This window comes from Ixodes scapularis, unplaced genomic scaffold (assembly GCF_016920785.2).
Source record: "Ixodes scapularis isolate PalLabHiFi unplaced genomic scaffold, ASM1692078v2 PGA_scaffold2__306_contigs__length_199485367, whole genome shotgun sequence".
Taxonomy (NCBI): domain Eukaryota; kingdom Metazoa; phylum Arthropoda; class Arachnida; order Ixodida; family Ixodidae; genus Ixodes; species Ixodes scapularis.
The window spans coordinates 181,034,886-181,179,064 of NW_024609857.1; the positions used below are offsets into that span (position 1 = coordinate 181,034,886).

Below are 144,179 nucleotides of genomic sequence, written 5' to 3' on the forward strand. Positions count from 1 at the left end.
TGAATGATGCTGTGCTGCTTACAAATTGTTCCGGCGTAGAAGTGCACTTTCACGGAGCACAGGTGTGCGGCGCACCGAAGAGCTGCCTTCAAGCTGGTAGTTCCTGTGCCATGCTTTAGGTGATGCTGTGCTGCTTCCGAAATTGTTGCGGCGTAGACGTGCACTTTCACGGAGCACAGGTGTGGCAGTTGGCATTGATCCCGCTGGTCTGTCGCACGTTCCGTCAACACAAACGTTTCATCCACACTCGTTAGGCGAATTGCAAGCTGTCCGGACATTTCACTGAGCGTGTTACGTATTCAGCTCACGCCGCTTTGTGGCAACAGTCTGCAGTGGCTCATTACCAGAAAAGTGGTCCCACATCCATTTCAGTTCAGTTCGTCCACGGCAGTCGCCAAACACCGAAGGAGAGGATTTGTTCGGACAGAATGCCACTAAAGCAATGCAGCTTCTTCAGTGGTCAGGATAGATTCTCTTCTGCTAGTTTTGTTATACTGTCACAGATCCTTGTTCCAGTCCTATCTTCTATCAATGTTCACTATTCTGGGACACTGCAGGTCATGCTCAGCTGTAATCGTATGTTCAGGTGGAGGTGCTGGACACTTTACCCGTAGCCCTGCACTCTGTGTGAACCCGGCGGCTCTTCAGCCGAGTTACCCGATAACGGGACACGGCTGGCGGACTATGCTGCGTCTTATACCCCTGTCGAGCCGTAGGTAAAGTCCTGACCCGAGCCTGGCAGAACAACCGCAAGACGACCCAGTACCAGAAGGAGTAACCTCGGAAATACACCACGAAGCACCTGAAATCCGAGCCAGTTGCTGCTACCAGGAAAAACCACCGGAATTCGGTCTCCTGTCAGAAAATCCGAAGCTGACTAAGCCAACAATGACAAACCTGTAGCAGCAAACCGTGTCCCCTCCCACTATTGTTTCCATGCCCGTCGCAAATCACACTCCGACGCTTTTTCACGCAAGCTGTATGAAGACGTCACGGACTGGATTGAACAATATGACAGTGTCGCCCGCCACATTGGGTGGACAGACAACCAGCTCCTGCAGAACCTATACTTCTCGTGGAAGCAACTGCCGGCGCTGGTCTGAGAACCATGGATCCTCCTTAACGTCATGGGAAGTTTGCAAGATCAAGCTGAAGCGCGCATCCGTCAGCCAACGTCAACGAAAGAGAGCCGCATTCTTGATTCTGTCCAGGACACTGCCCCAATGAGAGCGCCACCACACTCGTGGAGGATGTTTTGCGCTTGATCGAGCGCCCACGCCCACGCCCATGCCCACGCCGACCTTGATGGTACAGAAGACAAGAACCTAAGAATACCATGCGCCTCGCGTGAGGGACAACACCTTCGGCAGCCTTGTCCGCAACCCCGCAACAACAGTCGAAGTGTTCATATCACTGAGGCTTCCAACATGGAATGTGCACTGCATGCCCGAGCCTGCCACAATGAACAACTTCCCGGCGTCTCGACACTCGAGTTGTCCAGCTACTACTTCGACGCCAGCCTCCCAGGCATCCACGACGTTGTCTGGGAGGTGATCAGGAAGCTACTTCCTGCCATCAGTTGCCCGGCTTTTATTTTGATTGCCGAGATTGTTTCGGAACAAGTTTGACAGGTATTTCAACCGAGACTTCTGCGAGCGAAGCGGCATCTGACAAACCAAGGGCAACTTACACCACAATGGCACGACGACCGCCACCCGCTGCCCCTTAGTATTCAATGCCAATTCAATGAGACACTCTAACGCCGAAGCATTCCCGACATCGTGTGTAGCACTGTGTTTAACAAAGTACACCGAGGAAAACGTAGGTGATGCGAATGTGCGACCGAAAACCACTTTGCTACCCCTGCATGAAGCCGACCATGTCTACCAAAGCAGCCCGTACCATTGAATTGGTCGGCGAGGGTTCGTGCCAAACGACCCTCGATTACGTCTCGAGGAGCGACCACGGGAGATTGAGGATTACCTTCGGCGACCTTTGTCCCTGATGCCGAAGGTGCTGAATCGAAGATTCTGAATCCCTGATTACCCCAAAGCTCCTCATGTCCATCAGCTCAACAAGAGGTAAGCACGACAAAGCAGGTGAGCGGCGATGCAGTGACAGTGGATTTGGTGTCGGTTGTCGGCCAAGGACAATACCTAAAAATTTGCTGACACCAATTTTCTGTGTCCACTCCACGAAGCACACAATTTCCAACTTTGAGGGAGAATGCCCCTGAGTGACTTGAAGGAATAGAATGGTTGGTTGCTCTCAAAAGTGAACTGCAAGCATCACCAGACTTGGATAGCAAACAAAAATTGTTGCCAGTTTTCAAGTCAACGGTACAGCAAAAGGCACAGCCACGTAAGCAATACATGCCCGAGCTTGCTACATTGATGCCGAAAACTACCAGGAAAATTTTCGGATTAGAAGCCAGCCCTGCAGCTTCAGTGCACATGACGTTTGATTACAAGACAGCATCAGTCGGTCAAAGTTCCCACTCGACCAAACTGAACACCGACGTGCCAGGAGCGTCATCCGACAACAAGGTCCACAGGTACTACGACTGAACGCCTGACACGAGACTGTCGCAGAAAGAACTCGTTATGGAACCATTTACTAAGAATCAATAATTATGTAATCAAGTGGAAATAAACATATTTGATACACTAACCAGATAAACATATTTCCGCTTGCCTTCATGCCTTGAGAGTCTACACACCAAGAATTGTGTCCATTGCACGCTCTGGACCTTACGAGGACACTCGCTTCTCTGACCCTTCAATATTAATTAAGGGGCCATACCAGACTGGCAGACTTCTTGCAAGGGGCTGCACTCGTTCAACCTTTCCTGAACATCTGGTGCATCCGAAAACCAACTCTAGTGATGTGAAAATGTTATTTATTAATTTATTCCTTCCAGGGGCCTTCGTAGGCATTGCAGAGAGGATACTTAAAACTACACACATGATAATAGCATTAAAGCACACTGCTGTAATTTGTTAATTGGAAAAACAAACACACCTCTGAGCATATAGTTTAATAGTATGTGTTGATGCTTTGTTATATAGCATGACACTTTCTATATGTATGACACAATAGACCCTTTGCAGAACCTTATCAAGCAACACAACCGTCACCATTTTTTTTCGGCGCAAAGCACACGAATGGGTCCCAGTTCACGTCGAACGCCAATGCAGCATTCGAGTCCAATAGGTGCTGAGCCGAATTCACAGGGATGGCGGACATAACATTCTTGTCGAACAAATACCCAAAGTATGAAAGCCTGGGGTAATTACAGTAGTAGCTACTGTAATTTGTTTCATCAGAATTTGGCAGACGGCAAAGGCTACGGTCTCGGTGAGTCAATACACACATTGGAGAGAGGCACATGACAGCATATCACCAGAGTGCTCGTCTGCACAGATTTGTCACACACCTTCGCTCCGTCTCTCTGATTGGCTCGAGGGGGCTGTGGCGGTTGGCCTTTTCCAAGTTACGGTGATGCGAAGTATAGACAGCCCACACTTTTAAAAAGAGTCTATTGAAGAGATTGAAAGGAATGGTAGTCAACATTTTTCAACAAGACTGCTCTCCAGGCAAGGGATGAACACAAATATGAATCATCTTATCCAGGTAATTAGAACAATTAAATAATTGACCGACTAATACAATGCACTCTTGATGGAAAAGAGTATAGCTGCAATAAATCCTACAAAACAGAAAAAATGCGCAGTTAATCTATGCATGCACCAAAACAGTTGTTCATATAGCAAATCGAATAGCTTTGAAGCAGGTGCCTGCAACGATTTATTCTTCCCCATACTCAATAAAACGCCCACCTCGTAGCTGAAAATAAGGGTGCACTTCGCACTCACACAAAAAAAAAGGAAGAAAAGCGATCGAATGTAGATTCGTGGATTAGCACAAAAGGTTAAAATCGCAGGAGCTTCCTCGCTAAAAGTTGCTATGGTTGTTCGGTGACGGAGGGCTGAAACAACTTCCCTCAGGGCCTAACGCGACGTATACATTTCGCGTAGATTCTCAGATATTTCAACGTTCAAACAAAGCTACGAGAATGCGAAAATTTCATGTTAAAAGCACTCAAAGTTCTATCGATCCTCGGACACATCCCGGAATCCAAGCACCGGTACGGCGATGCAGAGCTGATGCTGTCTCACAGGCGTTAATATCCAGATGATCCAGAGCGATCTTGCGCAAAAACGGTATAAAGTCTCATTCCTTCATATTTTACATTATACCTGCGTCAGCGAGCACGAAGAAGCCCGAAGTCGTCGGAAAGCAGCTGTACATCACGGCTACCGCGCACCGAACAAACTCGCATCCGCCAGCTCTGGGCGCTGCCATCTTACCTGTGACGTCACGGCTCTTGGGAGGTCACGTGACGAGTGGTCACATTTGCGTAAAATATGGCGGCAACCGGGGGGGTGCCACTTCCGAACTTCCGGTTTATCACTCTAAGCCCCTCTACCTCGTTGCCGACGAGGCGCGTGACGTCCAAATACCTAGTTTCCTCCCCTCTTCGCCTCACTACCTCAAGGCCGCGAGGCGGAGAAGACGCGAGGCCGTTCCCTCTCCTTCTCAAAGAAACATGACGTCAACATTCCTGCCAAATGCGCGTCTTTTTTTGAAAAGTACGGTCATCCGTTCGAGATATCGCTGCATGAGCGATTTTTTGGTGTTTGTAGCATCCCGTTGCACGCTTTTGCCGCGTGTTTTGGGGAATGCAGATTTCGGATCAGCATCCCTTTAAAGGGGTACGGAAACAAAAATTGAAATATTCAAATCGCGTTCGGAAGTGAGTCAAGCATGACGGATAATAACCGCAACTGATAATCGCACGTTTGTATTTTGAACGACTGGCTATATTTTTCGTTCCAAACGGTGCACTCGAGCAAGCGCTCCAAGAGAAGCGAACGGGGAGCGCGATGCGTCGTGGGATATCCGGCGCAAACAAAAACAGAAAGAAAAGATTCCCCGCGTTCATGGAGTAGCAAGGCAAGCGCGGTTATGAGCTTTGCCCCTGGTGGCGTTGTCAGTGTTGTGGTGGTGTCAATAGCGTCAGCGCGTTACAACCGAGCCATTTGTAGTACCCGTGGCGTGACGAGCGTGTGGCTGGCCCGCCTAGGCTGGCCGAAGGAACACGTAGCTTCCACAACACTGTCACCTTAGGGCTGAACGGGATGGGGAAAGCAACTTTTGTTCGAGTTTTGAGGGACGGGCTAATCTTCTAGGGGGAGAATGGCTGTTTCCGGTTGCACGAACGAGGATCCGAGAATGAGGGGAGTCCTTCCTTTCCGCCTTCTTGGACCGTTTGGTACAATGCGCGATTTGTGAGTTGAGCCAGGAGGAAAGCTAAGAAGGAAAATGTTGAAATTCCAAAGGGCGGCGCTGCTCCGAAGGAATCTACAACGTCACGACTACGTAGCAAGTTCCTCAGTGTTGCTAGATTACCTCCCAAATAGGCTCCGCATGCATCCACCAGGTGCACATTGAGAGATTGTTTAGTTAGCTTTAAAATTAGTTTTTTTGTGCCTTTCAACGGAAGACTGATCTTTTTGAGGTTAGGGTGCAACATGCAACACATGCAAGCTAGAAAATGAGCGCTGAAGTTTCGTTTCCCTACCCCTTTAAGGCCACACAATTATTCCATTAGATCACGTGTTTTGACACAGCTGAATACAGACCCTCATTTTTCTGCAACATTTATACTAAGCTCAATCGGTCCTTAATGCAGGGTTTTGTCGCATGAAGTGTTCTATGAGTCGAGCGAGAATTTCTAGCGGTCCTTGGGACATGTCGTGCTGTAGACTCATGTATTACTGGCTTTTCTTTGTTACTTTGTGGGATATGGCAAGCGGTATTGAATTTATTGCAGGTCCCAGCTGCACCAAGCGAGTAAACTCACGGTCAAAGACCGCAAGCCGCGCAGAGTGTTCTATGAGGTGAGCAATCATGTTTGGCAGTCATTGGTACATGCAGTGCTGGGGGTTTATGTAAAACTGGCCTTGTCCGTTTGATCCAGTTTTACTTAAAAAAAAAAGTGGACCTCTATAGTGGGATGGTGCACGGATGCATGCACATGCACCCGATATTTATTATATTTATATATATATATAAATACAAAGCTTTCTATTTTGATTCAAACAAAGTTAAAAAAAAAAAAAACGGCGTGAGTGTTACTTGGATGTTGACTCCAATTTGCTTTTGCGGAGCTCAGAGGACATTACATAAGGGGAAAACCCTTAGCAGTATGTTATTCAAAACTAATTAACCAAAATTTTTAATAATGGTTTTATGGGGTATATTTCAATTCTAGTTTGAAAGGCAGTGAATATTAAAGACTAATACAATTGACACAATTTGCGAATGGCAACAAGGTTCGAAATATTCAGTGCTAAAAATCTGCCTTTTAGTCGCCCAATTTCAAAATCTTGCGCTCAGAAGGCCTCAGGATGTCGTGCAGACGTGGTTGCTTCGGACGCACCTTCACTATCCTGGAAGTATGACGCCGATGCTTCCGCCAAGGACACACTGTCGAGATAGTGACGACGTACCCGGTATGGCTAGGTCACTCTTCTGCCCATTATTAACGGCACGAAATCTTGAGCTCAGGCTGAGCACGGTTTTGCATCCGACATTAAAACGCAAAAGTTGGACAATGAATACCTCCAAGCTGCTTGGCTTTTTGTGAATGGTTTAAATAAGGATAGCCTTTAGTATTGACTGGCTTTTAACACTGCAGTTGCAACATGGTCCATAAAGCCATGAATTACAAAGCTAACACAAATCGGTCAATTAGTCAACGTACTGTAACAGTTATTCCCTTTACTAATGTCCGCCGAGTCACACGAACACGCAGTGAAGAAGACATCAACAGGACTCTCACGGCCTTTTTCTTAAAAGTTTGTTAGCTTTCAAATAGAATGCTGTGCAGTGTGTATACACGTAAAACGACTTGTAGAATGTAATCATGCACATAATTGTTAGAAAACTTTGCATTTCACCCAATTAAGTATTGCATTTATCATTGCAACCTTCCAAACATAAACAAAGCATCCAGTTTGTTACTCAAAGTGTATTCGATTCGGCAACAAATCAACGGACTACTACTTGGTTCGCCTCTGGCTTATTTTGTGAAAATAATAGGCATGTGCGAATCATGGATTTTGGTTTAAAATGGACAATAACTTGAGCATATTAACTTTTCAGTTGAATGTCACATAGTTTCTTCACCTCTCTCCAACCCCGTTAATTCTGGGTCCGTTTACATGAAGTCATCCAGCAGCCGCAGGTTACCTTTTGGGCCACCGAGATTGCTCTTCTCTTGACGGAGACAGCTCATTGTATATTTTGTCAGAACACCTTTGTCTGTCACGGATTCGAGGGGTGCTTTGAGGTGCAAACGCAACAATGTATCATAGATAGCTGTAGAAATATATTATCACGAGCACCTTTTAATATGTAATCTCCCCCTCCACCGTTGAAAACCGCAGCCGTCAACCTCGACACGCTGCATGCTGGATTTTTGCTGCACCGGTTGGTGTTCGGACGGGGGAGTTCATATGGCCGGCGACTGTACTTAAAATGTAGCCCTTGAAAATTAATTTCTACAGCTACATGCGAAACATTTTTATGTTGGCTGTTTTCTGTAACCTTCATCTTTGGGTTTTTCAGTGTAGAGGAGGAGGCAAAAAATTAACATTGGCCAAGGGACAAATATTTGCATGTACCATTATGGTCAGTCGCCAGCCCTATACGGTTCATAAATGCAGGGTGGCGAAGTGAGAAGGGTGCGTCAATGCCAAACATGGATTGTAGCACCTAAGCTTCCCGCCTCTTGTCGGTGTTTGTCCCTTTTTTTTGCAACTTGACTTCCCTTGGCTATGTTCGCTGACGCCGAAAAGAACCCATTATCGCACCCAATGAACGCTGGCGACCGATGACATCGCCTGACAAAGCGTGTCTGCCCAAACGTCCCTGCTTTTTGCCTTCTTCTCTTAGACATATTGTTTCTCATCTGTGCATTTGTTGGTGGCCTCTTACCCATACAATAACCTCAAATGTACACAGGAAGGCTGCTGTCAGCAGAAGGAAACCGGCCGCTGTAGAAGTTAAAAAGGAGAGCAAAGCAAAAAATCACTCATTGCGAAAATAAACTAGTGATGCGGCGGATTTTTCCGTGGATTTTTTTTTTCTCCAAGCCTGTCAGCTTATTTCTAACAATAAATGTAACAAGATACATAAGTCTAGCAGCGTATCATAATACGTCGCAAAAATATTTCACTACTAAAACACAAGTAGATTTCGGAAATGCATTTCGGTACAGAAATAGAGATACTCACAAGTGCCCCTAAGATTATATCGCAATACTTGAATTTTGTGATGTTGCCCCGATTGTAATTCCTCATTCGTTTTACATTGCTGCAGACGCCGGTTACTTGTTCCAACATAAGCACTGTATGCCTGTATGGAGGCTGATGTTCATGGCCTTAACTGCAGTGAATAATAGCAGTTGACAAGAGCAAACATGCTTTGGCCTTCTACATTGAAAAAAATGTTATGCTTTATCCTTTTACCAAACGCAGGACGAGAACACCCCACCGGCACCATGTGTCCTCTACAACAAGCAAGAGCTGGACGATGCAGATTTTCTTAACCTTGTTGAGGATCGTGAGCGCTTGTTCTCCGTTTTTAATGCAGAAGATGGGCTGTGCATGTTGTTGGCAGCATAATGGCTTTTCAGCACCCAGTATGAATGCAAGGCCTCCAACACACTGTTTGCTCTGGAGAGGATTTTCCTTGGCTTGAGCGACACCAAGGACAGTCGTAATTAAATTTTTGAGCAAAGTTTGTTAAAAGGTTTGTGGTTGAAGAGATGTTTTGTGAGCCGTTTTAAAAGTGTATAATCCACTTTTCTAGCCAGTATTATCTGGTTAATTTTTATTTTGCTTCCAGAACGAATGATAGAAGGTTTTATGGAGGCATGTTTTCTTTTTCTTTCTTTAAATGTTGGGCACTTTCTGTGATAACTAATGCTGACCTCCTGTAGACGAGGTGCTTAGAATTTAGCTGTACGAGTTTCTTATCCATAGTCGTCTTCCAGAACTTTATCATTTTCTTTGTATTTGAGCAAGAGGATAGTGTCTTCTACTGAAACGTTTGCTTTTTTGCCGTAGAATGCAAGTTCATTCTGTAATATTTTTAATTACACGTTTGCAGATAGCATTCCCAGAATTCCCCAACCTCTTTTTGTACATTATTGAATACCTACAGACACTAAAGATTATTTTGTTTTTATGCACAAAAGCTAACCGCGGATAAAAATGATGATCGCCTCTGCCGCTTGTTTTATTAGACCTTCCTCAAATTCACAAAAGGACTTTATGGACAAAGGGACCCTTCGGAATAGATGGGAGGGCAAGATCTGTCATGACAGCTGTAAAGTTTAAACATGATTGGGACTAACAGGAGAACACTGTCGCATGGTTGGAGCATTGCTCACAGAAAGACGGGAAAGAATCGCTATATGGAGCACAGTACTTGGGAGCTAAGCTAGCCGTGAATTAAGCATTAAAAGTAAGAAACCATAAATGTCAACAATGCCAAGTTCTTTTACGCTCCTGCAATGAAAGGCACCGAAGAACAAAGATTTAAACCTTATCTGATGTCTAAGACAAAGCCCATTTGCCCTTGTGCTAACATGACGAAGGAAGCCCCAAAAGCGGCTTGGTGCAGGTGATGGGTTGCAGTCTGAGGATGTTTTCTCAACCAGTGGAAGTGTTCTCTTTTACAAGGCATGAAACGTTGGTTTACCATGCTTTTTTAACAACTGCTGCTTCTTGACATCAGGTACTATCGCGGTAGGTATGAGCTGAAACGGCACGTGTGGTGCTATCAGTACCGCCTGGCACATTGCTGCATAAACACTGGCACCAACTGACCCAGAGACAAATCTCCTCCTGTGCTCGTGCCACAGTGCGCTTCCGGCTGTATGGTAGCGAGACAGCGGCTGCGGTATTGAGTGCGAAGGTGACAAGGTCAGACTTGCAAGGGTGGAAGCAACCTTCAGTGTTTTGGAGCAGGTCTAAGAGCAGCAAAGATGCCCCTTTTGAGCAGCTTTGCAGGAGTAAAAGTTCAGCTTTGGAGCAGCTCAGGAGCAACAAAAATCGAGTTTCGTAGCAGTATAAGCAAATCTTGGAGCTGGTAACGCGAGTCAAACTCGGTGCTGTAAGCACGCATGTGTTTTTCAAAATACAAGAATAAATATAGATAAAAAAGCATCTTCATGTGACGTTCTAGAACCTTTCATACGTTCCAGTGGCAAAAAAGTATTTGAATGGCTACCATTGGGCACTGTCCTGGTGGTATCATGCTGGTCTCTCTAATGTATTTAAAATAGTAGGCATAGACAACTAAAGAAAAACAATTTAAGCCTCATGGAAACAAAACATTTTCACTATTTAACAACCTAAATCGCACGTTCCATAAGCTAAAAGCAAAACGATTTCAAGCTGCAATAGTATGGTATGAAATAAAGTCCAATACTGACTACCGTTCATTATTAGGAAATGCAAATATTTCTAGTCCCTGTTTAGCAACCAAAAGTATTCCAATACTCAACAGAGTACAAATTAAATGTACTCCAATACTTAACAGACTACAAATCTACTCTATCTGATAAATGTACAAAGGCAAAATATTGTAAACTTTATAATACCAACTATACCTTTCCTGCTCATACATACATACTTAATTAACCATTACTAAAACAGGCATCACTGGCTAAAAAGGAACAAGAAAGCTTCTTTAGGAGTTTAAATTAGAAAAAATGGCTGACAGAACTAGCAAGTAAAACCATAAAACGAAAGGTTTTCCTGAAGTCAGTGCGGAGCGCAAGTTTGTCTGCTCCTTGCAAAGGGGTTGCGTGACGTCAAAACGCTGAGCCCTTATTGGCTGATTAAAATAAGTGGCTATACCTCAAGGCAACTAGCATTGAGGTCTACCCACTATCCTTTAAATCAAAACCAATCAGAGCTCGGCTTCGTTCTGAAGTCACCATATCTCCTGTGCAAGAAGCAGACGACTTGCTCTTTGCATTGCTTGGATGCGTTCTAACACTACGGTTTAGAATTCGTTTCGCTCAGCAGGACATTCCCGCTGTTCTCCTCGTCCTCCTGCCGACTTGCTATTTTGGTGCCAGCACGTGTATTCGCCACGCATGTCACTTACAAGAAACTCTAGAGATGATCGAGGTAACCAATTATCGATTCTATATGTTACGTTTCCGACACGAATGAGGAATACGGAAGCAGTCTCAGCAAAAAGCACCCACCCCAAACACGCAAATATAACTATATATTATGCCAAATGTATCATTTTATAAAGTAGTTATTGCTTTTCCAGAAATTAGATGATAGGTAAACAAATGCCAGCAAGCTCTTTATGCACACTTATTAAGCATACCTTGGCAGCACACAGTATTGGGCCAACATTGGATTTGATGTGGCAAAGAATGGCCCAACAATGGCCCAACTGAGCCATATGTTTCCCAATATTGGAAACACATTGGACAATAATGGACTATCAAAGCCAATGGTTTTTCAATATTGGTGATACGTTGGCATATGCTGGTCAACATTGGACTGTCAAAGCCAATAGCTTTCCAATATTGGATATATGCCGGCATAAGTTGTCCAATATTCGACTGTCGGAGCCACTAGCTTTCTGATATTGGCTATACGCCGGCATTAAGCTGTCCAATATTGGACTGTCTAAGCCAATAGCTTTCCTATACTGGATATACGCCGGCATAACCTGTACAATATTGGACTGTCAGAGCCAATGATTTTCCGATATTGAATATATGCTGGCATAAGCTGGTTAATATTAATCTGTCAAAGACAAGAGTTTTCCTATATTGGTGATGTCTTGGTATAGGCTGGTCAATATTGTACTGCCATAGCCAATGGCTTATCGATATTTGTGTCACCTAGGCTATAGACCCGCGACCCTCTTTTTTGCATTGCAGAGGTAGGAAATTGGAAAAGAGTCATTCATGAGCTTGCTCGGGTGAGAATATTATTTAGCCAACCTCATAGGGCGTACGTCGCAGGCGCTTTATAACCGCAATCACAAATACGTCCTTAGCTGCCTATAGGACTATTGCACTTTTTTGCCTGCTGCTCTCCCTTCACATTGCCTTACCTCGGCGTTCACAACTTAATTCCGTTTTTTAGATTTAAGTATTTTTGTCTTTTCCAATGTATTTTGCATGTATACGTAGCGTTAACGTCTTCTCTTTTTCCGTGCCCCTGCCATGTTTGTATTTCTTTCTGCGTGCTCTATTTTTTAAATTTAATGTTTTTGTGCCTATTTAGTCATTGTCGACGCAGGTGTCAACAAACATAAAGCCGCCACATACGCCGCAACCGAAGTGACTTCTAGTTTTAGTTTCACGAGAGTCTATTGCGCTATAAAATTATATATTAAACTCGAGTGAAGTCTCGAGAGGGTTGCTTCGACTGCCAGTGCACATGTCATCAGTGTAGGCAGAGCAACGACGTAGCAATCGCGACGCGAGAGCATACTGGGCCTCGATCTGGCCTGCCGCGCTCGCTCTGCGGAAATGTGAGCGTGGGACTCTTGAGCCCCGTTAGCTTACTGAAGCTGCAAGGCGCTACTTTGTTGTCGCGAATCATTTGCCCTTCGAACGGTCGCGAAGCCGTTGCGCTCGGATTACCCTACCCAGCATCTTTCAGAAACCGTTCGCCCATCATCGCAACCTTCTGACTGCGAGCGTCGGCGATTCATTGTGTGTTGAAAGTCGGACGATGTGCTGTTAGGGGTGTCTTTTATGTGTAACTCTTTCGTAAAAAAATATGAAGTTTAAAAAAGTGAACCTAACAGTGTACAAACAGTTTTAAATTTATTGATAAAAATATATTTATATCTTTATAGATATATTTCTGTACATCGTGCGAAAAAAATAGTCGCGCTTAGTTCTTCATTCTAAATTATAATGTGGGTTATTAGCCGGGAGAAGTTTGCGTTGCGCCCTCAAACGGCCGACGGCATTGACGTCATGCGGAGGACACTTTCCCATCCGCTCGCCGAGTTCGCCTTTCGAACGCCGTGACGCCGTAGTACTAGGCAGACTTTCGCTTCAAATTTCCTTTTTTTCACCACGTTTTTCGTTCCGAGTATTTATTTTCATTCGTGTTTACGAAAGGACAGTGACGGGGAACCGCGTCTTGGATCCTTTTTCTCCATGAACGACGCATGCAGCAGCGATCGAGTTCCAGGTAAGCAAACCCGCTCTTCGTTTTCCGCTTCGTGCGGTACCGATGCTGTGCCGGTGCCTTGATGGAAGATATTTGGCGTGGAAATGTGGTAGTGCCTGTGGTTGCTCGTCACTCTCTAACCAGCAAGTTCGTCTTATCTCTTTGCAGTTGCGCTGCCGCTGACAAGTATCGATCGCTATGTAAACAAGGCGTGCGATACGAGTCGGTGCCTCAATGAGGCCGATGATGTTTACTACGCGGGCCATGTTGTTGAGTCCGCCGTCAAAACGGTCCACGACTGCGTTTTCACCTTCCTGGCGTTTGTCCTACAAACTACCGCGCTTGGTAGTGCCCCCCACGAAGTGAGGATCACCGTGAAGATGTCGGAGGTGGATCAAGCAAGCTGCTCCTGCAAAGCAGGGTAAGCTCTGTTTACTGCCGACTTGTCGGTCAAACACCTAGGCGCGTCCTTGGTTTATATGGCAACCTGAAGTGGGGGGGGGGGGGGGGGTGTCTGGATATCCGAAAAATATTTGACTATCCGATCCTATTCGGCTGTTTCAGTGCGGTACGAAAAGCAACTCGTGCATTGTCTTTGGGGAAATCGGGAGTTGTAAAGCTCGTCCCCGGCCCCCTTCCCTCGTATTGTTTACTGGAATGGCCCGATTAGATTGGGGGGAGACCTCCTCTACCGTGATATTGCCGCGCGCGCTGGCCAAGTAGGCAGCGCGCGCGTGGCCTAATGGTTATCGCGCCTGCCTCCCACGCGAAAAGCTAGTGTTCGAATCCTGGGAGCGACGTGTCTTTTGTTTATTCCTGTAACTTAGTGTTCTGGAGAATTCGAGAATCATGTTGCTTGTTCCAGGCCCGAATGTTCTACGCGCCGAAGTTTCTACGCCGATTATTCCAGAAGACCACGCATGTACATAAGGGGCTCCGCGTGGCGAGCCGCAGTCAGTTTCGCCCCAGCGTTCGTCTCCGCTGCTACGCCGACTTCGACGCCCGCGACGCTCTTTTATTATCTTTTGTACCTTTTTATTTTCGGCACAAGTTCGCCACATTAAACGTTTATTCCTTCCTGTTTATTTCTTGTTTATTGGTCACTACCCGTGACATTTTGGTGGAGGTGCGCATGCCCGTGAAGCGTTCCCCTCCCAGGGTCCGCAGTGCAAGCCCGATTCCAAGCCCGGTGAGAAGACCACTCTACGCGGAACCTGAAACTCGGACCAGTCGCCGTACCCAAGGTCTACACCCGGAATACGGACTTCTGCCACCCCGGACTCCGACGCCATTCCACGGGGAGGTCCACGAGGACGTCGAAGATTGGCTGCAACATTACGAACGAGTTGCTCGCCATAACACATGGACTCCGGAGCAGTGCCTTCAGAACGTCTACTTCGCTCTGGAAGGCACGGCACGCACCTGGTTCGAGAACCACGAAGCGTCGATTTCGTCGTGGGAAGAATTCCAGGCCGAGCTGCGACGCACCTTTGCCAACCAGCACCGACGACAGCGTGCCGAAGAACTCCTGCGAGCGAGAACCCAAGGGCCGACCGAAAGCGTCACGAGCTTCGTCGAAGACGTTCTCCACATGATGAATCGGGCCGACCCAAACGCTTCCGAAGAGAAAAAGCTCCGGGTCTTGATGCGCGCCGTCAAGGAAAACATTTTCGGAGGCCTTGTTCGGAGCCCGCCTACCACCGTCGAAGGCTTCATCACGGAGGCAACAAACATCGAACGTGCCCTTCAAGCACGGACCTCCCATTACCAGCGACTTCCCGGCGTCGCAGCCCTCTCGACTTCCAACTGCAACAGCCCGGACCTCCGCGAGATTATCCGGGACGTCGTGCGGGAGGAAATCAGGAAGCTGCAACCTCCTGCCACAAGCCCGGCTACGCCCTCAGTCGCCGAGATTGTCCGGGAAGAACTTCAGCAGGCGCTGCAGCCAGAAGTTCTTGCCAGGGCCGCTCCTGAACCACCGAAGCTGAGCTACGCCGCAGCTACCCGACGACCGCCGCCCCCTGCTCACCCGTATACGGCGCCATCCCGACGTGAACCTGTAGCGCCGCAGTATTCACGACGCCATGAAGATCGGGCGTACGTCCGCCCAGAACAAGCTGCTCCACGAAAGACCGACGTGTGGAGAACGGCCGATCGACGCCCGTTGTGTTACCACTGCGGTGAAGCGGGCCACATTTACCGTCGATGCCCCTACCGACAACTGGGGCTCCGCGGGTTCCACCGAACGACCCGCGCCCAAGGTACGACGAACGCCCTCGTGACATCGAGGAGTACATCCGACGTTCGCCATCTTCAACGCCGCTCCGCCGTAAGTCCCGCTCACCGTCGCCCAGACGTTCAGCGTCTCCAGCGCCACGACCCCGTCGAGAGAGCCTGTCGCCCTTGCGTCGCCGGGAAAACTAAGTGCGGCAACGCCTGGAGGTGGCGTTGCCGAAGACGACCGAAGAGCCTCCAAGAACGCCAGAGTGCTCCCACTCTCTCGACGCTACGCATCACAACGACGTCCCTGCATCGGTGTCCAACAACCTAAACATCATTATCGACGGCCACGACGCATCGGCACTCGTGGACACCGGAGCAGACTACTCAGTATTGAGTGGGAGGCTCTCTCGCCGCTTGCGAAAAGTGACAACGCCGTGGGAAGTCCCTCAAATACGAACCGCCGGTGGGCACCTCATCACACCAGTCGGGCGATGTACTGCTCGCGTCGTGATCCACGGTGAGACGTGCCCTGTGAAGTTCGTCGTTCTGCAGGACTGTTCGAGGGACGTTATCTTCGGAGTGGACTTCCTCGGCGAGTATGGCGCCGTCATCGACCTCAGAGCAAACCGGCTAACTCTGCGAAAACCTGTTTCACCACCGAAGGAACCGAAAGCGACGTCATCCGCGGTCCGAGTCCTTGCAAGTCACGTAAACTTACCGCCGCGGTCGAGTGTTTTCGTACCTGTCGGGATCACCGAAGCTTTCTGCGGCGAAGTTCTGCTCGAGGGGAGCCTCCAGATGCTTCTAGGAAGAGGAATAGGCGTCGCAAGAGGGGTAGCTGAACTTCAGGATGGCCGCACTGTGATCCTCATGACGAACTTTCGAAACGAAGCGCAACACCTCACGAGAGGGGCAGCCGTTGGCCACGTTGAGGAACTCCGAAACTCCGCGGAGATCGCCGCCATTGCTGACGAATCCTCGCCACCTCAGCAAGACAGTACGTCGCCAGCGCAGCTCGACATTGACCCTAAGCTTCCGGACCCGAAACGACGTCAGCTGTTTAACCTTCTCGCCGAATACCGCGACTGCTTTGCGACGTCGTCCATGGTGCACCAAACCGCCGTTGCGAAGCACCGCATCGTTACCGAGGACGACGCGTGCCCTGTGCACCGATCTCCATACAGAGTCTCCGTCAAAGAAAGGCAGGTGATCCAGAAGCAAGTTCGAGAGATGCTGAACGACGACATAATTCAACCCTCAAGCAGTCCTTGGGCCTTGCCAGTCGTACTGGTTAAGAAGAAAGACGGGACGCTTAGGTTCTGCCTGGACTACCGGCAGCTGAACGCAGTGACGAAGAAAGACGTCTATCCACTCCCCCGCATCGACGACACGTTAGACCGGCTGCGCCATTCTCGATACTTTTCATCGATGGACCTGAAGAGCGGCTACTGGCAGATCGAAGTCGACGAACGGGACCGAGAGAAGACAGCCTTCGTCGCACCGGATGGGCTGTAGGAGTTTAAGGTGATGCCCTTCGGACTATGCACGGCGCCAGCAACTTTCCAGCGTGTTATGGACACCGTACTGGCAGGACTGAAGTGGCAGAGCTGTCTCATCTACCTCGACGACGTCGTAGTGTTTTCCGGCGACTTCGACGAGCACTTGCGACGACTCCGAGCTGTTCTCCAAGCCATACGGACCGCCGGACTCACCCTCAAGCCGTCAAAGTGTCGGTTCGCCTATGACGAACTGAAGTTCCTAGGTCACGTGGTTAGTAACGAAGGCATTCGTTCAGACCCAGAGAAGACTCGCGCCGTCGCAGCATTTCCAGTGCCAAGAGACAAGAAGGCCGTGCGAAGGTTCCTTGGGCTATGTGCCTACTATCGGCGCTTCGTTCGAGATTTCGCAAGGATTTCCGCACCGCTCACAAGCCTCACGAAGGACGCCGAGAAGTTCGAATGGGCCGAGGAGCAGCAGCAGGCATTCGACGAGCTGAAGCGACGACTGCAGGCGCCTCCTGTTCTTGGACGTTTCGACCAGGATGCGGAAACCGAGATTCACACGGACGCAAGTAACGCAGGACTTGGCGCGGTACTGGTTCAAGTACAAGAAAACACGGAGCGAGTCATCGCCTACGCAAGTCGGACATTGTCCAAGGCGGAGCGAAATTACTCCACGACTGAAAAATAATGCCTTGCGGTCGTCTGGGCAATCACGAAGTTTCGTCCGTACTTATACGGAAGCCCGTTCCGCGTAGTCACGGACCACCATTCGCTCTGCTGGCTTGCGAACATCAAGGACCCGTCAGGACGCCTTGCGCGATGGAGTCTCCGACTACAAGAGTTTAACATGACCGTAGTCTACAAGTCAGGCCGCAAACACAGCGACGCCTTGCGCGATGGAGTCTCCGACTACAAGAGTTTAACATGACCGTAGTCTACAAGTCAGGCCGCAAACACAGCGACGCCGACTGCCTGTCTAGAGCTCCCGTCGAAATACCTTCCGACAGCAGCGACGACGATGACGACGAGTGTTTTCTAGGCGCAGTGAACAGCGACGACATGGCCCGACGACAACGAGACAATCCTGAGCTGCGCGCACTAATGGAGCACCTAGAAGGGCGTGGGAGTGCCATACCACGTGTTTTCTCACGAGCCCTGCCGACCTTCGCCATTAGACAAGGAGTTCTCTACAAAGAGAACTTCGGCAACAACAACTCGACGTGGCTGCTGGTAATCCCGACCGACCTTCGAGAGGAGATCTTCCAAGCCTGCCACGACGACCCGACGTCCGGACACCTTGGTTACAGCCGGACACTGGCCCGTATTCGTGAAAAGTATTACTGGCCCAAGCTCCCCAAGACCGTCCACTTATACACACGATCATGCCATGAATGCCAGCGACGAAAGAAACCTCCAACGAAGCCGGCCGGACTCTTGCAGTCAATTCCTCCGCCAACGGCACCCTTCCAGCAGATCGGAATGGATCTACTTGGCCCTTTTCCGCCGTCGACGTCGGGAAATCGCTGGATCATCGTCGCCACAGATTATCTCACGCGGTACGCCGAAACGAAAGCCCTTCCTTCCGGAACTGCTGTGGAAGTTGCCAAGTTTTTTATTGAATCCATCGTCCTCCGGCACGGCGCTCCCGAAGTCCTGATCTCAGATCGTGGATCCTCGTTCATGGCCCAGCTTACACAAGAAGTCCTTCGTCTCAGCCACACCAGCCATCGTCGCACCACGGCGTACCACCCTCAGACCAACGGGCTGACGGAAAGACTCAACAAGACCATCGCCGACATGATTTCCATGTACGTCGACGTGGAGCACAAAACATGGGACGAGGTGTTGCCGTATGTCACCTTTGCCTACAATACGGCCGTGCAAGAAACCACCGGGGTTACACCCTTTCAACTGGTTCATGGTCGGAATGTGACGACAATGCTGGACGCAACCCAAGCAGCACGTTGTGAATGGGCCATCACTGGCAAGTGTACAATGGCCAACCAGATTTTCGATGGCCCAAGCTTGGCCAAAGTGCTCGGCAATAGAAGTGTTTTCGTCCTCGTCTGGTGACTTGCCATTCACTTTATGCCAGTCGCTGGCCATTCACTTTAGGCCAGTGACTGGCCATTCACTTTAGGCCAGTGACTGGCCATTCACCTTTGTTAGTGACTGGCCATTCACTTTAGGTCGGAGACTGGCCATTCACCTTTGGCCAGTGACTGGCCATTCACATTTGGCCAGTGACTAGCCATTCACTTTAGGCCAGTGACTTGCCATTCACCTTTGACAGTCACTTTCGGCCAGCCACTGGCCATTGACTTCCGGCGAGTCACTGGCCGAAAGTGGCTGTAGTTATACACTTAATACATAATTTATCACACACTGCCTCAGTGTTCCTCAGAAGACTCAAGAGTTTCGGGAGGTCATGTTTTATAACTCAACCCCAGAAACTCTTACATAGTAATGACACGCGAAGCTACTGCAAGGCTGCTCAATATTTATTGGACTTTTTGAGTACTAAGTCTTACGACGCTGGTTGCGACCACCATTCCAGTCGTCGTAGGTTCACGGATGGTATGTTGTCGCACCATTAAGATCCCCCGGTAGTGCAGCAGTAAAAAAAAATAAAAAGAAATAACTTTACGTGAAGGGTCAGTGCAACAATAGAGAGTTTTAGTAGATCGTTCCGATACCTCCGACAGTCCCGATAACGATACGATGCATGCGCAAGGGAGGCGGTGGCGGAGTATCGGGTATCGTTATCGGAGTCATGGCAGCGATCTACTAAAACTCTCTACTGTTCAGTTACAATATTTTTTTCACTTTACACAAGCTTACTGGCACTAATGGGAAAGAGAAGCCTTGAGTACACAGTAAAGGTTTTTACACACTTCAGGGGGTAAATCAGTTTGTCCGTGGCCTAACCCCCTTATGGCATTCAGGCAAGCACCCTTCACCAAGGGTGCTTACTAACACCCTTGGTGAAGGGTGCTTGGCATGAAATTGGCACCTGCTGGGGTGGCCCAGTGGATGCTGTGCCACCCCAGCCAATCTGGCGCCGGGAGAGTATCATGCGACGTCTTTTTTATGTGGAGTTCAAGGTAACATGACTCTCTCTCGACGCTGGATTGGCTGGTAGCGTCCGCCGCGCTCGGACGAAGGGTGAAATGAAGTATAGACTCCTATGAACATTTCATTGGAATGTGTCCAATACACATATCAGAAATTGTAAATTGTACGAAAATCATATATGGTATTGCATATTCTTATATTATTATTATATGATTAACAGCTTATCATGTTTACTGAACACATTTACACTTTTTCACTTAGAGGGATTGCCACATCACCACATACGAGGCACGTCATAAAGAAATAATGAGTCACACTGAACAAAACTCACTTCATGAAGAAGTAATACAAAAGAGCTCCTTGCAAGCCACATCATAACCCCGTGGGCACTTGGGAAGTGTCGCGACACCCCCCTTTCTCAAACTCTAAGTGAGCAAGCAGTGGCCCCAAGCATCGCACTGCACGGCTGAACCATTGTGAACATCATGGTCTGCCACAAACGAAGCATGTAAAGCTTTCCTGTTTGGAGATCAAGTGACATGTTTTGTTTGTCTCAGAGGATTGCAGGCAACACGCTTCGCTTATCACTTGTCTCCTACCCGCATCTGTTTACTAATTGGAAGCAGGGTAGAGGGGGGGGGGGGGGGTTTAGCCCTTGAGTGAACCACAGAAGTATTTCATTAGGTGAAGCTCGTTATGACATCAATTAGAATGTGTTACATTGAACATTTATTGAACCTTGAGAAATGAAAAATTCAATGTATGCCATTCCATGAAATAAAGAATGCTATCTGCAAACGTGTAATGAAAAATATTACAGAATGAACTTGCACTGTACGGCAAAAAAGCAAACGTTTCAGTAGAAGACGCTATCCTCTTGCTCAGGTACAAAGAAAATTGTAAAGTTCTGGAAGACGACTATGGATAAGGAACTCGTACAGATAAATTCTAAGCACCTCGTCTACAGGAGGTCAGCATTAGTTATTGCAGAAAGAGCCCAACATTTAAAGAAAGAAAAAGAAAACATGCCTCCATAAAACCTTCCATTATTCCTTCTGGAAGCAAAATAAAAATTAACCTGATAATACTGGCGAGAAAAGTGGATTATAGACTTTTAAAACGGCTCACAAAACATCTCTTCAACCACATACCTTTCTGCAATCTTTGTTCAAAAATTTAATTACGACTGTCCTTGTATTGGTGTCGCTCAAGTAAAGGAAAATCCTCTCCAGAGCAACCAGTATGTTGGAGGCCTTGCATTCGTACTGGATGCTGAAAAGCCAATATGCTGCCAACAATATGCACAGCCCCTCTTCTACATTAAAAACGGAAAACAAGCGCTCACGATCCTCAACAAGGTGAAGAAAGTCTGCATCGTCCAGCTCTTGCTCGTTGTAGAGGACACATGGTGCCGGTGGGGTGTTCTCGTCCTGCGTTAGGTAAAGGGATCAAGCAAAACATATTTTAATGTAGAAGGCCAAAACATGTTTGCTCTTGTCAACTGCTATAATTCGCTGCAGTTAAGGCCATGAGCATCAGCCTCCACACAGGCATACAGTGCTTATGTTGGAACAAGTAACCGGCGTCTGCAGCAATGTAAAACGAATGAAGAATTACAATCGGGGCAACATCACAACATGCAACCATTGCAATGTAATCTTAGGGGCACTTGTGAGTATCTCTATTTCTGTACCGAAATGCATTTCCGAAATCAATTTGTGTTTCAGTAGTGAAATACTTTTGCGATGTCTTATGATACGCTGCTAGAGTTATGCATCTTGTTACATTTATTCTTAGAGATGAGCTGACAGGTTTGGAGATAAAAAAAGCCACTGAAAATCCGACGCATCACTGGTTTATTTTGGCAATGAGTGATTTTGTGCTTTGCTCTCACTTTTAACTTCTACAGCGGCCGGTTTTTTTTCTGCTGAGAGCAGTCTTCCTCTGTACATTTGAGGTTATTGTATGGCTAAGGGGCCACCAACAAATGCACAGATGAGAAACAATATGTCTAAAAGAAGAAGAAGGCAAAAAGCAGGACGTTTGGGCAGACACGCTTTGTCAGGCGGCGTCATCGGTCGCCAGCGTTCTTTGGGTGCGATAATGGGTTCTTTTCGGTATCAGCGAACATAGCCAAGGGAAGTCAAGTTGCAAAAAAAAGGGACAAACACCGACTGAAGGCGGGGAGCTTAGGTGCTACAATCTATGTTTGCCACAGACGCACCCTTCTCACCTCGCCACCATGCATTTATGAACCGTATAGGGCTGCCGACTGACCACAATGGTACATGCTAATATTTGTCCCTTGGCCAATGTTAATTTTTTTTGCTTCCTCCTCTACACTGAAAAACCAAAAGATGAAGGTTACAGAAAAGAGACAACATAAAACTGTTTCGCATGCAGCTGTAGAAATTAATTTTCAAGAGCTACATCTTAAGTACAGTCGCCGGCCATATGAACTCCCCCGTCCAAACACCAACCGGTGCAGCAAAAATCCAGCATGCAGCGTGTCGAGGTTGACGGCTGCAGTTCTCAACGGTGGAGGGGGTGATTACACATTAAAAGGTGCTCGTGATAATATATGTCTACAGCTATCTATGATACATTGTTGCGTTTGCACCTCAATGCACCCCTCGAATACGTGACAGACAAAGGTGTTCTGACAAATTATACAATGAGCTGTCTGCGTCAAGAGAAGAGCAATCTCGGTGGACCAAAAGGTAACCTGCGGCTGCTGGATGACTTCATGTAAACGGACCCAGAATTCACGGGCTTGGAGAGAGGTGCAGAAACTATGTGACATTCAACTGAAAAGTTAATAAGCTCGAATTATTATCCATTTTAAGCCAAAATTAATGATTCGCACATGCCTATTATTTTCACAATGAAGCCAAAGGCGAACCAGGTAGTAGTTCGCTGATTTATTGCTGAATAGAGCACACTTTGAGTACCAAACTGGATGCTTTGCTTATGTTTGGAAGGTTGCAATGACAAATGCAATACTTAATTGGGTGAAAAGCAAAGTTTTATAACAATTATGTGCATGATTACATTCTACAAGTCGTTTTACCTGTATACACTCTGCACAGCACTCTATTTGAAAGCTAACAAAATTTTAAAAAAAGACCGTGAGAGTTCTGTCGATGTCTTCACTGCGTGTTCGTAAGACTCGGCGGACATTAGTAAAGGGGATAACTGTCACAGTACGTTGATTAATTGACTAAAATCTGTTAGCTTTGTAATTCATGGCTTTATGGACCATGTTGCAACTGCAGTGTTAAAAGCCAGTCAATATTAAAGGCTGTCCCTATTTAAACCATTCACAAAAAGCCAAGCGGCTTGGAGGTATTCATGGTCCAACTTTTGCGTTTTTAATGTCGGATGCACAAACCGTGCTCAGCTTGAGCTCAATATTTCGTGCCGTTAATAATGGGCAGAAGTGTCCCCTAGTCATACCGGGTACGTCGTCACTATCTCGACAGGGTGTCCTTGGCGGAAGCATCGGCGTCATACTTCATATAGTGAAGGTGCGTCCGAAGCAACCAGGTCCGCACGACATCCTGAGGCCTTCTAAACGCAAGATTTTGGAATTGGACGACGAAAGGCAGATTTTGATCACTGAATATTTCGAAACTTGTTGCCATTCACAAATTGTGTCAATTGCGTTAGTCTTTAATATTCACTGCCTTTGAAATTAGAATTGAAACATACCCTATAAAACCAGTATTAAAAATTTTGGTTAATTAGTTTTGAATAACATACTGCTAAGGGTTTTCCCCTTATGTAATGTCCTCTAAGCCCCACAAACACGCATTAAAGTCAACATCCAAGAAACACTCACGCCGTTTTTTTTTTTTTTTACTTTGTTTGAATCAAATCAGAAAGCTTTGTATTTATGTATATATAAATATAATAAATACCGGGTGCATGTGCATGCAGCCGTGCACCATCCCACTATAGAGGTCTACTTTTTTCTGAAGTAAAACTGGTTCAAACGGACAAGCCAATTTTACATAAACCCCCAGTATTGCATGTACCAAAGACTGCCAAACATGATTGCTCACCTCATAGAACACTCTGCGCGGCTTGAAGATAGCTGCTTGTGGTCTTTGACGGTGAGTCTACTCGCTTGGTGCAGCTGGGACCTGCAATAAATTCAATACCGCTTGCCATATCCCACAGTAACAAAGAAAAGCCAGTAATACATAAGGCTATAGCACGACATGTCACAAGGGCCGCTAGAAATTCTCGCTCGGCTCATAGAACGCTTCACGCGTCAAAACCCTGTATTAAGGACCGATTGAACTTAGTATAAATGTTGCATAAAAATAAGGATCTCTATTCAGCTGTGTCAAAACACGTGATCCAATGTAATATTGTGTGGCCTTAAAGGGCTAGGGAAACGAAATTTCAGCGCTCATTTTCTAACTTGAATGTGTTGCATGTTGCACCCTAACCTCAAAAAGACCAGTCTTCCGTTCAAAGGCACAAGAAAACTAATTTTAAAGCTAAATAAACGATCTCTCAATGTGCACCTGGTGGATGCATGCGGAGCTTATTTGGGAGGTAATCTAGCAACACTGAGGAGTTTGCTACGTAGTCGTGACGTAGCAGATTCCTTCGGAACAGCGCCGCCCTTTGGAGTTTCAACATTTACTTTCTTAGCTTTCCTCCTGGCTCAACTCACAAATCGCGCATTGTACCAAACGGTCCAAGAAGACGGAAAGGAAGGACTCCCCTCATTCTCGGACCCTCGTTCGTGCAACCGGAAACAGCCATTCTCACCCTAGAAGATTAGCCCGTCGCTCAAAACTCGAACAAAAGTTGCTTTCCCCATCCCGTTCAGCCCTAAGCTGACAGTGTTGTGGAAGCTACGTGCTCCTTGGGCCAGCTCACGTGTGCCAGCAACACGCTCGTCACGCCACGGGCACTTCGAACGGCTCGGTTGTAACGCCCTGACGCTATTGACACCACCACAACGCTGACAACGCCACCAAGGGCAAAGCTCATAACTACGCCTGCCTTGCTACTCCACGAACGCGGGGAATCTTTTCTTTCTGTTTTTGTTTGCGCCGGATATTCCATGACGCATCGCGCTCTCCGTTCGCTTCTCTTCGAGCGCTTGCTCGAGTGCACCGTTTGGAACGAAAAATATAGCCAGTCGTTCAAAATACAAACGTGCGATTATCATTGACGGTTATTATCCGTCATGCTTGACTCACTTCCGAACGAAATTTGAATATCTCAATTTTTGTTTCCGTACCCCTTTAAAGAACACAACTGTGATGATGAATTAATGAATGATGATGATGAAATAATTTTGACTAAAGAGAGTGACCACGTGTGTATACTGAAAGAATCACTAACAATGATGAAACTTAGAAATCTATTAGTGCCTTCCCTGTGTTTTGCCATCGAGTGGAAGAAGTTTCTTGGCCTATATTTTTGTTGGAAACAGGTGTGATGCGTCCGTCTGTTTTTTTAAATCTTGATGTTGTGCATATTTTTTTATTTCCTAGGTTGAAAGCTCAAGGCATTCCCTGTTGTTTGTTCAATCACATTTACCCAAATGTTACTAGGTTGCTTTTTTATGTTTACTGTCCTTGGGTATGTCAGATGTCGTGAACAGTAAAACGCTGTAAGGCCCAGGAAGGAATTCCCTTTGTAAAGTGGTGGCAAGCAGAAGAGAAATTGTAAAGACTGACTTCATGTCTTCCCCTACGTTTTCTTTTTTGGGTCGCCTATTAATTTTTTGCCCATTAATACTCAGCTGTGTTTGATACTTCTCTGCGTTTGTGTCATCCTTCAGAGAATCCGCCTTTAATAAATTATGTGTTTAGCCTGTTTAGCTAGCTTGCACTCTTGTTTTTGTTTAATAATAAATGACTGTAGGATTCCACTGCGAGCACGGTGTTAATGCATACTAATAAATAGCAGCATAGCTTTATTGACTAGTGCTGATGATTGGACTAGTTAGTAGTCAATAATTGAAAAGAAATCATGAAGAATATGGAAACGGAGGATATGAAAACAACACAGCGCTGTGTTGATCTCCTTGTCCGTGCCATTCACATTCCATGTTTTTAATAACACATTTATTAATAATTTTCTGCTTGGTGTCATCTGTATAGGGGTTCACTGGAACGACCCACCTGCTATTGTATTCACTTTAGGGCAGCTCCCCCTTCCTCATGGTGCCATCGTTCAGGAAGTGCAAGGCGGATGTCACTCTCACTCTTGTGGTTCAGTTCCCCAGGTTCCCATAGGTTTCAAGCTGCTAGCCAAACTGAGTCAGGCCTTCCAGCCCTGCAGGAAATGTCAATTCCACTCTTTTAGAGATAGACGCCCACATTTTTCATGTACGTGAAATAAGCTCTAACAGAGAGGAAACAAAATGATTGGCCTTTTTTTAATGCATCCTTTTCTTTTGCTGAGAACATACATAAACGTTACACGCTATTGTACATACAGTGGTGCGGCTTAATTTAGGAAGTGTAATTTTTTCATATAACTTTTATATGAAGAAAAAACTCAATATAATGGGTCCGGCATAAATGGTTGCTATGAACTGCCCTATACATTTACACATTACCTGATATCATCGAAAGAGTAGAGTAGCGTAGGGCTGCACTGCACCAATTACGACTTTGTAACCAATTAATAGTTGGCACTTATTTGTATATTACTACTGGCTATTATTCTTTGACAGAAAGAATAACCGGGCGAGTTGGTACGGTGGTAGTCTTTGAACTCCATCAAATATTCAGGTTCGACATTAGTTAATGTTTTCCGCCTTTTTTTCATGTTTTTGCTTTTTCTAGTTGCTCTGATTTTTGTAAGGGCTTTCGCCACTACTAAAAAACATGACATCTAAACTCCTTTTATTTTTTGCATCACACAATCGTAAACGTAAAAAGTGTGCCGGTTCGGTAAACGCGAAGAGACCTAATTTCCGAGGGTAAAAGCTCTAGAAACAACGGACAAGTAAAAGAAACAAACAACACAGGGCGTTGTTTGTCCGTTGTTTTTAGTGCTTTTACCCTCGGAAATATGACGAAAAGACCGCGCGTCTCTACGTCACAGGCATTAGCTTATGCAAAAAATCATGCTGCATGTTCGCTCTTGTAACGTTTTTCTCGCTCCCGCTTTATGAAACAAATCGGTGGCGAGCGGCTGTTAGGACAAGACGTCAGAACTAGCATGACCTGTGATTAACACTTTGGGACGGCGACTGAATGCTTGAACAGCCGTCAGACGGTACTTGAACGCTCCGCACAAGCGTCGTCGGACGAGCGCCGCACGACGGCGCCCAGAACATGCCCACGGCAGAGCTGGCAGAGCCGTATGGCCCACGGTTCCGCCGCACGAGAATCTTTCTCACACTGCGGAGCGAGCCACAGGTTTTGAAGAAGTTACTCTGTTTTCAAATAACGAAATAAGACAGGGCAGGTGCATAGTTAGAATCAAGCATATCTTAGCAAGCACACGGTACACGACAAAGTTTGAAACAGCAGCCCACTTCGCAGAAACAAAAGAAAGTTGCTTACCGGCGTTTGCACGAGTCGTGCATGGGCGGTTCTGAACTTACGGGCGTTGGCAAGACGCAGCGTCTCCCAGCTCTTAGTCGTCGATTGCTATTCTTGAACACGGTATTTATAAGGAAGATATCTAAAATATCCACTAAAACGGCTAAAACGTAAAAAAAGGAGATTTCCGAAAGCTCTTGAACTTCAACGACCATTCAACTGAGCCCAACGGAAGCTGATTGCAATTGCGATTGCCTCGCGCAGTCTTCAAGAGTCTCTTTTCCTTTTTATTTATTGTTATTTGTTTTAGAACGACACTAAGCAAATTATTATTATATTGGTAACAATAAGAATGTCCTTAGAATAATAATGTAAAACATTACAAAAAGTGAGTAAATCGTAGGTTTTATTTAAATTTAAGGTTGTTTCTTTTTTCTGTAAACCGAAACCGAAACTAACTTAAGCAACGTTTCCTTCGTCGTAATTGTTTGCCTGCGTGTGCGTGTATGCGCGTGCGTGTTTGTGCGCGCGCGTGTGGATGCGTTCGCGTGTGTGCGTCTCTGGTTGTACGTGCGTGTGCGTCTTCGCGCGGGCGTGGGTTTGCGCGTGTGCATGCGTGTGTACGTGCGTGCGCGCGTGTATGGGTGCGACTGCGAGCGCGCAAGCGTCTGTTTGTGCGTTCTATTGCACTGCGCCCGCAAGAAGAACAATTGGATGTCCCTGGACACTGTTAAAACACTAACTTATTGATTATTATTATTATTATTATTATTATTATTATTATTATTATTATTATTATTATTATTGTTGTTGTTGTTGTTGAAACATAGCCCTGAGTCTTTAGACACAGGGCCCTAAACTTTTCTATAGCTGTCTGTAGCTGCATCTATAAATTTCTAAGGTCGACCATGCAAAGCTACATGGGGTGATAGCCTGCCATTGAATTTTCCATAAACGACCATAGGCCATTTTTGTATGGGATGTCTCGGACTGGCTTATCATGGGATTTGCCTCTTTATGTGTGTGAGTTTTTGTGCATGTCCCCTTATTCTCAAATGAATATTTTACTCAGGTTGACATGGTCATGTGACAGGTTCTAGCAGCATGTCATGAATATTTGTCAAACATTTTCACTATATTTTGATTTCATGTTGCCAGATATAAACTCGAGACTAACTGATTTTTTTACTGTACACTTCCATCAATAAATATTTATAAAAAATGCTAGTATAGAGCATTTCACCCTACTTTGCAATTTCTGAGCATGGGGTGATTTGTAAGAAAATGAAATATGAACTCATATAAAAAATTTTGATTGCAAAGCGGCACTTTATTACGAGCTATTTGCATAAATTACAACTGACATTATAAAAAACTAGACTGCTAACAACTGTTGCTTTTCAAGCAGAAATCCTACCTGGACATTATGAACAAAGCCATATATAAGCTTTCCAAAACCATTTCACCTTATTTATTTAGCACCCTCTTCTACACCCTTCTCACATTCTTCACTAAATGTAGGGTGTAACACGAAACAGCACACTTTTCATTAAAATTATGAGGTTGTATTCCTAGTTTTTAGGGTGTTAAAAAGGCTGTAGCCGAGGGTGTAAGGTGATATAACACCCCTTTTACATCCTTAAAGGTGTAAAAACTTTTACTGTGTAGTACGGCCGAGCATCATTGGCGTCAATCACCACGATAGCGTCAATAGCGTCACGGCGTTGCCCACCACCCGCCAACAACCACGTTGTTAACAACAAAACCAGCGTTCTGCACATCTAGGTCGAGATGTTCATTTTCTTTTTCTTTTACGTGTGGTTCGATTTTGAACGTTTCCGTTGCGGTTTTAACCGAAGCGGTTAGCTTTCGTTGACTCAGGAAATCAGTAGCCTTCCACCTATATAAAACATTACTGAGACTATAGCTTAAGTTTAATCAATATATGAGAGACGTCTTGTTTAGGCTCTTCCAAAACACAAAGCCTGAAATATCCAATCTTATCCGATTCAAGCACAAGGTTATCGGGAAGCGCGGCTAGCGTGGCGGTTTACTAAGCTGAGTGCATTGATACACCTATAGGTTTTTAAGGTAGAAGGGGGCTTATGGTCGGTGTACAAGTACACTGGCTGGGTAACGGAGGGCGCGTCTTCCAGGAAAGGGGAGCATGTGCGCCCGATGCACCCGACTACAACTTTTTATTTCTTCGAGTGCAGTTGGAAAGTAAATATGTGGAGCACTAACTGAAAAATCGCGCATGTGGTATTCGCGCTAAGAGTGCCGCGTAGCGACAGAGCGGTATTGTTAGCGCGAAAATGACGTGGGCGCTGTTTTCGTATTTTATGTTCATTGAACAACGACGGGCACAATATTTTCCCACTTCTCGTAATGTTCCAAATAAGCATATCACACGAAAGTGCTAGTTAAGACAGTACCTTCCAAGTCTAACGAAAAAAACAGAATAAAACGGTAATCGTTTGCTTGCGTTAACAGTGTTCGCGCGATGCACGCACTAATATCCTGCCAACCACTCGCTCATAATGCTTCTCTCGCTGCCCGTCGTTATGCCAAAGTTTCGTCAACCCGATGAAAGTTTAGATTATGGGTGTCCCTGCGGCGAAACTGAAAATCAGCACTTTTGGCCGCACACTTGCCGGCCATGTTTATGTCCACGGCGGCCAAGCTGAAAATCAGCACTTCTGGCCAAACACTCGCCGGCCGTGTTTATGTTTCCGGCGGCCAAGCTGAAAATCAGCACTGCTGGCCAAACACTTGCTGGCCGTGTTCATGTCTCCGGCGGCCAAGCTAAAAGTCAGCACTGCTGGCCAAACACTCGCCGGCCATGTTTATGTTTCCGGCGGCCAAGCTGAAAATCAGCACTACTGGCCAAACACTTGCCGGCCGTGTTTATGTCTCCGGCGGCCAAACTGAAAATCAGCACTTCTGGCCAAAGACTTGCCGGCCGTGTTTATGTCCCCGACGGCCGCGCTGAAAATCAGCACTGCTGGCCAAACACTTGCCGGCCGTGTTTATGTCTCCGGCGGCCAAGCTGAAAATAAGCACTTTTGGCCAGGCGCTTGCCAGCAGTGTTTATGTCTCCGGCGGAAAAGGTAAAAACAACTAGTTTGTTGCCGGACTCTTGCCGGCCTTGTTTATGTCTCCGGTGGCCAAGCATTTAAAGTGGCCAAGCTGTCCAGACACTGGCCAACCGTCGGCCGATCGAAATTCACTTTCTGGTGCTGCTTGGGAATGTTACCTCACGAAACGGCTGTCGGCGGAAGCGACGACACCCAGGTGGTTGCCCAACGGGCAGAAGAAGTCCGTCAGCTCGCCAGACTCCGGATTTAAGCCCAACAACGTATCCACACTGACCGCTACAACCTTCGTCGCCGGGACGTCCACTTCCAGCCCGGAAACAGGGTGTGGGTGTGGACACCGATCCGCCGCCGTGGTCTCAGCGAGAAACTCCTGAAGCGCTACTTTGGACCCTACATAGTGCTTCGTCGACTCGGTGATCTGAACTACGAGGTGATGCCCGATGGAACACGGACTTCATCACGCCGCCCTCCACGACCAGAAGTCGTCCACGTCGTGCGCATGAAGCCGCACTACGCTCGATAGGACAGTGGACCTTACGTATTCCAAATGACTCTTTAGTTTACCGCTCTTTTTAGAGCGCAGCTCTTAGGGGCCAGTTCCCGGCTTGAGCGGCGTCGGCGTCGGCGTCGGGTAACCATGGTCACGTGACCCCCAAGGTCACGTGACCCCACCAGGTCACGTGACCCCTCCCAAGGTCATCTCAAGGTCACGTGACCCCCTGAAGGTCACGTGACCTCCAAGGTCACGTGACCTTCGGGGTCACATGGGGTCATCTTGGGATCACGTGACCCCCAAGGTCACGTGACCACTCGAGGTCACGTGACCCCTCCCAAGGTCATCTCAAGGTCACGTGACCCCAAGATGACCCCACGTGACCCTGAAGGTCACGTGAACCCCAAGGTCACGTGACCCCTGTGAGGTCACGTGGTCTCCTCCCCAAGGTCACGTGACCCCCGAGGTCACGTGACCCCCAAGGACACGTGACCCCTCCCAAGGTCATCTCAAGGTCACGTGACCCCAAGGTGACCCCCACGTAACCCCTCTGAGGTCACGTGACCCCTCCAGGTCACGTGACCCCTAAGGTCACGTGACCCCTAAGGTCACGTGACCCCCTGTGGTCACGTGGGGGTCACCTTGGGGGTCACGTGACCTTGAGGTGACCCCCATGTGACACCCAAGGTCACGTGACCCCCAGGTCACGCCTCCCCGAGGTCACGTGACACCCCTCCCCGAAGTCACGTGACACCCCCCCCCCCTCCGAGGTCACGTGACCCCCCCTCCCCCGGAGCATATAAAAGAATGAGGGGAGGAGGAGGAGACGGAGGAGGGGTCTACCCTCCCCTCAGTACCCTTCACTCCTCCTCCTCAAGAGCTGCGCTCCAATTCGGCGTTACAGGAAGTTGTAAACGGCTTTCACTTTTTGTTTGCTTTGTTTTGTTTTGTGCTGCATCGGGGCGATGCACTTTTTAAAGGGGGGAGTAATGCCGCGCGCGCTGGCCAAGTAGGCAGCGCGCGCGTGGCCTAATGGTTATCGCGCCTGCTTCCCACGCGAAAAGCTAGGTTTCGAATCCTGGGAGCGACGTGTCTTTTGTTTATTCCTGTAACTTAGTGTTCTGGAGAATTCGAGAATCATGTTGCTTGTTCCAGGCCCGAATGTTCTACGCGTCGAAGTTTCTACGCCGATTATTCCAGAAGACCACGCATGTACATAAGGGGCTCCGCGTGGCGAGCCGCAGTCAGTTTCACCCCAGCGTTCGTCTCCGCCGCTACGCCGACTTCGACGCCCGCGACGCTCTTTTATTATCTTTTGTACCTTTTTATTTTTGGCACAAGTTCGCCACATTACACGTTTATTCCTTCGTGTTTATTTCTTGTTTATTGGTCACTACCCGTGACAATATGTGTAATGAACCTTCTTGTCGGATTGAGGTTAATTAATTCTGTGTTCAGCGGTAATACACTGAACCAGATTTGAGGGCGAGCCAATCTAAAAATACAATGTCAACTTGTCCTGCCTTGTGAAGAATTGAAGTGAACTAAAGCTGGCCACGCTGAAACTGTGAAAATGCTAAGGTCTTCCAGAAATTTATTAATATAAATTGCTGCGATATGCTCCATTAGCTTACGATGGATGTGAGCAATTGGGCCAATAATTTGTTGCACATAATCTATCAGCCTTCTTGCTGTATGGGATAACAAAAGCTGGTTTATTCTTTACAGGAATTACAAATGCAAGCATATTGTAGCTGTCCTTCTGCACATTAATCCAGAAAGAACGTTTGAGCAGCTGTCATCAACTGACCAGGACGAGCCGAGGATAATGATCGACCTTTTCTGTGCAAAGAAGGTATGTGTTAGAGTCACAACCATGCACGTAGCCAGGGGGGGGGGTGGCCCCCCCCTTCGAAATCTTCCATTTTGCTGGTACCTCCTCTCCCCCACATACAGCATTTTGCCATGAGCCCCCCCCCCCCCCCCTCCCTCCCTCTAAAACAAAATCCTGGCTATGTGCCTGGCCACAACCTTTTCTAATGGTGAATTCCACCCGTTGATCCGGAGTGCTTTCCAAAATCCGGAAGGGAGGCAAAATCTCGCTCCGTGGGACACGTGTTAGAGCCTCGACATGGGAAACGGGGGACCAGTGAAGGTTTAAAAGGAGCGTTTAATACACGTCCGGCGGGTACGCCTGCCCAGCAAAAAGAACGGTGCGCCACGCGGGTGGTGGCGCGAGCTTGGGTCAGTCCTCTTCTTTTGCGAGGGCGCTAACACTCGGCCATCCTGAATTCAAGTGTCCTCACTTTATGTTTCTTCAATGTCAACATCAAAGGTGTTGACTCGTTTCACCTTGTCGACGGGAGCTGTTGACGCGTAGAAACGTCGAGTTCGCTTGTGGCCAGGTATATCTTCAATGCGGTAGGTGGCATTAGAAAGTCGCATTGACTTTCGGCTGCAAGTGCGACTTATTTTTCTTCTTTCTCTAGCCTCTGCTGTTGCTCACGGAAGGTTTGTTGTCGTAGCCGCCGTCGTTGTTTCGGTGCTGGTGATTCGTATTGCGGTGAGGTAGATTCCTTGGTTGTCTTCTTGCCGACGCGTTTTTGCTGTGCACCTGCTTGCGGCTGCCCTTGCCTCCTTTCTGCTTGTTCGGTGGTGCTCGCCAATTTCCTTCTGACTGTCTACTCTGATGTTGAGACTCGTGAGGGTCGTCGTAGGAAATGATGTAGGGCATAACCCGATTGCCCCTCTTCTTCACGTGGCATTGGTGATCAAATTGGCCTTGGCCTGCGCAGTTGTAGCAGTAGCATTCCTTCACTGGCCGCTTCTTGAAAGGCGCTCGCACGATAGGACCCTCTTCTGTTGTGAGATGGTATTTCCTCCACAGATCAGGGCAAAGCTGAGGTCCTGTTCGTACATCTTCCGCTTTCGTCGGTTTCAGGAGATTCATCGTGCTTCGGTTGATGGCGGTTTCAGATACTTCTGAACACCAGGGGCCTCTGGCTGCTACATCTTTTGAAATATTAAGGTCGGAATTGGATATGTTCAAAATAGGCAAAACCGTATCGCAATCTTCTGTGACGTTGATTACACAAGCAGGTAAACAGTGTTCCTTGCCTTCTTGCATCCGCAACTGTGCGTCAACAACGATCGCCTTTGCATTCTTTCCTGCCCTTGAACCGGTTGCCGCATCGGATCGGTGGGACGCTTCCCCGACGGCGGTGAGTCGGTCGTCCAAGCGTTTGAGGCACTCCAGCAGATCCTCTGGAGTAGAAAACTTGACAACGCTCAGGCTCCGAACGAGCGCTTCGTCGCTGATGCTGGACTCTGCAGGTGGTCTTGGGTCTTGCGTGTGCTGGGTTGCGGGACGAAGCAGGTCAGCCATGCCTGCGACCGCTCCTCGCACGGCAGCTTGTACAACCTCTTGTACAATAGTCTGAAGCCCAGACAGGTCACCTGTCGGTCCATACAACCCAGTCTGGATTGTTGGTGGAACGTTTGCTGGGCCTGCCAGTGGTATTCGTTGCCCCACGGTGTCGGTGTCGGAGCGTTCCGAATCTTGACCTGCCACGCCATCTTGGCTCGTGGTTGCGTCGTCGCTACCGCCAAGGCTCGTGCTCTCTGTTCCAATCGCAACGGTTGCTGGAAGTGGGGGGGGGGGGGGGGGGGCGCCGCTGCAGTCTGCCGTATTCGGTTCCGCTCGCTCCGCCGCCGCCCTTCCTCGTCCATGTCGAGGTGCTGCTCGGTGCCGCTGCTGTGACAATTCGTGGCAGCAGAAGTCGACTTGCGCTCGGTCGTGGCCACTGAATCAGGCTTGGTCCATCCCACTTCTGATATGTTACGGTCTCGACATGGGAAACGGGGACCAGTGAAGGTTTAAAAGGGAGCGTTTAACACGTCTGGCGGGTACGCCTGTCCAGCAAAAAGAACGGTGCGCCACGCGGGTGGTGGCGCGAGCTTGGGTCAGTCCTCTTCTTTTGCGAGGGCGCTAACACACGCTTTGAATCGACGAGGGGAAGATAAACTCGCATTTTTGGGGCGACCTCCCCCGCACCCCTCCCCACCGCTTCCCCCTCCGCCGTTCGAAATGGCCGCTGCTCGAATTTGACAAGCCCACCAACGCCTTAGCAAACTGATCTTTCCGACGACCAGTGACAGCTGTCACGCTGAGCTGCAGAAATAACACGCGACACAGGCGGGGTGAAATTATACGTACCACGGCGCCCATGTCACAAATAACGATGACGTCCGCGTTCGGCACCGTCACATACCTTTCGGCCGCCACGAAGCGGCAAACACGGACAGCGATTACCAGCGGTGGAGTTCAGGTTTCTGGTACGACTTTTATAAACACAGGGGTAACAAACCATCACTTGCACGGTCGTTGCCTAATCTCTTCTTGCTTTACTGCATGAGAAAACGCCGGCGGAATGCAATGTAAAAAGGTAAACAATCCTTGGCTGCAGAATGAACAGGCCTAACCTCGAGTCTGCCTCCAGCTTTTCTGTCGTGTTCCCTCTAACAATCACAGATGTCAGCGCTTGCGATTTACCACGCTCCAAAGTCCCGGCTTTATATCCCTGATCTACGCGAGGTAGAAGCGTTCGAGCCGTCATAATTCCACATAAACAACCGAAGCACCAGGTCCAACTCGACGACCCGACCTCGCCAACCTCGCCGTGCTTGCGCACTGCCGATTTAAAAGATTTAAAAGGAGATGACGTAGGGCGCTCTGTTAACTTCCGTATAGGTCTGTGAAATCCTGCAGAGCAAGCTCGGCAGGGTTTGAGGCGCTCCGTGGAGCGGGCACTGCCAGAGATCTACTAGCGGAAGATGACCAGCTCGAGCTAGATCTGCAAACGGAATATGCACGCTCCAAATGGAGCCCTTTTGGAGCGCTCGAGATCTGCAAGTGGAATTCACCATAATATTATGAGGAATGAAAAAGCAGGCGACTTGAAGGGCAACGGGGACAAGGATCTCGGACATTGACGCATGACAAGCTACCTCTAATCTTCCCCTTAAATGGAGCGCAACTCATGCCCCTGAGGCGACTAGTGTAGGACTGAACAAAACCGCCTAACCTAGGCATCTGTCCCAAGACCTCTTAATTATTTGTAGAGCATGCGATCACATGAGCCAAACAAGAGCTAGCCTGGTCCACTCATGCACCACAAGGGTGCATACCGAACTTTTAAATTGTTACATGTAAAGGTTTTGGGGGAAATCCCCAAGGCTGGATTTGTTGCATTCAGTTTAGGGGAAGTTCCCAAGGTTGAATTTGTTGCACTACATTTAGTTGGAAGATTTAAGTTATTGTGTCATACCTCCACTCCAGCTTGATGATTTTCCTGAACTTTCATCTAACAATTTAATTCGGATGCGCACACTTGTGGTGAGCACAGTTAACTGCTGGTGGCTACTGAGTTAATAGGGTCTTGAAAAATAATGAGTCAGATGTGAATTATAGCGGTTTGATGCCCGTGAACCCGAATATCTGAAACATTCGCTGCACAAGTACTGTTAAACGCGAGAAACCACGAAAAACCTGGCACTGTTCGTGATGTCCTCGACGGAGCCTTCAACTTCCCAGAGCGGTGGGGCTTCAGCCCTATTTTGAAATTGCTTTTATGGCTCTCCTGTGCGTAGAATTGAATATACATTGGTTACTCTAAAGACCATATGAACGCAATTCAAGTAGTTTTTTTTTCTTCTCGGAATGAACACTGCGCAGGCAATAAGAAAAACAGACAGTGTTGCCCAATGCAGTGGCGTCACAAGGGAGGGGGGGGGGGGTGTCGCGGCGGGCCACAGTGGCGGGGGAAGGGGGGGGGGGGTAGCGGAGGGCTAGCGCCCTGGGTGCCACTGGCCCAATGCTCGACAGGCCGCACCACACTTAAAATTCAGCAGTGGAAGCTGCGGACTTGTAATGTGGAAGATTGAAGTAATCATGGCATGACTCTAGACAGTCTTGGTGATCTCCCCTAATCATTTACATCCAGTAGCTACGCAGGCTGTTCAAACTATTTAGCTGGCGAAATCCTCCTTTTTTAAGCTTCGGTTAACGGTATTTATGTTGGTAGTTAATTTCATCTCTATGCACAAGCTTCACTCCTGCAGGTGTCTACAAGCAAATCAGGTACAGATTTTATTTTAGAAAAAAACAAAACAAGATCAGTCTTGATTTCTCAAAAGTCGTGTATATTAGCTGTCACACCTGTAATGTTACCAGCCTGGGGGTTATACTTCGAATAGCTAGTGCTTACCGTAAAATACCGAGCATGCACACATTCCCTACTAAGTGAAGTGCCCACCCTAAAATTTTGCAACATCTGAAAAACTATGCACACTAGATATATAGGTAAAATTAATGACCTAAAAAGCTCACATTCACTAATTTCTGCGATTATCTTCATATTTTGAGTGGGCGCTTACTCGGTATTTTACGGTAGTGCAAACGAAACCTTGCTTTGCTAAGCAATAAACTAGCAGCTATATATGAACTGGAAATTAACCCTTTTAAAAATTGACTATTTGAAAGCAGTGAATAATCTGATTGCCACGCCGATCATCGATCTGCAGCTTGTTTCTTGACATCTCGTTATTTGACTTCTTACAGGTAAAGATCAAAGAGGTTCCTCAACTTCAGGGAAACATCCTCCAGAGGCTCCTCAAGAATGTAGGCCATCGTTCCGCAGCGAAGATGCATTTAGAACCAGCAGTTGAAACAGGTATGCACAAGTCATCAGCTTTAGGTCTTGTGACCAGGTATGTTAATGCACCGCAAATTGCCGATATGTAGAGTGAAGCCTGTCCTGCAGAGCCAGACGTCATCAGTTTGATTCCTATTCCTGGCAGTTGAATGCATGTACATTGTACCATTGTACACGCATGTGCTATGTTTGCCACTATCAGATACAACACGGTGCTGCATGGCTTGCGGTGCTACCAGTGCCGCCTGCTAATGTTTCGAAACACTAGATGTGCTCTCGTCTGGCACAACCATTGTCATGGTGAGTGCGTTGCTTGATGTTTGAAGGCGTCGTTTTTTTTTGTTGCATAGTTTGATTAATATTTGTATTGTCAACCCGGTTAGACTTCAGCACGCTGTGTCATGCAGCATGCGAATCATTCAAAACGTTGGAAGCCGGTGTTAATGTAACCATTTTAGTTTCTTTACTAACACTTCACACAAGCAGCCCCACTACAAGTGCGTGAAATTTGAAAGCCGTTTTCCTTATGCTGCATGAATGAAGCTCCATGCCGACGTGGCTTGTTATAACAAAAAGGTATAAATCAGACTGTGCAAGAGCACACGGCATATCAATTACTGTCCTTCGTACGCTTGGTTGCATAGCAGACGAAGTGAAATTTGGCATTAGTGTTATGAACACAAATCTCGTCCTCGGCGTTCATTCAGTTTCAAGAAGCACCCAGCAGGCGGCTCAGGTAGTACGGCAAGCCAGGCGATGCAGTGTTGTATCTGATACTGGCCGGGAGAGTATCGTTTACCCATCTAACTCACAAATGTTGTGAGTCTTGCTGCACTGGCCAAAGGGTTGTTCGACAGTGAAGCCATGAGATGCCACATGTCATGGCTGACTACTTTCGGATTGTATTAATACAGAACCAATTTCGAGGGAGTTAGTTATATTGGGGTTCATAAGGCTCGTTCGCCCACTTGTAACCGAGTACGACCGAGGAAGACAAGACCGGTTTCTAAGCCTCTTGCGACGTCTTAGGACCGGCTGCGATGGTGCGGAGCTGGTCCAAAGACGCCGCAAGAGGCTTAGAAACTGGTCTTATCTCCCTCGGTCGTACTCGGTTACAAGTGCGTGAAGGAGCCTTTATGCTCATGCACATTTTGCTCATACAAGTGAGCTTACAACGAAGAGGTAAGACCAACTACGAGCTTGCTTAAAAACATTTGTGTTCAATATCTTGCTGTCACTATTTTGTGGTAAATCGGATGTGGAGCTTAGTCGGTTTTATCAATGTGTTCATAGCAGACTCATGAAAAGCGAGTGTCGAAGCTGTAGACTAGAATAGCTGGACTGTCGTGAAATAGAAGAGCCAGAAGTCCCATTCTTGCCTTTTCTGCTATTTCTGACTCATACTTTCACGGCAGAAATTAAATGCCATGCTTACTGGCTTAAGTTTTGTAAACTTTATGCAAGTAAATGTGCGATTCAAGATAGTAATATACAGGATCAAGAACGGACTCAGTCATTATTTATGTAGGTCAGAGCAGCAACAAACATTGTTGGCTGTTCGGAGACATTGAAAAACCTTAAGGGCATATGAGTGGGTCTGTTTTTGTGTACCTTATGGAGCATTCCACTGGTCATTTTGGGGCGACAACCAAATTCCGCGATGGGGCACGCGAATCTCGCGAGGCGCCCCACCCCTGAAACCACCCGCGGAAGACGACCTCTCCTCCTAGAGCGGCCTAGCTTTAGATTACCGAACGAGAGAGCGACATGCACGGCAATAGCAGATGGCCGATCTCGGCGGCCTTCACATTTCTGTTACCGTGCCTTCCAGGGGTACGTTGTCCTTTTGTGGCACCGCAAATGAACAGCCCTATTGAAAATATTTCTAAAGGGCCCGTCAGCCTTGAAGGATTATGGGACCTCACAGGCCTTCAAAACCCTTCAAAAATACCCTACAGAAAAACCCTTCAGGGATGCCCCATAGAAAAACCCTTTAGCCCCACAGCCCTTCAACCCGTCAGACCCTTTAGCCCATCACCCCTTTAGACGCGCAAATGACTGTGAACCATAGACAAAATGCAGTTCAAAACATTATTCAAAATTTATTGCAGACATTTAGTTTTACATGCATATTATAACTCAAAAAGGAGATAAAAAGCAACGTTTGTTGAAACCCGGCGCAAGGAGCGGTAGACGAAAGAGATCACATCAAACAGGGACAACTGACTTCTTTATCACAAAGAAAAATATATTTCGAAGTACTCACAATGCCGCTGGGTATAATCCTGATGCGCGGTAGTTCAGCTAATAAAACCGAGCAGGTGCACCTCACGTACACATACACAGTCTTAGTAAGCGCGTTTAGCGAAAACCACGAAGTCGCAAGCGCTAGTACCCGCCGCCGTTGAGAAATCCCGAGCACAGTCACGGTTTCGTCCATGATGACAATACGCCGGCGTCTTCGGCGTATTTTTCGCTCGCTGGATGCTTCTGAAGTCGGACGGACGAAGAGGCGCAAAAACCAAGTCCGGACAGCGACCGTCATCCACCGTCTCAGGGCCCACAGCGCCATAATCCCGGTGCGCAGGCACAACATGCGGTGGGACGCTGACCCCGACTGCCAGGCTTTGCAGCGAGTAAGCCGACACCGGCCACCATCTCCTTGAATGCGCTGAACACGACGGCGCTCGAACGGTGCTGAAGGCGGCCAGCGCCGAACTAGGGTGCACCTGCGGAACCAAGGAAGAATCAAAAGAGACCAAGGGGCGAGCCCTGAAAGGCATGCATGCTCACCTTGCTGGAGGAAATTGGTCCGCTCCAAAAATCCGCTGTGTGGGCTAACCGGAACTGTCCACGAGCAGAGAGAAAATGGCTATACTGGCGGCTGGCCTCCCCCGCTTGCACACACCACCCTCTCCCGCCGGCCGCTGGGCTGGCAGCCCTGCACCCTCTCCCCATCGCCGGGCGGAGAGAGGGGCAGTGTGACTTGCTTTTGGGGACCGTCTCCCGTGGAAGAACCGGTTCCCGGAACGAGTCGCTCCCGCGTGGGTCCCTCTTTCTGGAAAGCGCGCAGCTTGTTTATTTTTTTTATTTTTATTTATGGTTCCACGGATTTCGCCTCCAGCGGACAGGAATGCGTTCGCCTCAAAACGCCGCTCGGTCAACACCACTCGGCCAGCGGCTCGTTGATTCTCTACGTGGGGCGGTCGCCCTCAGTGGCCTCCTTGGCGACCGAACCCCCGGGCAGTGACAGACGGCCCACTCGTATTTGATAGAAGAGCAGTACTACAAATCTGACCGTACATACATACGATCATCATTCTACAAATACTTTTTTTTCCCCGTAGCGTACAATAAGGCTACATTCTAATTCTGCGAAATGTGTTTTCTCGACCTAAGCCGTGGCCCGCCGACATCTCAAGAAGCCTGAAGGTTTTCCCGACCCCATTAGAAAAGTTCTTGACAGGCTTCCAGACATTTCAAGGCATTGTAAAGGGGACTTCAGACATTTCAGGAGAGCCTCTGACGGGGCCAACGAACCCACCAGGAAATATCGGTGCACCTTTCAAACATCACAAGAATTCCTGAAGTCCCTTTCACACCCTTTAAGAAAATCCTGAAGTCCCATCAGAGCGATTTTCAATAGGGAGGCAGGCGTTTTTTTTTTAATATGGACCCAAGCTTTATTTACTTTTATTCTTGAAAAGGTGAGGCTCGCATGGCTAAATGTGAGGAAAGCGATACGCCGTTTAAAGACGAATAACACTTCAGAAGTTTGCTGAAAGCATGAATCTCACCACGTGCATTTTTCCACAGTGATGTAGAAGCAAATGCCATTTTCACCGCAATAAATCAACAGGAGATATGATTCCCAGCCCACATAATGAAATCAGTGTTCGAGATTACTTGCCCTAACATACTCGGCTCACTCTTGCAAAGAAAATGTTCAAACTTTTGTATTCTCTGTACACACTAAAACAGTACATACCAGTCTCAGCTTGAACTTGAGCACACACATGGCCACTGGCATGCCACGCGAGATTAGAAGTTGCCTCAAAACAACCAGCGCGATTCCTCCAGGCCACCCCTCGACCAGTTTGAATCCCCCCGATGTCGTCAAAGTGAGTTTTGCTTGCTCCAAGTATGGAGTTGGCCCTGCTTCGAAACGTCCAGCGGAAGACATGCGAATTAATCCCGATCGTCCAGTGGAAGACATGCGTTCCAAAGAAAGGCGAGCCCAGCGCGCGCCAAAACGGCCAGTAGAATTTCTCATTAGAAATAGGAGTTGGAAAGCAAAACCATTCCGTACGCTCCTGGGTGCTTCGGTAATCTTGCTCAATCTTCATTGTGAATAGTATAGCTGCTTCCTAGCCAAGATGTTTTCAAACAGGCTCCACTGAACTCAGTAAGTAGAGAGTTTTAGAATAATATACGCAATTTTAGCTCACGCTGACACTAAAGTTTGCGCTTACGTAAGCGCACGCGACACAATGGAGTTTTATTATAGCGTTTCTGCACTGCGACGCAAAAGCCCAAGCATCTCGCGCTTGCAACGCCACCAAGATACAGTCAGAAGTTTTATTTCACTGACGAAATGCTTTAACTGGATAAAAAACAAAATGTTTGGTTCAGAGTAACATTTTACATTTGTTTAAACGTGAGACTACAATGCGAGCCGTCGACCGGCCGTGTCCGCACGCGTCGCCTCGGCGAAAGTGCACCGACCTTTGCCGATAAACGTTCGCTCGTCGCAAGCACCAAGTTGCCGGTGATCGTTGCCCACCTACCGGGTTTTCCTAACCGACTGCCATGTCGTCCTGTATTGAAAATCACAGTCGCGAGGATGTTGCCGACGTCGCGCTCACAACGCCGCCAAAGCTGCCGCAGCCATCGTCCTGGGGGGGGGGGGGGGGGGCGCCATTTATTTAACTGTACTCGTCTTGGCTTTAGCCAACTTCACATCACGAATCACCCTTGGAGAAGCGTAAAGGCCCTTTGCGTACTCACACATTTTCCGAGAAATAGCGCAAGCAAAACGTGGATAGCGTTTGTCGCATGCGCAGTGGCGACGTCGCTATTCGTTGCGTATGCAAAGCTTTAGCGTGCGCTATTCTAAAACTCCCTAGTGTTTGTGACCTCGCACTGTCAGTTTAATCTGACCAGCTGCGTCGCGAATGGAATAAGGGGTGCAGTTTGCCTCTTATGTTTTGTAGGTTGCACAGCCATGGTCCATATCAATACGCACATGCTACTGTCTACCACTTCGTACAGGCGGTGCCCTGAAGCAATGGCTGTGCCGACTTGTAAGCCCTATCGTGTGCCTTCCTACGCTCACAAGACATAGCCTGCATAGCTTTCATGGCCAGCACCCCATGGCACTACCAGTGCAGAGCGGTCGGCAATCGCACGTTCACCTCCGTGTGAACCATTACTGTAGATTATCTGATGAGGACGCAAACAAAGTGATGCTAGAATTTATTGACAATTTTCCTGTAATTTTGTGCAGCCATGAAAACCAGTATGGATCCTGACACTGTCTCAGAACCAGCACCAAGAGACCTTACTCTGATGGGTTGCCTAGACGAGTTGAGGAGACTCGCCGGGAGCCGCGACAGTGGACTGCCGCTCGACGAGGTGCTCAAGCACTTGCATGAGAGCAAGAGCTCTAAAGACTTGAAGGACATTGAGCTAGCCACTCGCGACCAGGCGAAGTCTGGTCTGTGGATGCGCACCAGGGTCGGAATGATTACTGCCTTTTTCTCGTACAGCGTTTTCACGAGAGTGAAAACACTCCAAACAAAGATGGGTCCACACGACCTCAGACCTCTACTGAGGAAGCTGATGAGACAAACGTACGTTAGGACGCCGGCAATGTCTCGTGAAAGCGCACTTGAGGGCCCCGCGAAGGAGTGCTACAAGACCAAGCAGGCTCAGCACCAAAACCTGGTGTTGAGCCAGTGCGGGCTTTATAACATGCAAGGGCGGCCCTACATTGGTGCCAGTCCCGACGCACTGGTAGAGTGCCAGTGCTGTGAAAAGCGGGTCCTCGAGGCAAAGTGCCCAGAGAGCATGGTAAAGTTCCTTGGAGAAATCACTGAGAAGAGTGTGGGCGACATGCCAAGCATGAAGCTAAAGCACACAACCACAGTCTTCTGCCAAGTGCAGGTCCAGATGGGTTTGACCGGTTGTAACCATGCAGACTTGTTCGTGTACATTGAAGAGCAACAAAACGAGTGCATCCGTGTGGAATTTGACGAGGATTATTTTAATGATGTCGTCGAAAGAGCCTCGTTTTTTTGGAAACTACTTGATTCCACAAATTTCATTTTTCATTTCATTTATTCCCACCTTAAAGGCCAAGTCAGGGCATTACATAATGGGGGGGGGGTAGTACGACACAATAAATCAACATATAAACGCAATAAAATACGATAATATGCAGTCAGGAAAAATTGGAGTACAAGTTATACATGATGAAAACAAAAGAACACTCACAAAACATGGGTTTGAAGCGTATTCAGGAACCTGTCGCGTCGCTAATGGTGACTATCGATGATGACAACTGATTCCATTTGGATATGCCGGGAGGAAAAAGGATTCGTTATAAGCTTTGGACTTACCAAAAATTCGTTTGATGGCACAGGAGTTGTTTAGACGAGACGACATTGTTTCTGGGGGTGATAATAAGGAGTCCCTGAGGTCTGGGCAGTGGTAGTAAATTTTGTGAAGGAGGCAGAGTCGAGAAACTTTCCTTCGTAGGAGCACAGGCGTCAGTCCGAGTTAATTTTTCAAAGAAGACACACTGGTGAAATGGTCGTGTGATGATAGGATGAATGAGCGGCTTGGTTTTGCACTGCTTCTAATGTATTGATAAGGTATGCTTGATGGGGGTTCCACATTGCAGCGGCATACTCTAATTTAGGGCGAATATACGTTTCGTAGGTTAATTTCCGGACATGTGGGGGTGCATCTCTTAGGTTTCGTCTCACGAATCCGAGGGTCCTGGATGCTTCTGCAGAGATGGCTTCAATATGAGTTTTCCAAGTGAGGGAGGATGTTAGACTGATACCGAGATATTTGTACATGGGAACAGCTTCAATCACATCGCTGTCAGTGGAATATTGATATGTTAACACGGACTGTTTTCTAGAGAATTGAACTAGTTTCCACTTAGCTTTATTGAGCGTCATCAACCATTTACCACACCAGTGGCTAACCTCCTAAAGATCACTCTGAAGCTGGTGGCTGTCGTTAACCGATGAGATCTTGTTATATCTGACACAATCATCGGGAAAAAGCCGTATTTTAGAGGAAATGTTACATGGAAGATCGTTAATGATTATTAAGAAGAGCAAAGGGCCGAGGACGGAGCCCTGCGGAGCGCCTGACGTAACACTCGTTAGACTTGATTCATGATCGTTAATGGCTGTGTATTGAACACGAGATGCGAGAAAGTTTCTAATCCAGGAGAGTACTAAGGGGTCTAAATGCAGGGGCGATAACTTGGAAAAAAGACGGCGATGCGGAACACGATCGAAGGGTTTTGAAAAGTCCAAAAATATGGCCTCTGTCTGTACATGAGAGTTAAGGTTAGTATGTAACTCATAAACAAATTCGCACAACTGAGTCTCGGAAGAGTAGCCCTTGCGGAAGCCATGCTGTTGTCTAAAAAGAAAACTGTTGGAGGACAGATGAGTCAGTATGTGAGAGTATAAGATATGTTCGAGAAGTTTAGTTGATATGCATGTTAAAGAAATGGGGCGATAATTCGAGACGGAAGACCGAGTTCCTTCCTTGTAGATAGGAACTACCCTACCGACCTTCCAATCGGAAGGAAGGAAGCTTTCAGAAAGTGATTGTTTGAAGATGAGTCAGAGAAATTCGCTCAAAATTGCAGCAGAATTTTTAAGGATTTTTGCATTGACATTGTCAAGGCCACCTGAGGATGAAAGCTTGAGTTTAGCAATTAGATTATTAATGCCAATTTCGTTAACGGAAATTGGTGTCATGAAATCATTACCTTCCACAGGAACGATGGGAATATTACATGGACTTTCATTTGTAAATATGAAAGAAAAGTATTCATTAAACACTTCAGGGCATTCACTCTCTTCAACAGGTTCACCGTTGTGGTGTACCAGGTTGATAGTCGCGGGACTGCTTTTGGGCGACATGAGCTACCAGAATTTCGTGGGGTTGTTACGCAATATTGTTGGTAAATGTTGAGAGAAAAATTTTGTTTTCGATAATCTAAGGTTCTTCGTATAGTTTCTAAGTGCATCGTAGTAAGAGTCCCAAGCACGAGATGAATTAGATCGCATTGCCCTTGCAAAAAGTCGCTTTTTCTTGCTAGATAATGACCTTAGCGTTTTATTATACCATGGTTTGGATGAGTCGGTATGAATTCGTATGGTAGGGACATACAGATGCACCAGGTCAACCATATTTTTCTTATAACGAACCCAGTTTTCTTCAACAGATCTTAAGAAAAATTCGGCTTTAAATGTGCCATAGAAAGTTAATAACTGGTTGTTGATTGCTTCATAGTTAGCTTTATTGTAATCGTGAATAAGTTTAGAAACTGGTCTGCATAAGATGAACCATCTAGCATGAAATAGGCTTACCAAGCCAATGTTGTGTGTTTTTTTTTTAGTGTGTTTGCTCATTGTGGACTGTGCAGTGCGACTGCTATGCCGCAACAGTAAATGGTGAGGCAGAATTCAAACTATCTCCTTCATCCATTGCGTCCTTTCAAGCCAATTGTTGCCATTCCTATTTCGTGATCTAGGTGTCGTGCCAGCACATTCCATCTCATCTTTTGCGTGATCACTTAATGTTACCTAGTTAACTTTTTTAAATGTGTTTTTGCTGATTTGGGCAGATGAGGTACCGTAGATACCGCACATCCGCCCATTCCACATTAGGCGCCCGCCCTCAAATTTGTAAGATCTGAGAAAATATGCACAGTACATTGATATGTAAAATTGATAACCGGACAAGCGCCCATCCCCCAATGTTTTGAGATTAGTGTCTCTGAATTTGAGTGGGCGCTTGCCCAGTATTTTATGGTAATTACCGTTGCTGCAAATGAACTACCACAAATATTAAAAAAAACAAAAAAAAACACAAACGATGGATAAGAGTTAGTTTCATGTCCGCATCACTATTTCTATGGCGTAGCGGCACTGCTCCCATGATGCTCAGTTTTTTGTAAATTTTAAATTTTGTGTCCACATCACGTTAAGGTTAATCATTACTCTTAGATGGTGCTTGTTTTGCCATATTCTGCTCTGTTATTGTATTTTTGTTACTGCATTGTCACGCTGATACTAAAAGGAAACACAACATAGCAAAAGCTTTGTACTGACTACACATGCTTGAAGAAAACAGTGATACATAGCAAGGTTAAAATGATAGAAAAGTTTAATAACCATGCACATGCCACCTAACAGTGTGTTTAGTTAACAGGCGAGCCTATTATGACCACCCTTGAATAGAAACTTGTTTTCGCTAAACAAGGGCTTGGAGAGGTTCACTGTGCCTGTGATTACAGTAAAAATCATGTCAATGTATGGTACAAGATCCAGGTCGAATCGGCTTTTCAAAATACGGTAGAGCTTTATTCTTTGTATAGCTCTTTCCACATGCACACGGGCACTTGCAATCGACTGATTAGCCCTCGCTTCATCTGCTGTGAGCTGCTTTTCCATCAGAAAAGGGGGTCTGACCATTTTGATATTTTTCTCTTTACAGAGTTCATTGATGAGAAAGCCTTTGTCGACCATGACGCTGTCGACGTGTGGGGTACACTTGTGAAGTAGCTGGCAGTGTTTTGTGATATGGGTGTCGGATGCTTTCCCACCATACGCTGGGCTCCCATAACTAATCAAGCCACCTGGCGTCTCACTCACGAGAACCTTCGCTGTGTATGTCCGCTTGTAGTGACTGTAGGTCAGCAGCCTCGATATTAGGTCCTTCGGTCGCTCGATGTCTACTTCTGTGCAATCAAGCACCATCCTTGTGTCTTTGTACTCGCGGAAGTAGGTTTCGAGGCAGCTGACCACGACATCTTTTTCGGGCCAGAAATTTGCATGTCCAAGTATGCTTGAAAGAATCACAACAGACTCTTTAAAGATGTTGGAGATTGTGGTACGGCGCACACCGAACAGTACTGGCAATAGCGAAAATGTGACGTCATGGTATAACTTCATAAAGGTCAGGAGGACGGCATCATCATTGCTTAAGCAGAATGTGCGGGTTGTTTGGAGCACACGTGCCTCCGTGTACAGTTCTGTAATGTTGTAGAACAGCTCGAAGGAGCACGCTCCTGTCAATACAACCAATCCCTTTTCATCCGGAATTTTAGAGATTGTGATCAGCTGCTCCCGCTCGGATGGGCAACTAGTGGTGTCGACCTGGATCCCAATCTCTCTCTGGAATTCCTCAAGCTCTGTAGTGAGCTCTGAAGGAAAAAACAAAACAAATTTGTACGAAGAGAACAATCTACCACTTTCCGAATGGTTGGTCCGAGGGTTTTTATGTAGGAAAACAGTAGAAACACGTGCTTCCCTCCAGTGCTCGTTGATGGGGGCATGCTTCCAAGCAAAGTGCTCGCACTGGTTGGTGCCTTGCGCACAGACACTTCATACCAAAAAGCACTCGAACTAACAACTCGGAAAGTGATCAATTAGACTGTTTGTATAGCAGCAAAGTAATGACATTATATGTTTGTTACCTTCACCATTTGTGAGGTGTTCCCCAGGACTCTCGTCGGGGACCACTGGGAAATTGGATCCTGATGCAGTTGAGCCGCACAATGACGTTTCAGACGAGGTTGAAGCAGTGTAGAGTGTCTGAATCACTGCCATATGGAAATAAAGAATTTTGTACATGTCTTCGCTGTCATCATGAAAAATTTATGTTGCCCGATCTAATAGTTCAAGTGGATTGACAAGGTATGCTTATTATTTCTCCCATAAGTGCTATTCATGCCTCTTCAGCAAAAAAATAAAAAAATATGAAAAAATTTGTTGCTAGAGCAGGAAATTTACACATTGTGATGTACTATCAACATTGCGAATGCATCTGCGAGCCAGGAACAGACCTGCAGTGCCTTATGTGAAAGGCCTGGTATAATGACCAAGAAGTTAAAGAAAAAGACACGATGGAGCAGATATTTGAGTGTTAACCCTGCTTGCAAATTATTACTGCTGGGTTTCGATAAACCTCTTGGTAGTATCTGTGGTCCTGGTTAAGTTAATCATTGTTTAAAGAATAACGTGAGGCAGGATGTCTAAGCTATTGTTCGTGGTTTCTTGACAATTTATACTTTTTATACTCCAAAAATTATATTCCTGCACACTCAAATTGCCCCAGGCTAAATGAAGACCCTGAAAGGCTTGCATACACAAACTACTGTTTTCGATAAGTCCAATCTGCCGTGCTTCCGCTGCAGAATGCTCGTCTGGAGAGCTGACCGAAGCACCCTCGCTTCCCTGTGTCGTCAGGAAATCCTGCTGTGGGGAGGTTGGAAGTTGTGGCAGCGGGGGAGGGCACGCAGGGGTGCCCCTTTCACCTGAAAAATATGGACATAGATATTAAATGGTACACTACCACCACTAGTAGTTTCGATGACAACCTTCGAGCTCACAATTCTAAACAGGAAAGCGGGTGGTCACTTGTTCGTGCTAACTCCGTCGCCTCGCGTACGCGTGCGATGGAGTTAGTGCACGCAACATTAGCTGATAATGTTTTCAGCGAGGGATATTTGTATCGGAAGCTCGCGCTTCCACTCGAAGCATGCTTCGTAGCGCGTACCAGGTGTGGTAGTGGGCCTCTGAAAGCTGTCTACTCAATCTCTCTATTAGTTTACGATGGAGGTGCAATCATGCTAACATATTCCCAGCACTCACCAAACGCCAAGAACACAATTTGAAACACTTACGTCGCCGCAGCGCCGATCCCTCGCATGACCGCCCGACGTCGTGTGGACGCACGGGAAGATTCACCGACGGAATTGCGTCCGCCGAAAATTTTGGCAACTTGTAACCTAACACGAAGGAAAAGTTACAAAAGCGTTGAGAAATTGCGCCGAAATTCCTTGTTATCCGCCTTACCGAGGATCTTGTAGACCGGGTATGCGAAATCTTCCTCTTGAGAGTGCTTGCTGCATACGAAGGCGGACGCTGTTGGTGAGAACTTCAGCTTCGGCGAGTTGGTTATTCATGATACTGCTTCACAGCGCACAAGATCAGACACACTTAAAAGAAATTTCACGCATACACAGGAAGAACACTCACGCAGCGCTGACTGACAACTCAAGTGTATTGTGCATCATCTTCATCTTCCTTTACCTCCTTTACAGTAGCAACGTCCGGTGTGCAGAGAATCCATTATTTTTTCTTCCTTCTATTTTTTTCTTTCTTTTATATTTTGTTTTTGTTCATTTTTTTTTTCTTTCTCTTGCTCATATGATCATCGGTTTTTTGTTTCACTGCCATTTGCATCGGAGTAAAGGAAGATGAAGATGATGCATAATACACTTGAGTTGTCAGTCAGCGCTGCGTGAGTGTTCTTTCTGTGTATGCGTGAAATTTCTTTTAAGTGTGTCTGATTTTGTGCGCTGTGAAGCAGTATCGCTGTTGGTGCTTTCCCCATTCTTAACTTAATTACCCAAGATTTCCGTAGCCTCGATGTCTTCGGGTAGCGGTGAAAGCTAACACCGGGTACTCTTCGAGACTTACACTGTGGCACAGAGCAATAAGTAACCATAGTTATGAAGCCCGCGCGAGCCTAACTGCCGAATCTCGTAATGCGGAGTCCCCCGCCTGACGTCACGGCGCACTTCGTCCAATCAGAACGCGGCGACCTGAGCGCCGCTCCTGTTCGTTTTCCCCGCAAATACGACGTAAAGCATTCTGTCTTCAAACTTGCCCCGTTAAGAACCACTTTTGGACTGGACAGCTTCTTTAGAAGTTCGAAAGCTGACCTTCAGAGAGCTGTCCTGTTAAATCGGTATTGACAGCAGGGTAGATGCTATGCGTGTTTAAGGCCAATCGTGTCTCCGGTTAGGGTCAGATGACCACTGTTTCGAAGGTGGTAATAATGCAGAGCGCGGAACCTGCCTAAAGCCCAAAGTCACGCATAACATCTAGTGCACTATCAACCTTGGGTAGAAGTGAGAAATTCTCTCGTTGCGTTCATTGTTGAGATGCCCCTGAAGATTAGCCTTTGTAAGCGCACCCCACCGCCGTTCTGGCCTGCTTCCTTTCTACTCCTTCTCTCTTTTTTTTTCTCTCTCCCTAAGCTGAAGGCGCGGTAGACGGTGCGTACTCGCCGGACGAATGATTCGTACACATTTAATCGCTTGAATCCGCTCTCTGTGCGCGGGTAACGGCAGAAGCGTGATCACGTGGTTTGACGGATGACGCATTAGCCGTTGACAAACTCGGAATGCCTGCGTCGCAAAGACCGGACCTAGTTTCGCGCGTGATGCGGCCTGCGGGGTGCAAGCCCGCTGTGGATTTCGCTTCTGTGGTAAAAAGGTATCTTGTTCGAAAAATCCTACCCGTGTCGATTTCTTCAAAGAAGTCCAAGACATTCTTGTGAATCGCTTAGTTTTCAGTTCGGAAAAAGGAAGCGTGTGCTACATCGTGTTGAATCTTCACGGATCACTTCCTTCTGGTTTTTTTGTTTGAGTGGTTGTTCTCCCGTGCCCGTGTTGACATACAAGTCGTATTACATCTTTCAAGTCCGGTATTTTCAACGTAAGTGTGTTGCAACCTACTTGGTGATCATTGTCCGTTCTTGTATGGGTAATCTTTCAGATAACCTCTAGAATTGGGCAGTGCCTATCTCCTGGCAGCCGGGAGAATAATTTTCTCGCAATCTTACCGGCAGCCGCCTGCCATTATCAGTCTGAAATAATGTCACAACTGCAGGTATAATACTGACTTTTTTATTCTCCCTGCGTTTCGCAAAAACGCGTTTCGTGGGCACCTTTCTGGTCGACATTTACGTTTCATGGACATTCGTTACGAGAATTGCGCACTATAGGGGCATTTCGTCGCGAGTGTATTCCTGAGGCGCAACGTTTCCTCGACATGCGTTACGGGAATTGCACGCTGTAGGGGCATTTCAACGCACGTGTATTCCTGAGGCGCGTGCTCACGGAACCAGCCCACCCTTTCACGCTGCTTTATGCTAAGTCTGAAGCGGTTCATTGCAGCAAGAAAAGAAGAAAAAAAAAACCAACATATTTTGAGTTTTTTTGTGAAACATCGCGTGTTGATGAAGCCATCTGTCTATGAAATGTAGTTCGATGAACTGATTGCACCGCCAATCAGGGACGACTAGCGGTAGAATTTAGGGGAAAAAATTCTGCCAGCTGCCGCGAGACTGTACACAACCCAAGAATTACCGCGGTTGTTGTTTGCTTTGCAATCTTCATAGTTGTATCACAGCTGATTAGTACCTCTTCACATATTATAAATTGCTGAGATTGTGCTTGTCTACAGAATAAGCTGTGTGTAATAAACTGTTAGGAGATTTCAAAACAATCCCTTGTGTCTGTTTACCTTCCTTTTTGCAAACAACTTGGCGAGGGCACTTGCAAAGAGCTGGGCGAGTGCAACGATGGCCAAAAATCAGCATGACGGCCAACATTGGATAGGGTCGCGCTTCCAGTGTTGTCCAATATTACGCCGGTCTTCGCCAATGTGGGAGCACCTTGGCTGGAACCATGGTTTAGCAATTGCCCAACATTGGTACCAATGATGGGGCCGACATTGGCTGGAACGATGGCTGAACAGTGGCCCAACATTGGCATCATTCATTGCACCAACAATGGAAAGGGTAGCGCTTCCAATGTTGTCCAATATTGAGGCCGGTCTTTGCCAGTGTTAGGCCAATGTCGGACCGGCATTGGTGTGCTGCCTGGGTACCCTAGTGAAAAATACACCAGCTCGAGGGCTTGTGTGACTTGATATTACACCAGACATTTTCACAGATGTGATTTGGGATATTTCCTGGTGCCACACCAGAAATCTGGTGTTCTGCTGTGACACCGGAAATCTGATGTGTGGGTATGACACCAGGAATCTGGTGTTCTGATGTTACACCAGAAATCTGGTGTTCTGATGTTACACCAGAAATCTGGTGTTCTGGCGGGACATCAGTTTTTGTTGCAATGTGATACCAGACCACCTGTTAACTGGGTGTTGCTTTACTCACAAAAAAGGGTACAATGATAAGTTTGAGAACAACGCTGCTGCGATAATTACTTTATTCAAAAAAGCGAAAAAGCACAACAGTAAAGCTTCGGAAGCTTTACTGTTGAAGGGAGTTGGCCGTGATCGAATGGAGTTTGTCCGGAGCCACTGCCATGCGTCGAAGAACCGGACGCCCTGTAGTTCCGCAATTCTTGGCCTTTCAGCTTGCGGTTGACTCGTGTCTTAGTTACGCTGATCCGTTCCGCGTACCCCTCCACATTAGAAATTTCCTCTTCTAAGGCATCATATTCGACAGATAGCTCGATTTCCTAGTCCAGCTTTTTTAGGGAAGCCTCCCTAAGAAGAAGAACATCAGATGTTTTTTCGAGCTCACCGATGTCGGTTGGATCCGTGGCCAGCAGACGCCAATCTCGTTGATGATCTTTGTTGTGGCGGCTCGCAGGGTAATCCTCTTTCGCTTCAGGCGGTCGACGCCCTCCTCGCTCGTAGTAGGCATTTCGGCCCCAAAAACCGTAATAATTCCTAGCTTCCTTTGTTGCTTTGCTACCAAACCAAGCTCGTCGGAAGTAAGGAAAGCGCACCAACTCATCTTTTCGGCTTCGACTCACAAAGAAGACTTCTTTACTTTCTCAAACTTAAACAAGAATACCGGCGGAAAGGGAAAGAGAAACCCTCGAAGGAGGCGAGCCGGCGAGCGCCCCAAGCTGCTCAAGGCTGCCCGGGAAAGTGCTCGGGACGAGGAGGACAGTTCTTGAGCACAAAGGAGCCTGCCGTGGGTCTCCGGCGACCACCAAGACGGGAGGAAACAAGGCACCCCGTAGGGGGACGGAGCGGCACACAAACTAATAGAAAACACGCGCGCGGACGGAGGGAGAAGTCAACAAAAACACAACTCTGGTGTCATATCAAACTGCTTGGTGTGCACGCCAGGCTGCCTGGTCGGCGCATGAGCCCTTGTGGTGTGACACCAGACTCTCTTGGTGTACCCATCAGGCTGATGTGCGGGTACACCAGCATTTCTGATGGGCACACCAGGCTGTTGTGCTCGATACATCAGCATCGTTGGTGGGCACACCAGATATTCTGGTGTCGCAACAGGATTCTCTAATGTCACACCAGGATTGCCTGGTGTATTTTTCATTTGGGTAAGATCCTGAAAGAACGCCCACCCAAAATGAAAAGTTAAATGGTCTGTCTGTGTGTGTGTGTGTGTGTGTGTGCGTGCGTGCGTGCGTGCGTGTCGGGGAAAGGGCACTACATGCTATGTGAAACAGGAACTCTTCAACATCAAAGTTTCCTCTCGGGTTTTAAACATCCTCATTAACTATCTCCAGCTCGCCTGCGCACTCACTGTCTTTTCGTTACTGATACATATCGCAGGCACGGCAAACTCGCGCGTGTAGTAAGTATCTGGGATTTCACTATGAACTCCCCAGTCACGAGCACGGCAGCAGAACGCGGACGCGGCGATTTGCGCTACAGAGTGCGATATGGACGCAAGAACCCGGTCCCTTCGGTTGTGTATCGAAGTTCTCGCGCCCCGGTCCTCGCCGAGGAGTCGCATATATTGGGGTTCCCCCAGGTTGCACCAGATGGAACCACGCGTCCGGACAGCACCGAACCGGGCGCGTGTCAAGTTTCGTTTGCGCGTGCCTCGCGCGCCTGCGGACCCTGCGCCCCGCGAGACCGCGCGCGCCGCCGCCGAGCGTTGGAGGGACCCTCCAGAATGTAATCTCCGCCAGCCACACGGGCTGGTTATATACTCGAATACGTTCTTACGTAGCAAGGACACAACAACTGGCGACGAGGCAAGTGATCTCCGGACTCGCCTTCCACTTATGTACAGCGCCAGAGCGTACTACGTCCCGTTTTGCCCGTGAAGCCCTGCGCTGCGCTCCGAAACCAGATCTCTTGGGCGTGGCCGCCATCCATTGTGTTCACCTGCCCTGGACCCGACGTGTCTTCCCCGGAAAAAGATACCCCGACTATTGTGATGGCTCCTTCAGCCCCATACTTCGCCCTTGGCTGAATTTTTGCCGGATCAGCAAGCCGCTTGGCCCGTGTACCGGGAACGGCTTGAATTTCGCTTTCAGGCTCAGAACATCGTAACCGATGACAAGCGGAAAGCCATCCTCTCCAGTGCCTGGGGAGTGGACACCTACACACTCCTGCGCTTCCTGTGGGCCCCCAAGATGCCGATGCAGACACCATACGCTGACATCGTGGCTAAACTGAATACCCACTTCGTCAGCAAGCCCTCTGTCACCTTGGAATGTTTTCGATTCAGCAAACGGGATGAGCTCCAAGGAGAGACAGTGACGGCCTACCTCGCTGCACTTGTGCATCTCGCTCGTCATTGCGAGTTCGAGGACTGACTTGATCGTCTACTGTGCGACCAATTGGTATGCGGCTTGCGCGAGGAGACCCTTCAGCGGCGACTGTTGGCTGAACCAGAGCTCACACTGACCAAGGCAGTTCAGATGGCTCGGTCTGCTGAGGATGCAGCCGTAAAGACAGAACTTCGTCCCACCAGGTCAGAAGCTCGCCAAGAGCAAAACCGTGTGGCAGGGGCGCCGCGGAAACCCCCCAGTGGTGGCGCTTCCACCAACGGTCAATCTTCTCATGTTCATTGCTGGAGATACACAGGCTCACACGACGCCGCAAGTTGTTCCTTCGCCACTGTCGTTTGCCACTTCTGCGGCAACAAAGGTCACCTGCAGAGGCCTGCCGTAAAAAAGCGGCAAAAGAAAAGAAAAAACCGGGCAAGGCTTCTGAACGACCATCTGACTGCGAACGGCGGCCCAGAGGCCGTAATCACCAGCCGACAGAAGCAACCCATCCCCCAGATCAGGATGTCTACCACGTGACGCAGTCTGTTCGCCATACGGGTCAACCTGTGGAGGAGGTTCCGGTTCTTCAGTCACGGTTGACAGTCAGCTCCGTCACTCCCTCTGTCTTCGCAGACGTTGCGATCAACGGACATGCCCTATCCATGGAAGTGGACTCAGGCTCCGCCTGCACCGTGATCAGCTCAGAGACTTTCCGAGTTCTGGACCTCACGACCACTCTTCGACCCTCTCCACTCCAGCTACGATTCTACACCCACGAGCGGCTCGACATCATGGGTACACTGGAAGTTGACGTCATTTACAAGACCCGAGAGGCACGCCTTCCTCTTCTGGTGGTGAAAGAAAGCGGCTCCAGCCTGCTCGGTCGAGACTGGTTTCCTGCATTGGGAGTCGGCCTCACTGGCGTGAAGCAGCTCTCTGAAGAACGAACCCTTCGGCAGCAACCGGTCAGCGTTGTGGTAGCCGAATTTTCTGAGGTCTTCAGGATGGACTAGGAAAAAGCAAAGGACTATTTGTTCGCATCGAGGTCGCCCCTGCGGCTACACCCCGGTTCATCAAAGCGCGCCAGGTACCTGTTGCTCTACGTCCTCGCGTCAAAGCCGCCATCGACATTGTCGTCGGGCAAGGCGTCTACCAGCCAGTGCGTAATTCACGTTAGTCAACCCCGGTCGTTCAGTTGTGAAGAAAAACGGCAACCCAGCGCTCCAATGGGAGACACCCCCCTTAGCTACCACGGAGCAGCTCTTCACTAACCTCGCAGGTTGCAAGGTGTTCTCGCTCCTTGACCTAGATCAAGCATACCAGCAGCTGACTGTGGACGACGAGACCGCCGACTTGCTGACGGTCATCAGGCATCGCGGACTGTTTCCAGTCACCCGCTTTCTATTCGGTGTCGCCACAGCAGTTGCCATCTTCCAGCGATATATGGAGGAACTGCTGGCCGGACTCCCAATGGTGCACCTGGACGCCATCATCGTCGGAGGCCGAACGGAAGTAGAGCACCACCGCAACCTCCGAGCGTTTTTGAACAGAATACAGGAAGATGGAGTGCGCTTGAGGAAAGACATGTGCGCCTTTGGAGTGCCCGAAGTCGTCTTCTTGGGCTATCGCATCGACAGCCAAGGCATTTACCCGACTGAAGAAAAGGTCAAGGCTCTGAAGGAAGCTCCAGCACCCAAGGACAAGCAGCAGCTTCAGTCCTTCCTCGGGTTGTCAAACTTTTACAACCGATTCCTACGCGGAGCAGCCCACACGCTCGAACCCATGCAGCTTCTCCTCTGCAAAGACTCGCCGTGGAGATGGGGACCGGATGAGGACCAGGTGTTTATCAACGTAAAAAAGCTTCTGGAATCGTCAGCGGTGTTGAGACACTACGACGTTTACAAGCCCCTCGTTCTCGCGTGTGACGCATCGCCATACGGGCTCGGTTTTGGGCTGAGTCATGAAGATCAGCCTGGCCTGGAAGCTCCAGTCGCCTACAGATCAAGGACGATGACTCCAACCGAGCGGAACTACTCTCAAACAGACCGAGAGGCGTTGGCCTTGGTGTCGGGAGTCAAAATGTTTCACCAGTACCTGTATGGGAGACACTTCAAGATCTACACAGGTCACAAACCCTGGCTTGGGCTCCAACACCACAGCAAACCCAGGCCAGCGGTTCTATCGCCACGCTTGCTGTGATGGAATCTGCTCCTGGGACAGTACGACTACGAGCTAGTTTACCGTTTAGGTCGACAGATGGGCAATGCCGACTTCTTCAGTTGGTTGCCTCTGCCGACAAAGGACTTCCAGCCCCCACTCCTGGAGGACGTTCTCCTGCTCGAGGCTGCTCCGGAGGTGCCAGTCGACGCAGAGCGAATTGTTCGACTAACGAAACAGGATCCGAAGCTGTTTCGCGTCCTCCAATGGATCAAGCATGGTTGACTTGACGAGAAGCCATCAGAAGAGTTCCAGCAGTACTATGTGCGCCGCGACGAACTTTCCGCATACCGCGACTGCATTCTTTGGTGCAGCCGCGTAGTTGTGCCACCTAGCCTCCGCCCCGAGATCCTTAAGATTCTCCACTCTGCACATCCCGGCATGGTGCGCATGAGGGGGCTCGCCAAAGGCTACACCTGGTGGCCAGGCTTGGACAAGGGAATTGAAGAGCAGGTCCGCACCTGCGCGACTTGCCAAGTCACAAGGGACTCGCCTCCACAAGGCCCAGTGCATCCCTGGGAATGCAGCTCCAGGCCATGGTCCCGACTGCACGTGGACTTTGCGGGCCCCTTCCAGGAAAAGACCTTCTTTTTGGTCGTGGACTCGTGTTCTAAGTGGTTAGAAGTACGAATTACGAAGTCCACGTCAGCAACGACTGTCGTCCGCGAACTAAGAAGGATGTTCGCCACCCACGGACTGCCCGATGTGGTTGTCTCGGACAACGGCCCTGCCTTTGCGTCAGAGGAGAACCGCACATTCCTCGCCCGCAACAACATACGACAAGCGTTGGTGTCTCCCTACTATCCATCATCGAACGGTCGAGCGCAAAGGTTCGTCCAGGACACCAAGAAAGCGCTGACATCGATGTGCGCCTCACATGTTTCCTGTTTGAGCAGCATATTCTGGCAAGCACATCGACAGGAAGAAGCCCGGCAGAGTTGATGATGTCGCGCCAACTCAGGTCGGCTTTGGACAGCGTCGACCCAGACCATCAGCGCTACACTCTTAAAAAAACAAGAGTCGCTATGACTCTCTTTGGGGGGTATTGGCGCGCCACAGAATCGACTCCAATTTGTAGAGTCCCTCGACTATTTTTTTTTTGAAGAGAGTCGCCACGACTCCCTGGGGGGGGGGTCTTTGCGCGCTACATATTTGACTCCTCCACGACTCCAGTTTGTAGTCACTTGACTCTTATTTAAAGAAGAGTCCTGCGACTCTCATCACACTGGAGTCATGGTAGTGTATGGGCGACTCCAGGCGACGTAGTCAACTGCGTCTCTTTAACGACTCTTATCCAACGGAGAAAAAGAGTCACACGACTCCTACCTGGTAATCTCCGTGACTCTGTAACAAGAGTTGTGAGGACCATCCTTTTATGAAGAGTCGCCCGACTCCTATCGCAAAAGCGTCATGGGAGTGTATGAGCGACTCTCCGAAAGATAGTCAGTGCTGACTCTCACTTTGTCTGGAGTATAGCAGCCCTAGTCATGTGTCAGTTTGTTGAACAAAGGGAGGCACTGTGATCGTTAGGAGACTTCTTGCCGCCTGCGAGGTTCAACTTGAATTTCCCTAAAACAAGGGTAGTAACTTCAACTGTGTGAAAGTATAAAAGTTGAAATGGAAACTTTGATTCCACCTAAAAGAAGCAGTAACATCAATTGTCTGCAAGTGTAAACGTCGAAATGCAGAACTGATATCTTACAATTTCCTGTAATGAAACATGGAAAAATGAACGATGATGGTCTTAACAATGCTGAACTGAATGCTGCTCTAAACTTTATCATGAAACACAACAGAAGCTTTCAGGACAGCATTGTTTTGTTACATTGGAATTTGCACACAACAGAAAAAAAGTAAAAGTTTTTTTAATCAACAGCTGAACTTTCTATTAGTATGATTATACTTATCATTTACAATAGGTTGTATATCTTTTTTATCACATGTCTAGACTATTGGCAAGAGCTGGTGTGAATGAACATCTTCTGTTGCTTCATGCCTGCTTTGAGTGGACAGGTGGGTGGCAATAAATTGCAGGAATCTTCAAATTTAACAATAAAGATAGCTGTTTTCTCTCAGCTCATAACACTGCCATTTGTGCAAATGCAACTACATGAGTCCTACCATGCAGGTACTGCAAAACAAGCCACAAGTATTTAAAACAATTACTTTATTAGAAACTAATGTGATACATATTGGCTCAAAAGCCTGCTCCGGCTTATCACAGGGGTTCTATCACAATACCTAAACAAATAACATCATAAGAAATAATACTGATACACAAAACTGGTATAACTATTAGACAAGAACGTAAATAAATTACAATGGCAAGTTTTGTGAAGGGTTGCTTTGCCTGCTTGGTGTTGAAGATTAAATTAGAATTAAAAAAAAAATGACAACAAGTTTCCTAAAAGTTTTGTTTGCCTACTTGCTGATTTTTTTTCAAAGCTTTGTTTTTCTTTTTGCAGTTTCTTCCTCTATGGTTTAAATCCTCAAATCAACAGATGCACAAACAAAAAAACAACAACAATAAAAGTTTAGATACCATAATGGAACACAAACCTTTGTATTATAGCTGGAATATTCACCATATATATATGGAAAGCATTAAAACAGTAACCGTTATTGGTAATTCTTTTTTCCCTGTTCTAGGAATGTGCTCCGACTGCTGTCACAACTTTCACAGCTCTTACCGAAATCTTTGTATTTTTTTACCCATGAGGGTGCTCAAGCACAAAAAGTGTGCTTCGTCGATTCCCCCCCCCCCCACACATACTGACCTTTCTATGCTCAGTACATGGCTAATACCCGAGAGATTCTTGCTGAAAAGTCCAGGACGTGGATTCATAGGTCCTCGAAGACAATGCACATGCTCCCAGATGTCCATGGGTGCTTTCCAGTGAAAAGTAACGCCGGGTTCCCAAAAGTATTTACTGGGTCCTGGGGAAAAAAAGCCAATGATAAGAAATAAGTTCTGGAAGTCAGACGAAGTTGTAGGTGAGCAAAGTAAAATTGTCGAGGACATGTTAAGCGCTCGCAGTGTCATAGATGGAAAGTCCATGCAGCAGAGTGAAGGCAAGTGAGGCAGACGCCCATTGCTGCTTTTCTATATTTCGCTTTCCCCAATTCTCACTTGATTGTGAAGCGTTTCGTACGGTGGAACCAGTGCATCAGGGTGTCTACCAAATTACTCATTTAAAATTCCTTGACTTTTCTAGAATTTCCCTTGACTATTTCGATAAAAACTTCCTGACCACTTCTGGGTCAAAGGATCATAATTCGGAAATATTATTCAGCATAGTCGTGCCCATGCGCAACCGTCAAGCTTTGTTCCATATCGTCGTTCCACTTTCAGTGGTCAGTTTCCCTGATGAAGCCAACTTTTTGACAATTTTTCTGAGAATTTCAGGTTTGTAGACACCCTGATGATGTATCAGGTTACAGATGGACACCATAAAAATGCAGACTATTGCATTCAAAATTATTTTAGCCATCAGGAGGAACCTAAAATATTCCCATGGAGAGAGATAGAGAGTGGAGGGGCGGAGGAGGCTGCTGCTGCTATTGTCTGCTTTTTCTTTTAAAAGAATATCAATTTAAGGCTAAAAGGGAACGTAAATAATAAATCAGTAAGTGCACTGAGAGCACTTGAAGCACAGGGGGCACGGTCCCGACTGAGAAAAGAGGGGAGGATACTAAGTCTGGCTGAACCTGTTCTGCAGCACCCTGCATAAGCTAGGTGCTAGGCAAGACTGGGGCTTATCTACTGAGAGTGTCTAGTACAGTCAAAGAAAGCATTATAAAATTCTTTGCTGGGCAAGCTGCTTCGTGGCTGCAATGAAAAAAAATAGCACATTAAGACAGGGACAAGAAAGCAAGGGAAGACCTTTTTTTTTAATAAACTAGTTGGAAGTGAGCGCTTGTTTCTTCCTTTCTCGTCCCCGTCTTATTGTGCTCCCTTTTTAGTTGTAACGAAAGCAAGCCACGATGGAATTTAGAGAGGGCTTAAAGCTTGCTTTAACATCTGTGTGCATGTGAGGGAATGCTTCATGTACAAGGCCTACTACAAGGTAGTAATCATTACAATTTCCATCATCACTCATCAACAATAAAACAAAGAGTACATAATGCATCTCTGCACTACAAAGTATCCTATAGCTTTTCGTGTGCTGTACCGATATAGGCATCTTTTGCATGCAGAAGTAGCGGGACACTAAAACTAATAGTAATTTGTTTATCATCTTTGCTCAGATGTTTCTGAAGTTTGGTAGGAAAGAACCGCCTTCCAACGTGAGCCCGAATCTGGTATTTGGTTTGTTTTGAAGTAATTGCCAAGTACTTCTAATAAAATATTGAAATAACCAGTTGAGAAGACAGCAGATGACACTTATCTCACTTGGTTTCCAGCTTTAAAAAAATATGCTTACAGATTGGCATAGCGAAGACACCCTTTCAAACACATTTATCTTAAACAACCATAGTTACATGTGATTTATCTTTAGCATGAGTAGTTACATCGACCACACAAACGGCACGGCTTTCCTCTGCTCTTGTCCCTTCCCCTATCTTGTTTTCTTTTACGAAGATCGGCATTGATAAGAATAGCGTAGGCCTTGACGCCAGCAAACAGAGCTTGTTAGTGGTTGCCCGCACCAATTTAATCATAACAGTCTAACCCTCTTTTTTAAGAATGGAAACAAAAAGATGCTCTCCCACTAAAAAAAAAGGAGTAAAGTGGATTAGAGTATGACCATAGCACGTCTATACTCACAAAGCCTGCCAGTTCAACGATGGAGTCATAGAGTGCCTGGTCACAGATTTGGAACGTGAGGATTTGGTAGCACAGAGCATTAAAGAGCCATTCCTCGGGGAACCTGGACGTCAGCACACAGCTTTTGCAGTAGTGAGCACCCAAAACATACTTTCTTCGTTTTTCGCGTCCGCTGCGGCGAGACTCTTCTCCGTTGTATGCCACTCCACCTTTTCCATTTCGGCGACCGCTCCTCGTGGCAATCTGCCAGGTTTTGTCAGTATAAAGGAGGCTATGGTACGACATATACTGGTGCTCTGTAGCGGGGCGCCATCCTGCTGTGTAATCTTTGGGCAGCCCCTTTGTCCACAGAACTCTGAGAATGTAGAGATTATCTATCCTACCTGTAACATTATTTGCAACTCACACATTTCAGTGTTGCATTGGATTGTTTACAGCAAGGCATGCAAGTGAGTCATGTTTTTTTTATCCGCAAAACTTTCAAATGGCCGAATTGTTTACCTCGGCAAAAACTGCACGGCTCGGGGCACATCCACGCAGGCGGCAAGGCGTTGACACCAAAAGGTTCCGTTCTCTTTCCCTCGCTGGCTCTTGTTGTACACTTGTCTCTGTCGAATGAAAGGAAAGCCCCTTCAGTGTCGTGCATACTTGAGCCTCCACTGGAGCAAAAATGATTCCATACGAACCTACTTGCCGTTAAAGACCAAAGTTCACTTCTTCACTCTTATTTTCTGCCCACCTAATAAAATGGCTTGCTAACAGGAACACCACCGTTAACTAGAAAACACATTCGTAGTGGAAGTCCTACGTAGTAAGGAATCATGTTCAAGGTCTAATTAAACAACAAGCATGGGCACTAAATACACCCTCCTACATGGGTGGGTATTAGTGGACCCCATTTGGCTAACATTTGCGAGGCCTAGCTTGACAACATAATAAATGACATTGTTTCTGGTCACATTATTTTTTTTAGATGCCTTGGCATTAGTTCTGACCTTGGACTGGTTTTAAGCGTACCAATATAATGTTTGCAACTTCGCCATGGGAACCACGAAGTTCTTTCAAAACTAAATAGCAAGCTTTAAAATAAAATAACAAAAAAGTTGTACAGATGCACGAATATAATTTCCATTGTCTATGCCCGTACACGCTGGAACCTGTTTCCAGAAAAATCAACCAATTCCAAAGTAATGCACATATTATACATCGTGAAGAGGCCTGCCAACAACCTGGTGAAATGACAAGAACGCATGAACTGTTAAGTTTTCCGTTCACTGCATGGTTCTCTAAAGGCCCGTTCACACTCTTGCCACCTCTTAAAACTGGGTTCCTTAACACCATTAACAACGGATGGATGGATGGATGAATCCGGCTGAGCCCTTTGGATCGGGCGCTAGCTTATGCTACCTAGTCATTGTGTTTCACCATTTAAGCTTAGAATATTTAAATGTGAAATCTATATTCACTCCGCACTACAAAGAAAGTGAGGCTATAAGACCCCCTTGCCATCAGTTAATAAGAAAATACCTTGTTTTCTCTCGCTTTCTGCCGCCATTTACTTAATCTTTGCTTGGTAATCTCTACAGTCTTGAAATCCACTCTCCCTTCGCTGTCTCTAAAACCCAATGACTTTATTAAATCTGCGTTGTCTTCGGTAGGCATAGGGTGAAGCCCTTTACAGTAGAGTATCAAGTGCTCAGCCATCTCGTCCTCCTCTCTACAAGCAGTGTACACTGTATCTATTTCCTGGTAAATCGCTCTGTATGTTCTGGTTCGCAGAACACCCGCCCTCGCCTGAAACAACAATGAGTTTCCCGTAGAGTTGTCATAAATGCTTTCTTTGGCAATAACTGTTTTGTTTAATCCATAGCTTTCCAGAGCCGTCTTTGTCTGCATTCCGTCTAGCCAGCGATCTCTTTCTGTGGCCTTAACTTTCTTCTTAATTGAGACCTGCTCTTCCGTATCTCACTATAGCCTAAAAACTTTCCTCTTAATTTCCTAGTGCGCTGTCTCCACTTTGTGTCTATGCTCCTCATGCATAAATAGCTGAAAACCTTTCGTGCCCATTGGTCCCCATCCATTTGCCTCAACCGATCCTCAAATTCTATCTTGCTCACCGCTTTCCTGCTTTCAAAAGACGCCCATCCCATGTCTCCTTGTACTTCCTGGTTTGGCATTTTGCAACGTGCCCCCAAAGCCAGCCTACCTACTCCGCGCTGTTTTATTTCTAGTCTCGCATGCACTTCGGATTTCATGCATAGCACTGCGTTTCCAAAAGTCAAGCCAAGCACCATGACCCCTTTCCAAATCTCTCTAACCACCTCATACCTGTTGTAATTCCAAAGTGCTCTATTTTTCATTACAGTTGCATTTCTGTTGCCCTTACCTATTATATACTTTCCATGCTCACTCAGATATTCTGCACCATCACATGTCCATACTCCTAGATACTTGTGTTTACTAGCTCTCTCAACTGTAATATTTTGTATTTTCAGCCTCTCAACTTCATCACTGTTAAAATTCCTGACTGCTGATTTTTCACTATTGAATTCAAAACCTAATTCCTCTCCTTCCTTACCACAGATGCTCATTAATTCCTGCAACTCTGTCCTGTTGTTAGCCATTAGTACAATATCATCCGCATACATCAATCCCGGTAAGGATTGCTGAATTTTTTGGCCTAGTTTACTGTACGAAAGGTCGAATCCAAGCCCACTCTTCTCTAGTCTATCCTCCAATCCTTTTGGATACAACATAAACAGCAAAGGCGATAACGGACACCCCTGCCTAAGTCCTCGTCTTACCTCTATCTTCCCCGTCGCCTTTCCTTCCCATGTTATAATCACCTTATTACCTTTGTAAATGTTCCTTAATAGGGCTGTTAGTCCTTAATCTAGGTTTAAGCTCTCCTCTATGTCCCACAGGTTCCTTTGGTGCACATTGTCATAGGCACCCTTGATATCCAGAAATGCCAGCCAGAGCTGTCTGTTTTGTTTTTGCACTATTTCTATACACTGTGTTAGAAAAAATATATTGTCCTCCAACCTTTGTGTCCGAAACTCGTTCTGTAACTTGCCCAGTATGCCCTCGCAATCTACCCATTCTTCCAGTCTGTTCTTTATAATCCGCATTACCAACCTGTAAATAACTGGTGTCACGGTTATGGGGCGATAATTCCTAATATCAGACATGTCTCCCTTTCCCTTATATACAATACTCATTCCACTAAGCCTCCATTCATCAGGAATATTTCCTTTTGTTATCATAGTGCTCACTACATCCCGTAGTTTTCCCTTAGAATTTAGGACCCAAATACTTCTCCAGCTTGATTCGGATCCCATCTGTGCCTGTCGACGTGCCACTAGGGACTCTTCGTTTTGCCTTTTCTCATTCTCTTTGTCCAAAATCCGCAATGTCACAAGCTGGACTGCTACATCCTTCGGTTCTTCTATCTTTCACATGTACCCGTTCCCAAAATTTCTCCTCCATTACTGCCCCTATATATCGTATCGCATCATCTCCCTCTAATTGATCTCCCTGATGCGAGAGTATGAACCTCTACCTAGCTTGCGTCGTTTCACCGAGTGAGTTCAAGTGCTCCCAAAACTTCTTAGCTGCGTTTCTATCTTTCTTGCTTACATTACTCATCCATTCGTCACATTTTCTCTGAATTTTCGCATTGATCAAACTGGATGCCTCTCGGCGACAAGTTATAAAAGTGTCCCATTTTCTCTTTATTTCAGTTTCTGAATCCCCACTGCGCTTGGTATACCTGTGTTCTCCAGAGGCTTCTTGACGTTTTTGTATCGCTTGCTTCACTTCTTTGTCCCACAAGCTTTTTGATCTATGTCCTTGCTTCCCCTTTCGTTTACTCTGAACTTTGCCTAGTTCCAGAGCAAAAAGCCTGGTTAGGCTCTCATAGGTCCAATCTGTATACCCTTGCCCTGAAACTGCTTCCTCTATTCTTTCAGTAACTATTTCCAACTCTTTGTCGCTGCAGAAAGTTTGCTTTGAATTATGTTGTCTAGTTTCAGCATTTACTTCTCTGGCAAAATTCAGCTTAAGGCCAACATGAGCCCGAATCTGGTCTTCGGTTTGTTTTAAGTAATGGCCAAGTACTCCTAATAAAATATTGAAATAACCAGCTGAAAAGACAGTGGATGATACTTATCTCACTTGATCTCCAGCTTTAAAAAAAAATGTTTACAGATTGGCATAGTGAAGACACCCTTTCAAACAGATTTATCTTAAACAACCATAGTTACATGCGATTTATCTTTAGCATGAGGTGTTATATCGACCACGCAAACAGCACGGCTTTCCTCCGCTCTTGTCCCTTCCCCTATCTTGTTTTCTTTTGCGAAGATCGGCATTGATAAGCATAGCCTAGGCCCTGACGACAGCAAACAGAGCTTGTTAGTGGTTGTCCGCACCAATTTAGTCATAATAGTCTAACCCTCTTTTTTAAGAATGCAAACAAAAAGATGCTCTCCTACTGAAAAAAAAAGGAGTAAAGTGGATAAGAGTATGACCATAGCACCTCTATACTCACAAAGCCTGCCAGTTCGACGACGGAGTCATAGAGTGTCTGGTCACAGATTTGGAGCGTGAGGATTTGGTTGCACAGATCATTAAAGAGCCATTCCAGGAGGAACCTGGACGTCAGCACATAGCTTTTGCAGTGGCAGGGACCCAAAACATACTTTTTTCGTGTTTCACGTCCGCTGCGGCGAGATTCTTCTCCGTTGTATGCCACTCCACCTTTTCCATTTCGGCGACCGCTCCTCGTGGCAATCTGCCAGGTTTTGTCAGTATAAAGGAGGCTATGGTACGACATATACTGGTGCTCTGTAGCGGGGCGCCATCCTGCTGTGTGATCTTTGGGCAGCCCCTTTGTCCACAGAACTCTGAGAATGTAGAGGTTATCTATCCTACCTGTGACATTATCTGCAACTCACAAATTTCAGTGCTGCATTGGATTGTTTACAGCAAGGCACGCAAGTGAGTCATGTTTTTTTTTATCCGTAAAAACGCAAAACTTTCAAATGGCCCAATTGTTTACCTCGGCCAAAACTGCACGGTTCAGGGCACAGCCACGCAGGCGGCACAGCGTTGACACCAAGAGGTCCCGTTCTCTTTCCCTCGCTGCCTCTTGTGGTACCCTTGTCTCCGTCGACTGAAAGGAAAGTCCCTTCAGTGGAATGCATATTTGAGCCTCCACTGAAGCAAAAATGATTCCATACGAACCTACTTGCCATTAAAGACCGAAGTTCACTTCTTCACTCTTATTTTCTACCTACCTAATACAATGGTTTGTTAACAGGAACACCACCGTTAACTAGAAAACTCATTCGTAATGCAAGTCCTACGTAGTAAGGAATCATGTTCAAGGTCTAATTAAACAGCAAGCATGGGCACTAAAGACACCCTCCTACATGGGTGGGTATTAGTGGACCCGATTTGGCTAACATTTGCGAGGGCTAGCTCGACAATATAATAAATGACATTCTTTCTGGTCACATTATTAGAGCGCAGCTCTTAGGGGCCCGTTTCCGGCTTGAGCGGCGTCGCCGTCGCCGTCGGCGTCGCCGTCGGCGTAACCGCGCGGTGCATCATGGGAAATGTCCCATATTGCACCGCGCGAGCCCCCACCGGGGTCACGTGACCTCGTGGGGGTCACGTGACCCCCCGAGGTCACGTGACCCCCAAAGTCACGTGGCTCCCCTGAGGTCACGTGACCCCCTCCTCGAGGTCACGTGACCCCCGCCGATGTCGCGTGACCCCCCGATGACGTCATCGTCACTGATGACGTCACCGGCATCCACATCGTCATCGTCATCATCACTGATGACGTCAGCGGCATCCACATCGTCATCATCAGTGATGACGTCCCCGGCATCCACATCGTCATCGTCATCATCACTGATGACGTCACCGGCATCCGCATCGTCATCGTCATCATTACTGATGACGTCACCGGCATCCACATCGTCATCGTCATCATCACTGATGACGTCACCGGCATCCACATCGTCATCGTCATCATCACTGATGACGTCACCGGCATCCGCATCGTCATCGTCATCGTCACTGATGACGTCACCGGCATCCCATCGTCATCGTCATCATCACTGATGACGTCACCGGCATCCACATCGTCATCGTCGTCATCACTGATGACGTCACCGGCATCCACATCGTCATCGTCATCATCACTGATGACGTCACCGGCATCCACATCGTCATCGTCATCATCACTGATGACGTCACCGGCATCGTCATCGTCATCATCACTGATGACGTTACCGACATCCGCATTGTCATCGTCATCATCACTGATGACGTCATCAGTGACGTCACTGATGTCGTCACCGGCATCCGCATCGTCATCGTCATCATCACTGATGACGTCATCAGCGACGTCACTGATGACGTCACCGACATTCGCATCGTCATCGTCATCATCACTGGTGAAGTCATCAGTGACGTCACTAATGACGTCATCGGTACCCGCATCGTCATCGTCACTGATGACGTCAGCAGTGACGTCAGTGATGACATCATCGGCATTGGGGGTCACGTGACCCCCCCTGGTTAGTTTAACCCCCCCCCCAGTGCCCTTCCCTCCTCCTCCTCAAGAGCTGCGCTCTAATTCGGCGTTACAGGGAGTTGTAAGCGGCTTTCATTTTTTTTTTTAGATGCCTTGGCATTAGTTCTGACCTTGGACAGGTTATGAGCACACCAATATAATGTTTGCAACTTCGCCATGGGAACCACGAAGTTCTTTCAAAACTAAATAGCAAGCTTTAACATAAAATAACAAAAAAGTTGTATAGATGCACGAATACAATTAACGTTGTCTATGCCCGTACCTGCTGGCACCTGTTTCCAGAAAAATCAACAAATACCAAAGTAATGCGCATATTATACATCGTGAAGAGGCCTGCCGACAACCTAATGAAATGCCAAGAACGCATGAACTGTTAAGTTTTCCGTTCACTGCATGGTTCTCTAAAGGCCCGTTCACACTCTTGCGACCTCTTAAAACTGGGTTCCTTAATACCTCATACAACGAGAGGACACACTGGCACCATCTATTGGGTAGCAGTGTAGACTTGGCGGTCCGGCATATTTACTATCTCTCTTGCGCATTATCCTGTCTTTCTTGGCTCGAAAAACTTTTGTCAACGTTATAAACAAGCCTTTCTTACAGGTATTACACACGTTTGACCTCGGAAATTCTGCCAAACCTTCGCTCTTGTAAAATGCAATTCCAGGGTCACCGCATAGATGGCGCCAGAATGCCAGTGTGTACCCTCGTCCTAAGAACTTTTAAGAAATTTTAACAGATCTCGTCTCTCTCGGTCATACTCGGTTGCAAGAGTGTGAACGGGCCTTAAGACTCAAGCTTTTGCCAACTGTGTTCATTTTCTTTAATCTTCGAAAGTGCTTCCAAGATAGCAGTGCCCATGTATCCTCCTGAAGTTGCTGGTGCATGCTTGGGACACCCTCGGAAGCTTCTGCCGTTGACTTTGGAAACCTGTGGACGCACACATACTGCGGTTCCATCCTCCAGCCAAGGCTACCCGCTTGCGCTTGCACAGCTTCCGCAGTTAGTTCATGCTGACGCGAGAGGAGGTATAGTGGCATTTGCACATTCAAGATATCAAAACCCACCACATGTCGCTCCGAGCGGCATGATGATGATACCCAAGAGCTATTTTGCGTATGGCCTATAAAACCTATATAATGCACGATGCTGAAACCTGCCAATTTCTACGTGGGTTAGAGCCGGGAACGCGGACATGCAGCAAGGCACGCACCTGCAATTGCATCCACTTTGACAGGTGTAATGGGCTTCCTTCCCACGGCACCATACTTTGTCACGCCTGGAAGGTTGGCCTGTCACACTCCTATTGACCAGGTCCTCCCCCTTGTAGAGGCACCGGGACAACAAGATCAGCAGCGCGAGTCTAACTTGGCCTTGCCTATGGCCCAGTCAAATTTTTCTTCTGGTAGGGAAACCCCGCCTCGGAGGTAACGCTGCAAGTGTAAAGATAATCATAAATAAACAGGTTCTCAAGAAAGTTTTAGTACAGGTATAGTGCCTGGACGTATTCCCCACTGGTGCAATTGCCATCTTGTTCCTCCCATGTATTAAGAGTTGTCCCAAGGAAGCAACAATGATGTTACAAAACCGAAAGTGTCATGCTGTCGAAAGTCTGCAGTTGGTCTTCAAACCTCTAGTGAATAATACAAGCAGGCACAAGTGCCGCTGTCATCATGGCGTCCCAACTTGTTACTGTGAAGTGACTGTGGACTGTCGAGGCACCGTAAAGAATGGTGTGGCAAACACACCGGATGGCTAACTCCACCTAAAACCCCTTGACGAGTTTGTGCTGGTTTCGTAAGTGGCATCAAAGCGCCTGAGCAGGAGGCCCGTGCAGGATTTGGAAGCAAATGGCAGTGTAGCCCTGAAATGAGAGGCACTTGGAAGTGAGTGCCAGCACGGCACTCACTCGTTGCACGTGTCTCTCGCTATCAGATAATTAAGGCTGGACTGCATGTAAGCGATTTAGTGAGCAACGAGACGAGCATCGGCAACAGCGATGGAGATTTCTCACTGTCGCTTGTAACGCTGCTCGGTTCTTGAATTACTAGAAAACGTCGCTCATCACATTGGTCGCTTGCTCCTGTCGCTTTCATGCAGTGTGCCTCGTCGTGCGGCTGAGCGATAACAAAAAGGGTCGCCATCGCTTGTACCATCGCTCCCTTCATGGTTGTCAGCGCTTGCAAAAATGTGACGAGTGAAATTTATGTAGGGCTTTGTCCATGCCGGCTCTCAGACTGCTAGCAGAACTTTGGGTTTCAGTGAAATACGACCACATGGTTTCTCACTCTGCTTATGTACTGAGGAGGAAAGCTGACGAAGAAGTAGTTGAAAAATCAGCTCATGATCTCTTCAAGAAAGTCGTTCGAAACACCTCGTTTTCTGTTTTTTTTTTGGCTGTCTACAGTGCAGTGATGTGATTGGCCTAAGCCATTTTGGAGCACCTTTTGGAGCAGCCCAACAGTGTTTTGGAGCAGCAAATGTGACTTTTGGAGTAGCCAAGAGAGTGTTCGGAGGAGCAAAAGTAGCTTTTAGAGCAGACATTCCCATAAAAATAAAAATATTCGCTTTAAGTGCTGTTCAAACGGAGGACGTTTCGTGTTGTGTTGTGTTCTGATGTGACGTGTTGTGACGGAACTTGCTGCTTGCGTTTCTACTGCTGAAACATCCCACAAGTGTACAGTGCTGTAGGCATTGCCGAGCAATTCCGAACAACCGCTGGCCCACGTTTTACTGATTCCCGACGTGCCAGAATTTCGTCAAAAGTAAGCAAACGTAAAACAATGGATTGCAAGCTTCCCGGCTGGTGCCTTTGTCGTGCAATCATGTTCGCATGCACGTGAGGGCAACTTCGGCAGGCTTGCAGTGGCGCGTGCTTCGTCGTGCGAGCGGAGATAACGGCTGTTCGATCGAAACCATGTCACTCCGCTCCGTCACCAACTGATTCCCAAAATTGTATGCAAAATAAAAAACGTCGAGCATAAAAAAAAAGAAAGTCCAACGGCGCGTGTTTTCCAGGCCGGCAAACAAGATACAATCTAAACACACACACACACACACAAAAAAAAAAAAAAAACAGAACCGGGGCGCGTTGATGCAAGACATCGCGAGCCAGGGTCAAAACGTTCTTGGAGCGCTTTGTGCAACAACGGAACTCGAGACAAACAAGCGCGCTGCGCGGGTTCAGCGTGCAGACAGTGCCTTCTTTGGTTTAGGTCACTTCTCTTAGCAACTGTCTTTCGCGTCAGATTTTTCATGCACCGAGGTCCCTCTCGAAAGAAAGCCCCCCGAGTGGAAACTAGGTAGTCAATACTTCGACACATAAGTCTTCGAGTTAAAGAGGGATTTTTGTAGCAACGTATGATTTAAACAAGAACAGGAATGTTGATGAACATGCGGCGGTATCTAGTTTCATTTTAGAAAGCGCCAGATCTGCAGTGACGTGGGAACGCCAACACCCGACATCGCGCGACCATGGTGACTGGAAGGCAGGGTCCAAACATTCTTTTCCCACGGCCGTTGCTTTCACAAACGAGTGCTTGATCAGCTCACAAAGTAACTCCCGCCGCGCAAAAACGTGGTTTCGTTTCAGAGCATGACGGCATGGCTGGTACCCGGCACGCTAACGTCGGAACGTCCGCACACACCCGCGTCTAGCATTGAAAAAATATATATATATATAAAAAAAAAAACCGAGACGAGACCCACGAGAGCGCGAAACACGAGATGGCGGGAAAACCATGCAAGCGGCCACTTGCGCCACATAACACACGCATGCTCAGTTACGGTGCTCAGTTTAGTTTTGGTTTTGAAAGCCGACCGGGGGAATTGGTTTTTTGGCGCAGGCTTGGCGCAGATTACCCATATATGGGCAAAATGTAGCAGGATGTAGCAGGATTAGCCCCTTGGCGTAGTTTGGTGCAATTGGCGCAGCAATCACATTACTGACAGTGCCGTCCGACGGCACTCCACCCACGCCTACAAGTGCCGTCCGAAAGAAAGTGGAACAGCACATGTATCCCTGGGGAGCTCGTTAACCAACCCACCGCATACATTCATTCCGCCTTGCGGCAACAGTACGCGGCTGCTAATTACAAAACTATTAACCTACTTGGCTCCATTGCACATCACGCCTCGCAGCGTCCAGCCCTATTGTCCCCCATGTACCTCCGGAAAGGGACGCCCATACTAGTTTGTTAAAGGGGCCCTGCAATCATATTTAAGCGCCTACCTTCTTTGCGGTTTCCATGTCTCGTGGGGTTCGGGCAAGTCAGTGGGCACGGAGAGAGTAACTAAATATCAGTGAGCCATATTTTAACCGGAAGACGCGGAAACCTCCTCCATCTACGAGGGCGACCCGCATTGCCGAAAGCGCGCAATATGTGACGTCTTTGGTCCTGGGCTTACCACTGGTCAAAGCCGCCAAAAACTTTTTTTTTAGTCGAAATACAAAATATAAGTGTCGCGAACCGTTTCAATTATGTATGAAAGTAGTTTTTGTTCAGTATTTTAGATCAGAAAAGAAACAAATGCAGTTTATAAAGTACGGAAACAAGAAAAAACTCGTGAACAAACCCGCGACCAAGCGGCGGAAAAAACGGCGCATACTAGAAAAAGCTTGTGGGATGAGGCTCCGACGAACAGCGAACGTGAAAAGGTCATGGATGTACGCGGCGGCGCTGCGGTCGTATACCGGTTAGAGGATCCGATCAATTCCGAGCATTCCGAAGGCTTTCGGCGCGGGCTTGGCTGGTGATTTGGCCATTTGGCGGTATGGCAGCGCGAAGTGGCTCCCGTTCTGAACTGATCTTTACACTGTGTTTGCTGTAGATTGTGGGCAATGAAGTGTTATGCAAAATTAGTCCTTAACCGCGCAGCAAATGCAATGCAAGCCGCCCTGGCCACCCGCCTCATACAGCCTATCCAGAACATGCTTTAGTGGCGCCCTATCCAGCCGTCGACACGGAGTGCGGCAGCCGTGAGCGCTCGATGAGCTCACTACTCCTCTAGTTCATGGCCACTCAAGCCAGGACCTACGACGTCATAAAGAAGGTTATTTTTTGTTTGTTTTTGTTATTCTAAATTGCCTATAACTTTTAAAATAAAGCGAAATTTGAGAAAAGAGTAAGTTACTACGTTCAGTGCGCTCAAGTTCGGTGCAAAGTAAAAACCAGTAAAAAAGTTGTTGCAGGGCCCCCTTTAAGCAAAGTTTCGTCGACAACATCCTTTTTTTTTCCCGCAGTGTTAATGGTAAAAAAGAAATGACGTAAATATCGCCAAATGCCTCGACGAAACAAAATGTTCGAGAAAAAGATTTTAAGAAGTAAGCCCACACTGTGGATCGAATCCGGGTCCGCTGCCTATGAGGTGAGCTACGCTACAATTTCCAATAAGCTACTTCGAAAAACTCGTTTTGACATTTCGCTTTACATAAGACATTTGGACGGCACTTGAAGACGCGAGTGGAGGGCCGTTGCACGGCACGTGAACGTTCTGCAAGAGTGCCGTCGGACGGTACTCGACACTACATTATATATATATATATATTATAATTACTCAATGCGCGTTTTTTTTTCACAACCTTCACAATAAACTACAGCCAGAGGGCTAGCAAATAAGTGCAACGTATACAACATTTTGTATAAAAAGTTCGTGCCCTAGTCAAAAAAGAACTCTTCGCAAGCAACATCATCAATGCAGAGAATCGAACCTGAATCCGAACACCCGCAGTGAAAGCAAATGGGGTGCAAATACGAGCGCCCGCACGTAATGGATACCTTTAGCAGTCATAGGTTCTGCGAAACACACCGCCTAGTTAGGTGGTACCAAGGCGCCACTTGATTTTTAGAACTCGCCTTGTCCACCGATCCACGAGATAAAGCTCCCGATACACTTACGAAGTCCCGTCCCCCCCTCCGGCTTCGGTGGGACCTTTGCCTGTGTGCGTTCCCGCAATGTGACTGCTCGCTCAGTGACAGGTCGGTTGCGGGACTTCCTTGGGAAAAGCTCGAAGGTCATCCCATGCGCAAAGCACGTGTGCGACAAGGAGCCCCACACGTTCGCCGCCGTTCGCCTTCACGCTTCCTGCACACACACACAAGGACACTTCACAAACGCCCCGAAAAGAAAGCACTGAAAAAGTCAAGCGAACAGACGAGTACTCACCAAGTGGACTCCAACCCACAGCTGGCTCCATGATGGGCACGGCGGCACCTGAGACACTTTTTGTTTTTGGGAGAACGTTCTTCGATGGTTTTTTCTTTGAAAACCTAAAGGCTTGAAGTTGAAACCGAGCGAAAGTGCCGAAAGTTTGAAGCTTGGTTTGTTTTTGATTTTGGTTACGGTGGCGATGGCGACGCGGCGACGTTCGCTGGTTACGACGAAACTCATTTGACGCAACGTGAATGTTTCTGTTTTAGTCGACATACATTAGAACTTTTAAACGTAAAAAAATTGTTTTAACATTTATCTAATTCTTTGTAATGAAGTATGTTGGTTGTTTACTAAACTGAACCTTGTCCTGGCTCAGCTTCGTTGTGTACTAAACTGTAGCTTGGCCTGTCTCAGCTTGGTTTTATTTCAAAATGGCGGCGACAATCGTTGCGTTAGTTGCGTGCTCAACCTATTTTCTGTGCATTGGTTGTCCTGTCAGCCACCTCCTGCAATCCATATCAGCCGCAAGCATGTTGTCGGAGTATTGTGTGCCCGCCGGAAAGAATATACAGTCTTCTCGGAAGCAAGGCTGCTACTAGGGCTGCTCGGATCGTAGCTTGGACGTCGTCGGCTCCCACGAACCGCGTCCGCGAGCCTCACGTCGTTTGCTTGGTTCCTTTACGTTTCCGGTGATGAATCCCCCAGCCTGGCCTTGGCCTCATTCCTACAGGACCTAGCTGGTGAAAAAAATCTACGACAACGCGGCGTCTTTGAAATGCGATTGCTACGATCAGTGGCTCTTAAAACCTCAGTGGCCCTTTTCAATTGTAAGCTCTGTGTGTGTGTGTGTAGGCGTTGTAAAGAGAGCTCTTCGCTGTGAACGCTCTTACCTTCACAGTGTGCAAACTCATCGAATGGTTATTCAACAGGCGGCGCTGCGAGACGCGAGCCTGCGGCGTTGCTTCAACTCGAAGTGTGGTGGTGTGGTTCTCAAAATAGGCACTTATACTCATTTTCATACATAGCGTGCAAAGCTGTCAAAGGTACTGAAGTGGTGCGCATGAAAATATAGAGAAAAAAAATGTATTCCTGGGCGCGTTTCGTGGACGAGTGGTCGGGCTGCTCTGGCGATACCGACGTCTCGGCGGCAGTGGTTCGAACCCACTAGACACGCAGTTTTTTTTTTTTTTTTTCTTTAGACATTTTTTGTGCAAGATTGTGCGCATTGGCCGAACTGCATATTTCAATTACTCCTTTCTTCTTGCTTTTTATTTATAAGTCGCCGAGAGGCCACATTTCTACCATCTGCTCTGCCGCTTTGCAAGTGTTATTTGCCTCCAGCAGCGAGTTATATTTTTCTTTCGTGCAGCGTGGAATAAGGAATCTCACTGATAGCAGCCTTGCCCCAAAATTTATAATAGGACGTTAATGGACAATAGTTGTGGCCTGAACAGTTTATTTTGAAATAGCTGTCAAGAGTAGGAATCCCCCTCTCGGGGTACTTGCGATGCACCTTCAGGCGAATGGCGTTGTGTGTGAATTCGGCATGCTTGACAGTCCCCGTGCTCGAAACTTCTTCATGGCGAGGTCTTCGCTTCGGGGACGCCAGCTTGCCAGATAGACACTGCGCCTTGTACTTCGCGACAGTACGGGCGCACACTCCTGTGTTGTTACTGACTGTCTCCAGGACTTCACGACCGACTTCTCCGGGAAACGTATTCTTGTACTCGAGTACACGTTGGCGACCACCTGCTTGCACTCTTTCAAGGTCTGCGCACAACGAATCTTCGAAAATACCGAGCAGTAGAGGTACCTGAGCTAGTTGCGTAAGACGCCATCTTCTCAAAACCAGCCAGTGCCACACAAAACGAAAACCCGCAGCGGCTGCCGCACGGACGAAAACGAAAACAATTTAAAGTAGTTTACATTCTCTTTTCCTTTTTTTTTGAAAAAAATGTGTGCTCCGTCGAAATCATAACACCACTATCAGTTGCTAGCTCCTAGGAAGCATATTTTTCGACTTTTTTATAAGTTTTCGCAGAGGACGCACTATTTTATGGGGTGAACGTAGACACGGCCGGCGATGCAAACCGGTGCGCTAGCTTTGACTGCGTTGCATGCTACGTATGAAACAGAGTATAGTCTTGAATAAACTGCTGCACCTTCACTCACTCCCAGAGACGCACCCTACGACAGTTCTAGAAATATGTAAAATGCAGACGCTGGATTCGGTTTTGAATAATATGCACGACGCGAAACTTGTTGAATCTCTTATAAAACGAATTCTCAAAACGAGTACTCGCAGGTATAGCAATGTGGAAAGATGCCTGCTTCTTACGGAGCGAACCCAGGTTCAATGCAAGAAATAAACATACATTTTTTTTTTTTTTTTTTACAATTATTTTTGAGAAAAATGAATGTCGACGAAACTTTGTGCATTATTTTTTTGTCCTTTCCTTTTTAATTTTTTTTTTGCACAATTATTATTGAAAAACAAATGTCGACAAAGCTTTGAACTAAATGGTGTCAGACTCCCTTCTAGAGGTGCATAGGGAAACGGCGGCGCTTGGGTTGCCGGCTGGACACCGCGAAGCAGCATTCATACTGTTTTTTTTCGGTAGGGCAAATGCTGCTGACCTGTGACTCCCGTTGAGAAGGGGAAGAGTCAAAACAGAGTCGCACGAAACATTGACTCTTTAAGAGAGTCGTGAAGTGTCAAAGAGTCATGGAAGCAGTGACTCCATTTGGACTTCTTTTTTTTTGAAGAGTGTACGTCGAGCAGCGCCAAGAAAAGTACACGCAGAGTAGCAGAACAACAAGAGAATTCTGCCCCGGCGACAGCGTGTTCACTCACAGCTTTGCATTGGAACGTCCACACTGGGTTCCTGCCGTCGTCTACTCTCGCAGTAGACCGGTATCATATCAGGTGAAGCTGCAAGATGGCACGCTTGGAAACGGCACGTTGACCATATTCGCCGACGAACGTCAGTCATGCCGGACATTTCTGATACGCGTGATCGCGCTCCGGATTCTGGTGGCGCGGACCTTGATTCACAGGAGACTCGTCGTGACGACGCCGGGTCGGCTGCAAAGCACAACATGCCGGGAACGTCTGGGACCGAAACTAAGGAAACACCTGCCAAGGCCAAAGTGACTCCGGCCGCTGCTCCTGGGTCACCCCCGCCCGCTGCTGCGCGACCCACAGATTCATCTGAGAACAACAACACCCCACCGACCACACTTCGCCGATCAAGTCGGACAACGCGCCATTCCGCTCATATGAAAGAATTCGTTTAGGGGGGAGGGGTGTTGTGTATTCAAGTACTCGCGCCCCGGTCCTCGCCAAGGAGTCGCATATAATCGGGTTCCCCCAGGTTGCACCACATGGAACCACGCGTCCGGAGAGCACGAAACGGGGCGCGTGTCAAGTTTCGTTTGCGCGTGCCTTGCGCGCCTAAAGACCCTGCGCCCCGCGAGACCGCGCGCGCTCCCGCCGAGGGTTGGAGCGACCCTGCAGATTGTAATCCCTGCCAGCCACACGGGCTGGTTATATGCTCTTAAAAGTTGGTGTCCTTGCTACGTAAGAACGGAACTTTATTAGAGTATATAACCAGCCCGTGTGGCTGGCGGGACGCACACGTTCGCTTTCACGCTGCCTGCACACACAAGAACACGCCATAAACGCTCCGAAAAGAAAGGACTGAAAAAGTAAAACGAATGGACGAGCACTCAACAATTAGTCTCAAAATCCACAGTTGGCTCCATGGGCACGCCGGCATCTGGGACACTTTTGTTTCCAAGAACGGTCTTCGATGAAGTTTGTCCCTCGCTTTGTTTTTTGATTTGGTTACGATAGCAATGGCGATGCGGCGACGCTTGTTGGTTGGACCACAGTGGTTAGGACGAAACTGATTTGACGCAACGTGAATGTGCTTGTTATACAGTCATGTCTCGTTAATATGGACGCCTCCGTTCCCCAGAAAAATCGTCCATAATGTGAATCGTCCATAATAACGAATCAAGGTCAAAAACACAAACATTAGGTAATAATTGTTAAAAAAGCATTGTTTATTTCGCGAAGAATGAGTTTGCACTGACGCTTTCGATCCCACTTTAGTGTCCAAAAAGCGCAACACTTCGGCCTCTTGAAGTGCACGTTCTCCGTCCCCCTCCTGCTCAAGGTAGGCGATCGCTGTGTCCAAGCCACGGCGAGCTTCACATCGAGTAACGGTTGGTCTCTCTTCATTGTCTGTTTCTGTCGGCGCAAAGTTTTCGACAAGTTGATGGCCCTGTTGAGCGGATTCACCGACAAGCTCCATGATCTGCTCGTCGCTCATAGACTCCCAGCTGTTAGTCTCTTCGTCTATATCCAAGAACGCCGATGCCTCTTCATCTGGGTTTTTCTCGCCGAGTTGTCGAAGAGCTTCACGAAGGGCCGCGAGCGGAAGTTCATTGATCGGATCCTCCACCTCCATAGCAGAGCTGTAAACAAGAATACCTGCGTGACGCCAGCAGTTCACAATGGTTCGAGGCCTCACCGCGTCCCACGCCCTCTTCAGCTTTTGAAGGCACCACCTCAAGTCAACAGTTTGCGGTTCGTTGTCTTCCGCGCAAGCGATGTAGTGCCGCACAAGTTCACCTCTGTAGTGCGCCTTAACCGCGCGAATAATTCCTGCGTCCAAGGGCTGTATTTTGGCAGTCATGTTGGGTGGAAAGAACTTCAAGGTAAGGTTTTCATAGTCCGCACGAACAGAATGGCATGATGCGTTATCAACCAACAAAACAGCCCTCCTCTTCTCAGCCTTCAAGAAGCGGTCGAATTTTGCCAAGAAGGTTTCAAATATCTTTCCTGTCATCCATGCTTTCTTGTTGCAATTGTAAGAGCAATACATGTTCGGGTCAAATGTCTTTCCAAAACATCGTGGTCGCTCCGCTTTTGCCACGACAATGGGCTTCCACTTGTGGGTGCCGCTCGCGTTGCACAAGAATCCCACCGTGATTCTCTCTTTGCTTCGCTTGTTTCCAGCCACAGGTTCGGATGCCAGAGTCGAAGATGGGCCCAACTTGTAAAAAAAGCCAGTCTCGTCGAAGTTGTAAATATCATCTGGAGAATACTGAGCAAGAAATTCCGCAAGCAGTTTCCGAGCACTGGCAACGGCAGCTGTATCCTCGCTTCCACTCTCTCCATGAATACGGTGGCTTGAAATTCCATGCGTTCTCTTAAACCTGCTGAGCCAACCCCTTGAGTAGTTCAGGCCATGAATGTCTGCATAAAGACGTGAAGATTGCAGACATTAAAATAAAACCACTGAAGTGAGAACAGTTATTTTAACGTAGATGCGTAATTGCACAAGAACGAGCAACTAGAAAAATCATTAGAAGAAACAACATTTTTGGGGAGGAATGCGTAACATTGTGAGAAAACATTTTCAAACTCAGTGCTTAAAAAGATACGCTCAGAACTCACTTACCCATCGTTGAGCCGAACTCCTTCGCCTTTTCTTGCAGCATCTCTTCGCTGACGGCGGCCCCTCTGGAGCGCATTTCCGCAAACCAGACGCTGACGGCCTCCTCCAACTTCTCAAACTTTGGGGGTCGCTGCCGGCAGGAACTGGAGCTGGCTGTGAGAACGCTCATCAATTTCTTTGATTCTTTTAGAATTGCGTGGACTGTCGATTTTCGGAGATCAACGACAAGGTTTTTTCCACTCCACTCTTTCACGTACTGAACAGACGCTGAAGGCGTTTCAATTTTGAATTTGCATATCTCCTTTTTCAGTTGAGCAGAAAGCTCTGTCCGTTTACGCTTAACACCTGTCATCGTCTCCACCTCCGAAATGACCGGAGAAGCGTCCAGCCTTGCCTCTTGCCTCTTATGCACAACGAATGTGATTCATCACGTAAGCCAACCCGGAAGGAGATGGCATTCGTTTAAGCTTGAAAGACAAGAAACAAAAAACAACAAAAAAACGACCACCTTCAGGCGCGCAGGTCTTATCTCAAGGGCGGAGGACAATAGTGAATTCCGGGTACAAACTGTGACCTCTACGATTCACTAACCTTTTCTTCTGTCGGGTATGTGGACTCGCCTTCAAAGTAACCAAACGGGGAACAAAAAGGCAATGGTGAATTCCGAGTAGTACACACTGGGGTCACTAATATTTTTTTTTTTTCGTGGACACGTGTCCATATTAACGAGACAAAAATGCCTGTATTTTCCCGTTTCGTCCCCAAAATAGCCGTCCATAGTCCGGACTGCGGGTTTCTGTATTAACGGGACAGAATTGCACGGCGGGAGACCGGTCGCCGAAAATTTCGTCCATATTGCGGGGTGTCCCGATTAACGGGGTCCATATTAACGAGACATGACTGTAGTCGGCTTACATTTGATCTTTCAAATGTAAAAATAAACTGTTTTCAGATTTATATAATTATTTGCAATAAAGCATAATAGAGTGCATTACGTACTAAACTGAAGCTTGGCCGGCTTAGCATCGTTTTATTTAATCATGGCGGACACCACCGTTTGTCCCATGTGCCGTGCTCGACCTATTTGCTGTGCACTGGTTGTCCTGTTATCCACCTCCTGCGATTCGCATCACCCACAAGCATGCTGTCTAAGTGTTGTGTGCCCGCCAGAAAAAGAATATCCAGCGTTCTCGGAAGCAAGGTCCCCACAAGGGCTGTTTGGACCGTATCTCGAACGTCGTCGGCACCCACGAACCGCGTCCGCTAGCCTCACGTCGTTTGCTTGGTTCCTTTATGTTTCCGGCGACGAAACCCGAAGCCATGGCCTTATTCCTACAGGACCTGGCTGGGGAAAAACAATCTACGACAGCGCGGGGACTATGGATTGCGAGTACTACGATCAGTGGCTCTTAGAATTTCAATCTTCGACGTGAATGGGCCTTGGCTCTCGCATTACACTAACTTTCAAAACGTGACTTCCAACTTACAAGTTGTAGAGTAGCGCAGTGTAATGCCTCTGATTTTTTACGCCGCGATCGCGGGTTCGATTCCCAGTGGGGCTCTGCTTCTTTTTTTAATTTTACTGGAATATTCTGTTTTGTTGAGCCATTTGACGATATTCACATTTCTTTTTTATGGTTAACACTGAAAAAAAAGGAACAAAAAGAGTGTTTTCGACGAAACTTCGCTGTACTAAACGTATGGGACTCTCTTTCCGTAGGGGCGTGGGGGTTCAGTAGGGCTTGGGTTCCAGGCTGGTGTATGCAAAGCGCTTATTTTCTGTCCTGGTATATTTGCAGGTATATACCCAAGTTGTTAAACTGTTTTTATTTTTTATTTTTCAATCTGATACTTTTCCTGTTTTATACAAACCGTTTTTCAGATTCCAGGTTTGTTTTTCACTATTTTTTTTTTGGGGGGGAGGGCTATTAATAAATATCTGTGAATATTCCCTTTTTTTACTTGTGATATATATCCTTTTACTTTGGTTTGATACAGAAACTAAACCTGCAAACATTTTTATTGCGTGCTGCACTTTTATGGAGATATTTTTATTTTCTTGTTCCTAATTTGCTTAAAATTTGTCAAAATCAGGTGTAATAAAACATTTCCGTTTTTCGCGAGTCAGCGGCCTTATCCCTTTAGTTATGCGTCTTCGCCGGTATGACGAACTAATAAACCGCCACAGCTTTCCCACTTATCGGTAGAGTTACCGGGTGACCCCTGTGACGCTCTGGTTCACCGGTTTAACGTACCGGGCGACCGCTTTGCTTTCCTGGAATTCCAGTAATGCCCGGTACGACCGGAGCCACAGTCCGGTGCACCAGATAGGTCCACCGGTATCAAGCTACCGGGGCTCCGGACTAAGTAAACCGGTCCTGGTGAAACATTCCGGGTCGCCGGTACGGCATCAACGGGACCCCGGACAACGTATACCGGTCCGGTGTAACTACTCCGGGCCGACGGAATGATGCTGCCGGGCCTCCGGTCTAAATATACTGGACCGGTATGGAACGGTACGATCCGGTATAACTTCATATGGGTTTTTTTCAGTAGCGAACCTACTTTAGTTTGTACATGTAATATTGGGTATGTATGAAATATAAATGAATATTATCAAATTTCCTACTTATATTAGGCTATTAAAGAATCTTCCATAAGTCATACGTATGAACTTGCCAACTTTCTAAGAAAGAATGAAAGTAACACATCTCTATTATTTTTTTTTAAATTGAATTCTTTAAAAATAGTGGTTTTTCAATTCATTAGGCATATTAAAATTTATTTCGAGAGTATCACGGACGAGTTCTAGCGCCCATATATTTAGCAATGGCATTATTAGCGAGCAAGACATGTTAGTTTCGGATTGGGCAGCTTTAATATTGAATACCCAAAAAACTAAATTATCCATGCTTGTAACTTGAGGTCTCATTCACTTTAGAAATAGTCCTAAACTTTTTTTTTTTTGCGTATAATATAAAATACTCATTTCCGAAACCTCAGTTTAATTCGGATAAAGACGTGTTTTCTGCCCCTATCCGTAATCTCATTTCTGACCGCTCACTTTTTGGTTACTTTTGAAACTGCTCCTTTGGGATACTTCTATGACACCCGAAATGGATTTTGTTATGCTGACTGAATTAACAAAAACATTGTTATATTTCAGAAATTTTTCTTGATCAAACTTTATTCCTCTGATGATATGGGCAAATTTTGACAAGTACATAAATGTTATGTATTTATCATATTTTAGTAAGCTTTACATCACCAGAAACGATACTCCTTTTCAATGCAAACTCGATATTCTTTGTATGAAATAAAATGCTTTGTATAGATTTGACTGAGCGACTATTTGCAAGTTTCGCAAAATTGAAACGAATTGAAAATACGATTCTTTATATTCCTCAAGTTTTATTAATAGCAAGGCGTGATTGTGGCTTTGCAGCAAATATAAATGGATAATCTAATAATTTGTTTGTATGACTACAATAAATAATAAATCTTGTCAATACACTCCAAAAAAATGTCTGTGCGTCTACTTTCCCGCGCAACACTCGGAGAACCAATCACCGCAACTTACGGAGGCAGCTCAGCGAATGACGATGCCGAAACATCTGTTTAGACCAAAAAACGCAGACTGAGTTGTGACATTAAGCAATGCAAAAAGTCACGCTTGTATTGCTTAATGTCACAACTCAGACTGCGTTTTTTGGTCTAAACATATGTTTCGGCATTGTCATTCGCTGAGCTGCCTCCGTAAGTTGCGGTGATTGGCTCACCAAGTGTTGTGCGGAAAAGCAGACGCACGGGCTTTTTTTTTAAGTGTATTGCATTGCGACTGCTACCTTCTATGGTTGTTATTCTCGCCAATACTGTTGCATAGAATTGTATACTTATACAACATCGATGCTTAATTTAACATCAAAGTTAGAAATAATTTAAATTGTGCATATTGTGAAGTGAAAGATATTTTCCTGTCCAAAAAATTGTACTGTTTTACAACGCACAATTAACGAGATTTTAGACTTATTACAGTCATTTGTAACATAACACAAGATATACTATATGGGTAATATATCACGTCATGCCTTGTCAATAATACAAATCAAGCAATTAGAAATGTTTTTAATCTAATATTAGTTTTCTAGTTTTTCAAACTAAATTTGCAAATACAATATTGAATATTTATTCAATAAAAATAGCTAAGGTAAATTTGTTTTAGCAGCATAAGGTAATTCAGCTATATTGAATAGGTCACACATCAGCATTTCTGAAAAGCTGCACTTATTTGTCGCCCTGTGCGGTGCCCTTCCGTGTATACCCAAACCCCGTTCTCTGGCACGGTTTTCAAAACGTTGTCCAGGACAACATTCGTACTACGCCTTGGATCACTCACACCGTCAACTATAACATATGCTCCTGCATCGCCTATCCCCCCCCCCCCCCCCCCCCCCCCCCGCAGCTCTTTCGCTTCATTCCTCATGGCTACCAACACTATTATTACAGCCCTCGTCTTAATCAGGCCATTCAGCGTCGCAAACTTACGTCCTACGGCGAGGAGGTGACATTTGGAGATCTGATGACCAGCGACCCATCTGTTTCCACTGTTGCTTACTCGGTCCCGTCGCCCGCTACTTTCGCCTCCGCCTGAATATCGATTGCAATTGCCGCTTCCTTCAATCTCACGCACGCTACTCTGGCGATGACGACGGTCGTTCTCCTGACCTCCAGCCTTCAACCCCTTTTCGAAGCGTGACAACCTTGGAGTCCAAACACCGTCTCCTTACCAGTGCTGTGCCCGTTACCGAAAATAAGCAACAAAATAGCACTACGCGTTAGATTAGACAAAAGCTACCGCAGTACAGAGCTCCATCACCATTTTGCAAATGTAACGAAATACCGGTGTCGTTACTTCCCGTGATTAACGTTACTTCTACGTTAGTTTGTCGTTATTTCGCGTTTCACTGTTAGTATATGACAGCTGTTTATAACAAACCGCCTCTATAAACTTCGGCCACAATACACATGTTCAGAGCGAGCATTTACTTATTTATTTATTTGTACTCTGCACGCCGCGGCATTATAGTACAGGAGTGGCGTACACATCACTTGTATATGTTCGAAACACACACAAATAGCACAAGCCAGTAAACGACCAAATAAACGAAGAATTCAAAACAACATACAATAATAACCTTTCAAAATTTCAATAACTCCAAATAATAACAAAGAAATTCACATTGCATTGATCAGGTTAATAATTGATTTACTGTTGGCAGGATGTGTAATGTATATCCTCGAGCACGTGACGCTTCGCGAGCGCGATTCGGAGAACTGAACCTTGCCCATAGCACCATGCCAGGGAAGAAGAAACCGCTCTGAAAAGAACGACCTAATGGATGCCACGTAACGGACGCAAAATAGACCTGTTTATATAATCAAAGTTAGTTTGGAAAAATAAACGTTATTTTATTCCTTCGCAAACCAACGTCACATTTCCAATTAACGACACCTCAGCACTCGGCCACCGCTGGCACAAATGCTTTCGTTCAAAGCGCGGGAACGTCAACGCTTCCAAACTTACAGTTTATTCTTTCTGTTGTTGACAAAAGGCGACTATATTTGTTTTGAAGAGAAGGATGTGACCAGCTAGAGTAGCTAGGGACGCTGAGGCAAAGTCCTTCGAGGTGCGGGAGCCTGTTGCCTTCTGAACGGATGTCTCTTTCCAGCAAGACGGGTGCTCAGGGTACAGCGGCGGTGATCCTAGTAGCATCTATAGAAAAGCTACACCAAGCACGCGTTTGGTTCCGTGCAGCGATAATCCCGCGCCTTTTGGTCGTGGAAACATTAAAAGTGTCTTCCGAAAGAATTTGACATTACGCCGCTTATACAGAGCTTTGTTGGAGTTTCTTTGCCCCTTTTAGAAAGTGTACAAAAACAATTCTTTTCAAATATTCATGCGGCCATTTTGAATTAAAACTGACTATTAACGGGTAAAGTAATTTGATAGGAGATACCGTAAAATATTAACGACATCACTTTAGTCTTTGCTTATTTCAAATTCTAAGGAGTACGTTAGTACGTTAGGAAAGAAATTAACGTGGTTACCTTTAACGCGTTAGATCCAACACTGCTTTTTACCCTCGACGCCAACTCTCCACGTGTCTCTCAATGCCATCGCATCTTCAAAATGGAAGAGACAATAAAACTCGCAGCTTGCGTTTTGACAGAAGTCAGGCTGCGCTACCAAACTGCGATATAAATCCTCCATGAGATTGCCCAACTGCTTTTGCGGTTGAAATTTATGGACTCAAGTCGAAAGCCCTTGTAGACACTACTACCCCCAAATTATGCATTTCTGACAGTAAGCTAGGCCTAATACACTAAGCGTTGGTGCCAACACCTGGATGGTATTTACGTATGGGAAATGGAAAGTCGATTTGACCCTCGGCTACTCAACTGTTTCAGTGACCACACGCTACGTTGTCATCATCACAGTTACTTCTACTTGTGTGGCTGATGTCATACTGGTGCGGTATTTCTTTTCATCAACTGATGATGTCATAGACTGTGGAGAACGTCAGTGTTTTTAACAGTTCTGATACGGATGAATGACATACGTTTGATAACGCTGTCCTTGGCACTGCAGCCGTTGTAGTCATTACTCCCTTGACCCATGTCCCAGAAAAGTTAAAGCTTATTTTCACTTCCAAAGGGCTTACGGACTTGCAGAGCCTTTGCTTAGCACCTTCATTCAAAAGGGTTGACTTGTGTCGTACTCTACCGACGCTCTAACAAAGAATCTAGTGCAGCGACATATTAACGACGACCTCCGGAGAACCTCTCTTACTGATTCGAAGAGCTGATATTGTAACCATCCGGACCTACAACCATGACAGCTTAAGGCCCACTCACACACTTGCGACTTCTTAAAGCCGAGTGCCCTGGAACATTGCAAAATCTCTTATGACGAGAGGACATACAGGCACCAATTATCGGGTAGCAGTGGAATACTAGGTGGTCCCGTATATTTTAAACTTATTTCGGTCACCATTATTTTTTTTTCATGACCTGAAAAACGTTTGTCAATGTTATGAACGGGCATTTCTCATAGGTATACGTACATTTGACCTTGGAAATACCGCCAAACCTTCGCTCTAGTGAAATGCAGTTCCAGGGTCAACGCATAGATGGCGCCAGCGTGTCAGTGTGTTCTCCTGTCCTAAGAGATTTTGAAAGGTTTTAAGGCGCTCGGTTATAAGGAGTCATAAGTGTGTGAACGAGCATTCAGTCATTTGTACTCACTACACGTGTAACGTCCAGTGCACGGCCGCTTCCCAGAGCGGATGATCCATTACTTCTACAACGCAGATGATCGCCAGAAATTTAAAAGATACCAACGGCAAGCTCTTTCGCTATCGTTTTAGGAACTTATAGCGATTTCTTTGACTTTTACAGGTCCCCACTACCACACAGAGTCATTGTGTACTATCAGATTAAAAGCAGAAACGTAAGTCCCTTAAACTTTGCTGTCAGAAACTCTGACCAACTTAATGGTCATTCCGCTCAGGAACTATTTTAGACGCATGGGCCCCGGAAAAGTAAAATTATTTCGGCGTACAAAGGTGACGTCTCACACTGAAAGTAAGGACAGGAAAGTCTGGGAGATTGTTTGTGTACAAACCCCGGACGATGTTGGTGGCGGAGTGGCTCCGCGGTTGCTGTCTTGCGCCAGTCATTTCATATTCATCACTACTTTCACTCAAGTGACACAGATCGCCTCTCCATCATCTGATGGAGGGATATAGTCGTCCTCTTCACTGAAATCGTCGTCACTTTCAGTGAAATCACGCAGAGAGTGACATAAAACGGGCGTGGCTGGAATGTGGCTATAACCGTCGTGCCAGCGAAGTTGAAATTTGTGCACTCCTCCGTTGCGCAAAAAAAAGTATGACATAGAACATGTCTCCTTTTTTTTTATTACTAGTCCTGCCCTCTATGAGAAGGAACTCGAACTCTTTCAAGACTGATGTGATTGAATGTTTTCCGAGAGATGGCGCCACCAATCCAGCAAAAAGAGCGAAGTAGCATGTTCAAAAGGACGCGGGAACGCATGTCGGGCGGCGCCCGACTTCTGACCGGAAGCGCGTTTCTCCGATGTCGGGCCTGGCCCGCCACCTGACCGCAAAGGGCAAGTCCGGTCAATATAAATATATTTATATACTTTTTTGTAAGTACGACAGTTTTAGGTAACCCAGTGTCCCTGCAATAAAAGCTATATTTTTCGATATTATATGTGGTTTTATAAATATTATGGCGTAAAGTTTAGCTTCGGGCGTCTACGGCGAATCCGAAACTATCTGCAAGAGGGATGGCAACACTGACCATCAGCCATACGGCCGCGACATGACGCCACAAGGTTGCTGCGGTACGCGGTACATCCAATCAACACCAGGTCCACTGCGAAGTGACGTCACAAGGGCACTTCGCCAGTGTTCCGTTACTAAAAGCTAGAAGGCTTGCCGCCCGCTAAAGACCAGCTGGTCGCATCTTTAAAATCGGAATTAGTGGAGTGCTCGGCTTCAATTTGAATTTCTGCTGTGGATATATTCCGTGCCACTAAAGTAATACCAGTAATTTACTTCGGTTCTGCTTCCGACCGCAGTTGCGGTCTAAAGAGCCGCCTGCCTGCGTAACGTAAAGTCGTCACTAAAGTGGTCCAAAACACGCGGAACGGAAAGTAGTACGAAACTTTTGAAAAGTAACGTGGTCCGAAAGCTGCGGAACGTAAAGTGTTCCGAAACCTTATTCCAGATACACTGAAAAATAACGTGATTGGGACGTTATCTTGCCCTGGGCTCTCCTCCGTGGCCCTGTGAAAAAATGGCGGCTCGTTAAGTGTTCACCTGAATTACTGGGGTCTTAACAAGGTAACATATAAATCAAAGACGTTTGCAAATCTCGATAATACGGAACTACAGCTCAGCTCTTGAGGAGGAAGAGGGTGGGGGGGGGTACGGAGGAGAGGGTATGCACCACCTCCTTCTCCTCGTCCTCTCCTCTTCCTTCTTTTCATCCTCCTCCTTTCCTCTCCTTGTCCTCCTCCTCTCTTCCATTTCCCCTTCTCCTTTTCCTTTCCTTCTCCTCTCCTTTTACCATTGAATTTGCTTATGGCCAGAAATTTGTGACAAGCTGTTCTAGTTCACTTATTTACCGACACGTGGCGTATTCACCTTTAACTTTTACGTCGTGTGCAAATTCCCGCCAAACCGAAATGCGTTCCGCGTGCAATGAATAAAATTGTGAAAAATAGAAAATAGAGCTACGTTATCAGAGCTTCTCAAACAGTACTACAGAAAGGGGGAAGATCAATCGATGGACAGCACAAAGAACACGCAGAGGGCGTGCTGACGCGGCAGTAAAACCCGCGCCAGTGTTGGTGGTTAATTCGACGAGACGGGTTGTTTGAGTGTGTCAGTGTGTGCGTGCGTCCGTGCGTGCGCGTGTGCGTGTGAACGCGCGCGCGTGTGTGTGTGTGCGTGTGTTGGGGGAGAGTGTAAAAGCAGCCTGTGAGCGCATTTTGAGGCAAACAAACGCAAGACGGGCGCAAAGAGCCGACGAGCGCGCCGTATCAGCGCCTCCCGGTTGCAAGAAGTCGATAACACTATCATTCCGCGTTTTCATATCTAGCGATATGGAAGCCAAAAAGTCAGATCTGCGGAAGAATTCCGAACAAGTATTCGAAAAACTACCTGACAATACATATGCGATATTTTTGGAAAGTTGTTTGCAGATTGGCGAGTGTGTCGAGTAAACTACAACAAAAAGGATCCATATTTTGCGTTGCCTAAATTAGGCTTCCATGAACTCCACAACCATCGTATCGCTACACTGCCTCCGCTGAAGTCATCTGGAGCGAAATATTCTCTTTGGTATGACCACTCGCTGTGCTGATGTCTGGCTTCCTTTTTTCTTGGGATTTTTCTTGAAATTGGTAAAACTGAAAAACTCCAAGTGAAATTTTTGAATTAAATAAAACCCCAGGTTAACTGGAAAAATTGCTTTACTTCTGTTGACCCCGAAAACAAACCGCCCTTTTCCGCGAGGCTGCTTCCTTCTGCTGCAATTATTGTTTCTACATGGGCCACTTAGTGATAACTGGCGCGAATAGCATTGTGTGTTGTAAAAACGCGATAGATGTGCAATAGCTTTTACGACGTAAGCCCTGATTAACCCTGATTTCTGGTCGACACCAGAAATAGATACCGAAAATAGAGAACTTTGAAAAAATGAACACCCAAAGACACCTTTAAATTTAAAAAAAGAATACACAAAAATACGGAACCCTACCTATAAGTTATAACGAAATCTAAAAGCTGCACCAACATATACGAAATCCAGCTTATAATTAAGATTCTGCGTTTTCGGAGTTTATTTCTGCTTAAAATCGCGGAGTGTTGTTTAGTGCTTATTTTTTACCATAAATTCGGAGTTCTTTGGAGCTTTCTTTCATCGTACAGAGTTTTTCGGCTTTTTCGGTGAAGTGATTGAAAGGTTGAAAACAGCAGTTTGTGAATTTAGTAAAAGTATCCTTTTCAATGAGAAATGTGTACGACGATTCCCCTTTTTTAAAATAGAAGCTAAACGGAAGTTCTTTGTGATCATACAAACGAAAGTTTATACTGCGAGGGCCTGAAAAAGGCCTGCAGTTTTTCAAATAAATAAATAAATATTAGATATAGAGAAGTAGAGCAAAACTTGTTCGAAGATCCCTGGAAAATATTAAGACCAGTAGGATTTATAGCAGTTGGCGGTCCTGAAAAATCTGAGTTTTTTGGGGAAATATAAATATTAAAATATTTTACCGGAAGTATTTTTTTGATTTTATCGAATTTGTCCGAAAACACAGAAGCATACTTATAGTACTCACGTCCGCCCCAGAAACCGGAATACGCCTAATATATTTAGAAGCCTTTATTAAGTAAATGGAGGAAGGATCTCCACGGTGACGATAAAAATGAAAAGCCGGTTTAATTATGCGAACTGTGTTAAAATAGAAGGAAATAATGAATTATTTATTTTGGAGGTATTGTTGAACTGTACCCGACCGTCATCTCGATCCTTTCAGTGCGAGCGCTCTCTCCTTCCTCTTTCTTAGTTTCTTCCGTGTCTATTTAGTCTCCGGAAGCTTGCACCTTCTTTTCCTTAGTCTACAGTACTTAATGATATCACCAAACGTACAGAATTACGCATTCAGAACCCGTCTAAAACTGTACCGCGCTATTCATATAGTCTCATTCTCGATTTATTAGCGTGTCAGATCTTAGGCAATGTAAGTTCATTCATCCTCTCCAGACTCGTCGACTAATCTCGCTCTTTTGCTTACTTCATCGGTTCCTTCAAAACTTCGGTCAGTCCAGTTCGCCTCTTTTAGAACCACTGCCGAGCGGGACAATGCCAGCTCCAACGGCAAGGCTAAGTCCGTCCTGATATTTTTTATAGCGTTGCTCCCCCCCCCTCTCTCTCTCTGTCTGTCTCTCTCTCTTTCTCTTCCTCTCTTTCTTTCTCTTTTTTTAAGAACCACCGGATTCTTTTCGTAAAAAGCAGCGAAAGCTTCCAGCGAATATTTCGTTCAGCATCCATCCTTTTAAAACCTCAGCACTTCCTCGTGCCATCCAGAACCCAAACGATCTTTCCGACAATAATTGACACCATATCAGATCGCAAAAAGTTGCGCGGTGCACTAGTTAACAGTTTCTTTCCACCAGGCTGGCACTCAACAAACTGAGTTTTTTCTTCTGTTGTTGAGCTATTGTAACCCTTACATTGTGCTCTTGCTCCCAAGGGCTTACTTATCAAAGCACGTTTATTCCGATTATCACAAAACGTTCGTCTGCCGTCGAAGGAATATTCTAAACTGTATCTTTGTTTTTTGTGTGTCACTATTGGGCTTATTCACATGTTATCACTTTTTACATTAGTGCCACATACCTCTTCCGCGGCAGACGTTTTCAGCGCTCAAGAATAAATAAAGTTGTGGCTACGCTTTCCGTGAGAAAGTCAGGAAATGCATGAAATACATTTGTTAATTGTTAATTTCTGTTTATTTATTACCTACAGTTCGTCCTTGGGGCATTATTATTTTTGTTTATGTATTACCTACAGTTCGCCTTGGGGTATTAATATTTAAATGGCGGGGAGAAGTTCGCACAAATATGTGGCCGAGGACTCGAGATTGCCTTTTCGAGTAACCAGACACTTCGTTTGTTTTGACGTTCGCTCGCTATGTAATACCTCACCTCTCTCTCGGATTCAGTCATTATATAATGCCTTTGCTATTCCATATCTTGACATCTCAGCACCAATTTCAATGTACCGTCACCATTTGAACGATTTTGTACTTGCCTCTTAGCATGATCATTTTGTTAAATATTTTACAGCGAAGCTGTATATGGCTAGGTTCTGAAATTTTTTGCGTGCGCGGACAGAGCGGGTAGATCGAGAATTTCTCCCCATACGAATATACAGACCCAATGTTGGCAGCGCGGTCGCTCGTGCTCGTGCTGCGCTGTCGTCTTTTAATATTCACCAGTATTCATCGCCCTAGCGACGTTATCAGCACTTTGAACTTGCTATGAGCAAGACGCGCGTAGTTCACTCTGAAGAAGAAGAAGGTGCCCTCAAAGAGCGACAACGACAGCAAAAGCGCGAATGGGCGCGAAAGCGACGAGAAGCCGCCGAACGCGCGGCGGCCGACGGGTCGGGAAATCGAGTAGCTGCTCTCTGACCGACGAAGAACAACAGCGTGCCCGTCTAGAGCGTCGGCGGCAGCAGAAGCGTGAGTGTGATTGTCTGTATCTGTAATCGTCGATACAGTGACCGTCGCCTTATTTAAATATAGGTAATATTCCAGAAATGTTACGTTCGTCGGGTACTATGCCTGCGCAGGAGTTTTACTGCAGTGGCTCCGTGAAAATGCATTTTCATCTTAAAAGTTTAAAATAAAATTGTAAAGACAATCAAGAGATCCAGAGGACTTGGCACCTGTTGTAGGCGTTACGGTGAATGTTGAGCCTATAGAGCGGGCGTGGCCAAACTGATGGCACAAGTAAAATTGTTATATTTTAGGAAGCCGCAAGAAGGGAAGGGAGGGGGTGGTATTGCGAGAACATCGTCCTCTCCACATGCTTTCAACGTTTGTCATTAGGCTCCCCTTATAACTTATAGCTTGACTAAATATAGGAGCTATGGTTTCACACTGCGAAGCTTTTATAATGTAACCGGTGCCTAGTTTCATTTTATTTCAAGCAAACGCTTTCGTCAAGCAGAGAATCTAGATTATACATTCCACTAGATGCGACTTACTAGTTTTTCAACTGTATGGGTGCGTAAAACATAGAGATCGATATTTAATTATAGGCAGCTGTTTTGCATTACGTATCTCTCACACCGAGTTTGGGCAAGGTTCCTACACAAAGTGAAATTATAAAATTCCAGGTTACATTTCCACCTTAGTTGCCCCCGTCTGACAATTGCATTCTGAAATGCTCATCGACAACGAAAACTACGGTAACTTTATACGCCCAGTTTCTTTTTTCCTGTTCCTCGCTGTAATGTTTTCATGAGTAAGCTCAATGCTTGGTCCCAACCATTTCAATGTGGGCGTCTCTAGATCACGTGAGGCGAATTTTGGTTTGTGACGAGCCGCATGCAGCTTGCGAGCCGCAGCATCATGACTTCTGCTCTACAGGCATCGAGGCGGAAGGATAAAAAATCAATACGAAAGAGTGCCAAACAGTATTTATTATGCTTCATAGAAACACCGTAAAATCACATTTGCGCACAAAATAAATAAATGGTTACATTCAATTAGGGGTATTATATTGACACAATAGACCGATTTCACTAAGCGTTCGGCGCATGCGTGACGCCGCCCTAACTTTAGTTGACAGAAGGCAGACGGCCCTGCCTGCGAGTGCACGTGCCGTCTCGTGCTTCCCTCGCGCTAAGCTCCAGCGGGGTTGTCGCACGGGCAGAAAGGCTAAAGTTCCCTCGATGCATTGCGGCAGCGGTGGCGTAGTCAAACTGGCTGGTGAGATCGGTCTATTACTAGCGATTGAAAAAAAGGGGATACAGGGTCCGACATACCTCACGTACCCAGGCTCACAACCAAAATGCTTTCAACGCACCCGAGTCATCAGTTAGCCTAAGTGTTCTATGCTTCCTTGCACCCCAAATGAACAGCAGTGGACGCTGCAGACCATCTCAGCCCATCCAGAATTAAGTGATTATCAAGTGAGCTTCTGGTGGGGACACTGAGGTTAAAGCTACGGTGTACTCTCAGCGCTGGAATGGCAGGATGGTTCCTAGCGTCCGATCCGTTAATTCTACGGTGAAAGGGAGCATAGTACCCAATGAGTACATCATACGAGGACAGAAGAAAACAACAACGCAGTAGAGTGAACAAAGCTTACGCAATATTTTTGATCAAGGCTAAAAGTTCGAACCGTACGAGAAGCTCTCTGACGTACTGCAGAACAAGGAAAAATAGCAGTATCACAAAAAAGTTCCATGCTGCGAAGCTTATGAAGACGCGTACATGTATACATTAACGCATTCAGGTATAGCGTTCAGGTGTGTTCTACTACAATAGAAAAAAAAAAAAAAAAAAAAGAAACAGACTGCTCTGTCCGCTGCAAAGGAACACAGGCTCGAATTTTTTGTCGTTACGTGCTATTAAAGTTTGTACAACCCACTGACGCAACAGAAACATTTAGATTGCGACAAGTGAAGTCAAAATAAAATTTAGCACTTTTTTCATAAATTCATAAAAAAAAGCCAGTCACCCACGTTTCAAATCTCGCTTGTCGCGTCATATATATACACACTGTAATCTACAATATCACGCATCAGTTTCAGTGCTACGCACAGTCCCAGCATCGTGAAACGGCCGTCCGTGTGTTAAAAATAAGAAAAGGATGGTACACTCTCACGGATCAACACTTGCATTACACGTCACGAAACGAGTGATGAACTAGAAACAAAGATACCTACGAGAACGTATGGCCGCTGGTAGAAATCACAAGACTATGAACACAAGATAAAAATAGCAAACACAATTAAGATCTCTGCAACAAGCGAGTTCCTACACTACAAGAGGATTGCCCGGCTTTGTTGTATGAACGTAGGAATAATAGTCGCGTAGGTTATTTTGGCAACAGACTACTCATTCCAGTCACAAAACCGCATCATAGATAGCGGTTGATCAGCGCTCAGAGTCCCTGAGCATTTGTTTTAATTTCTGGAAGCCCCTGGTTGATGTATTTATACGACGATGTGCCAACTCTGTTCTAATTTCACCGGAGCGCATCGCATCTAGTTTCAAAGTCCCACTAGGATTGTCATTTCGCGGAACAACGCTCCTACGTGGTCTTTTCTTTCGACTTTCTTGAATACCGCCCAGAGACCAGTACTCGCGAGATCTTTTTGTGTAGTTTCTTACTGGCGGCCTTTGAGTCTGCAATTCTCCCCGCTTCACTATATTTAAGACGTCCCATGCGGCGCCCCACTCGTTAGTTTTAGTGTGGTGCAGTTTTTTCAGCGTGTCGTTCTTCTTCTCAAGCCCCTGACTGGAATAATGGCCCAGGCAGTACAGTTGTACATGCTTTTGCGCCGAGTGCGCACAAAATATGTGAATGTAGGGAGTCACACGGTCTCGACCATATCCTTTGCGGTTTGCGCCCAGCCGCACGAAAACGTCGAGAAAAAGTTTTGTTCGCGCCGAGACGTCAGAGCCCGATGTATCATTCTTGTAAACATTAGGTACTTCTCTTAAGATGTTCCAGAGCAAAACAACATCTTCGGCTGTGTCGTGATGAAGGACATCTCGAAGACGACCAGGCAGCTTTTCTAGCAGTACGTCAACGTCAGTTCCTGTCAGTGAACTGAAGCTCCTCCCCTGATGTTTCGAATCATTTCAAGAAAAAAGATGGATGCTGACGCCACAATCGTGGATAATCGCAATAAGCTTAGCCACATGGTCCTCTTTCGCTGATGTGTTGCATACTTTTATTGAAGAATTTTTGTCTTGCATTTCAAGAATAAGGTTCTCAACAAGCCTATCAACTATTCTTATTCCCATGTGCACGATGTCAGGTACCACACGGGAGTGTTCTATCATGAGCAGCGGCGGATAACGAACAGAGTTTGTCATATTGTCGCAGTCTTTTTTCATTCCATCTAGGGTACGAGTCATCGCAGATGAATTAAAAAAGCCTGATGGGATGCTGGGATTTTAGCGTTCTTCCTTACTGGCCTTGCAGATTGGACACGGATGGGATGAAGCCGCCGACTGCATGCCTTGGAGAAGCAAAATAAACTTCAGATCCGCACCGAAGCAGAGATCCACGGACACGAATTCGTCGTCTACAAGAATACCTCTCTGCGCGGACACATCATTGACTTCTTTGATAATTTCTCCAAATCCTTCTCGAAGGGCGAAGTAGTTTTCTTTTGTCTGAATAATAACAAGAAGGCAGTGATTCTTTGGGCTGTGCCTGTCATCGCCATCTGGTGTTGAAAAGCTCAGCGTGGTCCACGCGCCCTTTCTTGTTACGTTGCATCCGTCCCCTTCGATTTTAACGATAACCGAAGGATTAGATCTACAGAATTCTTCTAAGTTGGCATGGGACTTCTCGGCAGCGGACTTAATGTACCGACAAAGCTCCCGCTTGAAGGACACTTGGGCCCCAGGTGCAGTTCCAGGTGTCCGGGAAAGTTGAAACTCTTCGTCCAGATAGTCTCTGCACTCGGAGATTGTTTTTAATGTAGGAAGACTAGGAACAACTCGTTTCAGTTCATTCCACGCAGTGTTGCTTACTGTGTGTTCATCTAGAACATACACTAAATCCTAAATACGCTTTTTCTCTGCGTTGGTCATCTCGAAGAACGAGGAATGTGGTAGACTTCTACGCACATTTTTTGTAACGCTGTCGTCCTCGTAATTCAGTTCATGCAACTGTTCATGGCTGTCTTGAACAAGCACAGAGCTCAGGTGTACTCCGTACTGTAAAACCAAGGCTTCTGACTGGTCGTAAAGCTGTGACGAAAGTTTGGAAAGAAGCCGGTAGTCCTTCCTACGGCTGCCTTGGCCAATAAGAGCGCCACTGTGTGTATAGTTACCAAAATTAACAGAATTTTGGTCTTGTTTTCTAAGCGCTTCCTCTAGCTGGGCCACCTCGCTTTCCAAACTGGAAACTGTGCTACTTAGTTCCATGTTTTTCCGTTCAAGGTCGCTTAGAGCAAGACAGGTCTGAACAGGCGGAGAACTCCCACCGACTTGAGTCGTACTCTCCGATTCATTGTCCAGATGAATGGTTGAAATGTGCTCGAACCTGTCGTGATGGGGAGTGCTGCTGCCTTGGCTGCCACTACCTAGCTCTTCAGAGCTTGCAAAGAATGCTTCACCAACTAATTCGGAAAGGTCGACTTGAAATGTCGTGTCCCTTGAAAGAAAACTATACCTTTTTCTGCCCTTTAACTTGTGGACCGTGGATAGTGTTCTTCGGTACTGTGAGAGAAATTTCTCATTGATTTGTCCTTCGTTGGCGACTCTTACATAGCTTTGGATTATAGAACTAATCCCGAGATTGGGCTCGCAGGTTAATGCTCTAACAACTGCCTCAAGTTTGCACTTGAGCAATACGCTCGCCCCCCACAAATGTGACCGCTACACTCCCTCGAAGTATGTCCATAACTGGCTCTCTTCACGAGGAAATATGTTAAGCCGTTCATACATCAAGACTCTTTCGAGTTCGCGCCTGCGTGGAAATGTAAATATGCACTTTTTCATGGGGGTACGAGAGAACCTCGCCGTCACTTCCTTGAAGTTTACGCGAAAAACGCAGTACTGGCTTCATCCTTATAGGTAAAGCAATCTGAGCACCTTCACCCGACTTACGGAACACTTCCCTCCATCCATCCGGCAAATTAAGCCGTTCAAAGTCAGACTCGTGACTATAAAGAGACCAGCCCTTCCCAAGGCTTTCACCCTTGCTAGCAAACACCCAGCGAAATACGCCGAGTTCAAAAGGAACCTTAACCAGACCACTGGATGTCTTCGTGTTGCTCAGTTTCTGGCGAATGGCGAGGACGAAACTGTCCCGCGCTGCTTCGAGGCGAGCATCTGTGGGTCTCGACGGCGTCTCGAAGCTTGCCAAGCAGCGAGCAGTCAGGTTTCGACGTGGTTCAAAGGTGCAGTTCCACTTGGAGTATCCTGTCCACTTGATGAGGTACCCCTTTCTCTGCAAAATAAAGTGCAACCCTGATTATAAAAGTGTACATTCACCCGGACGCCAAACGTTAACACTCTCTGCAGTCTAATGAGATAATATATAAAACTGGATTCATGTGGGCAGGTCAGTGGAAAGTTCGTTATAATCACAGCACATAATGTAACAAAAAGTGACAATAAAATCCTGAGGCTCCAATTTCTTCTGTCGATCGAACTGTTAAATGCAGAATTGCATTGTATAATAAACGTTGGCTTTTCGTGATATTTTATTGTCACTCTGTTCCTACACTTGGCTTTATCCAAACACTGAATAAAGCCAGATGTTTGGTGTTTTCCTTGTGCACTCGTGAAGAAGATTGAAATTTATATGGGCCTTAATACTACGTATACAGTCGATAGATGCAGAACGCTTTGTGTTTGTCAGCCTGTTTCTCCCGTCGGATTTCTGTGGCTTTATTTTTATCTTTTTTTTATCTGATATGCTTCGAAGATTTCTGACATATTTTTCACTTCATCTTCCAGTGAACGTGGTACCATTAAAGTTGGGCTGCCCTTGAATGCCGGTTCCGTGTTTGATTTCTGGCGAGGCACAAGGTCGTTTTATTTGTGCTCCATTTATTTGTGTTACCCTCTTCACTGTTACAAAGAGCCGAACCACGGTGAACACGCACGCGAAATACGGGCTTTTAATGCGAGAGCGTTAACGAGCTTGTGTCGCAGAAAAGCCGGCGTCGGTGGCGTGACGGGAAAATCCAGGATTGTTCGATAGGGTATGACGTCACAGCACATGACCTCGCGCGGGAATTTCAAACAACCCACGAAGCTCAGGTGAAATGTGACGTCACGCGTGGAATGAAAGTGATTAAAACATGAAATGCAATGCGAATTAAAGGTCGCCGCGTGTCTCAAGTAATTTCATTTTATAAAGTCCTTCATTTGCCTTAAAGAAAAAAATTGAAGAATTCCGGGCGGGATTCAAACCTACGACCGTTCCGGTGGTGAGCCAGGCAGGGTACTGACTAGACCACGCAACGCACGCTTGCACGGCTTGGGAACGAGGACTGTTGTGTCATGAGCACTATGTTGTTGCGTCACTCAAGAGCATGAGAAGCGAATGAGAAGGCGATGCGAACGGGGCCCGATAGCGCTATCGCGTTCCACTCTTAAAGGCGAAGCTTAAGCGTCATCCAAGTTTTTACGAACACAAAAGACAGAGCATGGCTATGCGATGACACTAACATTTCAACGACGTTCAAATTACTAGCTGGAAATAGGTGGATATGAGCATTAATCGAAAGCTGGCCTTAAAAGCTAAAACAAACATCTGCGGTACATTATAATATAGCATATAAAAAGAAATTAGAATTTGTCCTGTCCTATTATACACTAGTATAAAATAACATGAAACCTTACTCACCGTTTTGGCGATAACTCTCTCCACCGCGAAGTAGGGCATGAAGAGGTGGATGGCTGTTGCGAGTAGTGTTTGACGAACAGGCAACGTGCAAGTTCAACAAAGGAACCATCTCGGGGTGCATGCGTTTATATAGGAGCTTTCAGGCCCACGTGACAAGCTCCCACAATTCAGCTCAGTACGGCGTTATGACCATATCAGGAGTTCTTAGTACTTATCAGAAATTTGCACACGCCACCACGTTTTTGGAGCATGACATAAGAGCAGTAGTGAGGACTGCTGCACTGAGATTGTGAAGATTATTCACATTTCAAGAAACAGGCTGCTGCGCATGTGTGTTGTATATAATCAAAAACACGTACGTGTGGAAAAATACAAACGTTGTTCTGTCAACAACATGAATGATATTGCCTTTTTCACTTCCGCATAATTCCAGCGTAACTTTCTGATACTCCTATCAGAAAGGTAGTTCCAAAAGTGCAATGCAACGCCGTTCTTATTCTAATGTGTGAGTACTACTCCGCTGACACAGCCGCCACCGAGTGAGACTGGTTCCTGCTAGTAAGAAGAGGAAATCGGAGGATTTAGGAACGACTTTATAACTTCACAGTAAATTCAACTGAAACGAGCGGAACTCCCGAATCTTTGATTTTGTCCAAACGCCGAGGTCTAGTATAAAAACTAATTCGAGTAAATATGCGATATATTCCTGAAGTATGCAATTTTTCGGTCCTATTCCGTTAATTGCTTTAAACAGACACAGTCGTTCAAATTTGATCATATAGCATGACCTCACTACAATGATTAGAGCCTGTGTTCCTCAAGTCCTTCAAATACTCTAACAAAAACGTCGTGAGCTTATGTTAATGTCTGCCCTCACACATCATAAAGTTAAAAAAACCTTTCTCAGTTTTCACGTCGGTCGGTCTGTTGAGGGGGTGGTGGTTGCAACCACATAAGATATCGCACCTTCGGTGGTCGCACGAACACGTGATCATGATCATAAGGGATCACCTGTATATCGTCACTGAGGTCACGTGACCATAGTCCGTGGGGTCTCGTCCACCACGTGACCACATAAGAAACAGCGCACCTTTGATGGCCACACATGGTCGCGTGACTGAGTCGGAAGCAACCTGACAAAACTGATAATAGCGCACTTTTGCTGGCCACATGTTCATGCGTAAGCGTCGTTTGTTTGTGGCTGGGGGTCACGTGAACATGGCCCATCGGTTTTCGTCCACCACCTAGCCACACTAGAAATAACGAACCTGCTGGTCGCACGGTCGAGTGCCCATGATCAGTGGGGTCACACGTGACCGTCGACCACTACGTGATCCCCCCGCAGTACCCTTCCGGAGCATCTTCAGAATTCCAAAAAAACACTCACGGAAGAAGCCATATAAAGGACCTCACGGAAGTCGACAAAGATTCATAGAGGTTCCATAACAGTTCCAGACCCCTTTAACGAAGAAGCGTTTACGCCATAAAAGACGGTGCAAAATGCTGCGAGTTCCATGAGAATCTCCTTCACGATTTGGTTTATAATTTCTTATTTATAGCTATATCTCATTTTTCTCTTCAATGAACCGCAGCAAACGTTACGATTCATCCCAGCCAACCCAGCCCGGTGAGCGTGCCATATGACCAGACTTGTACGTAATCCGTTACAAGTAACGAAATTACTTGTAATCCCTTACATTTATCAGTAATTTTGTAACGGAATAATTACATATTTTCTAGAGTAATTTTAGAGTAATTCCCTTACATTTTTGACGTAACGGATTCCTTGTAATCCGTTACTTTTTTTTGTCAGAATCAACCCCCCCCCCCCCCCCGCCCCCATTCTAAATAAAGATTTTTTTTTTTTTTTTTTGTAAAGTCGAACGCAGTGACACTGTCACGCGAATCGACTAGCGTAAAGGGAGGCTTGGCACTCTTCAGTTCCTCATAGCCTTTTTTTGCAACACCAAGCCCCTGAATCTATCCTTTTTTTAGACCCTAACATCAATGTCAAAAAAATCCAAATGAACAATTCACGAAAAGAAAAAAAAAGGGGGGGGGGGGGCAAGTTATTTCCGCTTTTTTTAGTCTCTTTGTCTTTTCTTTGCGATCGAAGACGGGGAGAGGAGGACACCAAGTGATTGTGCGCCTCTTCGAGAAGCTCGAGGCGGTAAGTGCACTGAAAAGAATTAACAATGTCCTTCTCGGATATAGTGACTACGACCATTTTCATAATGTCACAACAAGAGACAACGCTCCGTCTACCCTACCCTTTTTGTGAGTCAGCTTTTTGGGAGCATTTAGAATATGGTAACAGTCTTCCTTTCTTCTTCTTCCTGTTTTGCCCTAGCAGGACGCATCTTATCTCAAGCAGATATTTTTACAAATAAAACATAATGGTGGCTGACGTAGACTTGATATTCTGGGCTTGAGGAGAGGGTGAAATTCCTGAGTAGGGCCATAGCGCGGCTTACTTAGTTCTCTACCCTTTGCTGCCCGTGGCATCAGCGGACGTCTATCTGGGGAACACCGGAGTAAACTGCAGTCGGTTCGTGCTCCGTGCGTTTTTGAACGGCACCAAGAAAGGTACACACGGCAAACGTGCGTTTACATTTCCTTGTTTTAACCGACGTTCTAGTTAATTGTTGTTATGAGTGTCCTTCTTTTTCTTTTATAACTTATATTTATACACTGGAAACTTTTTTTTATTCACCAACGTCTCAAGTGAGGCTCGAACTGTTCAGAACCGAAGGAAGAAGAATATCGAGCCAGACCTTGTTTATTATTTAATTATCACCTTACTGTTACAACTATGTTTTGTTATTGATGACTTCTACAGCTTCGCGATTTAGAGAATTGAGAATTTTAGTAGATTGGTCCGATGACTCCGATAACGATATCCGATACTTCGCCGCCGTCTTTGCGTATGCATCATATCGTTATTGGGCACCGTTATCGCGGGTATGGGAGGTATCGGAAGGATCTACTAAATCTCTCAAATAGCAGGCAACGGCTGCAACGGCGAAGCTTTGCTCTACATTCGCGAGGAAAATAGTACTCCCCTTGCTTCGCTGAAAAAGCTCAATGCAGAGCATGAAGCATTCGTGAGGAAATATATGGCACTCACATCCAGTGCCTCAGCTCAAATTGTGTTCAGCGTAGCAGTCGACATATTGAGTAAGAGATAATGCAAAATGTCTGACGAGACATATAAGAGCCAGCTGTTACTCAAAATACTCAAGGTCATTAAAAGGAACAGGTGGCAAGAATAAGAACTTGAATAACCCTCTTCCCTTTGTTTCTTACTTGATAACAATAATGTTAAAAGTAACGCCAGGAAAGTAACGGATTACTTTTTGGGGTAACGGTCAGTTACTTTCATGGGAGGGTAATTGTAATTGTAATAAATTACAATTTAGCCTTGAGTAATTGTAAATGTAATTCCTTACTATTTTTCAGTAACGTGTACAAGTCTGCACATGACTTTACATTTTTCGCACTGCTGCGCAATACCGTCTGATCACGTGGCGCACTTTCTGTGTTGGTTTGGTTCCGAGGTTCGAGAAGTACCTTTCTGTTCATTTGTGACTGAGACAGAGTAATACCCGTTTCTTCCTCAATGCTCTTTATTCCAGGGCTAACATAATTTTCTACAGCAGTACGCTTCCGGCCACCGTTTTATTGAACAAAGACTGAGGGTCTGGCTACTTTGTTAGGAAAGGGGAGATCAAAGTTAAAAGAAAAAAACATAGCTTAGCTTATCACTTCGCGTCCGCATACACGATGCACGCACGCGCGCACGTTGCGCTTTTATAATTGCTTTGAAGGCTCGTTGGGCGTTGTCGTGTTGTCCATGGGCCAAGCAGTTTGGCGAGTCTGAAAGGTTTCAGTGTTCATCCGCTCAGTTGTTGTTTCTATGATATCTCCTCTAACCTTGGTCTCTCTATACTCAAGCGGTAGACGACGCGAAATATATAATTTTCATCCCTCTAATACATGCTGGTATTATGGCAAATACTTGAAAATAACTCTGTTTTGAAAAAAAAAACCGCTTCAAAGTGGACCTGGTTTTTCAGTACTGACGGTTTCGCCCTACTTTTCAAATTTGAACACACGCGCCTTCACAGGGAACGTTTGGAGCAAGGCTCATGCACCCATTCTGGGCGAAATATATAATTTTCATCCGTCTACTACATGCTAGTGCCATGGCAAATACTTGGAAATAAATCTGTCTTGAGAAAAACCGCTCCGAAGTGGACCTGGTATTTCCGTTTCGACGGTTTCGTCCCATTTTTAAAGTTTGAGCACCCGCGCCTTCACTGGGAACTTTTGGAGCACGGCTCATGCACCCATTTTGGGCGAAATATATCATTTTCATCCCTCTACTACATGCTGGTGCCATGGCAAATACTTGGAAATAAATCTGTCTTGAGAAAAACCGCTTCAAACTAGACCTGGTTTTTCCGTTTTGACGGCTTCGTCTAACTTTTCAAATTTGGGGCTCCGCTCATCCACAAGGAACTTGTTCAGAACATTCGGGTCTTTAACTGGGAAAAATGATAAAATTTAAGTCCATCAAATCAATCATGGTACAACTGCATATCCTTGAAAATAAACCTCCTCGATGGGAATGGCGTTCGAGCGAGGACGTTACGTAGTTCTCATTTTCCAATGTTCTCCTCGCTGGATCGACCGACATGTTTTTTACTTGATATTTTGAATTTATGTGCTTGACGTGTCATGAAGAGACCATCAAGTACAGTGAGCTTCCTTGCCAAATATACACTAAATATTCCCACTTTATTCGCCTTAAATGTAGCTTCGCAAAGGTCAATAATTTCTTAATGATTAATAACAATATTTCTATACCTTTTCTTAGCCATGATAAAATTTCTAAATGAAAAAAACAAATAGTTGCTTTCTTTGTTTGGTAGTTTAGTGATCCCAGCAGCAGAATGCAGGAAACGATTCTGAACAGCTGGCTGATCGATTATGCACCTGGTTCGACAAACTGGTCTCAGGAACCCGAGCAAATAAGTTTGAGAGAAGACAGAGCGTACACTACGCTTCCTGGATGTTTTTGCCTTGTCGCAGTTATATGGCAAATCTCGTATCTTTCTGTAGTTTTAAATTAGGGAGGTTTGAAAATCACTTTGTGTGGCACGTTTGGGAGAGGTGCCCCAGAAGGATGTTTTTTCTACGCATTAGAAAACATCATACAAATCACGAAACTTTGTCATATGATTGGGGGAGGGTTGTATTTATAATATAAAATTAAAATTTATTTCACTCACCTAATAATATATTTTAAAAACCGATCAAACCTGATACCACCCATACTGGCTATGCATCAAATACTTTACTCGAATGAGGAACGTGCAGTTTATGCGCTGTAATCTTGACTTTTTTGCGGAAGGATTGGATCGTGTCAGAGATTGGACGGGTAGCATGGCAAATCTGAAAAAATGTGATGTTGAGCAAATATTGCCGTATTTCTATATTTAATACATTGCTTCTATGGGAGCGTTGCCATAATCCGCCAAGAGATGGCGCTAGCATGCGATGGCACAGATTTCTGGGGATGGGGTGACGTGGGACGAAGTCGAGACGTGTTTTTCACCACTAAATTAGAGGAGGAAACTCAATTGATGTTGGGGTCAAGTAACGTCAATTTTTCCGCTTAATGTAAAAGAAAACGTTTCCGTTCAAATATAGCGAGAAACGTTTCCCGTCATTTTAGCGGGGAAACGTCCCCTAATGCAACGCGTGCGGTTACGCCGACGCCGCTCAACCCGGAAACGGGAGCCTAAGAGCTGCGCTCTAAAATATGCCCACCCGCTCCCTCGCATCTATGACCCGCTAGACTCACTTCAGGGGCCCCCCTATGCATCTCTGTGGCGGATATTGGCAAATCCCGGTTGTCGACGGTGATAAACTCGAAACTGCGTTCGTCACTCCTGAGGGTCTCTTCCAGTTTAATGTGATGCCGTTTGGCATCTGCAAAACTCTCACGACCTTCGATTGAATGATGTACAGTGTACTGCGCAGTCTGACCTGAATCATGTTCCTTCGCTATTTTGACGATGTAGTTGTTTCTTCCTCTACGTTTCAAGGCCATATCCATTGGCTCCGGCGGACTTAGACTGTTTCTGCTCTGCTAATCTGTAGTTGAACTTAAAGATAATGCACTTCTGGATCCCGGGATATTAGAGTGTTGAGACATCTATTCAGATCAGATAGCACTGAAAAAGACCCAAGCAAACTTCAGGTCGTCCCCTCAATTCTCTGTTCCTAAAACCCGGAAAGACATTCGGTCATTTCTTTGACCCTGACACTACTTGCGGAAATGCATCCCTAGTTTCTCGGATTGCCGAACCACATAACGAGCTGCTGCAAAATAAAACCTAATTCCAATGGGAATTCCATACGCTACGGCATTTTAATCGCTGCAACGTGCCCTTACTTTTTTTCCAATCTATTGTCACTTTGAAGAGGGAGCTGACACCGAAATCCGAATGGATGAAAGTGCATAGGGCATTGCGGCTGTCTTTGCTTAAAATAGCAATGCTCGTTCAAGTGTCATTGCATTCGCTATTTCAACTCCAATGAAGTGTGAGTAGAGATGTAATAATGTTGAAGAAACCGGAAAAATTGAAAAAAAAAACTTTTTTGAGTTTTATTTCAAAGAGCTAAAATCGAAAAAAAAAACCTTCCAAATTTCCAGTCAGATTTTTGCTTCACGGTAACACTATTTTGAGCAGTCCTACTTTTGATTTTATTTTATGAAAACAATAATGTGACTCAAATAAATAGCAGAAAATAATCGAAGTGGTCATTTTCAAATGTACAAGCTCTATAACTCTTTGAAATGGCATTTATATATTTCGCTTCGTCGAAGTGGTAAATTTTCGGCGATTTTGACGGTGTGTTTCACGCGCACTTCAATATTTTCAAACATCTTCCGTTGTGGAAATTGTCTACTGGAACCAATGAGAGCTATTTTTATTACTACAAACCATCAGACGAAACCATAAAAAATGGTTGCAGAAAACCTTTTTTTTTACATCAGAAGGCTGAACACGTAAAAAAATATAAACAAATTTCCATTCACAATTATGTTTTGGCAATATCACATTTTGTGCAGTTCGGGTTTCGGTTTTGTTTTGCGACTACAAAGCGTACCTCATTGAAATCGCGGCCAGTAATCGCCATCGCCATTTTCATATTGCGTTGATCTAAAATACCCCCTCGACAACACCTAATCAAGAGACTGGAGAGTGTGCAGCGCCGCGCAACCCGCAAACTCTGCGCCTGGTCCCCTGGCACGACCGATGTGCCGCACCACTCACGGCTCAGAACCCTTGGCTGGCGGCCCCTCGATCAGAGAGGGCGGATTTCTTGAGTTCGCGTGCTGTGCCGATTGCTCGACGGGTCTCTTTCGGGGACTCGCCTATCGGCAGCCGAACGTCTCGGTAGAAGGTCAGGTCAGCCCGAACTTCTTCGATGCAGGACTGTTCGTCACAGCGAATCCCTGTTGCCTGCCGCCATTAGAGACTTCTTGACCATACCATTAGCTTCCCGTAGCCCTCTGCCCACATCATACGATGAATCTCGGGAACTTTGCAAGGTATTTGCTAGACGAATGCCTTCGCATCTGCTGCCATCATGATATTCACTCCCTCACCCCCTCTTCTTCTTGAATCATAATCATCACAATCGCCATTGTCATCAGCAACATCATCGTCAACAGCACCACCTCCATCATCACTTCCATTACAATTTTAACGCTTCTAAAGCTGGGTAGTACTGTAACTCCCAACGCACACGGCGGCAGGCTGGCAGACGCACACGCGTAAGGGTTTTCGCCTATCTGCTTTGCCTGGCACGCCGCCGTGTGCGCACCAATTTAAGTGTAAATAAATCACTTAGTTACTTACTTATTTCATCGGAGAACGTGCAGCGTGAAGAATTTTACAACATGGTTCACCGGCAGTCTAACGTTTGGAAGCATTTTAAAGTCTTACACACGTCTACCGCGGGAAAAAAACAAGGAGTATGTAAGTACTGCCAAGTGTCGCAAGGATTTCCGAGTGCTACACGCCTTACAAGGCACCTGCTGTCGTGCAAGAAGTGTCCTCGAGACGTCAAGGAGGCGTGTGCAAAAGAACATAGGAAACATTCCTCCCAGAGCTCATCAGTGCCCACATCAAGTGAGTCAGAGGCTAGTAGACGCGAAGCGAATCTACGTCGTCATAAAATGCGCGACTATTCCTTCGTTTGTTCACAAAATAACCCCTGCGCTTAAAACCAAATTGAAGCAGCTTTGGCTAGGGCGATGTACTCAGCCAACACGCCATTCTCCTTAGCGGAAAACGAGCATTGGCAAGCGGCCTTCGAGATGCTTCGACCATCGTACACACCGCCTAGCCGATACCAATTGAGCGGGCCTCTAATTGACGCAGCGTATGAGCGTGTGAAAAGTCATGTGGAGGAGACTCGGAAAGGCGCTAAGTGCCTCACACTGCTGACTGATGGGTGGACCAACATTCGAGAGGAATCGCTGATAAACTTTGTCATAGCTACGCCGCAGCCAGTGTTCTACACGTCAATTGAAACAGGCACAAACCGGCACACTGCGTCTTATATCAGCGGCGAAATATGTGATGTCATTGATTCCCTCGAAAGTGAAAACGTAGTGGCACTGGTCACGGAAAACGCTATCAACACGCAAGCGGCATGTCAAATGGTTACATGCAAATTTCCCCACATCCCAACGATCGGATGTGCTTCTGACGGTCTGAGTCTGCTCCTGAATGATCTCATGAGGCTAAAGACCTTGTAGAAGGTTCATCAGACATCCAGAGAAGTAATCAAGGATGTGAAGCAGACTCACGTAGTTGCTTCCACGTTACAACAAAAGCAAGGGTCCAGAGATAGCAAAGGAAGTTCCATGACCCTCCAGCTGCTCAGCAAGACAAGATGGGGCGGCGTTAACCTCTCAGTTCAAAGTTTGCTCAGGAACAAAGAAGCTCTGCAAGAGACCGTGATCTTGGAAGATATGAAAGTAAACAAATCAATGCGGCATGCCGTCTTGGACGAGGATGGATTCTGGAAATCCTTGTGCAGCTGTTTGGAACTGGTAACACCAATTTCCTCTGCCTTTACAGAATTGGAGTCGGACAAGGCTTTGCTGTCGGACGCTCCGGAAGTTCTCCATTCCATAAAAACCGAAGCAATCACGAAGCTGGCGACCAGCACTTTAACAGACCAGGAGAAGGCTTGCGCAAAAGAGATCATGAGCAGGCGCGGAGAGTTTTGCTTGCGACCCATTCATGTCGCTGCTAACTTGCTGGATGCAATATATAGGAGGAGGAACCTTGATGACGCACAGATTGCAGACACATTTGACTGGATCTCCAAGCAGGCTGAGCACCTTTCGCTTGTCATCGGGAAGCTGCTTTCTAATCTCGCAGAATATAGGGTGTCCATAGGTAGTTGGTCCAGGGCAGCACTTTGGGAGTCTGCGAAGCACGTGGAACCATCTACCTGGTGGCAAGGACTCTGCACTAAACAGCGAGTGACACCCCTGGCATGTCGCCTTTTGCAGATCCCCCCATCATCTGCAACGTGTGAACGAATCTGGTCTCAGTTTGGGAATGTACACACAAAACTGCGCAACCGGCTTGCAGGCGAACGTGTGAAAAATCTTGTTTTTGTGCACTCGAATTTGAACCTGAAAAAAATCTGCGACCGACCTGAACGCGAGTGTTCCTCTATCCAGCGATTCCGACTCGGAATAACAAGTGCTCGGGGGCATATGCAACGCTGTCTAGCCCTACCAAAATATGGTATTTCTGCTTAGTAAGCTGTTGTTATATTGAAACTTCCCAAATGGGCCATGCCTTATCATATTGTGTTGATGTAATAAATGCGTCCACGCAGCAATCTCAATTTTTCTAAAATTTGCAATTTTTCCTGAAAAAAACCTGAAAAAAAGTTTTTTTTTCGGGCCATCCAATATTTCACGAAATTTAACATCTCTAAGTGTGAGTGGAGCTACAGCATCACAGAGCGTGAAACTCTACCGTTTGTATAGGAGATATCAAAATTCCTACCGTTCCTTTATGCCACCCGCTTTAAAATTGTTACGAGCCAAGACGTCTTTTGCTGGCTAGCCGGCCTTAAAGATCCACCTGGCTGCCATGGACGATGATCATTGGAAATTCGAGGCTAGAACGTTAGCGTTCTATAAACGTCCGGAAAGCGCCATCGCAATGCCGACGTGCTTTCACGCTCTCCCTTGTACAGCGACATTTCTCCTCGTCCAAACGACCACGTTAATTCTATCGCTGTTTCAAACACAATTGACAACGCAGCAGCCCAAGCGTCCGCTCAAATTTTGAGGCCATTAATTTAATGCTTGAGGGGGATTCCTGGTGGTTCCATGTGGCAGATTAAAAAGAGAACACGTGTCTTCACCCTCTGGGACAATGTTCCTACACACGGAACTATGAGCCACATGAACGAACCTGGCTGCCCGTTGTTCAATTAAATGTTGAAACTTTCAAGCACACCACGACGACCCTAAGGCGGAGGAGCACCTCGGTTTTACGAAGACATGAGCAACACGTTCAAGCTAGTTCAAGAATGTCATGTATTGCACCGTCAGTAATACGTTTGTGCATGTCACCAATGTCAGCTACACAAAGCATAAGCAACCCAGCTATCCGGTCCTCTGCAATTCATTACGATAGGCAACCGATCCGTCCTGACAATCTGAAACGATTTCCTCAGTCCTTTCTCTTTGCCCACAAACGACAACAGGTGGATAATTGCCCTCATTACCTCACCATACACGCCGAGACATCTTGTGTCCCTGCCGTCAAAGCCCAAGGAGAAGCACAATTCCTTTTGCACAACATTATGTTGCGAAACGGAGCACCCCAGGTCATAGCAAGCGATCGTGGCACTCCACTTGTTTCTAAGCCTCTCGATGAACTTTTGCGCTTAGTTAACGACATTCACAAATGGACCAGTGCTTACCACCCCCAAACTAACTGGCTGAGAAAATGTGTTAACCCTACATTGTCATGAATTATATCAATGGGGCTGCGGAAAACCAGACAAACTGGTGCGTTATCGTTCCTCATGTGAGCATTGCTTACAATTTAGAGCAGACCACAACAAGCTACTAAACGTAATACTTGTTATTTGACAGTAAACCCCTTACCACCCTCAACTCCATATTGCGCTACGACCATGAACACCACACACGTCTTATCCTTCAGAGATTTTCTCCCGCGCGGATGATTCTCGAGAATCTGCACGCTTCGAAACTCTGCAGTCTCAGCAGCAACAATAGCTCCGTCACACACAGACTTGTGGCGGAGAACCTAATAAAGATGGGGGATAAAGTTCTCCCGTAAAACAGAAAGATCTAAAAAACGACTTCAGAAATGGGTTGGTATGTTTTGTATTCTCCGTCGCCTCCCTCCTACAAGCTACGATGTGGAGTCAGTCGCAGCCCCCGAGATCACATCACAAGTCCCAGGACATCGTTCATGTTTCACGCGCTGGTGGACCGGCCATTTCCCCACCCAGCTGAAGTGTTAGGGAGAAAACAATGGATCGGAGGCTTAAGGGCGAGGCAGCGAGCGCTATTAACTTGGTAACAACGAACCCGCCACTCGAACTCAACGATATCGGTGATCAACCCTCCTTAGACTGCCTTTTTCAACACCCTAACAATGTGTACTCCCAGAGTTGTGTGACAGTGATGAGGGCAATAGGTTTGAAGTTAACCGTGGTGTCACCGTTTGGAGGAAGCAAAACGCTCCAATATCTGCCAGGAAATTGCCGAAAAAACCAACAAGAAAACACAATATTTTTTTGTTAATACAATGTCTTAAGGTTTTTGGAGCGAAATTTTCGTTGGCATGTCTATGAAGCAAAAACGAAATTATATTAGTAGCCGTGGTCGGACACCACAAATAAAAAAACAAGAATAACTGGATATACAATATAAAATCATTTCTTGTCTTGGTTACCTAAAAAAAAATCTAATGAGGTGCTACATTGCATAGTCAGGTGAAAGACAAAAGTATACAGCAGTGGTAAAGGGAAGCTGAAGTACTTAATAAAAAACAAGTTAGAGTTGACTTCTGACGTATTTTTATCTCGTTCATTTGAATATCACGTTTGTTTCCTTTGAAGAAGTAAGTAAACGCGAGAAAACACGAAAAACCTCCGAGCACTCGTGACCACACACTAGGATCATGGGTCCATGGGTCACCATGTGTGTGACCCTTATATGTCAAAGTGAGCGATTGCAAGCTTGCCAGTTTTTTTCTGCGCTGACGCCAGTCGTGACATCTATTTCTGAACTTTTCAAAAATAGCAAAGCTCGCGTGAGTAGCTTTGACAGGCGCTGAAGATGCGTGAGAGCAGGGATCCCGACAGGGTTGGCAGTATCGCGATACATTTGTATCGCGATAGTATTTTAGAAATACATTTCGTACTTGTATTTACGTATCGCGATACATTTTTTTTCACCAGTATCTGTATTCCTGATTCGAAATACATTTTGAATGTTTCTTCGTATTGCGATACAATCAGGGTGAAATGTATTTCGTTACGCTTCTTAAGAAATACTCCCCCCCCCCTCCAAAAAAGCGAATCCGTACGCTTTTGCTTTACTTCTGAGGGCACCAGGGTCAAAGAGATGCTTGGGGCATTGTTACCGTACTGACCAAGGTTCCTTCCCATTCTCCAAACTATTTTTCTATGCGTCCTCTTCGCTCTTCTAAGAAGTGTTGCGTAGTCGGGGACTCAAACCAGGTGGCGTGCCAGGAGTGTAGTCTGTGCATTTTCTGCCATAGGTCCTTAGGTAGGGATTTCTTGAGCCATTAATTGCTGGCATCGAATGTCCGCGGCTAACCGTCTCTCTTGCTTTACCGTACACAGTACGCCCAGCCGGTACAGCTGATTCACAGTCCGTTTCAGCACGGCCTGGTGGTGGTTGACGTGAAATGGTAGGATCACTCAAGCGCTGAAGTTCAACAGATATTCGAATGCGTCTGCGGCGGCGCCGGTAATATTGCACGGCTGAAGGGTACGTCATCAGCCGACGTGGACGTGACCCGCTGCTGTGGTGATCTGAATCCCAGGAAGGAGGCCAGACGTGGCCTCGCTGTGTCGACCCTAACTTCGTACACCTGCGACTAGTCTCAAGCGCGCTGTTTCTCGGAGAGCTCGCACCAGTGCCCGCAAAATCAGGTCGCGGTCCAGAAGATCTCCGTTTGGATGATGCTAGGCGAAACTTGAGGACTGCAATTTATACCTCGGTGGCGGAGGATCGGCAGGAAGGACCTTCACAACAAGGATGCCAAGGAATCGGTTTTGAACCGTAACAGAAAATAAGACGTGTGTTCCAGAATGCTTCAGGTGGTCTACTATTCTCGAAAATTCCAAATGACACTGCCTCCACGATCTCCAACAAGGTAACCTACAACGAAAGTACGTATTGTTCTTTCACACAGAAGTGTGGTAAAATTACATTTTCAAGGTCACACCTATAGATCAAGAATACCAGTTCATTCCACCATGACGTCATGTGATGAATGCTAACTAGGGCGATCTTAATGGACAGGGGCGTGGTGACGTTTTGTTGGAATTTAGGATGACACAAAATTTATTTAGAGGACGAAGTCTTTTCGCATTCCTCGTCAGGCAAACATGATGTCAAGGAAGGGACCGCGGTCAGTTCTTGATGGAACGTTTTTTTGAACCCATTGAAGACTCCTCGTCGTTCGAAACCACAACCTTTAAGGCAAAGTGCCTTGAAGGTTGTTTTTTTTTTTTGTTTTTTAGCGTGATTTTTTTGCGTGACACATTTCTTAAATAAACCATAGAAAAACGCGTCTGAAAAAGCCAAACCAAGAATACAATTTATCTAAAAAAATACAACAGTGCCGGCTATGCACTCGAGGGACACTATTAGATAAGGCAGCGCACGCGCCAACCTCACCTGACACACAGCTCGCTAGAATGTGTCAGTGGTGTCGCGAAAGAAACAAAACCTATTTACTAACTGGCGAAGAAACAGGTGGGTCAACCAAAACCCTCCGTCCCGTACTCTCTTGAACAGACAGTCCCAGGCACACCCTTTCCGGACAGTTTGTCTCAGAACTAAAACAATTGAGCAAGGATATTACAGGATGCTGCATTTTTAATATGTTAAAATGCAAGGTCATTGCGCGATGACTATCAACCTTTGAATATAAAAGTGTTCCAAGTACATCTTGTGTAAATTTCATTATCATAGTAACGCTTTGTTCATTACATATTCAAGTGGTCTGTCATCATATGATACCGAGTTAAACATTTTTGAACTTTTATTTTATAAACTTACAACCTGGTACCAGGAAAGTACCACTTTATTAAAACGATAAACCGCCAGCTTTCATAGAAGCGTCAACATAAGCGTGCCTTGGGTGTGTGATAACTTTGTGACGCACAGTAGGTTAGAAAATATAAAATAAAACTTTGGTTGGGTTTAGTTGTTTCATGGTATTCAGAAGGTTAAAAGCTCGACTGAAACACGGACGAAACAAGAGTCACGCAGGGCAGGTGCAAACGCGTGTTCTTGCCGACACGAACGACAGAAACAAGCGCTTGTCCTTGTAGTACACGTTTTTTTTTCGTCCGCGTTTCAGTTAATCCTTTTAACATTTTAATGTATATAAAATATACTGTATCATTACAATTCGATATAAAATAAATGTGCGATGAGATCAAGGCCCACTATCAATAAACTACAGTGGCATTGTGTATCTCCTCTAGTATTAGCATGCTTTCTAGTATACATTTCAAAAAAAAAACTTGTAGAGCAAACTCATCTTAATATTTTAATATTTAGAAAATCAGGTGAACGAAAGTACTGATTTTGCTGGGAAGCATGCACACCCAGATTTATAGCAGATGTCTTAACGGGCACCTCACCTTGTCTACCGTTCTGACAAGGAATAACAGACTCAACAATAAATTGACTTCCTCCTGAAATGAACCGAAATTCGCGTTCTCTAGGCGACGGGTTTGCCGCTGAAAATATCGGCCTCGCCCCGGCTTCGATATTGTGCCCTTCCCAGAATTAGAAGAGCGCTCTATGAACTTAACTAACCAGGAGTAAGTTTTCAGTAAAACAAGCGGATGTTAAGAATTGTCATAAATATTAATTGCACAGAAGAAAATAGTGCATATCACACGCTTCATAAAGACATAACAGGGTATCGGAGGCCCAAAAAGGTGCTTTGCGGCAATTCTCATGCAAGTAAACTGATCCCCTTGAAGTGTATGGGTACACAAAACTTGAAAACACTGGTTTTTCAAAACAAGGCAAAAAGGTGCTGTAGAATGAACCCTCAAAAGGGTAAATGGTTTTGTTGTTTTCTAATTGGTGTGAAAGTAGTTAAACAAAAACTGGTTCTAAAAATACTTCCGATGAGACGTGTGCGGTCTGCATAGAGCAACAGGTATTTTATCGTCGGCAAGTTGTGTCCAAAAACCATGCAGTTGCTCTGTACATTCTCAGAAAGATTGGGAAAAGAGGGCAGATTGTGCAACATGTGATCCATTTGCTGGCGGTTCGAAGGTATGGAACCCCCACTATGTTCAGAAGCTTAGAATCGATTTCTTGGAAGATGAAAATTAAGAACTGAGAGTAAACTCAGCTTGAAACAAAGAAGCAAGCCATCTCCAGTGAGACCTAGCAATGCGATATCCACCTTCGTGACAGCCAGCTGCTCAACGTCTATGCCAGGGACTTGCAAGCTGCATGCGACTTGTGGCTCATTAGTAAATGCATCCTCCTCTCGGGGAACTTCTCGTTTTCCCGAGCAGGAAAGCTTCGGGTTTGTGCCACCATACTTGCAGTTAAACTGTTCTTCAGTCGTACGTGTCAAAACATCCTGTTTCCTTTATTGCTCGAAAAAGCAAGCAGCAACAATGTGTGACCCGCGCTACAATATAAAAAAGAAAAATAATATTAATGTGCAAATTGCAAATGTCACAAAACAGTGTTGCAGTCATCCGTGAAGGTTACTGCCCGATACCAAATGCTTTTAAAAAGGACAGAAGAGCAGAGTGAGGACCTGGTAAAAGTAACAGACGGTAAAATGCGTATATGAGGCTTGTAGTCTTTTGTTCCAAATATTGTTCCATGTCAGTTGAACTGCACAACTGAGTCGCACAGGCTGGTTAGTGCGCAGCAGACAAAAACAATATTGTCCAAGGTAGTTGCACGATCCTGGTCCTCTGCGCAAAGCAAATCGATTGGTGCGACACTTTTTGTAACAACATACTTATTGCGAATCAAGCCGATGATTCGTTTGACATGAATGCGGACAATTGCCAGCTTACGGGTCACCTCAACACTCCATGGTGCCAACTGCTTCTGCCGTCTCGTGAAGGCTAGCATGTGGAGGCGAGCACAATACAGCCCTACGGACACCTCGATAGTGAATCCCCGGTCCGCTAGAACACAGTCTCCAGGCTGGAGATTCTCTAGGATTCCCGAGCTCTCAGCTATCAGTTTATCACTGCTTCGCCCGCACCATCCTCGAGATATGAATGTCACAGTCCCCTGTGGTGCGATGCCGATAAAGTACTTAACAGTGTTATGATGTTTATACTGTGACCAGGTGAGTGACCTGGCCACGTGGGGTGTGGGCCGCTCTATAAATACCTCAAAGCAGTCAATAGCGACTGCAACATTAGTCCCAAACGCAGCACGAAAGCACATTGGCATTGTCCGCTTCAGCTGTTTCCTGGTTGGCCACCTCATGACTCTGTTGAGGCCCAGGTAGAAACCGTCAACCCACTTTGTAATGCTTCTAGAGATGGTTGACTCAGATACCTCAAATCTGCAAAAAAGAAGCATCAAAATATTATCAAGCAGCCATTTAGCAGCAATATATCACGTAATGTTACCTGTAGGCCGGATCTTGCAGTGGGGTGTTCAGACGAAGTCTGATAAGAGTTACAATGAACTCCTGGACCTGAGTGAGGACAATGTTTGGGCCATGTCTCACCAACTGCTTCACTACCCTATTGGAAAACCCCAATATGAACAGCGTATTATGGATATTGGTAAACATTATCTTTTTATTGTATTACAATACAATATGGACAGTGTATTGGAAAACATTACATTTATCGTATTGTATTGCAATAAGGGTTTGTTATGGGATTCCAATATACATATTACGCTGAAAATATTGGAATCCAATACCGTATAAACCCTTATTGGATCTACATGTGTCGTATGGGGATCCAATAAGGGTTTACGATTCCAGTATACTCAGCGTATTATGGATATTGGAATCCAATATATTATATCGGCTACCAATAAAACTATATACGAGTTGGAGTATCACGTTCAGCGCAACATTTCTTTGCAACGCAGTCTCTTCTTGTGTGTATTTCTGAGTGATAAATTAAAAAAATGTTGCTGTTGTCAAATTGTGAATAAAGAAGCAAAACACTGGACTTATCCATACCAAATATATTTAACATATTCCTGAACTGGAGGATCTGGCATTTACTGCAAAAGAAAGTTAATTATTTAGGACTCTCATTCAAAAACTTGATGTTTGAAAACAGATTGTGAAATCCTCACCTTAATGAAAACAGCACCTGCTAGCTGTAGCCATATAGAAACTGCAAAATAAAAATTTGTGATTAGTTTGCGACAAGTAGCAATCCTTCACCAAGCTGGATAGATTCAAAATTATATCTGCGCTTGATTGTGGAAAAATAAGCTTCAATGTCACTGCCACAGGTCATTCTGAGTTCGGTCAATTAAATATACGTATCCGCCCGTCTGACTTCACCATTCCTGCTTTGCACCTAACTAGAGTATCTGGAATGTTCACCTTTGAGGAAAAACGAACTGGTGCTTGCTTGCTTGTAGGCCGTGGAAACTGGAACAGACATTTGCGGTTAGTTGCGTCCAAGTAGCAGTTACTTTGAGTAGCCACGTAAAGTACACTAAGTCTGAAAGATTCAAAATTACATGCGCGGGACATAGATATCTTCTTGCGACGTAACTGGACACGTGTCAATGTCGCCCGCTTGTATTACAGAAAAATAAGCTACAATGCAGGAGCTCCCAGTCGTTCTGAGCTCCGTCAATTAAAAATGCTGTACTGGTCGTATGGCTTCAGTATTCCTGCTTCGGGAATCTGGAATTCTCACCTTTGAAGAAAAGCAAACTGGGACCTGCTGGCTCTTAGGCCGTGGTAACTGCCAGAAAGATTTGCGATTAGCTGCGTCCAAGTATCAATTTCTTTTACCAGCCACCTACAGCACACTAAGCCGGATAAATTCAAAATTACATGTGCGTGACATAATATGCCTCTTGTGACAAAACTGGGCACACGTTTTGTCGCCTACAGCAACACTGAAGCCAGACAGACAAGCGGTACGGCACATTTAATTGACGGAGCTCAGAACGAGTAGGGACGCTTTCACTGAAGCTTGTTTTGCTGCAATACACACGTGTATTGCAGCAAAACAACCTTCAGTGAAAGCGGCCCCAGTTGTTCTGTCAATTAAATATGCCGTACCGCTTGTCTGGCTTCAGTATTGCTGCTTCAGAGCAATCTAGAAAATCTAGAAACCTCACCTTTGAACGAGAACAAACTGGCGCCGGCTGGCTTGTGGGCCGTGGAAACTGCAAGAGATTTGCGATTAGTTACGTCCAAGTAACAATTTTTTGGGGGTAGCCACCTACAGCACACTCAAAATTACACGCACGGGACACAGATGCCTCATGCGACGGAACTCCCTTCGTCCTTGTCTTCTGTTAATTCTGCTCACCTTCGCCACTTGCCTCCAATTTCTGCGCTACTTCTTTAATCTCGATTCCCTGGTTCCCAAAGGCCATGCCAAGGCTTGCGCCAGTCACGGATCTGTCAGCTCTGCGACTGGCGCTATTGTGTAAAAGATGCCACAGCGCCTGCGCTTGATGTGTTCTTTCAATATTTTGAGCATGGCTCAAAACAGGTGGATGGGTGTCTGGTATGCCCTTTGCTTATTTGCGGATCGTTCCGAATCAGAGGGTAGGCGCCTCTGCAACCTGGGCGCATGCTCGGTATTTTACAATAGTTGAAACCGAACTCTGCAGGAATCTTGAAACATAACAAACATCATGTGCACGCCAAACGGCATAGCAAATGAAACACCCACCATCTATCTATTTTCGTTTCTTGTCCGCAAGAAGCTGTCGTATATGTAGCCTCCCTTGCTTAAGCCGTTCCTCCCTAGTGTCCCGGTTGGTTCTCGTCCTGATGAATCGTCGGTGGAGACCTGAGGAGCGGTCAACATCAGATTAGACCTTTTTGAGACAAAACCATATACTTGCTGAGAAGAAGTACTCCCAAACGAATCTCAGGCATGTCATTTATAGTGCCTTTTAAATTGAGACGCATGATGTAAAATGAGACGTCAATACTGACGCACCCCTATTGCGAACCCAAAATTTTGAAGGCCTTGTCGCCCTCGCTAGGGGGACAAGGCACATGAATCCCGGCATGTGGATGAAATTTTTGCCTTAACATCCCGACTTAATGCCCATCCCTGAATATTCGACCACCACACTTTTAGAAAAAAAAATATTTTTTTTTAGAAAACACCGAGTCATCTACCACCCCAACAAAAGCCTGAACCAAGCGTACTCGTACCGTGGCTTGTTTGCTTCGTGCCGCCCCCGAGTTAATTCGGGCTGACAATGTTTTTTTGTTGTTTTTTTTTCAAATGAAACCCACATTCTTAGTTTTGGTTTGACTTGTAGAAGCAGGTGGATACTTTTATAAAGCTTCCTCCCTATGCACTTCCGAGTCAACATTTTTTGCAATGGCCAACCCCCGGGCTTTGAATTTGCGCTCCTTGATGAATGCTGAAACTCATATAGGCGGGCAATAACTCGCCTTGAAAATACTTGCTTTTGGTGGCCGAAAACAAACTCGTCTTCCTGATTGGCAACCACTTGCTGCCAAGAATTGCTGCACATATCCTAAAGAACCGAGTCTTAGTCTAACACAGATGCTTTGACCGGACAGACACAAAAAAGCCTGACACAAGACCACTATACAGACAGGAAATAGAGTGTCTGTGAGGAATGAAACAAACAACTCAGATAGACATCAATCACTCACCTTGAAAACACTTGCCATGCGCGGCAAAAAGCAAACTTCTGGCCTTAATTGGCTAGTTCTTGCCACCAAGACCTGCATGTATAAGAAAGAACCCGGTCTTAATTAAACTTGGGTGCTTTTGCAGAAGAGAGACAACAAAATACTAATGCAAGACCACTATACATAGGTTATGGCATCCAAAAGGAATGAAACACAAAACTCATATAGGCGGGCAATAGCTCACCTTGAAAATACTTGCTCTTGGTGGCCGAGAACAAACACGAGTTCCTGATTGGCAGCCATTTGCTGCGAAAAATACCTGCACATATCCTAAAGAACCGAGTCTTAGTCTAACACAGATGCTTTGGCCGGACAGAGACACAAAAGCCTGACACAAGACCACTATAAAGACAGGAAATATTGTCTGTGAGGAATGAATCAAACAACTCAGATAGGCATCAATCACTCACCTTGAAAACACTTGCCATGCGTGGCAAAGAGCAAACTTCTGGCCTTGATTGGCTGGTGCTTGCCACCAAGACCTGCATGTATAAGAAAGAACCCGGTCTTAGTCAAACTTGGGTGTTTTTGCAGAAGAGAGAGAACAAAATACTAATGCAAGACCACTACACATAGGTTATGGCATTCAAGAGGAATGAAACACAAAACTCATATAGGTGGGCAATAGCTCACCTTAAAAATACTTGCTCTCGGTGGCCGAGAACAAACTCGTGTTTTTGATTGGAAGCCATTTGCAGCGAAGAATACCTGTAGATATCCTAAAGAACCAAGTCTTAGTGTAACACAGATGCTTTGGCGGGCAGAATACATAAGTCTGATACAAACCACAAAAAGCAGGAAATAGTGTCTACGAGAGATGAAAAAAGACCCAGGTGGAGAGGCTCGTTCTGTTTCACCTTAGTCAAATAGCGTAGCTCATTTTGCTAAAAAGATGCATATTTGCTAAAAAGTATATATATTTTGCCCCATTTAGCAGAGATTACTGCCAAGGGTACCTGCACACCAGAATAAGTCAGAATTAGCCAGTTTTTTTTTTTCTTCTTTTGATGAGCGACAACAGAATCCTAAACAAGTAATGAAACAAAATATCAGCCCAGCAAAACAGGCTAGTTTGCCTTGATACAAGCAGACTGCCTCGGCCAACCAAATGTGGTTCTATTCTTTATCACTTGTCACATTTGGTGGGAATAGTAAAGTAAATGAAAATAAGGCAATCTCTCTTGCAGCCGACACTTGCAAACAAAATTCATATACCTCGATGAACGACCTGGAAATAAAATTGGGTGGTGGCCAAGTGGTTTCAGGTGTCAAATTTCAAACTAACAGACTGTAGATTTGGTTTAAGTCCTCCTGGTGTATATTTTTATCCTTATAATTATATTTAATTTTTTTTTTATTTTTGAGGCACAAGTACCTAATTTATACGCAAATTTAACCTTTAGAAGCGTTTTAATTACACTCCGTGCCTTTCTAGTGCTCGTAATTAATTCTTGGTGAAAGCGGTCTTAAATTTTTCTTTTTTTGCTGTCGCTGCTGCTTGCTTTCTCATCTTTAGAATGCTGACAACTCGACACAAAAGTAATGAAAAATGTGTTTAAAATGTCATTAAGATCAGCATTTCCAAGCTGTACCCCTGCTTCATGCCCCGACCATGCCACCATACCATGGCTGAGTGCAGCGACAAATGGTCCCAGGTTTGTCACCCGACCGTATATGGGCTTACGGTGTGGCGTGACTCATGCAGCACCTATGCTTCGCGATGGAGCCAGTGAGCGAGGTGTGAAACGCTAGAGCTGTGCAAGCCACAGCTTTACAGCCTGCAAAGCGTGGGAAGATCCCTCTCCCTTTGCAGAGCTGGCATTAGCTCACCGAGAAGCTATTGAAAGCACTAGAAAGCCACAGAGTGTGAATAAAAGTGCTTCTGAAAATTAATTAGTGTGTGAATTATGCGTCTATATGTTAAAACTTAAAAAATGTATATATGTATATATATATATATATATATTTAAATACTAAAAAAGGCAAAAAAATGTTTCCAGATGGGTTTGCTCCCAGAGTTCCACGGCCCTTGAATTCAGTTCCCTAAAGCCCGCTTCAGACGGGGCGATTTCGCCCAGCAATTTCATGTCGCAACACCAGCAACACGGGCCGCCCGCGTTCACATGCAGCAACCGAATTACTACGACTTGCCATCATCATCATGAAATTTCATTTTTCTTAGTGTTTAGACGCACAGTTATATCCTAAAAACATGTTTTTATATCTTTAAAGTGCGCTTAGAATACTAACTCATCTTTTTGAAACAGTTCATTTTCAAAAATGATCCATTTCAAACCAGAACTAAGTCCTCAGTTGTCATCATCACGACCACAGGGGTGTCACGTGAAAATGTTGCATTCCTGATTGGCTGCTGCCGCTTCAAACATCTCCGAGTAATCAGAGTTGCTCGTCCGCTTCGAGCCGGACCCGATCTCAGCAATTCGTGTCGATCTAGGGAAAGCTAGGGAACAACCCGCCAGCAGCCCCAAAATTGCTGGAAAGGTTGCCCCGTCTGAAGAAATCCTATACTCGGTTTCATACATAGAGTGCTACGCAGTCAAAGCTAGTGCACCGGTTTGCATTGTTGACCGTGCCTATGTTCGCCCCATAAAATAGTGCGTCCCCTGCAAAAAAAATTTAAAAAGGCGGAAAATGTGCTTCCTCGGGGCTAGTAACTGATAGGGGCGTTATGATTTCGACGGAGCACAAATGTTTTTCAAGAAAAAGGAAAAGATAATGTAAACCACCTTAAACTGTTTTCGTGTTCGTCCGTATGGCAGCCGCTGTGGGTTTTCGGGTTGTGTGGCACTGGCTGGTTTTGAGAGGATGGCGTCTTACGCAGCAAGCTCAAGTACATCTCCTGCTCGGATGTTTTCGAAGATTCGTTGTGCGAAAATCTTAAAGAGTGCAAGCAGATGATCGCCAATGTGTACGGGAGTATAAGAACACATTCCCCGGAGAATTCAGTCGCGAAGTCCTGGAGACGGCCAGTAACGACACTGGAGTGTGCCCTGTACTGTCGCGAAGTGCAGGGTGCAGTGCCTATCTGGCAAGGTGGCGTCCCCGAAGCAAAGACCTCGCAACGTGAAAGTTTTGAGCACGGGGACAGTCAAGCTAGACGAGTTCACACAGAAGGCCATTCGCCTGAAGGTGCATCGTAAGTGCTCCGAGAGGGAGATTCCTACCCTTGACAGCTATTTCAAAATAAACTGTACAGGCCACAACTATTGTTCATTAACGTCTTATTATAAATTTTGGGACGAGGCTGCTATTAAAGCGATTCCTCATTCCACGCTGCACGAAAGAAAAATATAACTCGGTGCTGGAGACAAATAACACTTGCAAAGCGGCAGACCAGATGGTAGAAATCTGGCCTCTCGGCAACTTATAAATAAAAATCAAGAAGGAGGAATTGAATTATGCACTTCGTCAATGCGCACAATCTTGCACGAAAAGTATGTCTAAAAAAGAAAAAACAAACCCAAAAACCTTGCGCGTCAGATGTGTTCGAACCACGGCCACCGAGACGTCAGTGTCGCCAGAGCAGCGCCTTCTACCACTCGTCCACGAAACGCGCGGAGTAACACATTTTTTTCTATTTTTTCATGCGCACCACTTTAGTACCTTTGACAGCGTTGCACGCTAAGTATGAAACAGAGTATAAGACACCCTATTGTCTGGTACAGAGACCATTTATGAACGCTTGGGTGTTTAAACGATGTACTACACATTTTACAAAAAGAAAGAAAAAAAAGACATCGGGTGTTTAAACGTTGTACTACCCTTTTTCCAAAAAAAAAAAAAGCAACAACAACAACAATAGAAAAACACATTTCAGAAGAAAAAGTTAAGGAAAGGGAATGTACCATTATGTCAGTGAAGTTTAGTGACAAGACTCGGGACTCGAGCAGGAATGCAGTTATCCTTGGTATGACCCCATGAGACTGCCTTGCTGCCTTTGCTGGGGTTTATCTAACTGAAGTACCTGTACGAAAAGTAGAACACATGTGCATAACACTCATTATTCACAAGAAAATTTGTCAATGTCCAAAATGACCCATGAAGAAAATTATGTGAGGAATTTTCAGGCTGCGTTGGCCGAGTCACCTCTCGTGGCCAATGTTTCATTGCAACTTTAATTGTAGTGAACGGTATTAGGGTATATTAAAAACAAAGTGCAATTTGGTTTTGTAGGAAACTATAACACATAAAAGGACACCTTAATACAGTATGTTCAGGTACCTCTAAACGAACTCCAGGGTTTCATGGCGCCTCCTTCAGATACCTGATGTTGAACATGAAATATGTGCACTAAGGAGTGAGCAAAAAGCGACTTCAGATTTGTCTCAAACACCAGCGACATCTCGACAAGGAGTGCAACGTGTAGAAGGGTGTCTAGAAGTGTGTCAAGATGAAAAAGCAAGATGTAACGATATCAGGATAAGATCACACCAAAGAGGCACCATTGTGGTGAGACAATCTACGATGTTGAGACAGTAATCGGGAGTCAACCGACGTACGGCCGCGATTTACTTTGCGTTGACTGAGGTGAAACATGGAAAAAAAAATTAAAAATTAGAAAACGCGTTTTTTTTACATTATTCGTTGAGCGCAGCCGGTAGCAGAGCAGTTGGGCGGCGTCACGAAAATCTGACAGACTCGCTAGCTTTTCTCAACTTCGTACGACGCCAGTCGGCACCACAGATGAGTGGTCGGCACTCATTGTCTACCAGGGAAGAAAAAAGTACGAACTCAGAGCCCAGCGTCGATCGCGACTTTCGTAAAGAGAAGCTCCGGTAACAATTCGGCGACTCGTGAGCGTTAAACAACGCCTCTTCGAACGAGCCCACGAATCCAACACGTCGAACGGTTTGCGCCGGTAAGCACGCTGGGAGCCAGGGGGCTGGAGGTTGAATATCCGAAAGAGACGAGGCGCTGGTTTCTACGTTTATTTCGCACATGAGATAACAATATAGCCAAGGTAGCCGAGTGTAAACACTGACTGACGTTACATCAGAGTACACGCAGTCGAAATGACGTCTGCAACAGAGCACACCCAGACGCTTTCAGCAGGGGACACATGCGTTCAAATAAGCTGCGATTTCAAAACATCATGTCTCCATTCTGTCCTTCAGTGTTCACTTTGATCTTTGTATACCAAAGCACTCAATGCTGCAAGTAATAAAGTCGTCTATACGTACCTTTCGAAGCGATTGAAAGTGCGTTGGTTTCACTTGGAGCCCACAAGCAAAGTGCGCGACGAACTTGACGAGCTGTCATCCGTCGGTCCCGCCGCCGCCGCCGCCTTGCCGGGTTGGTGCGGTCAGGCGCGGTCGCGGTCGCTGCGCAGTGCGCAATCGCGCAATCTCGGTGGCTCGGCTAGGCTTGGCTGGACCGGCGGGCTCGGCGGCTCGCTCAGCCGCTCGTCTGGCTCGATAGGCTACTGCACTGCAGGCAGCGCATGCGCGCAGGCGCGCCGGCTCGCTAGGCTCGCTCGGCTTGCTCCCTTCGGAGTTCGAACTGCCTCCGAAGCTCGAGCGCTCGAGCTTTCGCGCGCGCGGGTTGACGATGGAAACTTTTCTCATAAAACGAGTCTGTAACGTATCGTTTGATGGCGCAAAGGCACGTAATTTTGACGTCGTTTTTTTACAGTGTGTGAATCTCGCGAAACAGGCGACGAAGTGTGGTGGTTGAAATGTGCTCGTGTGTGGTTGTGGATTTTGTATACGAGTAGGATTACCCAGAAAGGTGGGTCAGTATCGCCAGTATCGATAAATGTGCGGGTAAGGAGCGCGTGACCTGTCAAGCCCATTAATCCTCATTATTTTATTGTGCGAACTAACATTGTAACATATCGCGTTCGATTTGGGTTCCAACATCGGTAGCCCCTAACTTTTATTGCATTAAAACTGCAATAAACATTTGTTTGAAAACCATCACTCCGATAAGCACGTCGTTATCGGGCTTTGTCATTGAAAGGTAGTTCGCGGGTGTTCGAGTTCTGAATGGTTTGGTGGTTGTCTAGCATTTCAAGCGCTCGAGGCTGTGTGTACTGTGTGCCGTAGGTACACTTGCGCTTTCGATCAATGTGAATGTGTTCACAACGCGGAACGTTTGTGCTCTGTGTGTATCCACCTCCAATATCGTTCTCTCTCGTATTGCCGTTTGGTAACTCCTGCTGTTGTACGATAACATTCACGCGATGTCATATATGTGGGCGTACCGATATCCACATGTTGCTTTACGGGCGATCAATATTGTGTTACGTATCCTCTTAGTCCGCGGTATATGCCGACGTAATTCATGTTGGTAACTTGGAATTCGTTCTGAGATTTATCCACGCGATATTGTATTCTCCTTTGGGCACGTGATCGACGACCGATATTTATATATCGTTTGGCCGCACAGTATGTCCACGTCGGTCACCAATATGCACGCGGTGCCGTATTCTATTCCAATAACCGTAAGTTCTGTCGGGATATTGTGTTTCGATATCGTGTTGTATACCAATAACCGCAAGTTATATCGGGATATTGTGCTCCAATATCCTGTTGTATACCAATAACCGCATACTATATCGGGATATTGTGCTCCGATATGAATTCCCATCGTACGTATTGGGTTAATCGGATAACAATAAGTTTTTATTGGTTTCCATCAACTTCATTGGAATACAATATTTCCAATAAGCCGAGTTCATATTAGCCTTTTTCAATAGGGTATTTTAAATACCATGTGGAGCATGCTGAAGTTGGGGAGCCCAGTGGAGTATTTTGTCTGCTCCTCGTTATTTTGAAAGGCTTCCTCTGTGACGCTTTTCCACTCCAGATTTTAACGTAGAAAGTACACTTCCAGTCGTAGGATGTTCAGCTCTTTCTGGTATTGTACCACTTGCTTATGCGCCCCTCATCAGCTTGCATTCCTGAAAATACGCAAAATGCGAAGGACATGAAAAGCCCGGCCCTCGTACCTCCACATGGGGTTTCACCCTATTTAACCTTCAATATGAGAAACATACCCTTGTCTGCTACGGGCTTCTCCAGGATTGAGCCGACTTCAGTACGTATTGTGGTCCTGGCAGGCGGATCTGTACAATATTAATGTAAGATCAACATGAGTGTAACGATCATTTGCACTCTTCACTGAAAACTTCCGTAGTTTGGGCCAATCAAGACACAACAGATTCATGTGCCAGGATGTAAATATTTGTGTCCCTGGTGATTGCTGATTTTTTTTTAGTTCCTTACATCTACAATGCTTTGATTAGAGTTTCGAAAATCCCATAATGTGGGGCATCATCATGTGACAGAACATACCCAACCTTCTAACTAAAGTGGGGGAGGAAGCTGGGGTGCTCAGGCAGCCGAGTGATTGCCAAGTGCGTTTTGGCCCCTGCCACCGTGGGATTTGCGACCGTTGCCTTGCAAGTGCTGACAGTCAATGTTTACGCTCTTTTCTAGGTAAGCTGTCGAATCTCTTTAGATCTGAAGACGTTAAATTTTGTTCATACGGTCGCGGATCCCACGGTGCTCTTACTCTGTAAACCGAGTTGGGCGTTGACCTATCAACGTACCGAACCAGAATTGGCCGGTTTTCAACCCGCCAAAAAGCAAAGACAATGATGGGTCGGCGTTTTCATCGGTTAGCGCTCTTCATTCAGACGTGTTGTCCCACCGCAAAATTTCTGTTGCTATCTTTGTGTGCAGCTCAGCTACTAATATGCGTGGGAGATATCGAAACAAACCCTGGCCCCGATAAGCTGGATCAGATATAGAAAGCTTTGAAGGATACCGAGGAATCCAACAAACAGTACCAGAAGGAAACAACGGCAAGACTAAATGAAATAAACACTGGCATTAACGACATCAGCAGCCGCGTGACTAAACTAGAAGGAACTATAAGCGAGGTTACAAAGCTAAGGGAGGACCTTGCTGCATTGAAAGCAGAAACGCATGATGTGAAAACAGAGGTCAACATAATATCGCAAAGGCAACGAGAATATGAAGACCTCGCAGATGACTTGAATAACAGAATGCGTCGTAATAATGTAATTATTAAAGGACTAGCGGAACAAGAACGTGAGAGCTGGTCAGACTCCGAGTTCATCGCGAAGACGTTCCTTTCTACCAACTTGCATGTCAGTGTTGGCGAAATCGAGCGCGCCCACCGACTTGGCGTGAAGAAGGCTGGTTTTAACAGGCCTATTGTGGTTAAGTTCCTGAATTTCAAAAAAGAAAGACGAAATTATTAGAAACGCGTAAAAACTAAAGGACTCTACGTTGCGTGGCGTTTGGATTGAGGAAGAGTTTTCACCAAACATTCAACTAATTAGGAAGAAGCTACGCGATTTCGCAAAGCTACGGTTTGGGGTCAGCAAGTTCAAACTTTATTACGATAAACTACTGGTAAATAATACTTTTTATCGATATGACGCAGATAACGACATGGTGGTAGAAAGTATAAGCACCCCGTCGACACCGCGCACCTCACCAAACACCTGACGGGAAGGTAATAAAAACAACAAAGGCAAGATAGAATCTCGGGAACGGCTTTCTTTTATTCTCGCCAACTTCCGAAGCATTTTTCCTAAGCAAGATCATTTACTTTCCAGCATTGAAGCCTGTTCATCTGATATAGTTATGGGCACAGAAACGTGGCTTACACAGGAAGTCTCCGATTGTGAACTGAGTATATCTAGAACTTTTTGGCTGTATAGAAAAGATGGGAGCGCGTCACGAGGCGGGGGAGTTATCATCGCTGTGAAAAATGAACTGATCTCTTCCCGCATTGATATTCCGAGCCCTCTTGAAATGTTGTGGGTGACAGTGCGGTTAAATTTCAGGTCTTGCTTGATTGGTGTGTGTTACCGTCCACTCGACTGCCCATCTGATTTTGTGGAAAACTTAAACGGAAGTCTGGAACAGGTACAGGCAAGATTCCCTAGCTGCCCCATCGTACTGACTGGCGATTTTAACCTACCTGGTATAAACTGGAATATGAAAGTAGCCGATAAACTCGGTGGAAACAAACAGCAATGTATAAAGTTTCTAGATACTATGGACGCATCTCAGCTTCAACAAATTGTTAGCCAGCCAAACCGTAACGACAATATTCTAGATTTAGTTCTTACTACTCATCCTCATTCTATTGATGTTAATGTTTTAGAATATATCAGCGACCACGAGATGGTACATTCTGTTTTTACTGCCCCAGTTCAGAGACGTGACGTTCTGAAGAAACAGATATTTGACTATACAAGGGCCGACCTTCAAAAAATGTCAAATATGTTGTCTGAATTTTCTTTCGATTTTTTTAATTTGTTGAATTGCCAGTTAGTAAATGACAGCTGGGTGTCTTCCCGAAATAAAATGATTGAGGTGAAAGAGATGTGTATTCCCAAAATTTATATTTTACCTTGTGCTAGTAATCCCTGGTTCATGACAACTGTGCGACGGTGTATAAATAAGAAAAATAGACTTTATTCAAAAGCCAAGCGTTCGGACGCCCAGGACGGCAGGGAGTCTTATCGTTCACATTCAAGGTCTGGCAAAAAAGAAATCGAGAGAGCCAAACTTAAATTCTTTAACAGCGACCTGTCTAACATTTTGAAAACCAACCCGAAGAAATTTTGGAGTGTGGTGAACCCTAAACCAAAGAATTTACGCCTTTCTATTTTTTCAGAAGAGGGTTGTGTTTTGAGCACATTGGAGACAGCAAAGGCATTTAACTCTTTCTTTGGTAGCGTCTTCACGGATGAAATGCCCTTGACTAATAATATGTTAATATCTTCAACGTCCGCTAAAATGGACACTTTTATCATCACCGGTGAGGGAGTTGCCAATGCAATAGATCGACTGCCAACAAATTCAAGCCCTGGTCCGGACGGAATAAGCACAAAATTGCTGAAATTAACAAAAGACATATGCAGCAAACTTTCAGGAGCACTCTTCCAAAAGTCACTTTCTACTGGAACCCTACCCGACGATTAAAAGCTGGCCCATGTCATTTCTATTTACAAATTTGGCAATCGGAACTCCCTCACAAATTACAGACCCATCTCTCTTACTTACGTATCATGTAAATTACTGGAACACATAAATTATTCTCAGACTATGAAGTATCTCGTGACTCACAACCTTCTCTTTTCAAACCAGCATGGCTTTCAACAGGGACGTTCCTGTGAACTTCAACTTTTCGAGTTAATTACGGACCTTCATAAAAGTATTCACTCCTCCCCGGAACTGACGCAATTTTTATTGACTTTTCTAAAGCCTTTGATCGTGTTCCGCATACAAGGTTAATAAAAAAACTGAGAGATGCTAATATAGAAACGGGTGTCATTAAATGGATCTCAGACTTTCTTTCAAATAGACGTCAGTGTGTCGTTATCGATAATATAATCTCTCCCCCAATAGCCGTAAAATCTGGTGTACCACAAGCATCAGTACTTGGGCCACTCCTCTTGTTACTATACATTAATGATATTCACGTAAACATTCAGTCCACGATCCGACTTTTTGCAGACGACTGCGTCATCTGCCGAACTATATCTTCCCCCTCTGATAGCGCATTACTTCAGGCAAATCTAGACAAAATTTCACTATGATGTGTTGATTGGCAAATGAGGATAAATACGGATAAAACGAAACATATGACGTTCACTACAAAAACAAACACTCCCGAGCATACTTATCAAATAATGGTGCAGATATAGAAAAGGTGCAATCATTTAAGTACTTAGGTGTTCACCTCACAGTAGAGTTATCTTGGAAATTACATATTGAGACAATATTACGAAAGGCTAATCAAACCCTGGGATTTCTGAGAAGAAACTTGTTTTTATCTGACACAAAAACAAAGCTAATGGCATATACATCTCTTGTAAGAAGCAGAATAGAATATGCGTCAGTTATTTGGAATCCCGAGCAAGCCTATCTAGTTAATGAATTAGAGTCTCTCCAAAATAAAGCATCCCGGTTTATAACACGCAATTATTCAACCACCTGTAGTATAACAAGTATAAAAGAGTCCTTAGATTTAGCATCTCTCGAGAACAGAAAGCGAATCGCCCGTTTTTCTTTATTTCATAAAATATATCAGTCTTCTACACTTTTCCGTCAAACGCATTGTTCCAGCTAACCGTATCTTCCCACGCCTAGACCACTCCAACAAAGTAACCCCATTTTTGCCCGCAATAACCTATACAAATGCTCTCCTTTTAACCTTGCCGTTTCTGAATGGAATGCCTTACCGTATGATATCGCAGTGACAGAGGATTATCAGGTTTTTTTAAATCTCCTGATTCCTTTCATTTCACAAAAAACATAATCAGGCTTGCCCCTCGTCGCAGATAAGCCATAGTACTGCAGTGTGTCCTTCGTTTTCTTTTCGTATTTGTATAATGTTACCATTGAAGTGCAGCAATTGAACTTTGTTATTATATGTACTGCTTTTTTGTGTGCCTTGGCTTTCTTTTCTTTTCTTTTTTTTCTGTTTTCTGTGTATTACTACTGTCGACGTGTTCCTTTTTTATGAATTCCCCCCTATGTAATGCCCGAAATGGCCCTTAGGGTAAATGAATAAATAAATCTCAACATCAAGAAGCACGATGAGAATGAATGTCTTATCTCACCAGTCACGCTGTGTTATCGCAACAGATTTTGGAACATTTGAGTACTATGCGATCTTTTTTAATGGTCCTGCTGTGAAAATGACGCATGTGAAGGTTACATTGTCTCACACAATTAGCCCCAGATAACCTTAGAGGAGTTGTCAAAGAGCAAATACAAAGAATGAGACTCTGACAGATTAAATCAGTTATTCACTTCATGCTCTGATATTGATAAATAACCAAAACATGCTTGGCAATTGGTCAACTGCCCTGAGAATCAAAAATACCTCCACCTACCCCAGTGAGAAGGATGGGTATGTTCCTTTCTGTGATGGCCAGTTAAAACGATAGCCGTTAGGACAGCGCCCCCCCCCCCACACACACACACACACAAACACAAAGGTCAGGTGCTCGTAAGGCAGCATGAGGGTTGAAGAGCACAATACTATTGCATCCAATTTGAGCTGAAACGCCACGACACGTGGCGCCGAGTACTATCACAGCTGCCTGTCGGATTATTCTGCAAACCCTTAGTTTGTGCCAAGACAAATTCCTTCTGGTGCCCTTGCACCCCTCTGTGCTTCCATGTTGGCTGCAGCTTCAGTGGCGGGCATGCCAGTGGATGTTCGCTTGTCGACAGGATTACATTTCGCAGCATCACCTGTTCAGCCATGCCAGCCAGAGATTGCGATGCCCGTAGAACACTCGCCTCTCTTCACCCACCACACCCCGTCCCCTGGCCTGGCCCCCTGTCTGGGGAGGTTCACGGCGTTCCTAAAACAGCACCATTCTTAAGCATTTACCCGAAACTATTGTACCAGCTGTGTGGGCCAATTTGGGGTTGCATCCTCCGTGCACGTAACTCGCATCAAATCAGTGGTGGGGTCGTCGGCGTTAGGTACTGGCTCGGGTGTGGTGTTTGCGGTTGACCGTTCTGTGAAAAGGACAAGTACATTCAGTGCAGTATTAAACTTTACCGAAGGGTTCAAGACGGTCCTAAAACAAGCATCATTATTAAGCATTCACCCGAAACTCTCGTACCAGCTGTGTGAGTCATTGTGGAATTGCATCGTCCGTGCACGTAACCCGCATCGGGATCAGTGATGGGGTCGTCGGCGTCAGTTCCTGGCTTGGGCGTGGTGTTTGCGACTAACCGTTCTGCGAAAAGGGCAAGTACTTTCCGTGTAGTATCAAATTTTACCGAAGGGTTTAAGACGGCTCTAAAAGTAGCACCATTCTTAAGCATTCACCGGAAACTCGCGTACCAGCCCTGTGGGCCATTGCGGGGCTGGATCCTCCATGCAGGTAAACTGCATCGGGATCGGTGGTGGGGTCGTCGAGGTCAGGTCCTGGCGCGGGTGTGGTGTTTGCGGTTGACCGTTCTGTAAAAAAGGCAAGTACATTCATTGTAGTATCAAACTTTACCGTAGGGTTCGAAAAGGTCCTAAAAGCAGCATCATTTTTAAGCATTCACCCGAAACTCTCGTACCAGCTGTGTGGGTCATTGTGGAATTGTATCCTCCATGCACGTAACCCGCATCGGGATCAGTGGTGGGGTCGTTGACGTGAGGTCCTGGCTCGGGCGTGGTGTTTGCGACTGACCGTTCTGCGAAAGGGCAAGTACATTCCGCGTAGTATCAAACTTTACCGAAGGGTTCAAGGTCCTAAAAGCAGCATCATTCTCAAGCATTCACCCGAAACTCTCGTAGCAGCTGTGTGGGTCATTGTAGGGTTGCATCCTCCGTGCACGTAACCCGCATCGGGATCAGTGGTGGGGTCGTCGGCGTCGGGTACTGGCTCGGGTGTGGTGTCTGCGGTTGACCGTTTTGTGAAAAGGGCAAGTACATTCCGCGTAGTATCAAACTTTACCCATGGATTCAAGAAGGTCCTAAAAAGTAGTACCATTCTTAAGCATTCACCGAAATATCTCGTACCAGCTATGTGGGCCATTGCGGGGCTGGATCCTGCATGCACGTAACCCGCATCGGGATCAGTTGTGGGGTCGTCGGCTTCACACCCCGGCTCGGGCGTGGTGTTTGAGACTGACCGTTGTGTGAAACAGGCAAGTACAATCAGCGTGGTACCAGAGTTTGTATTGCCAATAAATATCCAGTTTTAATGTACAGAAGCAAAGCATTGTGTAAAGGTCTAGTTCACTCAGACAAAGATATCAGTGTTACCCAGATTCCCACGACTTACAAAGCCAACTTCAGGTCAACATTCGACACACTAACCCACTAACCGATAATATTATGAGCTGATCATGGATGCTAGTGAATGTTTGTGCTTCTCAAACATTTTCTTGCATGATGTTCACGACTGAGTGGACCTGTCAACCTTCTGAAATTTGTTGAAGATGTCATGTTAATATGTTGCAAAGGGTGCAATCATACTACAATGAGTAAATAAACTGAACATATTTAATGCTCAGGAGTGCAACCTGATTTCGGCACACTTGTGGAAGCCCCTTCTACAAATTAAGCGAGGGAAATGAACGCGAGCGGCAAATAGTGACATAAAAATAAGTTGTCACAAGTTATACCCACCATGCTGCGCTGGCTCTTTCTGCGATCTCGTCCTGGATTAGTCTCGCGCTTTTAGTTGATTGTACCTGTAAATTAAGTTCGTGATCTTTTGATCAGTGACAATCTGCCGTGTGTACCTCGTAACAAAATGCGACCTAACACATACGACTTATTTGCCTGGCAATTCGCCGACTAAACTTCTTCTTGTGCCCAAGCAGCAAACAAGGGGCCCAGTCTGGGTGATTAGGGTCAAAAAGAGCCGACGGTTTGCCTGGCGTTTGAAGAATCATAGGCAGAGCACATAAAAAGTTAGGTGGCAACAAACAGACGCGCTGCGTACCGCCCCCGCACGCACTCGCTGGCGACGATCGAAGGCACCGCAGCAAATGTCAATATCGTGCAAATTGAATAAACCAGTTAATCAATAGAGGTTCTTACCTGTCACGAAATGCACTCTACAAATCCGATGAAACGCAGTGGCATCCTTCATGTCGGCTCGGTTCACACGGCGGATCCATTCGGGTCGTCGGGCTGTTGACAGGTCTCGCGTCTTGCAACAGGACGTTGTGATAACCGTCGGAAATCGAAGAAATCAGACGGTAGAACTGCTCGAAGAGCCGGCTTTTTTGTGGGATCGATTACTGCATCCGAAAACAGCACAGTTTACCATAATCAAAGCAAAGGAGTGCCGGCGTGCATGTGCCTAGCTGCAGTCACGGTCGAAAAGTGGCAGTCAAGATGGCGCCCAGCGTTTCCGTCGGCTAGCCGTCGGCGGAACTGACGTCACTCACGAGACACGCCTGACGTAGGTGCAAGCCATGAATAACTTTTACATAAAACTGAGAGTAACGCCAAGAAGATATAAATACTGAAGATTGATCAACTTGTATTGCTAATATTCAAATGTTCAAGATGTAGTCTCAGATAAAGAAGAAGACCTAACTTTCGGGTTGGAATTAGCGCCAACAGAGTTATGTATACGTTTTTATACTCGTCAACATGAAAATTATTTCCTCATTCAATTTCATTAGCATGTAAAATACCTGCAGAGCCGAGAAATTGATTGAAGCAGATGACTTGACGCCCATTTATTCCAGTGCTCAGGGTGAGTGGTGCGATGAATACATCTAAGTCTATGTCCAAGTGGTATTGCGTTCTACAGCCAAGAATTTTTTGTATTTTTTCATTATGGCGTTCGCAATTCAATTGTTACACATGACTGCGAAAGCTATTGCGTTTTGTCAAACTTCGGAAGGCTCAAAATTAAACTCTTTTTAGGGAGCCCTCCTGGATCGCAGCTGATGAACGACCCAATACCATTAAATATGTGTTTTATATAAGGGGGCATCATGTATTCATTACATCAAGGAAAAAAACGATATCATTTTCAGCAAAAGGTTAAAATAAACTTAACAAAATTGTGATTTTCCTAAGATGATTTTGAAACTGTATTTTCTTGAGTTTTTGGGGTCTCGTCGGCCCTTAACCGTTCAACGAGCAATTGGTCGACGGTGGCCGCCGCCTCGGCGAAGACGATCTGTGAGTGCCTCTGCTGCCCGTAGGCCTCCTCCCTCAGGACCAATCTTGAAGATTGGCGACGGCTGCGGTAGACATCTGCGGACCCCCACCCGGATATCGTCAGCGCCCGAGGGCCACCTGCACGTGCCGCGGCAGAGCCGGACACGTTGGGGAGAGAGGCTCGTCGGTCTGGGGCACGGCGTCAGTGGGTACAATAGGGAAGAAACTGGGAGGCCGAGCGACGGAGTTGGGAAGATGGACTCTGGCTCCGGAAATTGACTACGACGGACGCTCGCGGTGGTGGCGAAAGCGACATCGACTCGGGCGACGGCCCGGTGACATGGTCCCGACTCCGACCCCGGATCCGACCTTTGACGGCGGTTTCTACGGAATGCGGTGTGGGCTAGCACCACCTGGAAGACCCGCACGCAGCTTTGCGTGGCGGCGCCCCCGTCCCAGGCTTTCTCGTTGGACTCACTTCACTCCTAACCCCTCCAGCAGAATGTGAGTGAAATAAACCTTCTCTGCCAAGAGCTATGCGTTTCTGTGTCACGTTCATCGGGAGACAGCTAGAGGATTGGGGAATCGGTCGAGAGGCCTCCATGTTATATTGTGTGAGCAAACAAACTAACAGGCATAGAATTTCAAGACTAATGGTTTTAGCGATATTAATTGAAACTGCCGGCCTTATTCTGCAACCTGCAACAACTCACCTTTTTAAGCGAATGAGTAATCTACTCCATGCAAATATTTAGTATAACTGACCCGAAAATAAATCAAATATATGGGTAATTCATGTTTTGTATGCAAGCTTTCCAAAAAACTGTTCCATGTTGGAGGCTGATAATATTGGAATTCCAAACTTCTACATCACTAATGTACACGTAGCCCCTCAAAACATAAGGTCGTATCCTTTACCCTCGAGTAAAAACCATTTTATCATTCCCATTTCTTCCGGAGTGCAGCTAAATGAAGGTACGATACGGTTCGTGACATTGAAGCCGTGGTTCTCAGCGTCGTTTATTAAAACCTAAGTTTTAAAAAGTTTTCCGTTCTTAATCTTTATTTAAATTATTATATATTTTAACAGCTTTTTTTTTTCTTTGCCCATGTTGATGGTTTCCTCAAATATCAGAAACTCTAATAAAAAATTAATTCTGCATTAAATAATATAGCGCAACCATATGACTATTGTCCACGATATAATAAAATGTGATAGCACCCATTTTCACACCTTATGTTTGCATCTGTTTGAGAGGTGATAGTGAGAAATTTATTTATGTATAAATCAGCAAACTCAGTAATTGATGTGCCACCGTTACATACTCAATTTTATTTCTTGTTATTCATAGCATATAATCAGTGTTTCCATTTTTACCTAATGATGGTTATGACGTCGGTTGTCCAATAAGAAGCTTTGGGGTTAATTCTAGCCAGTGGTAACCCGGATATTTTAATGTTTTTTCCCTTCGTAAGCTTTGAGAATTACTAGCAACCATCGTGCTCCTCTTGTATCTTTATTCGGCGGCCGACGTCGACACGTGGTTTATTGTATCCTCAGTTAGCATGAAGTTTTCTTTCGTCTCTTGACAAATGGTTGTTTTCCAACTGCCAAAGATCTGACAGCCGGTTTTATATTATTCACCCTCATTCATCTCCTCCGCAAGGTACGCAAAGGTCATTGGTTATACCCGGGGCGCTCCGTCCGAAAATATGGGATCAGAGCAATGTATGCGCCTGGGTCGTCGGACAGTTTATTAAGGCGATGGTGGTCATTGACAGCCAATCAAAGATTCGTTAAATCAGGTGGATTTGTTATCCTTCCTTGAGCAATAGAGTTAAGAAAAACTAAACAAGGTTATGAGAAGTGTCTGGGCATGGCAAAATCTGTTAATTAATCTCTTATACGTTACTAAGATCACGTGCCGGGCTAGTTGAGTATACGTTACACAAATTAAGGTGGCGCAAAAGGCGAGGACAAGTGGAAAACCTCGCAGACATGAACATGAACGCAGAGACATACAAGTATAAGCAAAAAGAGACACGCTTGGTTGTGTCTCTGTGTTCTTCTACTTGTTATCGTCGTTTGCGCTACCCTTCTTTGCGTAATCTTATACAGCACAGAAATATCGTTGAAGTGCATGCTATATATATATATATATATATAGCAAGTTTCTGCGGAGTCTTGTTGACGTTCCTGAAGCCTAAACAAACCTTTCATCAGAGTTGAAGGTTTATCTTTCTACTTACCGTCGAGACATATCGAACAACTTTGAACGCCAACGTTAACACTCGAACACTGAGACGTACTCAGAGGTAGCATAAGAAATGAAAGAAAATAACATCGATCATTTGGTGCAGTGATGCCCGTCGATATGTCGGACATTTCTCGACAGAATTGTGAAATGCTTTGTATTGTTTTACGTACAAGAAGGGAGCTGTCCTGACTAATTTGTTACGTAAATATTCCCGCTAAATCTAGCGTAGAAACTGAATTGATTCACGGGTGACGTGCCATCATGTCGTTACGTCATTTTCACCGCTAAATTTAGCGGGGAAACTGAAATGAAAGTGGGGGGACAGAGGAGAAGGAGTGGAGGACAATGGTAAGTGGAGAGGGTACGGACGAGGAGGAGGGGCATATCCTCCACCCCGTACCCTTCCCTCCTCCTCCTTAAGAGCCAGGCTCAGCTGATTTTGCATTACAAAGATTTGTAAACATCTTTCATGCTTTATGTATATTACTTTTCATATACTCAATCCACCCGATAGCTCAGCAGCTAGAGCGATTGAATGTAGAAGAAGAGGACGCCGCCATTCATATGTTGGTGGTTCGAATCTGACGGCGCATCAATCATGTGATTTATGGCGTAGCTAATGACAAAGCTGGGAGTTTTCGTAAAGGACGACCATGCGATTTACCCTGGAGGTTCCCACTAAGAGGTGTCACCTGAAAGATAATGTTTTTAAAAGATCATGTTATATATGGCAAAATGTACCTCTGTTCTATCTTACTTTTCCGCTCTACAGTCGCCGACTACCTATATATAAATAAATGGTGTAAATTAACAAGAAAGTTTCATGAACTGACCCAAAAACAAATTCTGGAAATTTTGCGTTTGAGCACTCAAAATGTCATGATAAATATTGCCAGAATCAATAAGTGCAAACAAATAGGAGCTAAAATACGTATATATATATTTATTGCAGCTTTCATTCGCCAGTACTTTAAAAAAATCAGTTTTAATATTTATGTACCAGAATGCTTAATTGCCGTTATCTATAAGCCATGGGAATTATATACAGGGTGTCACAAAAAAAAATGTACACAGTGTTATTCCAGCAAACGAAAAAAAAAAAAAAAAAACTAGGCATCGCCGAACGCTCATTCTCTGCCCAAAGGTAGAGCTAGAAGTTACAACCAGATACCTACGTTTCAGCCCGATCCGATACCTTATTCAAAAGTTATAAATGGCTTTCTAAAAATTGCAATGGGAAAATGGAGCCCATTTTTGACCGTTTTCGGTATCTGGTGTTATAGAGCCCCATGTATTCGAACACTCCGTCGGCCGTTATTTTCCCATTGAAATTTTGAGAAAATCAGTTATGACTTTTGATTGAGGTATCGAATCAGGCTGAACATTTTGCATCTGGTTGTGGCCTCTAGCGCTAGATCGGGGTGGAGAATGAGCCTTCGGCGGTACCTAGTTTATTTTTGCGGTAAAAAAAAAAAAAAAAAAAAAAAAAAAAAAAAAAAAAAAAACCTGTTATTTGTTTTTTGTGACACCCGATATATTTAACACGCTCTTCAAGTCGCAATTTATACGTTGCAGATATATGTTGTTACATTTCTCGAAATAGAAGAGTTTTTCATCCATACGTGAGTTGATATGCTCTCAAGTTGTAGGATCTCTCAATTGTAAGGACCGTATATTAAAAAGAAGATGGGTGAGCGCGAGCAACTAAGTTGCCATTGCGCTAGAAAAGTTTTTCTTCCAGGGCGTAATTTTACTACTGAAAAAAAGTAAGACATGTATCTCTTATCTGTCCCACATGATTTAGTCGCGATGCAAAACAAAAAATAACATAAGAGTCAAATCAAGGGCTCATACAGCTCACAGTTCCGACATAATATTGTTGCTTCTTGCTGACATGGTCCGCATTGAATGGTATATCTTCTCCTCGTACCCGAGGGAAACATAGCTATGTACTAGGCATGTTTATATATATGCGTTTTTGGTTTCCCGCAATCTCTCGAAACATGCTTATGGACTCCCTGCTGAAAAAAACCGTATACTTTTAGTACGGGTCCTACCCGTTTGGGTCATATGGTGTTATGGACATACAGGTCCCGTATTCAGTCGGGTCGGGTCGACCCGACTGAACCATGCTGTTTGTGGTTGGGTTGACCCGACCGTAGACACGGGTCGACCCGACCGTAGACGCGGGTCGACCCGACCGTAGACACGGGTCGACCCGACCGTAGACACGGGTCGACCCGACCGTAGACACGGGTCGACCCGACCGTAGACGCGGGTCGACCCGACCGTAGACACGGGTCGACCCGACCGTAGACACGGGTCGACCCGACCGTAGACACGGGTCGACCCGACCGTAGACGCGGGTCGACCCGACCGTAGACACGGGTCGACCCGACCGTAGACACGGGTTGACCTGACCGTAGACACTGGTCGACCTGACTGTAGACATGGGTTGACCCGACTGTAGACACGGGTCAACCCGACCTACGACACGGGTCGACCTGACTGTAGACACAGGTCAACCCGACTATAGACACAGGTCGACCTACGTAAACCAGCAGATACGGGTGCCATGCAATTCCTGTTCACAAAAGGTTAGCATCCCGAGACAGTACCACCTAGATAGGCAAGGCCCCCAGATCACTTTCATACCATCCTCACAGCGAGATTGGGTATGAGTGCTGTGACAGTGTTTGGGTTACACAGCCCTAAACATATGGCCCCAACTTGTCTCCGAGCATCGAGCTAATGACGAACACAACACCGTTTCTCCCGCAGCGGCCCCTCGAGAAACTGCCCGTGACTTCTATTTTTGGCTTAGACAGGGGTCACCCCCGACCCCCCGGCGGACGCGCCGCGTCGAACTACTGAAGTTAAAATGCACCTAGGTCGGGACGCGCTACCTGAAAGGCCGGCTGAGGCATGGTTTTATAAAAACAATATTAATTGTTCCGCAAAACCTTGCGAACTAAAGATGATAAAAACATCACGCGCCCATCATTTGGTGCTAAACTCCAATAAATTTCATACAAAAAGAGTCTTTTTCGTTTGTTTTTACGCAAAAACAGGCTTTCAAAAACCTCAGAGTGACCACAGTACAGACAAATGATAATGGGTGGCGCTGTTGTCGCATTTAGCTTGGTCTCGGTGGACGCCAGCGGCCCAGGTTTCGACTGCGAGTTTCCCAACTGAGTGTTTTAGTAACGTTGCTCTGAGGCAAACAAAACAGAGACCTGTGATGTCGTAGTGCTGCTGCAGTCAAGATTGTCGTGACTATACTCACTCAAAGTTTCTTGAAATCAGTACCGTCTTTTCTGTGTCCAGATTGGTCATGAAAGTCGCATTGCAAAGATTAATTCTATTACGAATATGTGCTTTAGATGCTCTACGACAGGGGTGGCCAATCTTCGGCTCGCCGCATGCGGCTCTTCATTGGCCAAGTGATCTCGTAATCTGAGGACTCCCAAATTAAAATAGTTGGGACGAAACACTAAGCTTGTTGATGAAAACATTACAATAAGAAACAGGCGGCAAACATGACATGAAATACAATGTTGATCAGCTTTTCTAAGTAAGATCTGTTCAGAAGGGAACAAATTAGATGAAATCATCATCTCGATTTTAAAATTCGCTACTTTGCTGCCTTCCCACCTGCTAGGTTGAGGCAGCATCAATTTTGTGTGGCAACTTGTGTGAAATTCCCCTCTACTTAACAGAAAATGAAGGTAGACATTGATCAGATAGGAAACCAAAGCTCCCTGAAACATAGTTCCTGTATGTTTTCTAAACAATCAGTTATTGCAAAGGCCAAGAGAACAATATTCCCTCCTGTCACCCCCCCCCCCCTTCCCAGTGTTGCTCTCGAAAAATTGACAATTTTGATTGCGGCTCTTGGACAGTGTAAGTTTGGCGACACCTGCTCTACAACCTTAAAACAACCTCGTGCGTAACGACATGACTGGAAAGCTGGCAGCAAACCTGAGTATCTTATTCTTGAGCAGCATTAAAAATAAAGGAGATTTGATGCTACAAATATCTTGTGGGGGCAGATTGAACAATAGATGGGTGAGTAAAAATTTCGACAATAAATACCTTTTCTGTGTCTCTTTATAAAGATCGGTGAAATTCCCTTTTTTGTACTTCTGATATATATCTTTTTGTTTTATACAGACTACAATTGCAGACATCCTTAATGCGTGCTCCACTTTTATGTAGATATTTTCATTTCATTGTCCCTAATTTGCTTTAAATTTGTAGAAACCAGGTGTATTAAAACATTTCCGTTTTTCGCGAGTCGCCGGCCTTTTCGCTTCAGTTCTTCGCCGCGGTATCACGAACTGATAAACGGCCACAGCTTTCCCGCTTATCAGTAGAGTTACCGGGTGACCGCCATGACTATCCGGTTCACCGGCTTAGCGCACCGGGCGACCGCTTTGCTTTCCTGGAGTTCCGGTAATGCCCGGTATGACCGGAGCCACAGTCCAATACACCAGTTAGGGCAACCGCTATGAAGCTACCGGGCTCCAGACTAAGTAAACCGGTCCCGGTAAAACACTCCGGGCCGTCGCTATGGCGTCACCGGGACTCTGGACAACGTACACCGGTCCCGGTAAAGCTACTCCGGGCCGCCGCTATGACCGGAGCCACAGTCCGGTACACCAGTTAAGGCAACCGCTATGAGGCTACCGGGGCTCCGGGCTAAGTAAACCGGTCCCGGTAAAGCGCTCCGGGCCGCCGCTATGGCGTCACCGGGACTCCGGAGAACGGACACCGGTCCCGGTAAAGCTACTCCGGGCCGCCGCTATAATGCTATCGGGCCTCCGGTCTAAATATACCGGACCGGTATGATCCGGTATAACTTCATATGGGTTTTTTCAGTAGGGCTGAAAAGAGCGCACTCTGATAATTACGCTTTATCAATCGAAAGATCGCTGCATATATAGATATATATATTTTTTTTAATTGCTCGAATGCGTGCTATTTATGTGATAAGTTCTCCGGTGTTTCAATCGAATTTTAAAGTAATGTATTACAAAAAAAAAAAAGCTGAAAAAAATAGTTGCTGCGCTTCTGCATGTGAGGAAACTTGTTTTGTTATTATTTACGAAGACAGGATGCTCTAAGTAGCCTGTGCTTATAGTTTAAGAAAATACGGATATCAAAAAGATAGTCTGCAGCCCGTAGATTCCTTCATGTTTCACCACACCCAGTACAAATTTTATATATGGGACCAAGAAACACAAACTTAGGTGAACAATAACCTAGTATGTATAATCCATTGCTAGTATTATACTATGTGAAACACTTACACCAGGAAGGGGCACGTATATAGCGCCTGACGTTTGATGGAAACAACCAAACGCCATCTTTTCCCCCTTATTTAGGAGGCTGAAGCCTTTACCCAAAACTACTACTGGGGACGAATGCGCTGACATGCGGATCACTATCCTAAACACTAAACTTTCGTTCTCGCCAATGCCACATTTATATAAATAGCATAAACGTAAGACGTTGATATGGACCGCTAAATTTAGCGGAGAAACCATTTTATTTTCTGAGTGGGTTAATATATCCCGCACGCAGAACGCATTAGCGA

At 45.9% G+C, this 144,179-nt stretch overlaps 2 protein-coding genes and 3 pseudogenes across 2 annotated transcripts; 2 read left to right on the forward strand and 3 right to left on the reverse strand.

The window, feature by feature from the left end:
- The first annotated feature begins 13,288 nt into the window (after positions 1–13,288).
- LOC115318349 lies at positions 13,289–46,765 on the forward strand. The gene is made up of 6 exons (XM_040222705.1): positions 13,289–13,322; positions 13,470–13,722; positions 32,947–33,073; positions 37,838–37,949; positions 43,438–44,221; positions 46,720–46,765. The coding sequence occupies exons 1-6, from the start codon at positions 13,289–13,291 to the stop codon at positions 46,763–46,765; spliced, it is 1,356 nt and encodes a 451-aa protein (XP_040078639.1).
- Positions 46,766–47,392: 627 nt separating this feature from the next.
- LOC120850255 lies at positions 47,393–48,169 on the reverse strand. Its single transcript, XM_040222706.2, has one exon. The coding sequence runs from the start codon at positions 48,140–48,142 to the stop codon at positions 47,393–47,395; it is 750 nt and encodes a 249-aa protein (XP_040078640.2). The 5' UTR covers positions 48,143–48,169.
- A 47,803-nt stretch (positions 48,170–95,972) lies between these two features.
- On the reverse strand, positions 95,973–96,920 carry LOC115332819 (annotated as a pseudogene).
- A 32,744-nt stretch (positions 96,921–129,664) lies between these two features.
- Positions 129,665–131,996, forward strand: LOC115318345 (annotated as a pseudogene).
- Positions 131,997–133,088: 1,092 nt separating this feature from the next.
- LOC115318344 lies at positions 133,089–135,474 on the reverse strand (annotated as a pseudogene).
- Between the last annotated feature and the right edge of the window lie 8,705 nt (positions 135,475–144,179).

Coding starts and splice junctions, on each gene's coding strand:
- LOC115318349 (XM_040222705.1), top strand. CDS start 13,289: ATGAACGACGCATGCAGCAGCGATCGAGTTCCAG. Junction 13,323..13,469: donor CAGCAGCGATCGAGTTCCAG/GTAAGCAAACCC, acceptor ATCTCTTTGCAG/TTGCGCTGCCGCTGACAAGT. Junction 44,222..46,719: donor GATGTCGTCGAAAGAGCCTC/GTTTTTTTGGAA, acceptor TTCGTGATCTAG/GTGTCGTGCCAGCACATTCC.
- LOC120850255 (XM_040222706.2), bottom strand. CDS start 48,142: ATGAAGTTATACCATGACGTCACATTTTCGCTATTGCCAGTACTGTTC.